The sequence below is a fragment of the Tachyglossus aculeatus genome, chromosome 10 (assembly GCF_015852505.1).
Source record: "Tachyglossus aculeatus isolate mTacAcu1 chromosome 10, mTacAcu1.pri, whole genome shotgun sequence".
NCBI classification, from domain to species: domain Eukaryota; kingdom Metazoa; phylum Chordata; class Mammalia; order Monotremata; family Tachyglossidae; genus Tachyglossus; species Tachyglossus aculeatus.
In genome coordinates this window covers 59,615,910-59,731,896 of record NC_052075.1, presented here as the reverse complement: position 1 = coordinate 59,731,896, position 115,987 = coordinate 59,615,910, and the positions used below count along the sequence as shown (strand labels likewise).

The 115,987-nt window shown below is 55.3% G+C and overlaps 8 protein-coding genes across 9 annotated transcripts; 7 read left to right on the top strand and 1 right to left on the bottom strand.

Moving 5' to 3' along the window:
* Positions 1 to 2,410: 2,410 nt before the first annotated feature.
* Positions 2,411 to 9,864, top strand: TAC3 (tachykinin precursor 3). The gene is made up of 7 exons (XM_038753289.1): positions 2,411 to 2,540; positions 2,828 to 2,959; positions 6,117 to 6,225; positions 6,623 to 6,652; positions 6,975 to 7,028; positions 7,403 to 7,468; positions 9,778 to 9,864. The coding sequence occupies exons 2-6, from the start codon at positions 2,846 to 2,848 to the stop codon at positions 7,465 to 7,467; spliced, it is 372 nt and encodes a 123-aa protein (XP_038609217.1). The 5' UTR covers positions 2,411 to 2,540; positions 2,828 to 2,845; the 3' UTR covers position 7,468; positions 9,778 to 9,864.
* A 6,688-nt stretch (positions 9,865 to 16,552) lies between these two features.
* On the top strand, positions 16,553 to 19,872 carry ZBTB39 (zinc finger and BTB domain containing 39). Its single transcript, XM_038752071.1, is given in 2 exon segments — positions 16,553 to 17,771; positions 17,773 to 19,872. Coding segments are annotated over 2 exon segments (2,055 nt in total). The 5' UTR covers positions 16,553 to 16,557; the 3' UTR covers positions 18,614 to 19,872.
* A 2,566-nt stretch (positions 19,873 to 22,438) lies between these two features.
* GPR182 (G protein-coupled receptor 182) lies at positions 22,439 to 24,363 on the bottom strand. The gene is made up of 2 exons (XM_038753107.1): positions 24,300 to 24,363; positions 22,439 to 23,737 (listed from the first exon to the last, which is right to left on the bottom strand). Exon 2 carries the CDS (start codon positions 23,720 to 23,722, stop codon positions 22,439 to 22,441), a length of 1,284 nt encoding a protein of 427 aa, XP_038609035.1. The 5' UTR covers positions 23,723 to 23,737; positions 24,300 to 24,363.
* A 12,757-nt stretch (positions 24,364 to 37,120) lies between these two features.
* On the top strand, positions 37,121 to 45,334 carry LOC119933601 (short-chain dehydrogenase/reductase family 9C member 7-like). Its single transcript, XM_038753152.1, has 4 exons — positions 37,121 to 37,421; positions 42,771 to 43,029; positions 44,386 to 44,549; positions 45,117 to 45,334. Exons 1-4 carry the CDS (start codon positions 37,121 to 37,123, stop codon positions 45,332 to 45,334), a joined length of 942 nt encoding a protein of 313 aa, XP_038609080.1.
* A 9,612-nt stretch (positions 45,335 to 54,946) lies between these two features.
* Positions 54,947 to 59,063, top strand: LOC119933235 (retinol dehydrogenase 7-like). 2 transcript variants are annotated; one of them, XM_038752644.1, is made up of 5 exons: positions 54,947 to 55,126; positions 55,349 to 55,702; positions 57,537 to 57,795; positions 58,290 to 58,453; positions 58,705 to 59,063. In XM_038752644.1, exons 2-5 carry the CDS (start codon positions 55,372 to 55,374, stop codon positions 58,926 to 58,928), a joined length of 978 nt encoding a protein of 325 aa, XP_038608572.1. In that variant the 5' UTR covers positions 54,947 to 55,126; positions 55,349 to 55,371; the 3' UTR covers positions 58,929 to 59,063. The 2 variants fall into 2 exon arrangements, with proteins under 2 accessions (XP_038608572.1, XP_038608571.1); XM_038752643.1 differs by having other exon boundaries at positions 54,947 to 55,175.
* Positions 59,064 to 63,790: 4,727 nt separating this feature from the next.
* PRIM1 (DNA primase subunit 1) lies at positions 63,791 to 73,882 on the top strand. The gene is made up of 13 exons (XM_038752967.1): positions 63,791 to 63,923; positions 68,080 to 68,237; positions 68,481 to 68,587; positions 68,686 to 68,759; positions 68,899 to 69,035; positions 69,257 to 69,315; positions 69,746 to 69,855; positions 69,963 to 70,054; positions 70,144 to 70,285; positions 70,376 to 70,445; positions 72,423 to 72,517; positions 73,355 to 73,453; positions 73,601 to 73,882. Exons 1-13 carry the CDS (start codon positions 63,821 to 63,823, stop codon positions 73,618 to 73,620), a joined length of 1,266 nt encoding a protein of 421 aa, XP_038608895.1. The 5' UTR covers positions 63,791 to 63,820; the 3' UTR covers positions 73,621 to 73,882.
* Positions 73,883 to 79,284: 5,402 nt separating this feature from the next.
* NACA (nascent polypeptide associated complex subunit alpha) lies at positions 79,285 to 91,554 on the top strand. The gene is made up of 8 exons (XM_038752442.1): positions 79,285 to 79,312; positions 79,541 to 79,615; positions 90,397 to 90,482; positions 90,578 to 90,655; positions 90,747 to 90,893; positions 91,000 to 91,128; positions 91,217 to 91,339; positions 91,435 to 91,554. The coding sequence occupies exons 2-8, from the start codon at positions 79,543 to 79,545 to the stop codon at positions 91,447 to 91,449; spliced, it is 651 nt and encodes a 216-aa protein (XP_038608370.1). The 5' UTR covers positions 79,285 to 79,312; positions 79,541 to 79,542; the 3' UTR covers positions 91,450 to 91,554.
* A 12,115-nt stretch (positions 91,555 to 103,669) lies between these two features.
* PTGES3 (prostaglandin E synthase 3) lies at positions 103,670 to 112,656 on the top strand. Its single transcript, XM_038753162.1, has 8 exons — positions 103,670 to 103,890; positions 110,952 to 111,065; positions 111,165 to 111,234; positions 111,458 to 111,556; positions 111,705 to 111,794; positions 111,950 to 112,012; positions 112,190 to 112,214; positions 112,473 to 112,656. Coding segments are annotated over exons 1-8 (483 nt in total). The 5' UTR covers positions 103,670 to 103,888; the 3' UTR covers positions 112,493 to 112,656.
* Positions 112,657 to 115,987: the final 3,331 nt, after the last annotated feature.

Genomic DNA, 115,987 nt, shown 5'->3' with positions numbered 1-115,987 from the left:
CGGTCCTCTGTTCTCTCCCTAGCACCCTATTTCTCTCCCCAGTACCTCTTCCCACCTTCCCCATGGCATTGCCCTTCTCCCCAACACCTCAGCACTTCTTCTCCAAAGCGTGGCCCCTCTCCCCGAGAGCCTCTGCCCCTCGACCCAGTGCTTCTGTTTATTTTCCCCAGCTCCCCTACCCTCTCCCCAACCACAGCCTTTCAATCAATTTTCTCATCTCCACTCTTGTTTCTCTACCTCTTCTCTTATCCCTGTGTCTGACTTTGTGCACACTCTGACTCCAGTCTCTCCATCTCTGACGGGCTGAGTCTCTCCTGGGGGAAAGGGAGAATGGAAAGAAGCAGGGTAGGATGGGGGTCTCTCTGGGTTGTGACTGGGATAAGCAGCGTTGGCTGGGGTGTCTTTGACAAGGACTAAGGTCTCTCTGGATCAGGATGGAGCAGGGTAGGGGTGGGGGATTGGGGTCTCTCGGGGAAGGAGCAGGTTGGGCTAGGGTCTCTCCAAGAGGGGGAAGTGCTTTTACTGTGGGGGGGAATGGAGCACAAAGAACCCTGCTTTGAAGCCGGGGGAGTAAATGGAGTTTGCCAGGCGGTTGGAAAGGGGCTGCAGGAAGATGGATTAGACCGAAAGAAATTAAAGGGAGACAGAGGAGAGAGAGAGAGAGAGAGAGAGAGAGAGAGAGAGAGAGAGAGAGAGAGAGAGAGAGAGAGAGAGAGAGAGAGAGAAGCGATTACGAGATCGAGATCAATCCCTGGGGGCGGGGGCGGGGGCTGGGACCTCACAGTCACGTTCTCTCTCCCACTTCTCCCCACTGGGACTGCATGAGCAGTAGAAGGGAAGGGGATGAGACTGCAGAGTGAATGATGTGGACAGATGGGGTAGAGAGGTCGAAGGGGGGTGGGGGAGAAGATGGTAGAGGCCATGGAATGGAGAGATGGGAAGATGGGGAGACAGGGGCCAAGGAGTTGGGAAGACACTGTGACCAATTTCTCCCTATTAAGTGGGGGCAGGGAGCTTGGGGAGAAGGTGGGGGGGACAAAGGACCACATCCCTTGGGACAACCCGTGTATGCTGCATCATCAGTACCTTCTGAGCACCCACTATGCACAGTGCACTATGCTAGGCACTTGAGAGAATACAACAGTTAGTAAATACCATTCCTGCCTCAAGGAGCTTCCAGTCTAGCAGGGGAGACAGACAGTGAAATTAAGGCTCCCTCAATAGGCATGGCCTAGTGGAAAGAGCTGGGTCTGGGAAGCAGAGATCAATCAATCAGTGGCATTTATTCAGCACTTACTAGCACTGTACTAAGCACTTGGGAGAGTACAGTACAACAGAATTGGTAGATCCGTTCCCTGCCTGCAAGGAACTTTCAGGCTACAGGAGGACATACAAGTTAATGTAAACAAATAATTACAGATACATACCCTTGCTTGGTGTGTGACCTTAGGCAAATCACTTTACTTCTCTGCCTCAGTTTCCTAATCTGTTAAATGAGGGTTTGATACCCGGTATCTCTCTTACTTAAACCGTGAGCCCCTTGTAGGACAGGGAGTGTATCCAACCTGATTATTTTGTTTCTTACCCCAGCACTTAGAACAGTGCTTGGCACAGAGTAAGTAAATACGATTGAAGGAATGAATGAATGAATGAATTAACAGTTACAACCATTATTAAACTGACTTCCTGCTTCATTGACCTCACCAGTGATTCCCAGGGACCTCAATGTGTGTGTATGCATGATATGTCCAGGAGTATAAATTTGTAAGTGTGAGGCTGAGGCTATGTTTCTGTAACCGAGGCTATGTGTTTCAATGTTGTGTGTTGTATTACTCTGGGTGGGTGGATGGGTTTAAGATGCTGACTGTGTGTGACTGGGATTATGGTTGTTTGTGTAACTGGACCTGTGACTAGGGGAGTCTGTGTGACTGCCTATAGGGATGCTGGTTGGGGCGGTAGGTGGTGGGTGGGGTGGTCTGGGTCTGTGCTTGGGCTCATGGCTGTGTATGACTACATGAGTGTGTATGATTGTGCCCAGGTGTGACTGCCTCTAGGTCTATAAGTCTTCACTGTGTTGGTGTGACAGTATAGGAGTATTTGTGGCTCTGTGTGCATGTGTCGGGGGGGGGATGGCTGTTTGTGTGTGCGTAGGTGTGTCTATGAATGGGTCTGGGTGTGCATGTGTGAGTGAGTATGTGAGGGTCTGAGACAGTGGGAATGCGTGTGTTGTGTTCCCCCCCCCCCCCAGCTGCCCCAGGATTGGTAGTTCTTGGCCCCCCCGGCCAAGAGCTGCCCCAGGATTGGTGGCTCCTGGCCCCTCCCTCCAGCCCCCTTGCCCACCCAGAACCCATATCAACACCACCCCAGTGGGGAGCCGGAGCCGGAGCCCGAATCAGAGCCAGCACGGAGTCCCAACACCGCCCGGATCCCCGAGCACCGACTCTTGCTTCTTCCACCATCCCATCCCAAGCCTGAGCTCAGGGGCCATCCACGCCTACCTGCCCTGCAGTCCCTACCTCTCCCAGAAACTGACCACTGAGGTACCCATCCACTGGGTGCTGGGCAGGGGGCTGGGGGCCGGGGGGCAGGGCTGGGGGAAGGGGTAGGGGACAGGGAGCTGATGTGGGGACAGGAGGGAGTGGGGGCTCTGACCTCTCCAGGCCCTCCCAACAGCTGGCTCAGGAGCTAGGGAGGCATCAGATGCTGTGCTCCTCTCCAGGGGTGGAGGGGAGCCTCAGGAGGGCCAGGGGCGGGAATTCCTCCTGATGAGGCTGGAACCATGTGGGTCAGAGGTCACCATCCCAACATGCAGGTGCCCTCTCCCCAGCCTCCCCCAGCACGCACCATGAGGGGTGACCTTCTGCTCGTTGCCATGCTGGTCCTCGCCGTGGGTCACAGCCGTGGGGCCGAGTGCGAGGTGACGCAGGATCAACCAGCGCTCCGCGGGGGTCAGAGCAAGGTAGGAGTCCCCAGCCCCCAGAAACTAGATCTCCCGCACCCAAGGAGCAGAGTGTGGGATGGGCGGATGCCACTGTGTCCATGAGTGCGTGTGAGTGCATGGGAGTAAGTGTGTGTCAGGGAGTGCACGTGTGAGTGTCAGCGTGACTGTGTGAATGTTGTCTATGTGTGTGTCAGTGTGTCCGAGTGTGCTCGTGTGTTTGCCTTTGTTTCTGTGTCCATGAGTGTGTCAGTGAGTGCATCAAAGTGACGGTGACTGAGATTGTATGTGTGAATCAGTATCAGTATCCGAATGTTTGCAGGTGTGTATCAGTGTCAGCAAGTGTGTGTGTGGGTGTGTGTATTCATACGCATGTGTCAGTGTGCATGAATGTGTGCCCTAGTATTCCTGAGGTGTGCGAGTCTGTGTGTGTGTGTATATGTGTATGCATGTGTGTAAGCATTCCAGTGCATAGAACAGTGCTTTGCACATAGTAAGCGCTTAATAAATGCCATCATTATTATTATTATCTGTGAATGAACGTCTGTGACCCTGGCGGGGGCGTGCACCTACATGTCTATCAGTCTGTGTATGCATGCCAGCCTACAGAGGTGTGTCAGTGCTTGTGAGTCTGACGGTGTGTGTGTGTGTTCACGTCGGTGACTTAGGGGTATGTCTACATGTCTGTCAGTCAGTGTGTGCATGTCAGCTTGCATGTGCATGTGGGAGGAGGGGGAGGGAGAAAGAGAGAGAGAGAGAGAGAGAGAGAGAGAGAGAGAGAGAGAGAGAGAGAGAGAGAGAGAGAGACTGGGGCCTGACCCCCGCCGCCCTGTGCTCACCTGTTCGGCCACCGCCCGGGGGTGCAGCGTGGGGAGGGCCCGAGGGCGGACGGGGGGGGGGGGGAGCCCAAGCCTCCGGTGGCAGGGGAGCCCCCTCCCCCTCACCCTATCAACTCATCCCCCAGCCCTCCCTCCTCCCGCAGGCGTGTTGCTCCGCCCGGCCAGGGACCCGGGGGCTCTGAGCTCTCCTCCAGATCACCCCCTCCCACCGTCCCCAGAAAGGCCACGATGAGCAAATTAGGGCAGGAGGGATAGGGGTGGGGCGCTGCGGGCTCTCTCTCTCTCTCTCTCTCTCTCTCTCTCTCTCTCTCTCTCTCTCCTGCACATGTACACCGAAACAGAATAGGTAATCAGTCCCGCCTGTTATCGACTCTAAAACGTTTTCAGTGGTTTTTTGTACGGATCAAACTGCGGTAATTCGAAAACGCTAAAAAGACCCCCACCCTCCCGACACCCCCCCACACACACACTCCACCCCCTCTGTCTGGCAATTTAGGAATTCCGAGTCCCATCTCTTGTTTTTCCTGACTTGGCCGGCCGCCCCGAGGCAGTCAGAACCCAAGGAGAGGGGCACAGAGGCAGAGGGTTACGGGGGGAGGGATTTGCCCAAGAAGAATCGCCACAATTGAGTTGCAGAGTGACGGGCAAACCAGCGTGTGTCCACTTCGGAGTCCGGAGGGCCGGTACCCAGGTAGCAGGGTCTGCTGGGCGGAGGCTCTGGGCTGCGTTGAGCTTCACCCCAGCCTCGGAGGGGTGGGAGCCGGAGGGAGAAGTTGTACCGCCCGTTACAGAAAAAGAGAGACAGAGACACAGCAGAGGGAGATTAATTAATTTAATAATAATGACATTTGTTAAGCGCTTACTATGTGCAAAGCACTGTTCTAAGCGCTGGGGAGGATACAAGGTGATTAAGCTGTCCCAGGTGGGGCTCACAGTCAATCCCCATTTTACAGATGAGGGAACTGAAGCTCAGAGAAGTGAAGTGACTTGCCCAAGGTCACACAGCAGACATGTGGCGGAGCCAGGATTCGAACCCCTGACCTCTGACTCCAAAGTCCGGGCTCTTTCCACTGAGCCACGAGATTGATAGAGATTGACAGACAGACACACACACGCGCGCGGAAAGAGAGAGAGAGACAGAGACAGAGCAATAGAGCCCCCAAAGTGAGGCTCAACCTGTGGAAAACAGACAACGAGGGAGACAGTGACCGAGAAATAGATGAGACTCTGAGATAAATGTAAGTGGAGGCTGAAGAGGGGAGAGAGAGAAAGAGAGAGAGAGCATGCATTATTTATTTATTTATTTGTTTGTTTATTTATTTTACTTGTACATAGCTTTTCTATTTATTTTATTTTGTTAAGTATGTTTGGTTTTGTTCTCTGTCTCCCCCTTTTAGACTGTGAGCCCACTGTTGGGTAGGGACTGTCTCTATATGTTGCCAATTTGTACTTCCCAAGCGCTTAGTCCAGTGCTCTGCACATAGTAAGCGCTCAATAAATACGATTGATGATGATGATGATGATGATAAGGGCCCGGCCCCCGCCCCAATTGTGAAGCGGTGAACTTTCCCGGGGAGCCCTGCCGGGGCGGGGCTGCCACGCCCCCGCTCGGCCACAGCGGGGCGCTGCGACCGCGGCCTGAACCCTGCCTCTCTGTTGGGGCGAGGGAGCCCCCTCCCGAGGCCGGTGCCCGACCCCTCGCCCCCGGTTCTAGCTCTCTCTCTCTCTCTCTCTGCCCCCCACCTCCGCCCCCTACCCTCTGCTCCCGCTCCCGCCCCCCACCTCAGTCCCTGCCCCGACCCTTCCTCTCCCCCTTCCTTCCTCTCCCCCTCGCCCCCCTCCATCCCCCCTTCTTACCTCCTTCCCTTCCCCACAGCACCTGTATATATGTATATATGTTTGTACATATTTATTACTCTATTTATTTTACTTGTACATATCTATTCTATTTATTTTATTTTGTTAGTATGTTTGGTTTTGTTCTCTGTCTCCCCCTTTTAGACTATGAGCCCACTGTTGGGTAGGGACTGTCTCTATATGTTGCCAATTTGGACTTCCCAAGCGCTTGGTACAGTGCTCTGCACATAGTAAGCGCTCAATAAATACGATTGATGATGATGATGATGATGACCCTCCGTCGCCGCTGTCTGGGGAGAGCAGGCCCCCGGCTGGCGGCTCTGGTCCTTTAAACCGGGAGGGTTGGGGTGGGGGGCTCTTTCCACAGTGCCCTGTCTGGTCCCCGGAATCGGGAGTCAGGCCCGAGGGGGTTCAGCGACTGCCGGAGGCCTCGCCTGACCTGCCCCCGGGCCCCCCGGGCCCCCCGGGCCGTTGTTCCCCAGAAGCCCTCAGACCTGCCCCAGCTGCCACTGTCCCTGCTCCGGAGACTGTACGACAGCCGGGCCATCTCGCTGGACGGACTGCTCGGACTTCTGGCCCAGACCAGTGCCGGTAAAAGGAGGGGGCCCGGGGACGGGGGGACACCGGGGAACGTGCAGGGGGAGGGCGCCATGGGGGTTCAGGGAGGACAGGCCGGGAGGCCCTGGAGAGGGGCAGACCGGAACGCCGTGGAGGGGTCAATGTAGATCGGGGCCCGGATTGGCCTGGGGGATGCATGGCGGGGGTGGGGGGTGGGGGTGTCTTAGAGCTAGCATCTAGTTCTAGTTCTAGTAACATAACATCTAGTTATGTTGCCAACTTGTACTTCCCAAGCGCTTAGTACAGTGCTGTGCACACAGTAAGCGCTCAATAAATACGATTGATTGACTGATCTAGTTGTGCCCCTTCCCCCTTGCCGCCCTGCCTCCAGGCCCCGCCTCTCACTTCCCCTTGTCTCTTGCTCCCGCAGATCCCAAGGAGCTTGCCTCTCCCCAAAAGCGTGAGTATCGCCTCGTCCTCGTCCCGAACGGACTCCGAAGGGGACCGGTCCGGGATGAGGACACATGGGCCCTGAAGGAGGAGTCCCACGTTGGGGGACGGGGGGCTGCCGGCTGGACCCTAGCCCTCTCCCCTCCCCTTAGGGGCTCGATCAGCTGGGAGGGACCGGGAGGGAAGGGGTGAGTGGGAAATCGGGGTCTGAGCGGGAGGGGCAGCAAAGGGGAACAGGGAGAAGGAGAGAGAAAGGAGGGAACGGGGTGGGGGGGGAGAGGAGGGAGTGAGCTTGGTGTTCTCCAGGGCCGTGACTGCGTCCTTGTTCGCAGGTGACATGCACGACTTCTTCGTGGGACTCATGGGGAAGAGGCGCGCCCGGGCGGGTAGGTGGGGTCGGGGGAAGGGGAAGGGGCAGGGGCCGGCGCAGGGCAGGGCCAGGCGGACACCCGGGTGAGAAGGTGGAGCCGGGAGGCACGCGAACTCCAGGCAAACGACAGCGGGAGTCGGGCGGGCCCAAGACTCCGGGGCTCCTCGAGCCCCTACTGAGTCTGGGGGCACCAAAGCAGCTGTGCGGCGGAATGATGAGAACCCACCCGCGGGAATCTCCCCCCTCGGGACTGCCCAACCTGACCCTGCTCCTCCCCCTCCAAGACTGTCCAGCCCCGGCCCTGTCTCCCTCCCCCGATTGCCCGGCCCTGTGGCAGCTTCCCCCCTTGAATGCCCAACCCTGGCTCTGCCCCCGACTACTCCCCTCTAGACGGAGACAAGGATGCCTTCCCCAACTTCAGGGACCCCAAGTATTCTTCCAGTGTGACGGAATGAGGTAGGAGCACGGGGACTGAGTGGTGGTAAAAGGAGCGGGGGGCGGGGACGGGAGACGGGGATCCCCCTTTCAGCGAGGGAAGAGGGCCATTCCCCTCCCTCATTCTGCCCCCGGACAAATCCAGATTCATTCCCGGCTGCTGTGTCGTTCCCCCCCCCGCCCCCAGACTCGGGAGCATTTCTTCTTGGGGTGTTGGTGGGGGGAGAGGGGGACGTGGAGAAGGGAAAACATTACAGCTTGCCAAGTGACCCTGGAGCCAGCGCAGCGACCCTAGAACACCAGATGGCCCACTGGGAGCCTCGAACGGACCTCGAGGTCACCCAGTCCAGTCCCCTGCATCCAGGCAAGCTGTCTAGACGAGGGCACACGAAAGGCACAAAGCAGAAGGACCCAAAATCAGGTCACGGGTGGGTGGTGGTGGTGTCGGGGGCTCTTATTGGGTCAGCCCCGAGCTGGGCAGTGGCTCCCCCAGTTAGGGACTTTGGAGCATCAGCCCCTCCCCCGTTTTGAGCCAGTCCCCAGCCCCTGTACCCTAGCGCTGGGAGCACCAGGACCCTCCCCTGTCCCAGGCCAGGCCCCAGCCCCTGTACCCCATCGCCGGGAGCACCGGGACCCTCCTCCCCATCTCAGGCCAGCCCGCAGCCCCCAGCCCCTGGTCCCCCAGAGCTAGCATGGTGAAGCAGCATGGGTTAATGGATAGCATGGGCCTGGGAATCAGAAGATCATGGGTTCTAACCAATCTCCGCTACTTGTCTGCTGTGTGAGTTTGGGCAAATCACTTCACTTCTCTGGGCCTAAATGACCTCATCTGTAAAATGGGGATTGAGACGCTCTGAGCCCCACGTGGGACACGGACTGTGCCCAACCCGATTGGCTTGCATCCACCCCAGGGCTTAGTACTGTGTTTGGCACAAGTAAGCGCTTAACAAATACCATTATTATTATCATTATCATTATGAACGCTGGAAGGGTGGGGGGCTCCTCCCCGGCCGCCTCCCCCTCCCACTCGCGGAGTGGGTCGGGCGCTGGGCGGCTGGCTAAGGAAGGCCCCAGTGCCGTCATAACCGTAACTCGCTGATTACCCGGTACTTAGCGGATCATTAGATGGTTATTTCGGTGGACCGTCGGCCGGGTAATTATAGCGAGGCTCTTATCGGGCTGACACACTTCCCCCAGCGCCGCGCGCCACCGGCCCAGAGCGATAATCACGGCGCAATTTTGCTGTAGTATTTTATACAAATGGCAGCAAAAGCGCATTGTGAAAATTTGCTTTTAATGCGCGCAGCGAGTCCGGGAGCTTTGAAAAGAGTCGCGCACTTAAGTGTGAACCGCCTAGCCGCACCAACAATGCGTTTTGATGGAGCGCTTACAAGCTGCGAGGAGCCCTCGGAGCCGGAGGGCCTCCCCACCTCCTGAGTGTCCCAATCCTGGGGGGCGGGCGGAGGAGGAGGACTTGGGGAGGAGGAGAAGGAGGGAGCGAAGGCTCTAATCCTGGCTCCACCACTTGTCTGCTGTGTGACCTCGGGCATGTCACGTAACTTTTCTGTGCCTCAGTTCCCTCATCCGTAAAATGTGGATGACGAATGTGAGCCCCATGTGGAACGTGGACTGTGTCCAACCTGATTAGCTTGTTTCTACCCCAGCGCTTAGTACAGTGCCTGGCACAGAGTCAGTGCTTAACAAATGCCATAAAAAAAAGGGAGAAAGGAAGAGGAGGAGGGGAAGGAGGAGCGAGAGGAGGAAGGGAGGAGAAGGCGGAGGAGAGGGGAGGGGCGGGCAGGGAAGAGTTTGCCCTGTCGGAGGTTCGGGCCTTTTACCCCTCTTCGACTCTCGATGGAGAGGAGGGGAGGGCCGCCGGGCGGAGGGGGCCTTTGAAATGGCCCGGGGAGAGTTTGAGCCCGGACGGAGCGGTGGCGCGCTCCCTCGGGGAGGCCGCCCCCGCTCCCCAGCAACCCGGGCAGGGTCGGGCCAAGCGCTCGGCAGCGCTTAGTCCAGCGCCTGGCACATAGTAAGCGCTTGCTCAGTGGAAAGAGCCCGGGCTTTGGAGTCAGAGGTCATGGGTTCGCATCCCGCCTCTGCCACGTGTCTGCTGTGTGACCTTGGGCAAGTCACTTCTCTGAGCCTCAGTTACCCCACCTGTAAAATGGGGATTAAGACTGTGAGCCGCATGTGGGACAACTTGATCACCTTGTATCCCCCCCAGCGCTTCGAACAGTGCTTTGCACATAGTAAGAGCTTAACAAATGTCATTATTATTATTATTAACAAATACTATTATTATTATTCGGACGGTTGCCTTCTCCCCGCAGATCCGCGCTGCGCCCTGGGGGCCTCCCGGCTGGCAGCGACTCCGGCCGGCGACCCGGCCCGCTCGCCTGCCCCCTCCCCTCCCGGACCAAAGGCGGCCCCGGGAGCCCCCCGCCCCCCGTGCCCCCCGTGTCCCGCCTTGGCCCTGCCTCCTCCCGCTTGAGGCCGCCCCTGGGCCCAGCCCGCACCCCCCCGCCCGCGCCCCGCCTGCCCCAGCTCCAGCTCCAGGCCCCGGACACACGTTTCCTTAGTGACGCGGTCGGAAAACTCTGGAATCTTCAATAATAACGGGATTTTTTTTTCCATAGGACCCGTCGTGGGCTGCTTTCTTTCCCTCGGGGGGCGATCGGGGCCCGGGTCACACGGGGCGGGGGCAAGAGGGGGCCGAGTCCTGGGTGGGGGGCGGGACTCCGGGGTCCCGGGGCCGGGGGGAGCCGCCCCAAAGAGGGTTCGGGACTTTTCCGCCGCCCGGTTGGGTCGCCCCCTCCCCTGCAGCCCCGGCCTCGCCCGCCCCGGTGTGCGGGAGGTTTAACGGGGAGGCGGAGGCGGCTCCTTCCGTCACCACCCGCTCCTCCCGGGGCTCTTCGCCCCCCGACCCCCGCCCTGCCCCAGCCCCCCGACGGCGGCTCTGCCCCCAGCCAAATCAATCAATCAATCGTATTTATTGAGCGCTTACTGTGTGCAGAGCACTGGACTAAGCGCTTGGGAAGTCCAAGTTGGCAACATCTAGAGACAGTCCCTACCCAACATGGGGCTCACAGTCTAAAAGGGGGAGACAGAGAACAAAACCAAACATACTAACAAAATAAAATAAATAGAATAGATATGTACAATTTAAATAAATAGAGTAATAAATATGTACAAACATATATACATATATACAGGTGCTGTGGGGAAGGGAAGAAGGTAAGGTGGGGGGATGGAGAGGGGGACGAGGGGGAGAGGGAGGGAGGGAGGAGGAAAAAGGCGAGGAGGAAAGGGGAGAGAATCAATCAATCGTATTTATTGAGCGCTTACTGTGTGCAGAGCACTGTACTATGCGCTTGGGAAGTACAAGTTGAGAAGAGGGGCGGAGGGAGGGGGCAGGAGAGGAGAGACGGGGAGAGGGGTCCGGCAGGGCCCGGCAGCGGCGGCCCAGGTCCTGGACAAAGGTGGCCGCCCGCCCGGGAAGATAAGATCCACGCCAGAGCCGGCCAGACCGGGGGCCGGAACAAGTCGGGAGTGGGGGCATGGTCAGGGCACGAATAAGGCCAAGGGCAGGGGCAGATCAGAGGCAGGACAGAGGCAGGACTGGAGCAGAAAAGTGGCAGGGGCAAGGTATGGGCAGAGGGAGGAAACCGCCCTCTCCTAGGTCACCAGTGCTCTCCTTCTTGCCAAACCCAAAGGCCTCTACTCCATCCTAATCCAACTCGGCCTCTCAACTGCCTTCAACACGGCGGACCTCTCCCTTCTCCTGCAAACCTTATGCAGCCTCTGCTTCACAGACACTGTCGTCTCCTGGATCTCCTCCTATCTCTCTGGCCGCTCCTTCTCAGTCTCTTTCGCGGGCTCAGCCTCTGCCTTTTAGACTGTGAGCCCACTGTTGGGTAGGGACTGTCTCTATATGTTGCCGACTTGTACTTCCCAAGTGCTTAGTACAGTGCTCTGCACACAGTAAGCGCTCAATACGATTGATTGATTGATTGCCTCCCACCCCCTAATTGGTGGGGGGTACCTCGAGGTTCAGTTCTGGGTCCCCTTCAATTCTCCATCTACACCCACTCCCTAAGAGAACTCATTCGTTCCCATGGCTTCAACTACTACCTCTATGCCGATGATTCCCGAATCTACATCTCCAGCCTTGATTTCTCTACCTCTGTGCAATCTCACATTTCCTCCTGCCTTCGAGACCTCTCTACTTCATTCATTCATTCAATCAATCGTATTTATTGAGCACTTACTGTGTGCAGAGCACTGTACTAAGCGCTTGGAAAGTACAATTTGGCAACAGATAGAGACAGTCCCTACCCAACAACGGGCTCACGGTCTAGAGGGGGGAGACAGGCAACAAAACAAAACAAGTAGACGGGTGTCAATACCATCAATTACAGAGAGATACATAAGTGCTGTGGGGCTGGGGAGGGGGAGAGAAAAGGGAGCAAGGCAGGGCGACGCAGAAGGGAGTGGAGATAAGGAAAAATGGGGTTAATCTGGGAGGCCTCTTGGAGGAGATGTGCCTTCAGTAAGGCTTTGAAGGTGGAGGAGAGTCATTGTCTGTCTGGTTGGAGCAGGTCAGGGTAAGGAGGCAGCAGGCCGGTTGTGAGGTGCGAAAGGTTTAGGGGAGGGGCTGTGAGCCCTTTTATCATCATCATCATCATCAATCGTATTTATTGAGCGCTTACTATGTGCAGAGCACTGTACTAAGCACTTGGGAAGTACAAATTGGCAACATATAGAGACAGTCCCTACCCAACAGTGGGCTCACAGTCTAAAAGGGGGAGACAGAGAACAAAACCAAACATACTAACAAAATAAAATAAATAGAATAGATATGTACAAGTCAAGTAAATAGAGTAATAAATATGTACAAACATATATACATATATACAGGTGTTGTGGGGAAGGGAAGGAGGTAAGGTGAGGGGGATGGAGAGGGGGACGAGGGGGAGAGGAAGGAAGGTGCTCAGTCTGGGAAGGCCTCCTGGAGGAGGTGAGCTCTCAGTAGCCCACTGTTGGGCTCTATATGTTGCCAACTTGTACTTCCCAAGCGCTTAGTACAGTGCTCTGCACACAGTAAGCGCTCAATAAATACGATTGATGATAAATACGATTGATGAGGGGCACCCTGGGTTGGCCTGTCAGGGCCGGGTGGGGGGCGGTGGTTCGGTCGGTGCCCGGTAGGGAGGCGGGAGACGTCGGGGCACGGTTGGGCTCCGCGGTCGAGAGGAAGGGGCGTGGCTCAGTGGGAGAATCCCTACTCCGCCACATGCCTGCTGTGTGACCTTGGGCAAGTCACTTAACTTCTCTGAGCCTCAGTTACCTCATCTGTAAAATGGGGATGAAGACTTTGAGCCCCTCGAGGGCCAACTTGATCATCTTTTATTCCCCCCAGCGCTTAGAACAGTGCTCTGCACATATTCATTCAATCGTATTTATTGTGCGCTTACTGTGTGCAGAGCACTGTATTAAGCGCTTGGGAAGTCCAAGTTGGCAACATATAGAGACGGTCCCTACCCAACAGTGGGCTCACAGTCTAGTAAGCGCTTAACAAAGGCCAGCATGGCTCAGTGGAAAGAGCATGGGCTTTGAAGTCAGAGATCATGGGTTCAAATCCCGACTCCACCAATTGTCAGCTGTGTGACTTTGGGCAAGTCACTTCACTTCTCGGTGCCTCAGTGACCTCATCTGTCAAATGGGGATTAAGACTGTGAACCCCCCCCGTGGGACAATCCGATCACCCTGTAACCTCCCCAGCGCTTAGAACAGTGCTTTGCACATAGTAAGTGCTTAATAAATGTCATTATTATTATTATTAAATGGCATTACTAGGGACCGTCTCTATATCAATCAATCAATCGTATTTATTGAGCACTTACTGTGTGCAGAGCACTGTACTAAGCGCCTGGGAAGTACAAGTTGGCAACATCTAGAGACAGTCCCTACCCAACAGTGGGCTCACAGTCTAAAAGGGGGAGACAGAGAACAAAACCAAACATACTAACAAAATAAAATAAATAGAATAGATATGTACAAGTAAAATAAATAAATACAGTAATAAATATGTACAAACATATGTTGCCAACTTGTACTTCCCAAGCGCTTAGTACAGTGCTCTGCACACAGTAAGCGCTCAATAAAGAAGAAGCAGCGTGGCTCAGTAGGAAAGAGCCTGGGCTTTGGAGTCAGAGGTCATGGGTTCAAATCCCAGCTCCACCAATTGTCAGCTGTGTGATTTTGGGCAAGTCACTTAACTTCTCTGTGCCTCAGTTCCCTCATCTGGAAAATGGGGATTAAATCTGTGAGCCCCCCTAGGGTTCAACCTGATCACCTTGTAACCTCCCCAGCGCTTAGAACAGTGCTTTGCACATAGTAAGCGCTTAATAAGTGCCATTATTATTATTAATAAATACAATTGATTGATTGATTATTAAGGCCCTACTGAGAGCTCACCTCCTCCAGGAGGCCTTCCCAGACTGAGCCCCTTCCTTCCTCTCCCCCTCGCCCCCCTCTCCATCCCCCTCATCTTACCTCCTTCCCTTCCCCACAGCACCTGTATGTATGTATATATGTTTGTACATATTTATCACTCTATTTATTTATTGATTTATTTTACTTGTACATATCTATTCTATTTATTTTATCTTGTTAGTATGTTTGGTTTTGTTCTCTGTCTCCCCCTTCTAGACTGTGAGCCCACTGTTGGGTAGGGACTGTCCCTATATGTTGCCAACTTGTACTTCCCAAGCGCTTAGTCCAGTGCTCTGCACACAGTAAGCGCTCAATAAATGGGATTGATTGATTGATTGATTATCATTAATAAATACGATTGATTGATTATTAAGGGGATGGGACCAGGGCCGGGCGCGCGTGTCTCCTCCGGGCCGCTGCGAGCGGGGGGGGCGGGGCCGCGGGGGGCGGGGAGCGAAGCGGCGGGGCGGCGGCGGGCGTGTCTCCTCCGGGCCGGGAGGGGGCGCTGCGGGCGGCGGGGGCGGGGAGCGAAGGGGCAGGGCGGCGGCTGCGGCGGTGGCGGGCGTGTCTCCTCCGGGCCAGGAGGGGGCGCTGTGGGCGTCGGGGGCGGGGAGCGAAGGGGCGGAGCGGCGGCGATGGCGGGCGTGTCTCCTCCGGGCCGGGAGGGGGCGCTGCGGGCGACGGGGGCAGGGAGCGAAGGGGCGGGCGGCGGCCGTGATGGCGGGCGTGTCTCCTCCGGACCGGGAGGGGGCGCTGCGGGCGTCGGGGGCGGGGCCGCGGGGGGCGTAGAGCGAAGGGGCGGGGCGGCAGGCGTGTCTCCTCCGGTCCGGGAGGGGGCGCTGCGGGCGCGCGGGCGTCCGGGGGTCCGGAGGAGGGCCGGGGGTCCGGGGGAGGTCCGGGGGTCCGGGCCGGACAGTGCGGCCGGGCAGTGCGGCCGGGCCGGGCCCGCGGCGCCGCCTCCTCCTCCTCCTCCTCCTCCTCCTCCTCCGGCAGGGCAGGGCGGGGCAGGGTCCGGCCGGGTCAGGGCAAGGCGAAGCCGGACCGGACCGGACCGGACCGGACCGGACCGGGGCCTTTGTGGGCGGCGGCGGCGGCGGTGGAGGCGGTGCTCGGGACCCCGCGGATCCGGGTAAGACAGCCGCCCCCATGGGGCGCTTTACCGGTTGGAGGAGCCGGGGGATGGTCCCGTGTTCCAGCCCGTTCAGTCCGGACCAGAACCGTTGCCCGCCCCGGCGCCCTCCATCAGCAACCCAACCCCAGCCAGCATCCTCCTCCCCCACATCCCCCCTTGGCCCCAAGTTTTCCAAGCCTCCCAACGCCCCCCGCCCCAGATTCCCCCTTCCCCCGATACCTCCAAGCCCCCCAACACCCCCATTCCCCTGCTCCCAGTCAATCAATCAATCAATCGTATTTATTGAGCGCTTACTGTGTGCAGAGCACTGGACTAGGCGCTTCTGAAGTTGGCAACATATAGAGACGGTCCCTACCCAGCAGTGGGCTCACAGTCTAGAAATATCCCAATCAATCAATCAATCGTATTTATTGAGCGCTTACTGTGTGCAGAGCACTGTACTAAGCGCTTGGGAAGTCCAAGATGGCAACATATAGAGACGGTCCCTACCCAACAGTGGGCTCACAGTCTAGAAATATCCCAATCAATCAATCAATCGTATTTATTGAGCGCTTACTGTGTGCAGAGCACTGTACTAAGCGCTTGGGAAGTCCAAGATGGCAACATATAGAGACGGTCCCTACCCAACAGTGGGCTCACAGTCTAGAAATAGCCCAATCAGTCAATCAATCAATCGTATTTATTGAGCGCTTACTGTGTGCACAGCACTGTACTAAGCACTTGGGGAGTCCAAGTTGGCAACATATAGAGACAGTCCCTACCCAACAGTAGGCTTACATCTCCAGGCCCCCCTGCCCTGCCCCCAGCACCCCCACCCCGGCCCCCGAAACCCCTCGGGCCCCCAACCCAAACGGGGGCCCAGATCTGAGCCAGCCATGGCCTCGCCTCTGGAGGACTCTATTCATCATCATCAATTGTATTTACTGAGCGCTTACTGTGTGCAGAGCACTGTACTAAGCGCTTGGGAAGTCCAAGTTGGCAACATATAGAGACGGTCCCTACCCAACAGTGGGCTCACAGTCCCAGGGCACTCAGGGAGGAGGCGTGACCCCCCCAGGGACGGAGCAGCCCGGGCCCCAGCCCATTCAGGGTGCCCCTTTGGCCGTCGCAACTTCCCCCCTCGCCCGGCTTCGGCCGTGCCCGCTTACTAGCCCCCCACCCCCCGTCACCCCCTTCCAGAGAGCCTGCGGCAGCCACCGTCCCCAACCTCAGGGGTTTGGACCCGAGGACCCGTGTCGGCGCCGGGTCACCGGAGGAGAGTCAGGGGTGTGGGGCGGTTGGGGGAGAGGCCGGGCTGCGGGATGGGCCGCGCTGGGTCACCGGGGGTTGGTCGGTCAGCCCCCGGTTCCTCCCGGACGGACCGGGGGGCCCGGGAACGGGCCGTGATGCCGTCCTCTCTCCCGCAGAGCCTCCCGCCCCCCGTGCAGGCCCCGGAGTGACGGGCGGCGGGGGGCGGCGGCGGCGGCGGCGGGCGGCCGCTAAGATGGGCATGCGGGTGAAGCTGCACAGCGCCGACCACCCCAACCAGCTGCTGCGGGAGCTGAACCGCTGCCGCCTGGCCGAGACCCTGTGCGACGTCACCATCGTGGTGGGGGCCCGCTCCTTCCCGGCCCACAAGGCCGTGCTGGCCTGCGCCGCCGGCTACTTCCAGAACCTCTTCCTGACGGCCGGGCTGGACGCCGCCCGGACCTTCGTGGTGGACTTCATCACGCCGGCCAACTTCGAGAAGATCCTGAGCTTCGTCTACACGGCCGAGCTGTTCACCGACCTCATCAACGTGGGCGTCATCTACGAGGTGGCCGAGCGGCTGGGCATGGACGCCCTCCTCCGCGCCTGCCACGCCACCTTCCCCGACCTGCACAGGGAGGGGGCCGCCCCGGCCCCGCCGCTCCTGCCCCTCACGGACGGGGTCGGGGACTCGGGGCTGCTGGGCGCCGCGGCGCTGGCCGGCGCGGGCTACGAGGAGGAGGGCCCCGGGGTCGGCGAAGCCATGCCCGGCCTGCCCGCTCCGCAGGCGGAGGGCCGAGAGGCGCCCGGGCCCTGCGTCCCGGTCCCCCCCGGGGGGCCCCGGCTGGGCTCGGGCGGGCAGACGGGCCCGGGGCCCCGCTCGCCATTCGGGGGCCAGAGCAACGGGGAGCGGGCGGGCTTCCTCGGGGCCGGCTCCCTGGACGGGGACGCCGGGCCGGGCCGGGGGCGAGGCTTCGGGTCCCCCGCGGCGCTGCCCGCCCAGCCGCCCCCCGAGGCCGAGGCCGGGCAGCTGGAGCTGGAGGAGCCCGGCAGCGACAGGCCGGGGCCGGGGCCGGCGGCGGAGGAAGTGATCGAGCTGAGCGACGACAGCGAGGAGGAGCTGACCCCGGCGGCGGCCGACGGGGAGGAGGCGGGGGCCGGGGCCGTGGAGGAGAGCTGGGCCGCCGGCGGCGGCCACCAGGCCCGGCCCTGCCAGGTGTGCCACAAGGTGCTGGAGCCCAACGTGCAGCTGATCCGGCAGCACGCCCGCGACCACGTGGACCTGCTCACGGGCAACTGCAAGGTGTGCGAGACGCACTTCCACGACCGCGGCGCCCGGGTGGCCCACGTCCTGTCGCACATCGGCATCTTCCTCTTCGCCTGCGACATGTGCGAGGCCAAGTTCTTCACCCAGTGGCAGCTGACGCTGCACCGGCGGGAGCGGGCCCCCCCCGAGCCCCCGGCGCCCGCCGGCCCCCCCGCCGCCCGGCGCCCCGGCGCTCAGCTGCGCGGCCTGCGGCAAGGCCCTGGCCCGTGACTTCGCCACGGTGCGCGCCCACGTGCTGGACCACCTGAGCGTCCCGGGCCAGACGTGCAGCGTGTGCGCCCAGCACCACCTGAGCCTGTGCGGCCTCATGTGGCACACGCTGTCGCACCTGGGCGTCGCCGTCTTCTCCTGCGGCGTGTGCGCCCGCAGCTTCGTCGACCGCCACGTCCTGGACCGGCACCTGGCGCTGCACCGCCGCGCCGACGACGCCCCGTTCCGCTGCCACGTCTGCGGCCACGGCTTCCGCTCCGAGGCCGCCTACCGCTACCACGTCAGCCAGCACGAGGGCGGCGGTGGCGGCGGCGGCGGGGGCCCGGACGGGCGGACGGGGCCGGCCGAGCGCCCGCAGCCCCCCGCCCTGCCCAAGCGGCGCCCGCCGGCCGACGGAGGGGCGGCCGCCGCCGCCGCCGAGGGCCCGGCCCCGCCCGCCCCCAGCAAGTACGGCTGCAAGGTGTGCGGCAAGCGGTTCGCCCACACCAGCGAGTTCAACTACCACCGGCGGATCCACACGGGGGAGAAGCCCTACCAGTGCAAGGTGTGCCACAAGTTCTTCCGGGGCCGCTCCACCATCAAGTGCCACCTGAAGACGCACGCGGGGGCCCTGATGTACCGCTGCACCGTGTGCGGCCACTACAGCTCCACCCTCAACCTCATGAGCAAGCACGTGGGCGTCCACAAGGGCAGCCTGCCGGCCGACTTCACCATCGAACAGACGTTCATGTACGTCATTCACTCCAAAGAGGCCGACCGCGGCCCGGACAGCTGAGCGCCGCCCGGCCGCCCCTGGCCTGGGGCCCGCACCCCGCCGCCACGTTTACCTCTGCGCCCGCGCCCCCCCAGCCCGGACCCCGTTCTTGTAGCTCCCCGATCCGTTTTATGCTGCTAAGACTCTGTTCCCTGGTCCCAGGCTGCCGGGGACGGGGGTCGCCTCCAGCCCAACCCCCCGTGCCCCCTCCCCGTCAGCAGAGACGGGCTCTCCCACGGCCGAAGAGCCGTGGCCGCGGGGGTCTGAACCCCCTTTCAGGGTAGGAGGTGGGGCTGCTGGGCTCTCTCCACCCTTCTCATTTCCAAAGAAAAGGGGGTTGAAGGTTTAAGGCCTCCGGGGCTCCTCACCAGAGGCGGGGAGGGGTGGGCATGGTGGAGAGAGGGCTGAGCTTCAATCCCCGAACAGCAGGAACCTTGCCTTAAATTCCCTGCCCGCCCAGGCTGGGGCTTCCCGGGGGGCCCCCACCCTCTGTGGCGGCCGCAGGTCTTGGGTTGCAGGTGGCGGCGCCTCTTTTTTTCTACCTCATCCTGGGCTCGGCTCGCTCTGGTCCTGGGAGCCCAGAGTCCGCGAGCTCTCCCTTCGTGGCCGGCCCAGTTCTCGTGCCGTGGATGGGATGTCCGGTCCCTCCTGCTGCCCCCCGGCCGCCTGTGAAAGTCATGGGCGGCGGCATTTCGTTCATTCACTCAATCGTATTTATTGAGCGCTTACAGTGTGCAGAGCACTGTACTGAGCGCGTGGGAAGTACAAGTCGGGCAGGCCCGGAGCATGTGGTTGTGTCCCCCCTGCCAGGCCTAGGCCTCCCACCCCAGTCAGGCCTTGGGGAAAGCCTCCCCGGGAGGGCAGCGTCACCTCGAAGGAGTGACCGGACAGCTGGAAGAGTCCCAGGGGACGGAGGGAGCAATCAATCAATCGTATTTATTGAGCGCTTACTGTGTGCAGAGCACTGGACCAAGCGCTTGGGAAGTACAAGTTGGCAACATAAGGAGCAGAGCAGAGGGTCCCCTGGGCCCCTGAGGCCGAGCCGGCCCGGCAGCCGCCCACCGGCGGGGAGTCGGAGGGGCGGCCGGGTCTCAAAGCTGTGAAATTCCCCTGACCTCTTCTAGTGTCCCCAACCCGTCGTTGTCGCGTTTAAGTTGCAACAGTGTCCCGCAGGTGGAGGGGTCCCGCCGGTGGAGGGGTCTCTATGGAGCCTTGTTGCCGGGGGGCGCCCCTACAGGCCTCCGCCGCCAGGGGGCGCCCGCGCAGGCCTCCGCCGCCACCAGGGGGCGCCCGCACAGGCGGCCTTCGTCGCCAGGGGGCGCCCGCACAGGCCTCCGCCGCCGCCAGGGGGCGCCCGCACAGGCCTCCGCCTCCGCCAGGGGGCGCCCGCGCTGGCCTCCTCCGCCGCCAGGGGGCGCCCGCACAGGCCTCTGCCGCCGCCAGGGGGCGCCCGGAGGGCCCCCACTTGGTGCCTGACCGCCCCGCTAGGGGGCGCCAGCACGGAATCCCGTCCATCAATCAAACAATCAATCAATCGTATTTATTGAGCGCTTACTGTGTGCAGAGCACTGTACTAAGCGCTTGGGAGGTACAAGTCGGCAACACATAGAGACAGTCCCTACCCAACAGCGGGCTCACAGTCTAGAAACTAGTCTAGAAACCGCCCCGCCGCCGGGAGGCTCCCGGGAAGGCCCCTTGCCGGGCCCGGGCCTGGGCTTTGGCGAGTGACTGGCCTTCTGTCCGGCCCCGGGGTAGCATTGGGAGCCCTTCCGGGGGCGGCTCCACCCCCCAGCCGCCCGCCAACCTGACACTGGGGTCTTAAGTCCGGCAGCTACTTCGTCCCCGGGCGCGCTGCTGACCGCTCCACACCTTCGCTGGCCCGGGGTGGGGGAAAGCGGGTCCCGTTTCCCCCCACCCTCCCTCTCCCGGCGGAGCGGAGAGAGTGTGTGTGTGTGTGTGTGTGTGTATGAGTGTGTGAGAGAAAGATATCCCTGACCCCTTTCAGTTACCGTAGGTACCGTACTGATCTGGCCTCCCGGTGTCCGTGTCCTTCCCCCCGCCCCGCGGTGGCTGTAAAGTTTTGTACGATTTGTAACTCCCCCCAGCTGTAGTGTCGGTGTGCATCTGGTTCTTTTCTACTCGCGGTTCAGCACAAAGTGTGGTTTTTATTTAGAATAAAAAATCTCAAAGCCCGCCCGCGGCCTGGTCTTGCCCCGGGCGGGGAGCCCCCCTCGCCGAGCGAGGCCCGAAGGTTGAGGGTCTCACCTCGGGAGTGTGGCCGGGAAGCGGGGAATTTCGCAGGAAAGTTTTGGCAGCTCCGGGCTCGCCCTTTCCAGGCAGCCGGGGGTTCCGATCCAGGAAATTTTTTCAGGTCCCCTCCCCGCCCTCCTCTCTCTTTCCCCGGCCCGCCCGCAGCTCCCCTCCCTTCAACGTCCAGAGGGGCTAGGCCCAGGGTGAGGGTCTCTCGGAGCGAGTGGATACGCGGTATTAATCCGGGGGAGGTCTCCGGCCGTGTCTAAGTGTGAGTGTCTGGGGCGGAGAGAGATATAATAATGTTGGTATTTGTTAAGCGCTTACTATGTGCAAAGCACTGTTCTAAGCGCTGGGGTAGGTACAAGGTAATCTGGTTGTCCCATGAGGGGCTCCCAGTCTTCATCCCCATTTTACAGACGAGGGAACTGAGGCCCAGAGAAGTGAAGTGACTTGCCCAAAGTCACACAGCTGACAGTTGGAGGAGCCGGGATTCGAACCCACGACCTCTGACTCCAAAGCCCGGGCTCTTCCCACTGGGCCACGCTGCTTCCCCTGAGCCACGATGAGGGAGAGAGAGAACGCGTGCTCGCTGGAGGGAGGGGTCTCTGTAACCCTGTGTCCTGAGGGAATGCTCGGGGGTGTCTCTGGAAGAGTGGAATGCCGTTGCTCAGGGGATGCGGGACCCCCCCAACCCCCTAAGCCTGGCCCTCCGGCCCCCTGCCTCTCCACAATAACGGCGTTTGTTAACCGCTTACTCTGTGCCAAGCGCTGTTCTAAGCGCTGGGGAGGGGAAACAAGGTAATGAGGTTGTCCCATGTGGGGCTCGCAGTCTTACTCCCCATTTTACAGATGAGGTAAGCGACTTACCCAAGGTCACTCGGCAAACGTGGCGGAGCCGGGATTCGAACCTATGATCTCTGACTCCAAAGCCCGGGCTCTCTCCACTGAGCCACGCTGCTTCTCCGCAGGGGCTAGGGCAGACGGAGATCCGGCCTCGGAGCCCTCCACGGGTCCAAGTGTGCCCAGCCTGACAACCCCGGGCCCGATGTGGGGACGGAGGGGCGGGGGAGCGCTGGGGGACTGCTGCTGGGGCCAGGGGCTAGTAGCTGGAGGAGCAGCTTGCCCTAATGGGAAAAGCACAAGCCTGGGACTCAGGAGACCAGTGTCCTAATCTGGCCCCCTACCACTTCATCAATCATCAATCGTATTTATTGAGCGCTTACTATGTGCAGAGCACTGTACCACTTGCTACCGCTTGCCTGCTGAGGGACTTGGGGCAAATCACTTGGCTTCTCGGTGCCTCTGTTTCCTCACCTACGAAATGGGGACGCGGTGCCTATTCTTTCTCCCACTTAGGCAGCCCATGTGGGACTGGGACTGTACTGATGGTAGTCTATCCGCCCCAGCGCTTAGCACAGTGCTTGGCACAGCGCCTGATAAATACCATAGTAGTAATTATTATTATCATTAATATTATTAGTATTAGGAGCCGAGGCAGCCGCTGGGTAGACCGTCTGGGGGCCAGGGCTGCGGTTGGGAAGAACGGGCGAGGGGGCGGACGGGGTTGGGGCCGAGGGAGGGGGTGGGACGAGGTCAGGGCTGGGCAGAGGGGGCGAGGGCAGGGACGGGGATGAAGCCCAGAGAGGGGGTCAGGGCTGCAGCCGGGCAGGTGAGGGAGGGGACAGGGCCGGGAGAGATGGGGTCGGGGCCATTAGAGGAGGGGTCCCGGCTGAGGCTCGGCAGACCGGGCGGGGTCAGGCCTGCAGAGGGGCCGGACGGAGCATCCATCTCCCTGGCGATGATGATGGAGTGCTGGGTGCTGGAGGAGGAGGAGGAGGCGGCGGCGGCGGCGGCCCGGGGTCCGGCCTTGGCCACGTAGAGCACCACGGCGTCTTGGAAGCGGCGCCGGAAGCCGCGGCTGAGGAAGTTGTAGAGCACGGGGTTGGCGACGCAGTGCAGCATGGACACGACGTCGATGACGTCGTAGAAGAAGTAGAGGAGGTAAGCTAGGGAGCAGGGCAGATCCAGGTAGGCGCTGTGCAGGGTGAGCAGCAGGAGGGTGGCGTGGTAGGGCGCCCAGCACAGCAGGAAGACGGCCAGGTAGGCCAGCAGCAGCAGGGCCTGGGGCCGGGCGCCCGGCTGCCCCGAGCGCCACAGCCAACGGGCGCTGAGCAGGTTGCAGGCGCCCACGACGGCCAGCGGCAGCAGGAAGCCCAGGCAGGCGGTGCCCAGGGTCACGGCCAGGGCCCAGGCGTCGTAGCTCTCGAAGGGGGCCAAGAAGATGCAGACGGGCTGGCTGGCCGGCAGCAGGTGCATGTGCACCACCTCGGGCAGCGGGGCCACGGCCGCCAGCAGCCAGACGGCGGCACAGACGGCGCGGCGGGCCCGGGGCGAGGGGCCGCGGTGGGCGGCGCCCGGCACCAGGCCGAGGCAGCGCTCGGCGCTCAGGCAGCTCAGGAAGAAGACGCTGGCGAACATGTTGGCGAAGTAGAAGTAGTGGCTGAAGCGGCAGAGGAAGCCGCCCCACAGCCAGGTGTAGTCGAGCAGGACCTCGAGCATCCACACGGGCAGCACCAGAACCACGCCCAGGTCCGCCAGCGCCATGTGCAACACGTACAGCTGCAGCGGGCCCCGGGGGCGGCCCCGGCCGTGCCAGCCCACCCACAGGACCAGCAGGTTCTCCACCAGGCCGGCCACGAACACGGCCAGGTAGAGCACGAACAGGACCACCCTCTTGACGTCGACGTTCAGGTCCAGCTCGCACAGGGCCAGGCTTTGGTTGAGGAAGTGCAGCAGCTCCGTCCAGTTGTGGCTGTCGCCGAAGTCGCCCAGGAGGGAGGGGGTGGCGGGCGGGCGCAGGGGGCTCGCGGTGGTCATGAGTGCGGCGGGCACCTGGGGGTGGGTGGTATAGAGGATGGGGGGCGGGGGCGTGGGGAGAGGAGAGGGGCGGGCACACTGGGCCGAGACCCGGGGGGCCGTAGCCTCGGACACCCGACCTCGGCTCCCTCCGGGCCGAAGCATCCGGTATGGGGGGCTGGTGGCTGGGGCTGGGGTGAGCGGTTGGTGTCCGAGGCTGGGGTGAGCGGTGGATGTCTGGGGCCGGGGTGAGGGGCGGATGTCAGGGGCTGGAGGGATGGGTGGGTGTCCGGGACCAGTGTTTGGGGCCGATGTGAGCCACGGGTGTTCAGGAGCTGGGGCCCGTGGCTGAGGTCAGTGTGGCTAACTGAACCCACGGCATCGCGGGTCCCCGGTTTTGCCCCTTCCCGCCACCCAGGACCCTGCTTGCCCCAGCTTCTCTCCCCGCAGAGCCCCCAGGCCCGCCCCATCCCCTAGAACCCCCGGGCTGGCACCCGCTGCCCCCAGTTGCCCCATCCCCTCTCCCCTAGAACCCCCGGGCTGGCACCCGCTGCCCCCAGTTGCCCCAGCCCCTCTGTCCCCGGGGAGAGGGCCTCACCTGGGCTGAGCAGACCCCCTGGCTCCTCAGTATCCGGACAGCTGTGCCGGCGGGCGGTGGGGTGGTGTGTGTGGACCCGGAGCCTGGCAGTGTGGGGAGGGGGAGGGGCAGGGGACAACCGTCAGGCCGTTTCCGCAGGCCCGGCCAGGAAACGGACATCGAGGTCCGATATCCTCAAGGGCCAGAGGCCCCATCAGGGACGGTTGGGGCGGGGGGGGGGGCGGGTCTTGGCAGGGGAATGGGGATGTTGTGGGCCCAGCACCTTCACTAGGACCACCTACCCCCCTCCTTTCCCTCCAAAGCAGACCCTCATGGCTTAGCTCCTAAACCTGTCCCCCACCTACCAGCCCCCACAGACACTTTGGGTCAGTTCTGAGTGCCAGGTGTGGTAACGGAAGAGGGGTAAGGGCCGGGTGGCGGGGAGCAGGGAGAGGCATCCGATGACCAGCATCCCCTACCTAAAGTCAGTTCTCCCCTCAACCGTCTTGCTGCAATTTAAACCACTTTCACCCGGCCCTACCCGGAACAGGCCGAGTCCTGAGCGGGCAGCACGGTAGGAGTGGGGCCCCTCTGGGAGGAAGGGAGTTGGGCAGAGGGGATTAAGGGAAAGGGGGAAGAAAGGAGTTTGGTGGGAAAGGGAATTTGTAGAGGAGGGGTTGGCTGGGATGGGTGTTAGGCGGGGCCCGGGGGAGGAGCCTGGGAGAAGGGTGGGGGAGAGAAAGTGTTGGGGAGGATTTGGGGGGGGCGGGGGCAGGACCCGCCAAGGACGAGCACAACAATTCCGGGAAATTCGGCTCAGCGTTTTTGCGAGTCGGAGCGCGAGGCGTCAGCAGCCGGAGAGGAAGGAAAGGGTTCGATCGAGAGAGATAGAGAGAGAGAGAGGGGGTCCGGAGCAGGGGCAGGGGGCTGGGGCCGGGGCTGGGCTGCGGCGGGTGGGGGAGGAATGATATATGTGGGGGGGAGCCCGGGCCTAGCTAGATGGGCAGAAAAGCCGTGCAGTGCTGAATAGGTCAAAGGTCAGAGAAGCAGCGTGGCCCAAGGGATAGACCACTCGCCTAGGAGTCTGAAGGGACTGGGTTCCAATCCCGGTTCCGCCGCTTGTCTGCTGTGTGACCACGGGCAAGTCGCTTCACTTCTCTGCGCCTGTTACCGCAGTTGTAAAACGGGGATTAAGACTGTGAGCCCCACATTTGATTAGCTTGTACCTTCCCCGGTGCCTGGAACAAAGTAAGTGCTTAATACCATTAAAAAAAAAAATGCCTGTCGGGTAACCGGGAATAGCCGATGTAAGCGAAGAGCCCTCTCCCACCCCTACCCACGGTCATCCCATACCTACCCTTTATTCTGGCTAGGCAGCAACCCCTCAGCCGGGGAAACTGAGGGTCGGGGGCAAAGCCAACCAGCACCCCCAGCCCCCCCAACTCACCCCTCCCCTACTGCCGTGGGTTCTGGGGTGATAGGGACACCGGTCTGCTCCATCCAGGGGACTCTGACCCCAGGGTCTGGCCCCATCCAGCCAGAGACCCCCACTTTTCTGGGGAAATCTGTTGGCACAACCAGGCCCTAGGGCGGCGGGATGGGTTTAAGGGACTCAAAGGGCGAAAGGGCTCCCCTGGGTCCATCTGGCCTACTTCAAAGACCACAGAGCTTCTCATCTATTTGGCCCGGCCAATGTTAACAACGCCTCATTGCGTTGCCAATGCCCACTCATCCAGAAGTAGGACCTGGTGCGCAATCAATCAATCAATCGTATTTATTGAGCGCTTACTGTGTGCAGAGCACTGTAGTAAGCACTTGGGAAGTACAAGATGGCAACACATAGAGACAGTCCCTACCCAACAGTGGGCTCACAGTCTAGAAGGGGGAGAAGAGAACAAAACAAAACATATTAACAAAATAAAATAGAATAGATAAGTACAAGTAAAATAAATAAATAAATAGAGTAATAAATATGTACAAACATATATACATATATACAGGTGCTGTGGGGAAGGGAAGGAGGTAAGATTGGGGGAATGGAGAGGGAGACGAGGGGGAGAGGAAGGAAGGGGCTCAGTCTGGGAAGGCCTTCTGGAGGAGGTGAGCTCTCAGTAGGGCTTTGAAGGAAGGAAGAGAGCTAGCTTGGCGGATGGGCAGAGGGATTGGGGGCATTCCAGGCCTGGGGGTTGACGTGGGCCGGGGGTCGACGGCGGGACAGGCGAGAACGAGGTACGGTGAGGAGATTAGTGGCAGAGGAGCGGAGGGTGCGGGCTGGGCTGGAGAAGGAGAGAAGGGAGGTGAAGTAGGGGGCGAGGTGATGGACAGCCCAGGGTGAGGAGTTTCTGCCTGATGCACAGATTGATTGGTAGCCACTGGAGATTTTTGAGGAGGGGAGTAACATGCCCAGAGCGTTTCTGGACAAAGACAATCCGGACAGCAGCATGAAGTATGGATTGAAGTGGGGGGAGACACGAGGATGGGAGATCAGAGAGAAGGCTGATGCAGTAGTCCAGATGGGATAGGATGAGAGCTTGAACGAGCAGAGTAGCAGTTTGGATGGAGAGGAAAGGGCGGATCTTGGCGATGTTGCGGAGCTGAGACCGGCGGGTTTTGGTGACGGCTTGGATGTGAGGGGTGAACGAGAGAGCGGAGTCGAGGATGACACCAAGTTTGCGGGCTTGTGAGATGGGAAGGATGGTAGTGCCGTCAACAGTGATGGGAAAGTCAGGGAGAGGGCAGGGTTTGGGAGGGAAGACAAGGAGTTCAGTCTTGGCCATGTTGAGTTTTAGGTGGCCGGCAGACATCCAGATGGAGATGTCCTGAAGGCAGGAGGAGATGCGAGCCTGGAGAGAGGGGGAGAGAGCAGGGGCAGAGATGTAGATCTGGGTGTCATCAGCGTAGAGATGATAGTTGAAGCCGTGGGAGCGAATGAGGTCACCAAGGGAGTGAGTGTAGATCGAGAACAGAAGGGGACCAAGAACTGACCCTTGGGGAGCCCCCACAGTAAGGGGATGGGAGGGGGAGGAGGAGCCTGCAAAAGAGACTGAGAATGAACGACTGGAGAGGTAAGAGGAGAACCAGGAGAGGACGGAGTCTGTGAAGCCAAGGTTGGATAGCGTGTTGAGGAGAAGGGGGTGGGCCACAGTGTCGAAGGCAGCTGAGAGGTCGAGGAGGATTAGGATAGAGTAGGAGCCGTTGGATCTGGCAAGCAGGAGGTCATTGGTGACCTTTGAGAGGGCAGTTTCCGTGGAATGTAGGGGATGGAAGCCAGACTGGAGAGGGTCGAGGAGAGAGTTGGTGTTGAGGAATCCGAGGCAGCATGTGTAGACAACTCTTTCAAGGAGTTTGGAAAGGAATGGTAGGAGGGATATGAGACGATAACTAGAAGGTGAAGTGGAGTCAAGAGATGGTTTTTTTAGGATGGGAGAGACATGGACATGTTTGAAGGCAGAGGGGAAGGAACCAGTGGAGAGTGAGCGGTTGAAGATGGAAGTTAAGGAGGGAAGAAGGGATGGAGCGAGAGATTTCATGAGATGAGGGGGAATGGGGTCAGAAGCACAGGTGGCCGGAGTAGCACTTGAGAGGAGGGAGGAGAGCCCCTCTGAGGATACTGCTGGGAAGAATGGGAGAGTAGCAGAGAGTGTTGAGAGCTGGGGGGTTGGAGAAGTGGGGGGAGTGACTTTGGGAAGGTCGGACCTGATGGATTGAATTTTGTTAATGAAGTAGGAGACCAGATCGTTGGGGGTGAGGGAAGGAGGAGGGGGAGGAACCGGGGGTCTTAGAAGGGAGTGGAATGTACGGAAGAGCTGGCGGGGGTGATGGGCGTGGGTGTCAATGAGGGAGGAGAAATAGTTTTGTATGGCAGAGGAGAGGGCTGAGTTAAGGCAGGAAAGGATAAACTTGAAGTGAACGAGATTGGCATGGTGTTTAGACTTTTGCCAGCAGCGTTTGGCAGCTCGAGCATAAGAGCGAAGGAGGCAGACAGTGGCAGTGATCCAGGGATGTGGGTTAGTGGTACGAGAGCGGCGAAGGGAAAGGGGAGCGAGTGAGTCTACTGAGTAGAAAGGGTAGAGTTGAGAGCAGTAATCTGATCATCAAGACTGGGTAGAGAGGAGAAGGAGGCGAGGTGGGGTGTGAGGCGCTCAGAAAAATGGATGGGTTCAAGAGAGCGGAGATCTCTGTGAGGGAGTAATATGGATTTGCAGGGGAAAGGAGTGTGAGTGAGGAGGCAGGTGAGAAGATTATGATAAATATTCATTCATATATATCCATTTTATAGATCTCTCCCTCCCTTCAAGGCCCTATTGAGAGCTCACCTCCTCCAGGAGGCCTTCCCAGACTGAGCCCCTTCCTTCCTCTCCCCCTCGCCCCCCCTCCATTCCCCCCTCTTACCTCCTTCCCTTCCCCACAGCACCTGTATATATGTATATATGTTTGTACATATTTATTACTCTATTTTACTTGTACATATTTATTCTATTTATTTTATTTTGTTAGTATGTTTGGTTTTGTTCTCTGTCTTCCCCTTTTAGACTGTGAGCCCACTGTTGGGTAGGGACTGTCTCTATATGTTGCCAATTTATACTTCCCAAGCGCTTAGTACAGTGCTCTGCACATAGTAAGTGCTCAATAAATACGATTGATGATGATGATGAGAGATTGAACCAGCAAGGTAGTGGTTTGGATGGACAGGAAAGGGCGGATCTTGGCAATTGAATGAATGAATGAATCAATCAATCAATAGCATGTGCTACGTGCTCACTTTATGCAGAGCACCGTATCAAGTGCTTGGGGGAGTAGAACATGATACAGTTGGTAGACACCATCCTTGGGCTTAAGGAATTTACAGTTATTCATTAATTCATTCAATTGCATTTATCAATTGAATTTATCAAGCGCTCACTGTGTGCAGAGCACTGTACTAAGCACTTGGAAAAGTATAATAAACAATGACATTCCCTGCCCACAACGAGCTCACAGTCGAGAAGTGGGGAGACAGACAGCAATACAAATAAATAAAATTACAGATAGATACCTGTGCCGTGGGGCGGGGAGAAAGAGGTGAATCAAGGGGGTAAGTCAGGGCAACCCAAAGGGAGTGGAAGAGGAAAGGAGGGCTTAATCAGGGAAGGCCTCCTGGAGGAGATGTGCCTTCAATAAGGCTTTGAAGTGGGGGAAAGTTATTGTCAGTCAGATTTGAGGAGGGAGAGCTTTTCAGGCCAGAGGCAGGATGTAGGCGAGGGGTCAGTGGTGAGACAGATGGAGGCCCAGTGAGAAAGAGAGCACTAGAGGAGTGAAATGTGTGGGCTGGTTATTAGAGAAGCAGCGTGGCTCAGTAGAAAGAGCACGGGCTTTGGAGTCAGAGGTCATGGGTTCAAATCCTGGCTCCGTCACTTGTCAGCTGTGTGACTTTGGGCAAGTCACTTAACTTCTCTGGTCCTCAGTTCCCTCATCTGTAAAATGGGGATTAAGACTGTGAGCCCCCGTGGGACAACCTGATCACCTTGTAACCTCCCCAGCGCTTAGAACAGTGCTTTGTGCATAGTAAGTGCTTAATAAATGCCATTATTATTATTATTAATTGTGGTATTTGTTAAGCATTTACTATGTGCCAGGCACTGTACTAAGCACTCGGGTAGATAGAGGATAATGGGGTTGGACACAGTCCCTGTCCCACACAGGGCTCCCAGTCTCGATCCCCATTGTACAGAGGAGGTAACTGAGGCACAGAGGATGTGAAATGACTTGCCCAAGGTCACACAGCAGTCGAGTGGTGGAGCAGAGATTAGGACCCAGGTCCCTCTGACTACCAGGACCATATACTACCCACTAGGCCATGTGTGCTTAGTCTGTGCAGAGCACTGAACTAAGAGTTTGGGAGATTAAAATACACAGAATTAGTAGGCACGTTCCCTAGCCCATAATGAGCTTGCAGTCTAGAGATGGAGACAGACAATGTAAATAAATAAATGAGTAATTTGTAATGACATATCTTTATAATGTAAAAGATATGTACATAAGTGATGTGGGGGCTGAGGGTGGGGTGACTAACCTATGCCCAATGGTCACAGATCCAAGCACAGATCTAATTTAAGGATTTGTACCCTAGTAGTGTGGGGGTGAGGGTAAGGAATAAGGGTGAGGATAAGCACTTGAAGTTCTTAGAGGGAGGGGCAAAGAGAAGCAGCGTAGTCCAATGGAGTTAGGTGAACTGAGTTCTAATCCTGCTATGCCCCTTGTCTGCTGTGTGACCTTGGGCCAGTTATTAAATTTCTCTGTGCCTCAAATTCTGTAAAATGGGAATTTAACACCAGTTTTTCCTCCTGCTTAGACTGTGAACCCAATGTGGGACAGGCACGTTTCCTGTCTGACCTGATTATCTTGTGTGGATCAATCAATAGTATTTACCGAGCACTGATTGTGTGCAGGGCATTGTACTAAGCACTTGGGAAAAATATAACAGATACATTCGCTGTCCAAAAGGAGCTTACAGTGTGGAGGGGGAGACGGACATTAACATAAATGAATAAATTACGGATATGTAGTTAAGTGCTGTGGGGCTGGTGAGGGTGGTAAGTCAAGGGAGCAAATCGGGGTGATGCAGAGGGGATGGGGAAAGGAGTCAAGGGGGGCTTAGTCAGGGAAGGCCTCTTGGAGGAGATGTGCCTTCAATAAGACTTTGAAGGTGGGGAGAGTCATCATTGTCTGGGGTATAGGAAAAGGGAGGGCATTCCATGCCAGAGGCAGGACGCGGGCGACAGGTCGGTGGTGAGACAGACGAGAACGAGGTACAGTGAGTAGATCAGCATTAGAGGAATGAAGTGTGTGGGCTGGGTTGGAGTGCGAGAATAGTGAGGCGAGGTAGGAGGGGGCGAGGTGATTGAGGGCTTTATAGCAGATGATAAAGATTTTTTTGTTTAGAACAGTGCACTTAGGACAGCTCTCAGCGCTTAGAACAGTGCTTTGCACATAATAATGGCATTTGTTAAACACTTACTATGTGCAAAGCACTGTTCTAAGCGCTGGGGGGGATACAAGGTGATTAAGTTGTCCCACGTGGGGCTCACAGTCTTAATCCCCATTTTACAGATGAGGTAACTGAGGCTCAGAGAGGTTAAGCCCAAGGTCACACAACAGACACGTGGTGGAGCCGGCATTCGAACCCACGACCTCTGACTCCAAAGCCCGTGCTCTTTCCACTGAGCCACGCTGCTTCTCTAAGCACATAGTAAGTGCTTAGTAAATGCCATCATTATTATTATTATTATTTGTTGATGCGAAGGTGGATGGGCAACCCCTGGAGGGTCTTGAGGATTGGGGAAACATGGACTGAACGTTTAGGTAGAAAAATGATCTGGGCAGCCTAGCGAAGTATGGACTGGAGTGGGGAGAGGCAGGGAGGTCAGCGGGGAGGCTGAGCCAGTAATCAAGGCGGGATAGGATAGGATGAGTCTCTCCCAGTGATTAGCACATACTAAGTGCTTAAGGATACCACAATTATTATTTCATATTAAGTGTGAAGGTGAGGCAGCGAGGACGGAAAAACGGGTTAGGGGATGGGAACTTAGGGAAGGCTTCCTGGAGGAGATGTGATTTTAGTAGGTCTGTGGAGCTGGGGAGAGTGGTGGTCCGTCGAGGGGGGGTGTGACCGAGGGGTCGACGACGGCTGAGGGGAAAGCACGGGGCAATCAATCAATCGATCAATCAATCGTATTTATTGAGCGCTTACTGTGTGCAGAGCACTGGACTAAGCGCTTGGGAAGTACAAGTTTGCAACATATAGAGACAGTCCCTACCCAACTCTAGGCTCACAGTCTAAAAGGGGAGACAGAGAACAAAACCAAACATACTAGCAAAATAAAATAAATAGAATAGATATGTACAGGTAAAATAAATAAATAAATAGAGTAATAAATATGTACAAACATATATACATATATACAGGTGCTGTGGGGAAGGAGAGGGGGACGAGGGGCAGTGAGCGCGTTGGCATGAGGGGATTTCCGTCTTGCCTCGGGTTGGGGCTCGGAACCCGGGGAGCCCACGAGGTCCGGGTGGATTCGTCACCCAGAAATGAATCCATTTCCCGCCCCCCACCCTCCTACACACGCCCACCCCCCGCCTCCCTCCTCCACGCGGCCCGCCGGGATCCCCGGCCGTGGGTGGGGTCTCTGAGTCAGGGATGCACTGCCCCAGATGGGCGCCCTCCGGCTCCACCCGATCCGGTCCGGTTCGGTTCGGGAGACAGAGAACAAAACCAAACATAGTAACAAAATAAAATAAATAGAATAGATATGTACAAGTAAAATAAATAGAGTAATGAATATGTACAAACATATATACGTATATACAGGTATATACAGGTGCTGTCGGGCAGGGAAGGAGGTAAGATGGTGGGGATGAGAAGGGGGAGGAGGGGGAGAGGAAGGAGGGGGCTCAGTCTGGGAAGGCCTCCTGGAGGAGGTGAGCTCTCAGTAGGGCCTTGAAGGGAGGAAGAGAGCTAGCTTGGTGGATGGGCAGAGGGAGGGCATTCCAGGCCAAGGGGATGACGCGGGCCGGGGGTCAACGGTGGGACAGGCGAGAAGGAGGTACGGTGAGGAGATTAGCGGCAGAGGAGCGGAGGGTGCGGGCTGGGCTGGAGAAGGAGAGAAGGGAGGTGAGGTAGGAGGGGGCGAGGCGATGGAGAGCCTTGAAGCCCAGGGTGAGGAGTTTCTGCCTGATGTGCAGATTGATTGGTAGCCACTGGAGATTTTTGAGGAGGGGAGTAACATGCCCAGAGCGTTTCTGGACAAAGACAACCCGGGCAGCGGCATGAAGTATGGATTGAAGTGGAGAGAGACACGAGGATGGGAGATCAGAGAGAAGGCTGGTGCAGTAGTCCAGACAGGATAGGATGAGAGCTTGAACGAGCAGGGTACCGGTTTGGATGGAGAGGAAAGGGTGGATCTTGGCAATTTTGCGGAGCTGAGACCGGCAGGTTTTGGTGACGTTTTGGACGTGAGGGGTGAACGAGAAAGCAGAGTCGAGGATGACACCAAGGTTGCGGGCTTGTGAGACGGGAAGGACGGTAGTGCCGTGAACAGAGATGGGAAAGTCAGGTAGAGGGCAGGGTTTGGGAGGGAAGACAAGGAGTTCAGTCTTGGACATGTTGAGTTTTAGGTGGCAGGCAGACATCCAGACGGAGATGTCCTGAACGCAGGAGGAGATGTGAGCCTGGAGGGAGGGGGAGAGAGCAGGGGCAGAGATGTAGATCTGGGTGTCATCAGCGTAGAGATGATAGTTGAAGCCGTGGGAGCGAATGAGGTCACCAAGGGAGTGAGTGTAGATCGAGAACAGAAGGGGACTAGGCACTGAACCTTGGGGAACCCCCACAGTAAGGGGATGGGAGGGGGAGGAGGAGCCTGCAAAAGAGACTGAGAATGAACGACCGGAGAGATAAGAGGAGAACCAGGAGAGGACGGAGTCTGTGAAGCCAAGGTCGAATAGCGTGTTGAGGAGAAGGGGGTGGGCCACAGTGTCGAAGGCAGCTGAGAGGTCGAGGAGGATTAGGATAGAGTAGGAGCAGTTGGATTTGGCAAGCAGGAGGTCATTGGTGACCTTTGAGAGGGCAGTTTCCGTGGAATGTAGGGGACGGAAGCCAGACTGGAGGGGGTCGAGGAGAGAGTTGGTGTTGAGGAATTCGAGGCAGTGCGCCCACATCTCAGCCATGGCCCCGCCCCTTTGCTCACGACTCTGCCCCTGCTCTCTCCCCCTCTCTCCAGGCTCGCATCTCCTCCTGCCTTCAGGACATCTCCATCTGGATGTCTGCCCGCCACCTAAAGCTCAACATGTCAAAGACTGAACTCCTTGTCTTCCCTCCCAAACCTTGCCCTCTCCCTGACTTTCCCATCTCTGTTGACGGCACTACCATCCTTCCCATCTCACAAGCCCGCAACCTTGGTGTCATCCTCGACTCTGCTCTCTCGTTCACCCCTCACATCCAAGCCGTCACCAAAACCTGCCGGTCTCAGCTCCGCAACATTGCCAAGATCCGCCCTTTTCTCTCCATCCATACCGCTTCCCTGCTCATTCAAGCTCTCATCCTATCCCGTCTGGACTACTGCATCAGCCTTCTCTCTGATCTCCCATCCTCGTGTCTCTCCCCACTTCAATCCATACTTCATGCTGCTGCCCGGATTGTCTTTGTCCAGAAACGCTCTGGGCATATTACTCCCCTCCTCAAAAATCTCCAGTGGCTACCAATCAATCTGCGCATCAGGCAGAAACTCCTCACCCCGGGCTTCAAGGCTGTCCATCCCCTCACCCCCTCCTACCTCACCTCCCTTCTCTCCCTCTCCAGCCCACCCCGCACCCTCCGCTCCTCTGCCGCTAATCTCCTCACCATGCCTCGTTCTCGCCTGTCCCGCCATCGACCCCCGGCCCACGTCATCCCCCGGGGCTGGAATGCCCTCCCTCTGCCCATCCGCCAAGCTCGCTCTCTTCCTCCCTTCAAGGCCCTACTGAGAGCTCACCTCCTCCAGGAGGCCTTCCCAGACTGAGCCCCTTCCTTCCTCTCCCTCTCGTCCCTCTCTCCATCACCCCATCTTACCTCCTTCCCTTCCCCACAGCACCTGTATATATATATGTTTGTACATATATATATATATATATGTTTGTACATATTTATTACTCTATTTATTTTACTTGTACATTTCTATTTATTTTATTTTGTTAGTATGTTTGGTTTTGTCTCCCCCTTTTAGACTGTAAGCCCACTGTTGGGTAGGGACTGTCTCTATATGGTGCCAATTTGTACTTCCCAAGCGCTTAGTACAGTGTTCTACACACAGTAAGCGCTCAATAAATACGATTGATGATGATCACAGCCACTGCCCCGCCTCTTTTGATCACGACCCCGCCCACACCACAGACACGGTCCCGCCCCCTTGCACACGACCCCAACCACTTCTCAGATACGGCCACGCCCCCTTAGCGAAGGCCCCGCCCATTCGCTCACGACCCCGCCCACATCTCAGCCACTGCCCCGCCCCCTTGATCACGGCCCCGCCCACATCTCCGATACGGACCCGCCCCTTTGCGCACGCCCCGCCCCTTTGCGCACGGTCCCACCCCTTTGCACACGGCCCCACCCTCGGCCTGGGCTCATTCATTCATTCATTCAATCAATCGTCGTTATTGAGCGCTTACTGTGTGCAGAGCACTGTACTCAGCGCTTGGGAAGGACAAAGCTGGAACAGACAGAGACGGTCCCTACCCAACAATGGGCTGCCAGTCTAGAAGGGAGGACAGAGAGCAAAATCAATCAATCAATCGTATTTATTGAGCGCTTAGTGTGTGCAGAGCACTGTACTAAGTGCTTGGGAAGTACAAGATGGCAACATATAGAGACAGTCCCTGCCCAACAGTGTGCTCACAGTCTAAAAGGGGGAGACAGAGAACAAAACCACACATACTAACAAAATAATAATAATGATGGCATTTATTAAGCGCTTGCTATGTGCAAAGCACTGTTCTAAGCACTGGGGAGATTACAAGGTGATCAGGCTGTCCCACGGAGGGCTCACAATCTTCATCCCCATTTTACAGATGAGGTAACTGAGGCCCAGAGAAGTGAAGTGACTTGCCCAGAGTCACACAGCTGACAATTGGCGGAGCCGGGATTTGAACCCCTGACCTCTGACTCCAAAGCCCATGCTCTTTCCAATGGGCCATGCTGCTTCTAAGCGCTGGGGAGGTTACAAGGCCATCAGGTTGTCCCACAGGGGGCTCACAGTCTTAATCCCCATTTTCCAGATGAGGTAACTGAGGCCCAGAGAAGTGAAGTGACTTGCCCACAGTCACCCAGCTGACCAGTGGCGGAGCCGGGATTTGAACCCCTGACCTCTGACTCCAAAGCCCGGGCTCTTTCCACTGAGCCACGCTGCTTCCCCCCAAAATAAAATAAATAGAATAGATATGTACAAGTAAATCAATCAATCAATCGTATTTATTGAGCGCTTACTGTGTGCAGAGCATTGTACTAAGCGCTTGGGAAGTCCAAGTTGGCAACATATAGAGACAGTCCCTACCCAACAGTGGGCTCACAGTCTAAAAGGGGGAGACGGAGAACAAAACCAAACATACTAACAAAATAAAATAAATAGAATAGATATGTACAAGTAAAATAAATAAATAAATAATCAATCAATCAATCGTATTTATTGAGCACTTACTGTGTGCAGAGCACTGTACTAAGCACTTGGGAAGTCCAAGTTGGCAACGTATAGAGACAGTCCCTACCCAACAGTGGGCTCACAGTCTGAAAGGGGGAGACGGAGAACAAAACCAAACATATTAACAAAATAAAATAAATAGAATAGATATGTACAAGTAAAATAAATAAATAATAGAGTAATAAATATGTACAGGCATATATACATGTAATACAGGGCGGCTCGCGTGGCCGGTCCCGGCGCCCCGACGGCGTCTGTGGGCGAGGGAGGCGGAGGCGGGAGGCGCCGGGGCCGGTCGGACTGGAATTTCCCGCATCCCGGAGCCGGCCGGGATGCCCTCGCCCCCCCAGGGAGGGTCCGTCGCAAGTCAGAAGGGACGGGACCCCGCCCAGTCTTTTAGACTGTGAGCCCACTGTTGGGTAGGGACTGTCTCTCTATGTTGCCAACTTGGACTTCCCAAGCGCTTAGTCCAGTGCTCTGCACACAGAAAGCGCTCAATAAATACGATTGATTGATTGACGGGGTGCGCCGCCGTCATTGGGCTCCGGCGTCCCGACGGGCCGGGTGTGTCCCAAGGCCCCACCACTCCGGACCCCCCCGCCAAACCGTGTCCTGCACGTTCCCGCCCCGATGGCGGGCCTCACGGACTTGTCCTTCATGTACCGCTGGTTGAAGAACTTCAACGTGGTCGGGGACCTCCACGAGCGGTTCGTGCTCATCACGGGCTGCGACTCGGGCTTCGGCCACCTCCTGGCCACCCAGCTGGACCGGCGCGGGCTGCGGGTGCTGGCCGCCTGCCTGACGGAGCGAGGGGCCGAGCGGCTGCGGCGGGAGGCGTCCGGGAGGCTGCAGACGGTGCTGCTGGACGTGACTAGGCCCGACAGCGTCCGGGCGGCGGCACGGTGGGCCCGGGAGACGGTGGGCGAGCGAGGTGAGCCCCATTCGGGTCCCCGGGGGGCGGCCGTCGGGGGAGGATGGCGGTGGCGGCCGTCGGGGGAGGATGGCGGTGGAGCCGTCCATGGTGACGAGAAAGGCAGGGAGAGGGCAGGGAAGATAAGGAGTTCATTGAGTTTTAAATCCATTCATTTGTATTAATTGAGTGCTTACTGTGTGCCTCTTACCTCCTTCCCTTCCCCACAGCACCTGTATATATGTATATATGTTTGTACATATTTTTTTACTCTATTTATTTATTTATTTTATTTGTACATATCTATTCTATTTATTTTATTTTGTTAGTATGTTTGGTTTTGTTCTCTGTCTCCCCCTTTTAGACTGTGAGCCCACTGTTGGGTAGGGACTGTCTCTAGATGTTGCCAATTTGTACTTCCCAAGCGCTTAGTACAGTGCTCTGCACATAGTAAGCGCTCAATAAATACGATTGATGATGATGATGATGTGTGCAGAGCACCGTACTAAACGCTTGGCAATCAATCAATCAATCGTATTTATTGAGCACTTACTGTGTGCGGAGCACTGTACAAAGCGCTTGGGGAGTCCAAGTTGGCAACATATAGAGACAGTCCCCTACCCAACAGTGGGCTCACAGTCTAGAAGGGGGAAACAGAGAACAAAATCAATCAATCAATCAGTCGTATTTATTGAGCGCTTACTGTGTGCAGAGCACTGTCCTAAGCGCTTGGGGAGTCCAAGATTGGGAACATATAGAGACAGTCCCCTACCCAACAGTGGGCTCACAAGTCTAGAAGGGGGAGACAGAGAACAAAATCAATCAATCAATCAGTCGTATTTATTGAGCGCTTACTGTGTGCAGAGCACTGGACTAAGAGCTTGGGGAGTCCAAGTTGGGAACATATAGAGACAGTCCCCTACCCAACAGTGGGCTCACAGTCTAGAAGGGGGAGACAGAGAACAAAATCAATCAATCAATCAGTCGTATTTATTGAGCGCTTACTGTGTGCAGAGCACTGGACTAAGAGCTTGGGGAGTCCAAGTTGGGAACATATAGAGACAGTCCCCTACCCAACAGTGGGCTCACAGTCTAGAAGGGGGAGACAGAGAACAAAATCAATCAATCAATCAGTCGTATTTATTGAGCGCTTACTGTGTGCAGAACACTGGACTAAGCACTTGGGAAGTACAAGTTGGCAACATCTAGAGACAGTCCCTACCCAACAGTGGGCTCACAGTCTAAAACAAAACCAAACATACTAATAAAATAAAATAAATAGAATAGATATGTACAAGTAAAATAAATAAATAGAGTAATAAATATGTACAAACATATATACATATAGACAGGTGGGCCCCTTTTGGGTCCCGGGGGCGGCCGCCGGGGGAGGATGGTGGTGGAGCCGTCCACGGTGACGGGAAAGGCAGGGAGAGGGCAGGGAAGATAAGGAGTTCAGGCTTGGACACATTTTAGACTGTGAGCCCACTGTTGGGTAGGGACTATCTCTATATGTTAGAATAATAATGGCATTTATTAAGCGCTTACTATGTGCAAAGCTCTGTTCTAAGCGCTGGGGAGGTTGCAAGGTGATCAGGTTGTCCCACGGGGGGCTCACAGTCTTCATCCCCATTTTACAGATGAGGGAACTGAGGCCTAGAGAAGTTAAGTGACTTGCCCAAAGTCACACAGCTGGCAATTGGCGGAGTCAGGATTTGAACCCATGACCTCTGACTCCAAAGCTTTTGCTCTTTTCCACTGAGCCACGCTGCTTCTCACGCTGCTTATGTTGCCAACTTGTACTTCCCAAGCGCTTAGTCCAGTGCTCTGCACACAGTAAGCGCTCAATAAATACGATTGATTGATTGATAATAATAATGATGGTATTTGTTAAGCGCTTACTGTGTGCAGAGCACTGTACTAAGCGCTTGGGAAGTACAGGCTGTCAACGTATAGAGACGGTCCCTACCCAACAGCGGGCTCACAGTCTAGAAGGGGGAAGCAGACAACCAAACAAAGCATATTAATGAAATAAAATAGATAGAATAAATATGTACAAATAAAATATGTACAAACATATATACAGGTGCTGTGGGGAGGGGAAGGAGGTAAGGTGGGGGAATGGGGAGGGGAAGGAGGGGGAGAGGAAGGAGGGGGCTCAGTCTGGGAAGGCCTCCTGGAGGAGGTGAGCTCTCAGTAGGGCTCTGAAGGGAGGAAGAGAGCTAGTTTGGTGGATGTGGGGAGGGAGGGCATTCCAGGCCAAGGGGAGGACGTGGGCCGGGGGTCGACGGCGGGACGGGCGAGAACGAGGCCCAGTGAGGAGGTGAGCGGCAGAGGAGCGGGCAGACATCCAGATGGAGATGTCCTCAAGGCAGGAGGGGACACGAGGCTGAAGGGAGGGAGAGAGAGCAGGGGCAGAGATGTTGATTTGGTGTCATCAGCGTAGAGATGATAGTTGAAGCCATGGTTGCGGGGCGGCATTTGGTCCTTCCAGCCCCCACTCGTCCCCCCGGTCGGGCGTCGAGTTGATGCCGGGATGGTCGAGAAACTTGCACCACCACCACCCCTTACGCCCCCTCCCCTCCTGCCTGGGATGCCGGGCCTTCCCTCCCTCCCCATCCTGGGCTGTGGGACTGGGGTCCATTCCCTCCCTCTCGCCAAACCTTCCCGTTCCTGCGAAGGAACGGGATCTCACGGAATTGACAGCTGGGAACTTCTTTCTAGGCTCTAAGCTCCATCCTGCTGCGAAGGAGAGGACAGGAGAGATGGGAGTCCAGTGAGGGGGGAGCGCATCCTCTGGAGACGGGGATGGGGGAGCCTATCCTGGGGAAAATTGTCAGCGGGCCCACCCAGGGGGACTGAGGCACGGCATGGCACGAGAGGAGTGGAGGAGGGATGGGGGAGAGGGGCGGGAGGCGTGGAGGGTTGAGGAGAAGGAGGAGGATGGGGAGACAGAAAGGGTTGGAGAGAGGCGGGGAGGATGAGGAGAAGGGGAAGATTGGGGAGAGGGGGAGATTTGAGGAAAGGGGAAGATTGAGGTGAGCAGGAGGATTCAGGAGAAGGGGAGGATTGAGGATAACTGTGGTATTTGTTACATGCTTACTACGTGCCAAGCACTGTACTAATCACTGGGGTAGATATACTAATGACGATGGCATTTGTTAAGTGCTTACTATGTGCAAAGCACTGTTCTAAGCCCCGGGGATGATACAAGGTGATCAGGTTGTCCCACGTGGGGCTCCCAGTCTTAATCCCCATTTTACTGACGAGGTAACTGAGGCCCAGAGACGTTAAGTGACCATAAGATTATCAGGTCCCACAAGGGGTACCACAATCTAAGTATGAGGAGATCAGATATTGAATCCCCATTTTGCAGTTGAGGTAACCGAGGTACCGAAAAGTTAAAGTGACTTGCCCAAAGTCACACGGCAGTAAGTGGCAGAGCCAAGATTAGAACCCAAAGTCTTCAGACTCTCAGGCTCATGCTCTTTCCACTGTCCACGCTGCATCTCAGTAGGCTCTCAGTACAGTGCTCTGCACACAGGAGAGGGGGAAGATTGGAGAGACGGGGAGCATTGGGGACAGGGGGAGAATTGGGGAGACAGAGGGCTGGGGAGAGGGGAGAATGAGGAGAAGAAATGACCTGGCAGTCAGAAGGTCATGGGTTATTTATTTATTTATTTTACTTGTACATATCTATTCTATTTATTTTATTTTGTTGGTATGTTTGGTTTTGTTCTCCGTCTCCCCCTTTTAGACTGTGAGCCCACTGTGGGGTAGGGACTGTCTCTATATGTTGCCAACTTGTACTTCCCAAGCGCTTAGTACAGTGCTCTGCACACAGTAAGCGCTCAACAAATACGATTGATTGATTGATTGATTGAATAATAATAATATAATTATGGTGTTTGTTAAGCACTTACTATGTGCCAGGCGCTGTACTAAGCAAATCGGGTTGGACACCGTCCCTGTCCCACATGGGCCTCACAGTCTCAATCCCCATTTTACAGATGAGGTAACAGACACAGAGAAGGGAAGCGACTTGCCCGACACAGACAAGTGACACAGCCGGGATTAGAACAAATGAACTGGGGAGACAGAGTGGGCTGAGGAGAAGAGGAGGATGAGGAGAGGCGGTGGGCTTAGGTCGGGGGGAGAGGTCTGCGGAGGACTACGGAGAAGAGAAACCAGAACCTGAAATCAGAGACTGGGGGGACTCGGAGGTAGAAACCAGGCTCGAGGCAGAACCGAGTTCCTGGTCACGGGCGGGAGTTCAGGCAAAACCCAAATCCTTGTCTCCGGGAGGAGAGGCAGCCAGGGGAGACCCCCTCCTTCATCGTCATCATCAATCGCATTTATTGAGCGCTTACTATGTGCAGAGCACTGTACTAAGCGCTTGGGAAGTACAAACTGGCAACATCTAGAGACAGTCCCTACCCAACAGTGGGCTCACAGTCTAAAAGGGGAAGACAGAGAACAAAACCAAACATACTAACAAAATAAAATAAATAGAATAGGTATGTACAAGTAAAATAGAGTAATAAATATGTACATACATATATACAGGTGCTGTGGGGAAGGGAAGGAGGTAAGAAGGGGGGGATGGAGGGGGGGACGAGGGGGAGAGGAAGGAAGGGGCTCAGTCTGGGAAGGCCTCCTGGAGGAGGTGAGCTCTCAGTAGGGCCTTGAAGGGAGGAAGAGAGCTAGCTTGGCGGATGGGCAGAGGGAGGGCATTCCAGGCCAGAGGGAGGACGTGGGCCGGGGGTCGATGGTGGGACAGGCGAGAACGAGGTAAGGTGAGGAGATTAGCGGCGGAGCATCTTTTCTGGTTTCTCCTTCTTAGAGTGTCAGAGATACTGGCTCTTCACTTCCTTCTCACCCGTCCCCAGATGCACCCCCAACCTGCTCCCTGTTGCCTGGAATTAGGCCAACGTCCCCACCACAGTGCTGTCCACTGATTGGGCACCCCAATGACCCAGCTTCCCATCAACAGGACTTCCCAACAACTGTGTGTCCCTCTGACCTTACTTTGCGCCTGCTTGTCGGCCGGCCTAACTCCCCTACCTAGAACCCCCCTTCCCTGTCCTCCCCCTGTCTGGTAGGCAGAGGACCTGGGTTCTACCCCCAGCTCTACCGCTTCCCTACAGCAAGTCACTTTTACTTCGTGCCTCGGTTTCCTCATCTGTAAAATGGGAGTTAGATCCCTGTTCTTCCTCCCTTCACCCTGTGAGCCCTATGTGGGCAGGGACGGTATCTGATCTGATTATTTTGTAGCTACCCCAGGGTTCATTACAGTACCGGGCACATAATAAGTGCGTAACAAATACCACAACTGTTCATTACTGCTGTCGTGTCTGGTTCGTATCCCAGGGCTCTGGGGCCTGGTGAACAACGCAGGCGTGGGACTCCCGTCGGGCCCCAACGAGTGGCTGACCAAGGAAGACTTCGCCAAGGTGCTGGACGTCAACCTCCTGGGTCTCATCGACGTGACGCTGAGCCTGCTGCCCCTGGTCAAGCGGGCCCGGGGCCGCATCGTCAACATGTCCAGCTCCGGAGGTCGCGTGGTGGTCATCGGTGGCGGCTACTGCGTCTCCAAGTTCGGCGTGGAAGCCTTCTCAGACAGCCTGCGGTGAGACCTCCACCCCAAACCCTGCCCCACAGACCCGGGCCCCGACGGCCTCCTTCCTCCCTCCTCTCCTCCGGTGAACCCCCGCACCTGTGGTCAGGGCCACCTCCTTTTCCCCGGCCCCAGGCCTGCGGTGAAGACCCACCCCTCAAGCCCTACTGAGTCCCCAGTGTGAAGGGGCCAGCGTTGACCGAGCCGATAAAACCGATAAAAAAATAATAATAATAATTTGTTATTATTATTTTGGTATTTGTTAGGTGCTTGCTATGTGCCAGGTAGTGTTCTAAGTGCTGGGGTAGATACAAGATAATTGGGTTGGACACGGTCCCTGTCCCACATAGCATGGCTTGGTGGAAAGAGCATGAACTTGGAAGTCATCATCATCATCAATCGTATTTATTGAGCGCTTACTGTGTGCAGAGCACTGTACTAAGCGCTTGGGAAGTACACATTGGCAACATATAGAGACAGTCCCTACCCAACAGTGGGCTCACAGTCTAAAAGGAAGTCAGAGGATGTGGGTTCTAATTCCTGCTCCCCGACTTGTCTGCTGTGTGCCCTTGGACAAGCCACTCAACTTCTGTGTGCCTCAGTTACCTCATCTGTAAAATGGGGATTAGGATCGTGAGCCCCAGGTGGAACAACCTGATTACCTTGTGTCTACCCCAGCGCTTAGAACAATGCTGGGTACATAGCAAGTGCTTAACAAATAACCATCATTTTTATTATTAGGGCTCACGGTTTTAATCCCCGTTTTACAGATGAGGGAACTGAGGCAAAAATAAGGGAAGTGGCTTGCCCAAGGTCACACAGCAGGTAAGTGGTGGAGCCGGGATTAGAACCCAGGTCTTTCTGACCTCCAGGCCTGTGCTCTATCCACTAGGCCACACTGTTTCTCTAGGAGAAGAGAAGAGGAGGAGGAACGACGGGATGCCGGGAGGGTCTGGGCGCCTGCCGGGCGAGCCTCTGGATGGGGAGGAGCGCTCAGGCTGAGGGGCTGCAGGGAACTGGTCTCTGCCCCATCCCTCAGGACCCGGTCCAGGGGGTGGTCCTGGGTTCGAGCCCTAGTCGGCCGCCGGGGGGGTGCGGGTCTGGTCCCTGGAGTTTAATGATGGCATTTATTAAGCGCTTACTATGTGCAAAGCACTGTTCTAAGCGCTGGGGAGGTTACAAGGTGATCAGGTTGTCCCGTGGGGGGCTCACAGTCTTAATCCCCATTTTACCGATGAGGGAACTGAGGCCCAGAGAAGTGAAGTGACCTGCCCAAAGTCACACAGCTGGCAATTGGCAGAGCTGGGATTTGAACCCCTGACCTCTGACTCCAAAGCCCGGGCTCTGAGGTCGTTGTGTTTGCCGCAGGCGCGAGCTGCACTATTTTGGAGTGAAGGTGTGTGTCATCGAGCCGGGCAACTACCGCACGTCCATCCTCGGGAAGCAGGGAGTGGAAGAGCGGATGCGGCGCCTTTGGGAGCGGCTGCCCCAGGAGACCCGCGACAGCTACGGAGATCAGTACTTCCAAATCTGTGAGCCTTAGGCCTGGGACCTCCCACCCCCTGAGACCCAGCCCGAGGGATCCCACCCCCAGTGCTCCCCACCCTCCAGAACCCTCATCCAGGGACTCCCACCCCCAAGGCCTCCAGTTCCCCCCCTCAAAGTCCTGGGACCCTCACCCGAGGGGCCGCCCGGCGCGGATGAGTTAGCCCTCAGAGACCCTTCTGCTCCCCAGGATACCAACCTGACGGATTCCCCACCCCAGGGATCCCTTTTCCCAGGAGTAGTAATACTAGAAGAAGATGGTGGCCCTCAAGGATTTAACAATTGAAGGATAAAGGGGTGGGGTGGAGCGGGGCCGGGAGCAAGGGGTTGGTATCAGACCTACAAGATAGGTCAACCCCAAAACAGAAAATGATGTTTAAAAACATTGACAAGAAATACGCCGCACGTTCCTCGGCCTGTCCGATCCAGGGGTGAGACCCCCGCCTGGCCCGGGTCCAGAGCCTTGCCGGGGAGGGTCGGGAAAACGGGGGGCAAGGGGTATGGCGTCCTCCTCCACCGTGCTGTCCCGGCTGACCCCCTCCCGCTCCCCGCAGACAGCAGGAAGCTGAAGAACGTGACCATGCTGGCCGAGCCCAAGATCAGCGAGGTGACGGACAGCATGGAGCACGCTCTGACCTCCCGCAGCCCGCGGGTCCGCTACAATCCCGGGCTGGACGCCAAGCTGCTCTACCTGCCGCTGGCCAAGCTCCCGACAGCCATCACGGACTTTATCCTCAGCCGCTACCTCCCCCGGCCTGCTGACAGCGTCTAGCCCATGTGTGGGTCGGCCTGTTGGGGAAGGCGGGGAGGAGCCTGGTCAGGGGATGGCGGGGGCCTCAGTATAGTATTGACTGAGCACTCCCTCTAATAATAATAATAATGGTATTTGGTAAGCATTTACTATGTGCCAAGTGCTATTTTACGCACTGGGGTAGATAGAGAAGCAGTGTGTCTCAGTGGAAAGAGCGTGGGCTTGGGAGTCAGAGGTCATGGGTTCAAATCCCAGCTCTGCCGCTTGTCAGCTTGGTGACTTTGGGCAAGTCACTTAACTTCTCTATGCTTCAGTTACCTCCTCTGTAAAATGGGGATTAAGATTGTGAGCCCCACATGGGACAACCTGATCACCCTGTATCCTCCCCAGTGCTTAGAACAGTGCTTTGCACATAGTAAGCGCTAAACAAATACCAAAATTATTATTATTATTATTATTGTACAAGGTAATCAGGTTGTCCCACGTAGGGCTCAGTGTCTTAATCCCCATTTTACAGCTGAGGTGCCTGAGGCACGGAGAATAATAATAATAATGATGGTATTTGTTAAGGGCTTACTATGTACCAGGCACTGTACTAAGCGCTGGGGTGGATACAAGCAAATCAAGTTGGACACAGTCCCTGTCCCATCTGGGGCTCACAGTCTCAATCCCCGTTTTACAGATGAGTTAACTGTGTTGTCCGTCTCCCCCTTCTAGACTGTGAGCCCGTTGTTGGGTAGGGACCGTCTCTGTATGTTGCTGACTTGTACTTCCCAAGTGCTTAGTACAGTGCTCTGCACACAGTAAGCGCTCAATAAATACGATTGAATGAATGAATGACACAGAGACGTGAAGTGACTTGCCTAAGGTCACACAGCAGACAAGTGGCGGAGTCGGGATTAGAACCCACATCCTCTGACTCCCAAGCCTATGCTCTTTCCACTAAGCCATGCTGCTACTGTGCATAGCACAGGAGAATGCGCAGACGTGATTCTGACCCTCAAGGAGTTTCCAGTCTGGAGGGCAGCCCCGGGACGGGGGGGACCTGCAAGGGGAGGGGGCTGCCCAGGCCTCGGGGAGAGGGGAGGGGGAGGAAAAGGGATCATTTCTGGCTTTGCCCAGCACCCCACCACCAGCCCCACTCACACAGGCCAAGCTTGTCCAGAAACCTGGTAGGAGGCAGGGGTTGGAAAGAACTTGGAGGCACCTTCAAATTCGCATTTGTGACGCTATTAACCACCCTCATCGACCTCATTCCGTCCTGAAAAATGGTCGTTTTTTCCCGTCCCATCGTCTGTCTCCCCATCCCGACACCATTCGGCTCTTTTTTATCACTTCCTGGACGAATCTCTGTCCAAGACCTGTGGAAAGGACAAGGGCCCCAGTCCCCAGCACTGCCCTAGGAGCAGAAGGGAGGGGAGATGAGTTTCCCTGCGGGTGGAAGCCTTGGTATCTTTCTGCTCCAGCCGGAGGAAGGGGGCATGAGTACCCCTGCAGAAGCATTGGTATCTTCCCCCCTTTTAGACTGTGAGCCCACTGTTGGGTAGGGACTGTCTCTATATGTTGCCGACTTGTACTTCCCAAGCGCTTGGTACAGTGCTCTGCACACAGTAAGCGCTCAATAAATACGATTGATTGATTGATTGATTCCCTCTCTGGACCCGGGGGTCAGAGTGTCCCCTCCCACCCCCTACCCTCCCTTCGATTTCTCCCAGAGGCCACAGAGGAAGAGAAGAAACCCTCTGTCCTCCTGCTCCCCTGACCAGCTCTGGGCCCACCCTTAGCGGGGAGCGTTTACTACAACCCTCTACACACAGAGGCACTCAATAAATACTGTTGGTTGATGGTTTGATTGATTGGTCGATCGTGTGGCTGTGTGAGCCCGTTCCCGTGCATGGAGAAATGTCAACTGCTCACTCCTCAGGACTCTTTTAGACTGTGAGCCCACTGTTGGGTAGGGACTGTCTCTATATGTTGCCAACTTGTACTTCCCAAGCACTTAGTACAGTGCTCTGCACACAGTAAGCGCTCAATAAATACGATTGATTGATTGACCCCTCTCTGGGGGAAATTTCTACTTTGGGTGTAAATCACGCCCCTGGTAATGCCAGCCGGAGCCCGGCTAATGTGGCTCCAGTCTGAGAGAAGACAGGACTTCAGTAGAGCTGAAGATGAGGAGAGTGGTGGTCTTTCAGAGGAAGGGGGAAGGAGTTCACAAGCAGGAGGGAGGGCATGAACAAGGGATTAACGATGAAAGAGAAGCCGCGTGGCCTTGTGGAAAGAGCACAGCTCTGGGATTCAGAGGGCCTGGGTTCTGATCCTGACTGCCATATACCTGTTGTGTGACCTTGGGCAAGTCTGGACTGGAGAAGGGAGAGGATGGAGGCAGGGAGGTCAGCAAGTAGGCTGTTGCAGTAATAGAGGCAGGATATGACAAGTACTCGAACTTGCGTAATAGCAGTTTGGAAGGAGAAGAAGCAGTGGATTCTAGAGATTGAGTTGACCAAATTTAGTGACAGCATGAATCCAAAATGATTAGGTTGGACATGGTCCCTAGCCCACATGGGGCTCACGGTCCCTCACAGTCTAAGCAGGTGGTAGAACAGGTTTTCAATCCCCCTTTTACAGATGAGGAATCTGAGGCACAGAGCAGTGAAGCAACCTGCCCAAGGTCACACAGCAGACATGGGGCAGAGCTGGGATTAGAACCCAGGTCCTCTGATTCCCAGGCCTGGTCTCTTTCCAGTAGGTCACACTGCTTCCAGACTCATGACTTGAGTTATCTGGTTGTCAATTGGCTCCAATCACCCTGTGGAACTGAACTGCATGCATACCCGTATCCATACATACACTCACACAGACACATGTATGCACACACACACTTCTGCACACTGGGGGAGGATTAAAGGGAAGAGGAGACATGATGCCTGGCCTCGAGGCGCTGCTGGAAGGAGGAAGCAAGGTACTCAATCACACGTACACATATACGCACGCACAAGCATACACCCAAATGTAAGCATACATGCTCACGCCTCAAACATACACACCCCCAACTGCTTCCATATGTGCACTCTTTCCTTCAAGCTCTCAGACACCCTGTGCCCGCTATCCTTCACTGAGACCTACTCCGGCCCCTGACTGCTTGTCTCATTCCCCTCAGCTGATATGTATATAAGTAATGTGGGCCTGAGGGTTGGGTGAATATCAAGTGCTTAAAGGGTACAAAATCCAAGTGCAAGGGGGGCAAAGAAAGGAGAAGAAGTAGGGGAAATGAGGGCTGAGACAGGAAAAAGCTTCTTGGAAGAAATGCGATTTTAATAAGGTTTCGAAGATGGGGAGAATAAATGTCTGTCAGATGTGAAGGGGGAGGGAGTTCCAGGCCAGAGACAGGAGGTGGGCGAAGAGTGGGCAGCGAGATAGGAAAGGTCTAGGTACAAGGAGTAGGTTGGTGTTAGAGGAGAAAGTGGGTGTGCTTGATTGAGATAGGAAGTCAGGGAGATAAGATAGGAGGGGGCGAGCTGATGGAGTGTTTTACAGACAGTGGTAAGGGGTTTCTGGAGCGGGGAGCCCGATGGAGTGATTGTGGAGGAAGGGGGAAGAGGGAGAGGGGAGGAAGGCTTTCCAACCCCAAGTCCTTTGTCCTCTCACCCCCCAGGTCACCTCTGGCTGCTGTCGTTAGACTGATGCCACACTCCCTGTCTACTCTCTCTGGATTGACAGTTTCCAACCCCACCATCGATCCCTGGCCCGGGGCCCTTCCCAGCCCAGGGCACTCCCCTGAGGGCGGTTAGGGTGGGGGTGGGGGTGGGGGACAAAAGTCCAACTGGAAAGGTGGCCCGGCCGCTTTGGGGGTGGTTCCGGCCCCAGGGTGACTGCCACCCTGTCGGCGGGTCAGACGGGGCCGTTGGGACAATGACCCAAGGACGGCTCTGTGCCCACCCCCACTTCTGCCCACCCCTGCCTCTGCGCTCCCCTGTCTCCACCTCCCGCTGCTGTGATTTGGTCTCTGTAGGGCCCAGAGTGATTCCAGCAACCTCTCCAGGACCAAGACGACCAGGTTCCCTTCGGTTTCTCCACCGATCCTGATTCTGGACCTCCTCCCTCCCTAGACTCCTACCTCCTTCCCTCCCTCCACCTCCTCCTTTCCTGGGCCCCCTACCTCCCTGAGTGCCACTCATTCATTCATTCATTCAATCGTATTTACTGAGCCCTTACTGTGTGCAGAGCACTGTACTAAGCGCTTGGGAAGTACAAGTTGGCAACATGTAGAGACGGTCCCTACCCAACAGTGGGCTCACAGTCTAGAAGGGGGAGACAGACAACAAAACCAAACATATTAACAAAATAAAATAAATAGAATAGTAAATATGTACAAGTAAAATAGAGTAATAAGTCTGTACAAACATATATACAGGTGCTGTGGGGAGGGGAAGGGGGTAGGGCTGGGGGGATTGGGAAGGGGAGGAGGGGGAGAGGAAGGAGGGGGCTCAGTCTGGGAAGGCCTCCAGGAGGAGGTGAGCTCTCAGTAGGGCTTTGAAGGGAGGAAGAGAGCTAGCTTGGCAGATGTGCAGAGGGAGGGCATTCCAGGCCAGAGGGAGGACGTGGGCCGGGGGGTCGACAGTGGGACAGGCGAGAACGAGGCACAGTGAGGAGGTTAGTGGCAGAGGAGCGGAGGGTGCAGGCTGGGTTGGAGAAGGAAAGAAGGGAGGTGAGGTAGGAGGGGGCGAGGTGATGGACAGCCTTGAAGCCGCGAGCGAGGAGTGTTTGCCTGATGCGTAGGTTGATTGGTAGCCACTGGAGATTTTTGAGGAGGGAGTAACATGCTCAGAGCGTTTCTGCACAAAGATGATCTGGGCAGCAGCTTGAAGTATAGATTGAAGTGGGGAGAGACAGGAGAATGGGAGATCAGAGAGGAGGGCCACCCCGGGCCTCCTCCATTCCTGGACCCCCTTCCTCTTTAGAACCCCCCCCCCCCCCCAAATTCCTTCCCCGGTCCCGCCCACCCCGGGATACCTCCCTCACTAGGCCTCTTGGCCCAGGGCTCAGGGGATTCCTTTTTCCCACAGTCCCTGCCACCCCATGGGCTCAGGATCTGATTCCCCCTGCTGATCCGTGGCCCCAAGCCCACCCAGTTTCTTTCCCCTCTGGCTTCCCCCGGCTTCCTCCAGCTCCTCCCCGAACTGGGAGGAGGAAACAGGAGTTCAACCCCGCCAGGTTGCAGGCTAAGGGGCTGCAGATGGGATGGGCTGACCAGCCTGGGGGTCCCCACCGGATCAGCCGGGCATCCAGGAGCCCAATCTCTGGCCTCTGACCTCACAGCCCGCTGGTCCAGTCACCTGAACCGGCCCCCACCCGCCGACACCACTTCATATCTCGTTCCCCTCCTCAGTCCCCCCCACTTCCTCCGCCAGCCCGCCAGTGCTTGGAAGGGGCCTGAACCCCGTTTCCTGCTGGCTGGGCCCTCTCTGCCCCAGTGCAAAGGAAGGGGAGTGGGGTCCTTCTGGGGTGGCAGGGTCCCCGCAGCCTTCTTGGGCAGCCTCTATAATAATAATAATGTTGGTATTTGTTAAGCACTTACTATGTGCCAAGTACTGTTCTAAGCACTGGGGGATACAAGGTAAACAAGGTTGTCCCACGTGGGGCTCACAGTCTTCATCCCCATTTTCCAGATGAGGGAACCGAGGTCCAGAGAAGTGAAATGCCTTGCCCAAAGCCACACAGCTGACAAGCGGCGGAGCCGGGATTCAAACCCATGACCTGTGACTCTCAAGCCCGTACTCTTTCCGCTGAGCCACGTTGCTTTTCTATGTGCCATGCTGCTCTTCTCTATGTGCAAGGAGGAGGAAAAGGAGGAGGACGCCTCAGCTTCTATCTCTTCTCACATGGGGCAGCCTGCCCCCTCACTGCCGCTCTCCCCTCCGGATCCCCCGAGCCCTCCCTGCCTCTCACCCCTCTGGATCCCCTGTGCCCTCCCTGCCATTCCCCTTGGGATGGGGGTGGGAAAGGCAAGGTGTAAGCGAAGACCAGAGAGAGGGATAGGTATCTGGGAAATCTGCAGGCTGAAGTGTTGGGTTGTGGAAGATGGGAGACTGAGGGAGGGGGTGTTGGGTTGAGGGGTAGGGAAGACTTCTGGTGAGCATGTTGGGTTATGGAGCAGGGGAGACTGAGGGTGGGGGTGTTAGGTTGGGGAGGCGGGGGAGACTACAGGTTGGGGTGTCAGGTTGGAGGTCAAGGGGAACTACAGCATCCCCAAAGCTCCGCAGCACTTATGGCCATAACTATAATTTTTTTATTTCTATTAATGTCTGTCTCCCTCTAGACAATGAGCTCCTTGTGGGCAGGGAATGTGTCCTTTTATTGTTATACTGTACTCTCCCAAGCACTTAGTACAATTCTCTGCACACAGTAAGCATTCCACAAATACGATTGAAAGGAAAAATGACATGCAGATAGGGGTGTCCGGTTTGGAGGGCGGGGGGAGCCCCAGGGATGGGGTACCGACTGAAAGCCCTGGGGATGGGGGTCTCAGGTTGGGGGGAGGGAGGGAGGGTGCCCAGTGGGGGCGGGGGAGCCCTGGCAGTGAGGTGCCAACGGAGCCTTTGGGTAGCCTCCTCTCTTCTTCTCTTCTTCGGAGAAGCAGTGTGGCTCAATGGAAAGAGCCCAGGTTTGGGAGTCAGAGGTCATGTGTTCTAATCCCGGCTCCGCCACTTGTTAGCTGTATGACTTTGGGCAAGTAATTTAACTTCTCTGTGCCTCAGTTCCCTCATCTGTAAAATGGGGATTAAGACTGTGAACGCCACGTGGGACAACCTGATTACCTCGTAGTAGCTTAGAACAGTGCTTGGCACATAGTAAGCACTTAATAAAAACCATTATTATTATTATTATTATTATGAGTTAATCAGGTTGGACATAGTCCATGTCCCACAAGGGGCTCACAGCCGTAACCCCATTTTACAGATGAGACACAGAGAAATTAAGTCATTTGCCCAAAGTCACCCAGCAGACAAGTGGTAGAGCTGGGATTAGAACCCAGATCCTTTGGTTCCCAGGCCCACGCTTGTGAAACAGGGAAGATAGAGGCACTATCTGCTGGGATGGGAAAGATGTGGGAGGACAGAGTTGGGGTGTACTCTAGTACAGAACACTGTACTAAACACTTAGTAAAGTACAATGTAGCAGAGTTGGTAAACATATTCCTTGCTCACAAGGAGCTTGCAGTCTAGATGGGAGACAGTCATTAAAATAAATTGCTGATATGCATATAAGTAATGTGGGCCTTAGGGTTGGGTGAATATCAAGTGCTTAAAGGGTACAAAATCCAAGTGCAAGGGGGACACAGAAGGGAGAAGAAGTAGGGGAAATGAGGGCTTAGTCAGGATAAAGCCTCTTGGAAGAAATGTGATTTTAATAAGGTTTTGAAGATGGGGAGAATAAATGTCTGTCAGATGTGAAGGGGGAGGGAGTTCCAGGCCAGAGACAGGAGGTGGGTGAGGAGTGGACAGCGAAATAGGAAAGGTCTAGGTACAAGGAGTAGGTTGGTGTTAGAGGAGAAAGTGGGTGTGCTTGATTGAGTTAAGAAGGCAGGGAGATAAGATAGGAGGGGGCGAGCTGATGGAGTGTTTTAAAGACAGTGGTAAGGGGTTTCTCGAGCCGGGAGCTGGATGGAGTGATTGTGGAGGAAGGGGAAAGAGGGAGAGGGGAGGAAGGCTTTCCAACCCCAAGTCCTTTGTCCTCTCACCCCCCAGGTCACCTCTGGCTGCTGTCGTTAGACTCAGGCCGCACTCCCTGTCTACTCTCTCTGGATTGACAGTTTCCAAGCCCACCATCGATCCCTGGCCCGGGGCCCTTCCCAGCCCAGGGCACTCCCCTGAGGGCGGTTAGGGTGGGGGTGGGGAGGCGGACAAAAGTCCAACTGGAAAGGTGGCCCGGCCGCTTTGGGGGTGGTTCCGGCCCCAAGGTGACTGCCACCCTGTCGGCGGGTCAGACGGGGCCGTTGGGACAATGACCGAGAGGAAGGACGGCTCTGTGCCCACCCCCGCCTCTGCGCTCCCCAGTCTCCATCCCCCAATGCTGTGATTTGGTCTCTGTAGGGCCCAGAGTGATTCCAGCAACCTCTCCAGGGCCAAGACGACCAGGTTCCCTTCGGTTTCTCCACCGATCCTGATTCTGGACCACCTTCCTCCCTCGACTCCCCTCCCTCCCTAGACACCCCCCTTCCCTCGCTGGGCCTCCTCCCTCCCTGGGCCCCCTACCTCACTAACTCCCTTCCCCTCTAGCCCCCTTCCTCCCTAGATCTCCTCCCTCCCTAGACTCCCCCCTCCCTCCACCTCCTCCATTTCTGGGCCCCCTACCTCCCTGAGTGCCACCCCCCTCCACCACGGGCCTTAGAACAGTGCTTGGCACATAGTAAGCGCTTAACAAATACCAACATTATTATTATTATTATTCTCCCACTTCCTCCTGCATTGCTCTGACTTGTATTCATTCATCCTCCCGTCTAGCCCCACAGCACCTATGATGGTATTTTTTAAAAGCGTACTATGTGCCAGGCACTATACTAAGCAGTGGGGTGGAAACAAGCAAATCGAGTTGGACCCAGTTCCTGTCCCACATGGGACTCACAGTCTCAATCCCCATTTTACAGGTTCCTGTGCCACGTGGGACTCACAGTCTCTGAGGTAACTGAGGCACAGAGAAGTAGAGTGACTTACCCCGGTCACGCTGCAGACAAGTGGAGGAGCCTGGATTAGAACCCATAACCTTCTGATTCCCCAGCCCATGCTCTATCCACTTCACTTTACTGTTTCTCCCCTATATATGTGTGTATATATATACATCACAGTCTCAATCCCCATTTTACAGATGAGGTAATTGAGGCACAGAGAAGTAGAGTGACTTACCCAGGGTCACGCTGCAGACAAGTGGAGGAGCCTGGATTAGAACCCATAACCTTCCGATTCCCCAGCGCGTGCTCGATCCACTTCACTTTACTGTTTCTCCTGTATATATGTGTGTATATATATACATCACAGTCTCAATCCCCATTTTACAGATGAGGTAACTGAGGCACAGAGAAGCAGAGTGACTTACCCAGGGTCACGCTGCAGACAAGTGGAGGAGCCTGGATTAGAACCCATAACCTTCCGATTCCCCAGCCCGTGCTCTATCCACTTCACTTTACTGTTTCTCCTGTATATATGTGCATATATATATATACATAGACACTACCATAAGCACATACATAATATGTATATATTTATTTATATTAATGTCTGTCTCCCTCTCTAGGCTGTGAGCTCGTTTTGGGCTGGGAATGTGTCTCTCATGAGCTTAATACAATGCTTTGCACACCGTAAGCACTCAACAAATACGACTGAATGAATGAATAAATGAATGAGTAGGGGTGTGAGGCTGTGGGGCTGGGGGAACCTGTGGGTTGGGGGGGTATAGAATAGAGGGGTGCGGTGACCCTGGATGTGAGGGGGGCCTGGGCAGCGGGGTGGGGAGTGCCCGCCTCTTCACAGGACAACTGGATTGGAGCAGGGCAGGGGAGGGGCAGGGGAGGGCCAGGGGACGGCCGCCTATGGTCCCGGGGCCTGCAGGCCTCAGGCGGGGCCAGAAGGATCAGGAAGCTGGCAAGACAGGAAAATCGAGGCTTAAATCTGGCCCACCAAAGCCTCGGGCCCTGAAGAGTCGGGCCTCGACCTGGGGCACCCCGCTCAGCGGGCTGCTCTTAAGGAGAGGTGGTACGACCACCAATCCCTGAACAGATCCAGCAGCGCTGCCCATCCCTGACCCTTGGGGAACCAGTTCGGGCAGCGGGCCGGGCCGGCTTGGGCAGCGAACCCAACTGGAGGAGGTGGGAGAACAGGGGATGGGGTGGATGCAGAGGATTAACCCTTTTCAGGGTGACGTGGGGGTGGGCGAATCAGGGCTCGGCCCCTGTCCACCCTGAGCCTCAGCAGCTGCCAGGGGTGGGCTGGGCGGGTGAGGCAGGACAGGAAGGGCTTGAACAGTTCCCTTCCTCGACAGGGTGGGCCTGCGCTGCGGGGACCATGTGGCTGTTGTCGTGGCCGTACGTGGTGGCGGGGGCGACGGCCCTGCTGTGGTGGCTGTGGCGCTGGCAGCGGGAGCGGCAGACAGTGGGGCAGCTGCACGACCGGTTCGTGTTCATCACGGGCTGTGACTCGGGCTTCGGCCATCAGCTGGCCACCCAGCTGGACCGGCGCGGGCTGCGGGTGCTGGCCGCCTGCCTGACGGAGCGAGGGGCCGAGCAGCTGCGGCGGAAGGCGTCCGGGAGGCTGCAGACGGTGCTGCTGGACGTGACCCGGCCCGAGAGCGTCCGGGCGGCGGCCCAATGGGCCCGGGAGGCCGTGGGCGAGCGAGGTGCGGTGCCGTCCCCACACGCCGGTGACGGGGTGCGGGGCAGAGGGGAGAGGGGAAGGGCAGGAGGCTGTGGGGGTAAGGCCTCACTCGGCCTTTCGGTCCTCGGGGACTCGGCCTGAGGAGTCCGTGGTGAGGTTGGAGTCCAGGTCTGGGCTCGTGGTCAGGATGTGGGTTCTGGGATGATGCACGGTCAGGATGAGGTGCCGAGCTGCCTAGGCGTCCGCCCCCAGAACCTTGTAGCCGCTTCAGCCCCCCAGAGCTCCGTAGCTTCCCTAGCCCACGCAGAGTCAGGGCACGGAAGTTTTCTTAGTGAGGATGAGTGTCGGGAGGCACTGTGGGAGAATAGAAATAAAAATAATAATAATTCGTTCATTCATTCAATCATATTTATTGAGCGCTTACTGTGTGCAGAGCACTGCACTAAATGCTTGGGAAGTACAAATTGGCAACATATAGAGACAGTCCCTGTCCAATAATGGGCTCACAGTCTAGAAGGAGGAGACAGACAACAAATCAAAACAAGTAGACGGGTGACAATACCATCAGAATAAATAGAATTGTAGCTATATACACATCATTAATAAAATAGAGTAATAAGTATGTACATATATACACAAGTGCTGTGGGGAGGGGAAGGAGGTAGGGCAGAGGGAGGGAGAGAGGGCGATGGGGAGGGGAGGAGGAGGAGGAGAGAAAAAAGGGGGCAGCTCAGTCTGGGAAGGCCTCCTGGAGGAGGTGAGCTCTCAGTTGGGCTTTGAAGGGAGGAAGAGAGCTAGTTTGGTGGATGAGTGGAGGGAGGGCATTCCAGGATGGAGGTAGGACGTGGGCCGGGGGTCGATGGCAGGACAGGCGAGAACGAGGCACAGTGAGGAGGTTAGCGGCGGCAGAGGAGTGGGGTGTGCGGACTGGGCTGGAGAAGGGGAGAAGGGAGGTGAGGTAGGAGGGGGTGAATAATGATAATAGCCGTGGCATTTGTTAACCGCTTACTATGGGCCGGGCATCATACTAAGCGCTGTGTTAGATACAAGCAAATCGGGTTGAACATCATCAATCATCATCATCAATCGTATTTATTGAGCGCTTAGTGTGTGCAGAGCACTGGACTAAGCGCTTGGGAAGTACAAGTTGGCAACATATAGAGACAGTCCCTACCCAACAGTGGGCTCACATTCTAAAAGGGGGAGACAGAGAACAAAACCAAACATACTAACAAAATAAAATAAATAGAATAGATATGTACAAGTAAAATAGAGTAATAAATATGTACAAACATATATACATATATACAGGTGCTGTGGGGAAGGGAAGGAGGTAAGATGGGGGGGGATGGAGAGGGGGATGAGGGGGAGAGGAAGGAACACAGTCCCTGTCTCACATGGGGATCACAGTCTTAATCCCCATTTTACAGATGGCCTAGAGAAGTGAAGTGACTTACCCAAGGTCACACAGCAGACAAGTGGCAGAGCCAGTATCAGAACCCAGGTCCTTCTGACTCCAAGGCCTGTGCTGTATCCGCTAAGCCTCGCTGCTTCTCTAACGGGGGAGAAGGGGGGCCAAGTGCACTGGCACCCCCGGCTCACATGGCGCAGACAGAGCAGCCAACGCTGGCAGGACCGGCACCCAGACCCCTCCCCTAGGCAGACCCGAGCCCCAGCCGACCCTTCCCCCGAGACAGGTCAACCCTATCTTCAGGGCACCCTGACCCCAGTCCAACTCCACTCCCAGGCCAGCCCGATCCCCAGGCCGAAACCCCGATCCCCAGGCCTTCCCCCGCACCGTGTCGTCCCTGAGGGCCGGCCTGATGATCCTGAGAGTTCTGTTCTCCCGGTGGCAGGGCTCTGGGGCCTGGTGAACAATGCGGGCATCGCCTTTCCGATGGTGCCCAACGAGTGGCTGACCAAGGAAGACTTCACCAAGGTGCTGGACGTCAACCTCCTGGGGCTGATCGACGTGACGCTCACCCTGCTGCCCCTGGTCAAGCGGGCCCGGGGCCGCATCGTCAACGTGGCCAGCGTCATGGGCCGCCTGTCCGTCTTTGGCGGCGGCTACTGCATCTCCAAGTTTGGGGTGGAAGCCTTCTCGGACAGCCTGCGGTGAGATCCCTGTCCCGCCCCCAGCTCCCCGAAGCCCTCCCTCCCTAAGATCCCAACCCCTGCGACCTCCTACTGGGGGAGGCCCGTGGCCGGGGCCAGGTTCACGGTTGGGACTGGTTCCAATTTATAATAGTAATAACGGTACTTGTTAAGGGCTTACCAATTGCCAAGTACTGTACTAAGCGCTGGCACGATCATCCCCGGCACTCAGCTCCACCTGAAGTTCCCCGCTCTGATCCGGCTGCCCAAGTCATCATCAATCGTATTTATTGAGCGCTTACCGTGTGCAGAGCGCTTGGGAAGTACAAGTTGGCAACATATAGAGACAGTCCCTACCCAACAGTGGGCTCGCGGTCTAAAAGTCCCACCCTGGGCTCCCCTAACACAGCCTCTGCCCCGTCGGCGACCTCCGTGACGCCCCTGAGAGACGCGCGAGCCCGTCCTCGTGCTCTGGCCCAGGATTCCCGCTCCACCTCTGGTTTCCTCCGTTTCAGGCGTGAACTTTTCCACTTCGGCGTCAAAGTGGCCATCATCGAACCGGGCAACTTCCGGACCCAAATCCTGGCGCCGGAAAACATGCGGGCCTTGGTGGCCGCCACCTGGAGCCGCGCACCCCCCGGGGCCAGGGAGAGCTATGGGGATGTCTACCTGGACAGCTGTGAGCCCCGAGCCAGGGGAAGGGGGGAGGCGGGAGGGGCCTAGGGGCAATAGAAGGAGGGAAGGGGTGTTTGGGGGCAGGAGAGGGACTATGGGGTGGGGAGGGAATGGAGGGAGACCATAGAGCAGCGACAGTGCCTAGTACAGTGCTCTGCACACAGTAAGTGCTCAATAAATACGATTGATTGATAGAGAGGGGTCCCACACCCCTCTCCCGCCTTCTCCAAGTCAGTCCTCCTTTCCTCTGCCCAGATTGCCGGGGCCTGGAGCGCCTGATTTCCGAGGCCAAGACCGACCTGTCCCCGGTGTACGGCTGCATGACCCACGCGCTGACGGCCGTCCACCCTCGGACCCGCTACGCTCCCGGCCGTGACGCCCAGTTCATCTACCTGCCCCTGTCCTATCTGCCCACATCGCTGAGCGACTTCCTGCTCAGAAGCTTCCTGAGCAGCGTGCCCCCGGCACGGGCCCGTTAGCGGGCAGAGGCCGGGCGGGGGGCTGCTGTGCCCGTCTGGGGACGGGGGCTCCAGCGCGTGCGGCGGGGAGGGATCAGGTGCGAGGCTAGTAGGCCCTAAGCCGTGGGACCCCCCCCCCCCCCACCCTCACCCCCTGGACCCTTTCCCCTTATAAAGAAAGCGAGTTCTTCACCTCCTGTTTCCCTCTATTCGCGTGCTGTGACCCAGGGACAGGGTGGGCTCGCTGTCACCGCCTTGCCCAGCCTGGCCCGGCTTGGCCGGGACCCCCTTCCCCACCTCCCCTCCCGTGCCCACCCCGGCGGCCTGGTCATCATCATCATCATCATCATCAATCATTTTAGACTGTGAGCCGACTGTTGGGTAGGGACTGTCTCTATGTGTTGCCAATTTGTACTTCCCAAGCACTTAGTACAGTGCTCTGCACATAGTAAGCGCTCAATAAATACGATTGATTGATTGATTGATCAATCGTATTTACTGAGCGCTTCCCCTTCACCAACGGCCCCAGAGACTCGGCAAAAACTCAGCGTAGGCTGCGGCCCAACCTTCTCCCTCCCTCCCTCCCTTCATTCATTTATTCAGTCGTCTTTATTGAGCGCTTCCTGTGTGCGGAGCACTGTGCTAAGCGCTTGGAAAGTGCAATAGAGACAATCCCTGCCGACACCGGGCTTGCAGTCCCCACGCCAGCCCCGGTATAGCTCTCTGCACATAGCAGGTGCGCCCGGTATAGTGCTCCGCACCCAGGAAATGCCCAGGGCAGCACTCTGGACCCAAGAGAAGCAGCGTGGCCCAATGGAAAGAGCCTGGGCTTTGGAGTCAGAGGTCATGGGTTCAAATCCCGGCTCCGCCAATTGTCAGCTGTGTGACTTTGGGCAAGTCACTTCGCTTCTCTGGGCCTCAGTTCCCTCATCTGTAAAATGGGGATTAAGACTGTGAGCCCCCCGTGGGACAACCTGATCACCTTGTAACCTCCCCAGCGCTTAGAACAGTGCTTTGCACATAGTAAGCGCTTAACAAATACCAACATTATTATTCTTATTATAGTGCAGTGCTCTGCGTACAGCAGGTGCCCAGTACAGGGCTCTGCACACAATAGAGGAGCAGCGTGGCTCAGTGGAGAAGAGCACGGGCTTTGGAGTCAGAGGTCATGGGTTCGAATCCCAGCTCCGCCTCCTGTCTGCTGTGTGGCCTTGGGCAAGTCACTTAACTTCCCTGAGCCTCAGTTACCTCATCTGTAAAATGAGGATTAAGACAGTGAGCCCCACGTGGGACAACTTGATCACTTTGTATCCCCCCCAGCACTTAGAACAGTGCTTTGCACATAGTAAGCGCTTAACAAATGCCATTATTATTTTTATTTAATAGGCACCTGGTAAAACCCTCTGCTGATAGTACGTACCGAGGACAGCTCTGTGCACACAGTACGTGCTCAGCACAGCGCTCTGCACATAGCAGGTATCCGGCAAACAAAACAAGCAGACAGGCATTCATTCAATCGTATTTATTGAGCGCTTACTGTGTGCAGAGCACTGTACTAAGCGCTTGGGAAGTACAAGTCGGCAACTAGAGACGGTCCCTACCCAACAACGGGCTCACAGTCTAGAAGGGGGAGACAGACGACAAAACAAAACATGTAGACAGGTGTAGACAGGCATCGATAGCATCTATATAAGTAAACAGAATTATAGATATATATCATTAATAAATAGAATAGTAAATATGTACAATATATACAGCAGTGCTGTGGGGCGGGGAGGGGGGTAGGGCAGGGGGAGTGAGCCCACTGTTGGGTAGGGACTGTCTCTATATGTTGCCAACTTGTACTTCCCAAGCGCTTAGTACAGTGCTCTGCACACAGTAAGCACTCAATAAATACGATTGATTGATTGATTGATTCCCTTCCCCACAGCACCTGTATATATGTATATATGTTAGTACGTATTTATTTACTCTATTTATTTATTTTACTTGTACATATCTATTCTATTTATTTTATTTTGTTAATATGTTTTGTTTTGTTCTCTGTCTCCCGCTTCTAGACTGTGAGCCCACTGTTAGGTAGGGACCGTCTCTATATGTTGCCAACTTGGACTTCCCAAGTGCTTAGTACAGTGCCCTGCACACAGTAAGCGCTCAATAAATACGACTGATTGATTGATGAGGGAGACGGCCAAAAATCATCTCCAGGTTCAGGTGCCTCCTCGTCCGCAGCCCGAGTAGTTTCAGCACTTTCTCCTTCCCCAGCCTGGCCCCACGCTCGCCCAAATCCCAATGCTTCAACTTCTCCAAGAGAGCTGAGAAGCAGCGTGGCTCAGTGGAAAGAGCACGGGCTTTGGAGTCAGAGGTCTTGGGTTCAAATCCCGGCTCCGCCAATTGTCAGCTGTGTGACTTTGGGCAAGTCACTTCACTTCTCTGGGCCTCAGTTATCTGTAAAATGGGGATTAAGACTGTGAGCCCCATGTGGGACAACCTGATCACCTTGGAACCTCCCCAGTGCTTAGGACAGTGCTTTACACATAGTAAGCGCTTAATAAATACCATTAAAAAAGTCACTTTAATCAATCAATCGTATTTATTGAGCGCTTACTGTGTGCAGAGCACTGTACTAAGCGCTTGGGAAGTCCAAGTTGGCAACATATAGAGACAGTCCCTACCCAACAGCGGGCTTGCAGTCTAAAAGGGGGAGACAGAGAACAAAACCAAACATACTAACAAAATAAAATCAATAGAATAGATATGTACAAGTAAAATAAATATATAGCGTAATAAATATGTACAAACATATATACATACATACAGGTGCTGTGGGGAAGGGAAGGAGGTAAGATGAGGGGGATGGAGAGGGGGACGAGGGGGAGAGGAATGAAGGGGCTCAGTCATCTGTAAAATGGGGATCAATCAATCAATCAATCAATCGTATTTATTGAGCACTTACTGTGTGTAGAGCACCGTACTAAGCACTTGGGAAGTCCAAGTTGGCAACATCTAGAGACAGTCCCTACCCAACAGTGGGCTCACAGTCTAAAAGGGGGAGACAGAGAACAAAACCAAACATACTAACAAAATAAAATCAATAGAATAGATATGTACAAGTAAAATAAATAAATAGCGTAATAAATATGTACAAACATATATACATACATACAGGTGCTGTGGGGAAGGGAAGGAGGTAAGATGAGGGGGGTGGAGAGGGGGACGAGGGGGAGAGGAATGAAGGGGCTCAGTCATCTGTAAAATGGGGATCAATCAATCAATCAATCAATCGTATTTATTGAGCACTTACTGTGTGTAGAGCACCGTACTAAGCACTTGGGAAGTCCAAGTTGGCAACATCTAGAGACAGTCCCTACCCAACAGTGGGCTCACAGTCTAAAAGGGGGAGACAGAGAACAAAACCAAACATACTAACAAAATAAAATCAATAGAATAGATATGTACAAGTAAAATAAATAAATAGCGTAATAAATATGTACAAACATATATACATACATACAGGTGCTGTGGGGAAGGGAAGGAGGTAAGATGAGGGGGGTGGAGAGGGGGACGAGGGGGAGAGGAAGGAAGGGGCTCAGTCATCTGTAAAATGGGGATGAAGCCTGTGAGCCCCATGAGGGCTTTTAGACTTTTAGACCTTAGTCCTTTTAGACTGTGAGCCCACTGTTGGGTAGGGACTGTCTCTATATGTTGCCAACTTGGACTTCCCAAGTGCTTAGTACAGTGCTCTGCACACAGTAAGCGCTCAATAAATATGATTGATTGATTGATTGATTGATGCGGGACAACCTGATCACCTTGTATCCCCCCCAGCGCTTAGAACAGTGCTTTGCACATAGTAAGCGCTTAGCAAATGCCATCATTATTATTATTACCACTCCCAGAGTCCCCGGGCGGGGGAGGGAACTACAACCTGATCACCTTTTATCCCCCCCATCATCATCATCATCAATCGTATTTATTGAGCGCTTACTGTGTGCAGAGCACTGGACTAAGCGCTTGGGAAGTCCAAATTGGCAACATCTAGAGACAGTCCCTGCCCAACAGTGGGCTCAAGGTCTAAAAGGGGGAGACAGAGAACAAAACCAAACATACTAACAAAATAAAATAAGTAGAATAGATATGTACAAGTAAAATAAATAAATAGAGTAATAAATATGTACAAACATATATACATATATACAGGTGCTGTGGGGAAGGAGAAGGGGATGAGGGGGAGAGGGGCAACAAAACCAAACATACTAATAAAATAAAATAAATATTTTATTTATTTTAACTACCGCTCCCAGAATCCCCAGAACTACCCCTCCCAGAATCCCCGGGACGGGGAGGGAACTACCACTCCCAGAATCCCCGGGCCGGGGGGGAACTACCACTCCCAGAATCCCCGGGCCGGGGAGGGAACTACCACTCCCAGAATCCCCTGGCCTGGGAGAGAACTACCCCTCCCAGAATCCCCGGGCCGGGGAGGGAACTACCACTCCCAGAATCCCCGGTCCGGGGAGGGAACTACCACTCCCAGAATCCCCGGGCCGGGGAGGGAACTACAACCTAATCACTGTGTATCCCCCCCAGCGCTTAGAACAGTGCTTTGCACGTAGTAAGCGCTTAACAAATGCCATCATTATTATTATTACCACTCCCAGAATCCCCGGGCCGAGGAGAGAACTACAACTCCCAGAATCCCCGGGCCGCGGAGGGAACTACCACTCCCAGAATCCCCGGGCCGGGGAGAGAACTACCACTCCCAGAATCCCCGGGCCGGGGAGAGAACTACCACTCCCAGAACCCCTCGCGGCCCCCGCCGGCCTTTCGCGCCTGCGCGGGTTTCGGGCGCGCATGCGCAGGTGGCGCCCGTTTGGAGTTTCCCGCCAGATGGACCTGGTGGCCCGGGGAGGATGGAGCCGTTTGATGCTGCGGCCCTACCGGAGCTGCTCCGGGTGTATTACCGACGCCTCTTCCCCTTCTCCCAGTATTACCGCTGGCTCAGCTATGGCCGAGGTCCGTCCCCCGGGGAGGAGGCTGGAGCCTGCAGGGTGGGAGCTGGGGCAGGAACAGGGCACCTGTAGATATGTTTGTACAGATTTATTACTCTATAACAATAACAATAATGATAATAATGGCATTTATTAAGCGCTTACTACGTGCAAAGCACTGTTCTAAGCGCTGGGGAGGTTCCACCGTCATCATCATCATCATCAATCGTATTTATTGAGCGCTCACTATGTGCACTTTTAGACTGTGAGCCCACTTTTTAGACTGTGAGCCCACTGTTGGGTAGGGACTGTCTCTAGATGTTGCCAATTTGGACTTCCCAAGCGCTTAGTCCAGTGCTCTGCACAGAGTAAGCGCTCAATAAATACGATTGATGATGATGGACTAAGCGCTTGGGAGGTACAAGCTGGCAACATCTAGAGACAGTCCCTACCCAACAGCGGGCTCACAGTCTAAAAGGGGGAGACGGAGAACAAAACCCAACAGACTAACAAAATAAATAGAATAGATATGTACAAGTAAAATCAATCAATAAATAGAGTAATGAATATGTACAAACAGATATCCATATATCCAGGTGCTGTGGGGAAGGGAAGGAGGTAAGATGGGGGGGATGGGGTGGGGGACGAGGGGGAGAGGAAGGAAGGGTTCCAAGGTGATCAGGTTGTCCCACGGGGGGCTCACAGTCTTCATCCCCATTTTACAGATGTATATATGTTTGTACATATTTGTTACTTTATTTATTTATTTTACTTGTACATACGGGGGGCTCACAGTCTTCATCCCCATTTTACATATGTATATATGTTTGTACATATTTGTTACTCTATTTATTTATTTATTTTACTTGTACATATCTATCCTATTTATTTTATTTTGTTAGTATGTTTGGTTTTGTTCTCTGTCTCCCCCTTCTAGACTGTGAGCCCACTGTTGGGTAGGGACTGTCTCTGGATGTTGCCAGCTTGGACTTCCCAAGCGCTTAGTCCAGTGCTCTGCACATAGTAAGCGCTCAATAAATACGACTGATGATGATGATGATATGTATATATGTTTGTACGTATTTGCTACTTTATTTATTTATTTATTTTACTTGTACGTACGGGGGGCTCACAGTCTTCATCCCCGTTTTACATATGTATATATGTTTGTACATATTTGTTACTCTATTTATTTATTTATTTATTTTACTTGTACATATCTATCCTATTTATTTTATTCTGTTAGTATGTTTGGTTTTGTTCTCCGTCTCCCCCTTTCAGACTGTGAGCCCACGGTTGGGTAGGGACCGTCTCTAGATGTTGCCAAGTTGGACTTCCCAAGCTCTTAGTCCAGTGCTCTGCACACAGTAAGCGCTCAATAAATACGTTTGATGAGGAGGAGGCTGGAGCCTGCGGGGTGGGAGCTGGGGCAGGAATAGGGCACCTGTAGATATGTTTGTACGGATTTGTTACTCTATAATAATAATAATAATAATAATAATAATGGCATTTATTAAGCGCTTACTATGTGCAATGCACTGTTCTAAGCGCTGGGGAGGTTCCAAGGTGATCAGGTTGTCCCACGGGGGGCTCACAGTCTTCATCCCCATTTTACATATGTATATATGTTTGTACATATTTGTTACTCTATTTATTTATTTATTTTACTTGTACCTATCTATTCTATTTATTTCATTTTGTTAGTATGTTTGGTTTTGTTCTGTGTCTCCCCCTTTTAGACTGCGAGCCCACGGTTGGGTAGGGACTGTCTCTAGAAGTTGCCAGCTTGGACTTCCCAAGCGCTTGGTGCAGTGCTCTGCACATAGTAAGCGCTCAATAAATACGATTGATGATGATGATGATGATGAATAGGGCACCTGTAAATATGTTTGTACGGATTTATTACTCTATAATAATAATAATGGCATTTATTAAGTGTTTACTACGTGCAAAGCACTGTTCTAAGCGCTGGTGAGGTTCCAAGGTGATCAAGTTGTCCCACGGGGGGCTCACAGTCTTCATCCCCATTTTACATATGTATATATGTTTGTACATATCTGTTACTCTGTTTATTTATTTATTTTACTTGTACATATTTATCCTATTTATTTTATTTTGTTAGTATGTTTGGTTTTGTTCTCTGTCTCCCCCTTTTAGACTGTGAGCCCACTGTTGGGTAGCGACTGTCTCTATATGTTGCCAACTTGTACTTCCCAAGCGCTTAGTACAGTGCTCTGCACACAGTAAGTGCTCAATAAATATGATTGATTGATTGATTGATTTTACTTGTACATATCTATTCTATTTATTTTATTTTGTTAATATGTTTGGTTTTGTTCTCTGTCTCCCCCTTCTAGACTGTGAGCCCACTGTTGGGTAGGGACTGTCTCTATATGTTGCCAGCTTGTACTTCCCAAGCGCTCAGTACAGTGCTCTGCACACCGTAAGCGCTCCATAAATACGATTGATTGATTGATTGACTTCCCAAGCGCTTAGTACAGTGCTCTGCACACAGTAAGCGCTCAATAAATACGAATGAATGAATGAATAGGGCCAGGCTTGAGGCTGGGTTGAACAGAAGCAGCGTGGCTCAGTGGAAAGAGCCCGGGCATTGGAGTCAGAGATCATGGGTTCGAATCCCGGCTCTGCCACATGTCTGCTGTGTGACCTTGGGCAAGTCACTTCACTGCTCTGTGCCTCAGTTACCTCGTCTGGAAAATGGGGATTAAGACTGCGAGCCCCACGTGGGACAACCTGATCACCTTGTATCCCCCCAGCACTTAGAACAGTGCTTTGCACATAGTAAGTGCTTAACAAATGCCGTCATCATCATCACCTGGGGGTTAGGGTGTGCCCCTCTTTTCCTTGCCACCTGGCATCAAGGATGCCAGCCAGGCGGGTCTGGTGTTCAGCTGGATGCCTAATCTGGTTGACACCCCAAATGCCCCCCTATTCCGATTCAACAGCTCTGTGCAGGCCCTCCCCTTCCCCTGCAACCTCATGCCCGGGGCACTCAGACTTACCGGGCAAGCTGGCAATCATGCCCTACCATTCATTGATTCAGTCGTATTTATGGAGCGCTTACTGTGTGCAGAGCACTGTACTAAGCGCTCGGGAAGTACAAGTTGGCAACATATAGAGACGGTCCCTACCCAACAGCGGGCTCAGTCTAGAAGGGGGAGACGGAGAACAAAACATATTAACAAAGTAAAATAAATAGAATAAATATGTACGAATTAAATAAATAGAGTAATAAATACGTACAAACATATACAGGTGCTGTGGGGAGGGGAAGGAGGTAAGGCAGGGGGGATGGGGAGGGAAACTCCTACCAAGCTCTTGACCTTGTGAGGGTGGAGGGGATGAAGAAATGCAGCCATTGAGTAGGTCCTGGGGGTCCTAGGCTACCGGCTGGGAGGGTTTGGGGGGCCGGGGCTTGACCAGTACAGTGGGCAGGCCTTGTGGTAATTAGCGCTTAGTACAGTGCTCTGCACACAATGCTCAATAAATAAGATTGAATGAATTAACTAGGGCACTCTCCCAATTACTTGGCATGCCATTCTGGCCCAGCTGATGTTGGTTCAGTCAGTACTACTTATTAAATTCTTACTGCATGCAGAACAGTGTACTAAGGTTTTGGGAGGCTACAGTATCAATCAATCAATCAATCGTATTTATTGAGCGCTTACTGTGTGCAGAGCACTGGACTAAGCGCTTGGGAAGTGCAAGTTGGCAACATATAGAGACAGTCCCTACCCAACAGTGGGCTCACAGTCTAGAAGGGGGAGACAGAGAACAAAACCAAACATACTAACAAAATAAAATAAATAGAATAGATAGGTACAAGTAAAATAAATAAATAGAGTAAATAAATATGTACAAACATATATACAGGTGCTGTGGGGAAGGGGAGGAGGTAAGATGCGGGGGGTGGAGAGGGGGACGAGGGGGAGTGGAAGGAAGGGCTCAGTCTGGGAAGGCCTCCTGGAGGAGACGAGCTCTCAGTAGAGTATAACAGAGTTGGTACACCCGTTCCCTGCCCACAAGTAAATGATTGAGCACTCGGCCTCCACGGGCTCAGCTGCTCAGTCTCCACGGGGTTGAGGGGCTCGGCCTCCACGAGGTTGGGCCGCTCGGCCTCCGCGAGGGATTGAGCGCTCGGTCGCCGGGCTGTCATGCAGTGGAGAAGCGGTACTTCCAGCACCGGGAGTTCTCCTTCACGCTCAAGGACGACGTGTACATCCGCTACCAGTCGTTCGGCACGCAGGCCGAGCTGGAGAAGGAGATGCAGAAGCTGAGTCCCTACAAGATCGACGTCGGAGCCGTCTACTCGCACAGGGTGAGACGCTGGCGGGGGCCGGGGGTCCAGTGGGGGCTGGGCACTGTGGGACGGGCCCGGAGGTCACAATAGGGTGGACGGGGTGACTGGTTTCCTCCGGCCACTCACACAGTGCACCCCCCCAACCCCGGCGGCTGCCCTCGGGGCTTGGGCGAGGGAGGTGGGCGTGGGAAGGGTCCAGCGAGCGGCCGGCGGTCTCCGACTGGTGGCTGCCCGCCGCTCACAGACTCCCTCCGGCTCCAGCCCAGTCAGCACAACACTGTGAAGCCGGGGGCTTTCCAGGCCCAGGAGAAAGAGCTCGTGTTTGACATTGACATGACAGACTACGACGACGTCAGGCTGTGTTGCAGGTGTGACGGGGTGGGTGCAGCAGCTGCGGGAGGGGTTGCCGAGGAAGCCGTGGTGGGCCGGAGGGGCAGGGAGGAGTTAGAAGTTAATTCCATTCCAGCTCTGCAGAGATCTGTCCCAAGTGCTGGACTCTCATGACCATGGCCATCCACATCCTGGACCGGGCCCTGAGGGGTGAGCGTTGGGGGTCCCCGCTCCCTGTCACCCCTTGCCCCCGATGGAGTCGGGCTTCCGTGACCGGGGGCAGTGAGGTGGGGCACCAGGGTGGAGTTGAGGTCTCTGACGGCCGCTCCCCATCTCCGCACCCCCGCAGAGGACTTTGGGTTCCAGCATCGCCTGTGGGTTTACTCGGGCAGGAGAGGCGTCCACTGCTGGGTCTGTGACGCTTCGGCCAGGAAGCTGTCTCCGGCCGTGCGTTCGGGCATCGTCGAGTACCTGAGCCTCGTCAAGGTGAGCCCTCTGCCACCCGGCTTCCCCAGCCCTCCCATCCCCTCTGTCCCTGTGCTCTTCCCCGCCGATCCCGCGTCCCCCGTCTCTGAACCGGGAGCCCCAAGGACTGGACCGTTGAGCCAGGGTGGGGCGGCACGGTTTGGGGGGACGGGGTCGGGAGGAAGGGCACGGGGTCGTCGGCCGAGGTGGGGATGTGGTTACGGGGGGGGCTGATGTTGCAGGGCGGCCGAGAGACGGTGAAGAAAGTCCACCTCGGGGAGAGGGTTCACTCGTTCGTCAGGTACGTGGGGTGTCGGCTGGGGGGATGGGGTGATGATGGTGATAATGGCATTTATTAAGCACTTACTATGTGCAAAGCACTGTTCTAAGCGCTGGGGAGGTTACAAGGAGATCAGGTTGTCCCACGGGGGGGCTCACAGTCGCAATCCCCATTTTATAGGTGAGGTAACAGGCACAGAGAAGTGAAGTGACTTGCCACCTCCGCCGTTTGTCTGCTGTGGGACCGTGGGCAAATCACTTCACTCTCTGTGCCTCGGTTTCCTCATGTCCTTCTAGACTGTGAGCCCTTCTAGACTGTGAGCCTGCTGTTGGGTAGGGACCGTCTCTATATGTGTCGCGTCGGCTGGGAAACACCGTGGCCCCTCTGTCTCAACCCCTGTGTCTGTCCCCAGCTGACCATGTCCCCCCGCCCCAACGCTTTGTGACTGCAGGAGGTCGGTAAGCTTGGTGGAAGACTACTTTGAAGACTATGCCGTGGACGGTCAGGATTTCCTGGCCAGCAAGGAGCGCTTGGACAAGGTCATCGCCCTCGTACCGGAAAATATCCTTCGCCCCGTGGGTCGGAGGTGGCAGCGGGCGGGTTGGTTTGGGGCTGGGGGGGGTCGCGGATGCTCTCGCCCCCGTGTCAGCGCTCCTTAGCTTCCGCACCGCTGCGCGAGACCCTGTCCTGCGACTTGCCCAAGCTTCCCGGCTCCCGGCAGCGCTGGCACCACCTGAAGAAGGTGCTGGAGCAACAGCGGGTAGGTGGGGGGGGGCCGGGGCACCGCAGGGAGGACGGGGAGGGGACGGGGGGTGGCTGACGTGTTTGCGTCACCCCTTCCACCTCCAGAGCACCCCGAAGGCCGCCCGGTCGGGTTTATGGTCGGATTGGGAGGTGATGCTGCAGCTGTGCTTCCCCCGCCTGGATGCCAACGTCAGCAAGAGCCTCGGCCACCTGCTCAAGAGCCCGTTCAGCGTCCACCCCAAGACCGGTACCGCCACCGCCGTTAGAGTTCGGGGGGTGAGGGGTGAGGGGGTCCAGACCCTCACGCCCCTGTCCCCCTTCTCACCCCTCTCCCCAGGGCGAATTTCTGTCCCCATTGACCTACAGGCTGTGGATCAGTTTGACCCCTGGGCCGTCCCCACCATCAGGTGCGCCTCCGCCGCCCCACTTTCCCTCCCCCGCTTAGCCTTTGCCCTGCTTCTCAATCAATCAATCAATCAATCGTATTTATTGAGCGCTTACTGTGTGCAGTTAGTTACGCGACCCCCCGAACATATCTATTCTATTTATTTTGTTAGTATATTTGGTTTTGTTCTGTCTCCCCTCTTAGACTGTGAGCCCACTGTTGGGTAGGGACTGTCTCTATATGTTGCCAACTTGGACTTCCCAAGCGCTTAGTACAGTGCTCTGCACACAGTAAACGCTCAATAAATACGATTGATTGATTGATTGATTGCAGGGCACTGGACTAAGCGCTTGGGAAGTCCAAGTTGGCAACCTAGAGAGACGGTCCCTACCCAACAGTGCCAGCGGCTTGTTGGTCTAGGGGTGTGATTCTTGCTTTGGGTGTGAAAGGTCCCGGGTTCAAATCCCAGACAAGCCCCCTGTCTCTTGGAAGTAGTGTGGTCTAGTGGATAGAGCATGGGAGTCAAAAGGACTTGGGTTCTAATTCCGGCTCCGCCACACGTCTGCTGTGTGACCTTGGGCAAGTCAGTTCACCTCATCTGTAAAATGGAGATTAAGAGTGTGAACCCCAACTGGGACAGGGACTGTGTCCAACCTGATGATGTTGTGTCTACCCTGCTGTGTTACTTTGGGTGATCAATCAATCGTATTTATTGAGCGCTTACTGTGTGCAGAGCACTGTACTAAGCGCTTGGGAAGTACAAGTTGGCAACATATAGAGACAGTCCCTACCCAGCAGTGGGCTCACAGTCTAAAAAGGGGGAGGCAGAGAACAAAACCAAACATACTAACAAAATAAAATAAATAGGATAGATATGTACAAGTAAAATAAATAAATAGAGTAATAAATATGTACAAACATATATACATATATACAGGTGCTGTGGGGAAGGGAAGGAGGTAAGATGGGGATGGAGAGGGGGACGAGGGGGTGGGGGTAAGTCAGTTTAACTTAAAATTGGGATTAAGACTGTGAGCCCCACCGTGGGACAACCTGATCACCTTGTAACCTCCCCAGCGCTTAGAACAGTACTTTGCACATAGTAAGCGCTTAATAAATAAGTTACAGTCTTCTAGACTGTGAGCCCACTGTTGGGTAGGGACTGTCTCTATATGTTGCCAACTTGAGAAGCAGCGTGGCTCAGTGGAAAAGAGCCCGGGCTTTGGAGTCAGAGGTCACGGGTTCAAACCCCGGCTCCGCCAATTGTCAGCTCTGTGACTTTGGGCAAGTCACTTAACTTCTCTGTGCCTCAGTTCCCTCATCTGTAAAATGGGGATTAAGACTGTGAGCCCCACATGGGACAACCTGATCACCTTGTAACCTCCCCAGCGCTTAGAACAGTGCTTTGCACATAGTAAGCGCTTAATAAATGCCAAAAAAAACACCCAAAAACTTGTACTTCCCAAGTGCTCAGTACAGTGCTCTGCACACAGCAAGCGCTCAATAAATACGATTGAATAAATGCCATTATTATTAGTATCTACCCCAGTGCTTATAACAGTGCTTGGCACATAGTAAGCACTTAAGTACCACAGTTTTTGTTATTCTCAGTAGCTTCAGGCCCCTTTCTGGACAGCTTCCTCTCTCTCCTCATGCCCCCACCCAACCTCTGCCACCTTCCTGCTCAGCTTCAGCCCCCCGCACGTCCCCTTCCCCATCCAGCCTATACGTCTCCCAAGTCGGGGCCGTACCCCAGCCCCTGGTAGCTTCCCCCGCCCCGCCCAGGGAGCTGATTCAGCCATCATCATCATCATCAATCGTATTTATTGAGCGCTTACTGTGTGCAGAGCACTGGACGAAGCGCTTGGGAAGTCCAAGTTGGCAACATAGAGAGACAGTCCCCACCCAACAGTGGGCTGACAGTCTAAAAGAGTGGGCTCACAGTCTAAAAGCCATGACCCCAGACTGACCCTCCCGCCCTTTTCCCGGGGCGTCGCAGTAGTCTCTGCCAAGAGCTGGATTCCATCGAAGGGGAGGAGGAGGCGGCGGCGGCGGGGGACGAACCGGAGGTCAGCTCCAGGCGTCGAGCCCGAGGTAAGGAAGGGGCCATCTGGGTGGGCCGCCCCGGTGCCCCCTCTCCATTTCCTCCAGCTCTGAGACCTCTCCCTCTTCCCCCCCTGCCCCCGGCTCTTCTTCCCAGTTCCGACCACGAGCTGGGTCGATCAATCAATCAATCGTACTTATTGAGCGCTTACCGTGTGCAGAGCACTGGACTAAGCGCTTGGGAAGTACAAGTCGGCAACACATAGAGACAGTCCCTACCCAACAGCGGGCTCACAGTCTAGTCAGCCCTGGCTAAACCACCTCAGTACTTATGTAAATATTTCGAATTTTATTATATTGATGCCTGTTTACTTGTATCGACGTCTGTCTCTCCTCCACTAGCCTGGGAGCTTGTTGGGTGCAGGGATTATCTCTCTTTATTACTGTATTATACATTTCAAGCGCTTAGTACAGTGCTCTGCCCACAGTAAGCGCTCAGTAAATCCGATCAATTGAATGAGCCCCTTCCTTCCTCTCCCCCTCGTCCCCCCTCCATCCCTCCATCTTACCTCCTTCCCTTCCCCACAGCACCTGTATATACGTATATATGTTTGTACACATTTATTACTCTATTTATTTTACTTGTACATATCTATTCTGTTTATTTTATTTTGTTAGTATGTTTGGTTTTGTTCTCTGTCTCCCCCTTTGAGACTGTGAGCCCACTGTTGGGTAGGGACTGTCTCTATATGTTGCCAACTTGGACTTCCCAAGTGCTTAGTCCAGTGCTCTGCACACAGTAAGCGCTCAATAAATACGATTGATTGAATGAATGAATGAATGAAGTCCCTGAGCCTTCTCACTGCCCAGTTGACTCTGCACCCACAGACTACAAGAAAACCAGCCTGGGCCCCTACGTGCAGGTGTTTGAGCGTTTTCTCGATGGGCTGGACCGGGCCCACAAGGGCGAGCTTCTCCAGAGGAGCGGTGAGAGTGGAGCGGGGGGACTGAGGAGGGGCGGGCTGCATCCGGCACAGAATCCCTTCCACGGCCAGACCCCGGGGCGATGATCTGAGGGGATGGGGGAAGCGGGAGGCGGTCCAGGGGAGCCTGCGGTTTCTCGCTTAATTCTAGATGCTCAGAGAGACTTCTGAAGGCGACGGTGTCCCCGCGGCCGCGGCCATGGCAGGCGTAGCTCCTGGGACCGCACGGCAGCCGGGCCGGACCCCCTCCGACCACAGATGCCTCGGGACCATCGAGGTCCCGGGCGCCGCCGCCGTCCGTCCCCGTTCCCCTCATCCCCCAACCGCCGGGCTGCCTTCCAGGACCCTTCGTTGGGGTCCCACCCAGGGCCTGCACCCATTGGCACCGTTCGTGTGGACAGAACTATTAAAAGCCGCCGTGCTTTGCCGTCTGGGCTCCTCGTCTGCATCCATGCTTCCTCCCCGGACCATTCAGCCCCCTGAGGCTGAGACAGGCCAGGCCCTCCCTGCCTCACCCCGCGTGGCTTCCTAAACCCTCTTGCCTTCACCAAGAGTCACTGCTGAGCCTGCAGTTACCCCGGTTGGGAGGGTGGGGACAAGGGTAGGGGCACCTGTTGTACAGATGGCAGCCTCCCCCGACCCCCGGGGCCCAGCCCCATGGGGCAGGGGCGGTGTGCCCCACTGATGGTGGGGGTGTGGGCCCTGGAGATCTCGTGAACGATTTGGCTTCCCCCACGAGGCTCCAAGCCGCCTTCCCACCGGCAGACCAGACGCCGGGTCTCGGCCCCCAAGACCCCAGAGCCGGGGGAGCTCCCTCTCACTTGCCATCCGACAGATGGCCCATCAGGGGCCTGGAAACCTCGTGGCTGGTTTGGCTTCCCCCAAAATAATAATAATGATGGCATTTATTAAGCGCTTACCATGTGCAAAGCACTGTTCTAAGCGCTGGGGAGGCTACAAGGCGATCAGGTTGTCCCTCGGCGGGGCTCACAGTCTTCATCCCCATTTTGCAGATGAGGTAACTGAGGCCCAGAGAAGTGAAGTGACTTGCCCAAAGTCATCCAGCTGACAATTGGTGGAGCCGGGGTTTGAACCACCCGTGACCTCTGACTCCAGAGCCCGGGCTGTTTCCACTGAGCCACGCTGCTTCTCTACTTCATTCATTCAGTCGTATCTATTGAGCGCTTACTGTGTGCAGAGCACTGGACTAAGCGCTTGGAAAGTCCAAGTTGGCAACAGATAGGCTTTAAGGTGTCTTCCCACCGGTAGACGGAGTCAGGTTAGAGCCAAGAGTGCCCACCCAGGGCCTCGTGGCTGCAGGGCACAGCCAGCCATCAGTCATACTGGCAGAGCACCAACTCTAGGCAGAGCACTGTACTGAGCACTGGGGAGAGGACAATAGAGATAGTAGACACGATCTCTACCTGCAAGGAACTTACTGTCTAGCAGGGGACATATCAATCGATGATAATTTATTGAGCTCTTACTGTGTGCCAAGCACTGGGGTAGATAAGATAACCAGGTTGGACGCCACAGTCCGAGTAGGAGGGGGAACAGCTATCGAATCCCCATTTTGCAGATGAGGAAACTGAAGCACAGAAGCAAAATGACTCACCCAGGGCCATACAACAGGCATGGAGTAGAGCTTGGGCCCAGCGCTTAGAACAGTGCTTTGCACATAGTAAGCACTTAACAAATGCCATCATTATTATTATTTAGGTCCCTTAACTCCCAGCCCCGAGTTCTTTCCAGTAAGCCACACTGATTCCCATGGCGTATCGGTGGGAGTTAGGGAGGTGGGAGGGTGGTGCAGAGGGAAGAGAAAATGAGATGGCGAGATGAGAATAGTCAGGAAAGACTATTTTGAAGCTGGGAGAGCGGTGGTCTGCATAGTGCTCCTGAAATTCACCCCCTCCAGGAAGGCTTGCCCAATTAACTCTTACCACCCGAGTCATATTAACCCCTCCCTTTAACACTCACATATTTCATTCCTATTTTCAGGTCTTGTCAACGTATATCGTCATTGGCATATTCAAGACTTGTTTAGCTGTTATCAACCTGATACACTTGTACTGCTTCATAGTATATTCTGCTCCCACCATTTGCCAATAGTTCCCGCCTGTCCACCCCATTAGAGGGTCAACTCCCAAAAGGCAGGGTACCCATCTTCAGCTATTGCAGTCTCCCAGGTGTGTAGTGTACAGTGCTTTACAGAGGGCTTACCCGACGAAGCCTTCATCTGTCCCACTCCCCCTCCCTTCTACATTGCCTTCTCACTTGGATCTGTACCTTTCAAGCACTAGATATTCACCTCACCCTCATCCCCACAGCACATATGTGTGTAGTCATAATTAATTTGAATGTCTCCCCAGCTAGACTAAGCTCCCTGTGGGCAGGGACCATAGTCTCCCAAGTGCTTAGTACAGTGCTCTGCACTTAGTAAGCATTCAATAAATATCTTTGATGTTAGGATTAATATGTGGTGGGTGTCCACTATATGAAGTACACAATACACTTGGGAAGTACAAAGAAGGGATATGTCCTCTGGTTATCAGCAGCTCCTTCTCTAATGGAAGTTGATATTCATTCAATCATTTATTGAGTGGTTGCTATGTGCAGAGCACTGTACTAAGCACTTGGGAAAGTACAATACTTTCCCAAATCCAGCACCAAACAGGTGTTGTATGACTCTGATAAACACTACTGGTGCTGATGAGGTGGAGGAGGATGGCTGCCTTTTCGTGCGCACGCTGGTCGAACCACGGCTTCTGGGTCAGCCCGTTGAGTTCCACCGGCATGGGAGAGGGGCCACTTTCCCCATCAGTGGAGTGTTCTTTAAGTACGAAGGCCAGCAAGAGGCATCCACAACTCCAGCACTTGTGAGCGTGCTGATTCACGCAGTTAGATATTCACTTGGCCCTCTTCCGATCCTCTTTTCCCTCCAATTGGTCAATTGTATGGCTTGTTCACCTACTGCAAGCTCCCTGAGGGCAGACACCTTGCCCTAGTAGTAGTAGTAGTAGTAGACCCTAGACTGCAAGCTCGCTGTGGGCAAGGAATGTGTCTCCTAACAGTTGAATTGTACTCCCAAGCTCTTAATACAGTGCCCTGCACATAGTAAGTGCTCAATAAATACCACTGATTGATGGTAGTAATGGTGTTTATAATGCACTGTTCTAAGCACTGGGAAAGAATCTGCAGATGGGAATTAGATGTAGTCCCTGTCCCCTGGTAGCCTAGAATCCAAAAATTAAAAAAAAGGGGGGAGGGGGATTGGTGACACAAGGTGAGATCATCATCAATCGTATCTATTGAGCACTTACTGTGTGTGCAGAGCACTGTACTAAGCACTTGGGAAGTACAAGTTGGCAACATATAGAGACAGTCCCTACCCAACAGTGGGCTCACAGTCTAGAAGGGGGAGACAGAGAACAAAACCAAACATACTAACAAAATAAATAGAATAGATATGTACAAGTAAAATAAATAAATAAATAAGGTGAGATGAAACCAAAACATTCCATAGCATAAAGACCACAGAGGTCAGTAGGATGCTGTGATAGGAGAAGAATTCCAGGCTCCTCACGACTCAGAGTCCATAGCCTCAGCCGCTGGCTTGGGAAGCACAAGGCTGGGTGGGATCAGAGGTTCCTGGACACTCTCTGCTACTCTCCCATCCTTCCCAGCAGTGTCCTCAGAGGAGCTCTCCTCCCTCCTCTCAAGTGCTACTCCGGCCACCTGTGCTTCTGACCCCATTCCCTCTCATCTCATTAAATCTCTCGCTCCATCCCTTCTCCCCTCCTTAACTTCCATCTTCAACCACTCACTCTCTACTGGTTCCTTCCCCTCTGCCTTCAAACATGCCCATGTCTCTCCCATCCTAAAAAAACCCTCTCTTGACCCCACCTCACCTTCTAGTTATCGTCCCATATCCCTCCTACCATTCCTTTCCAAACTCCTTGAACGAGTTGTCTACACTCGCTGCCTAGAATTCCTCAACAACAACTCTCTCCTCGACCCCCTCCAGTCTGGCTTCCGTCCCCTACATTCCACGGAAACTGCCCTCTCAAAGGTCACCAATGACCTCCTGCTTGCCAAATCCAACGGCCCATACTCTGTCCTAATCCTCCTCGACCTCTCAGCTGCCTTTGACACTGTGGACCACCCCCTTCTCCTCAACACGCTATCCGACCTTGGCTTCGCAGACTCCGTCCTCTCCTGGTTCTCCTCTTATCTCTCCGGTCGTTCTTTCTCAGTCTCTTTTGCAGGCTCCTCCTCCCCCTCCCATCCTCTCACTGTGGGGGTTCCCCAAGGTTCAGTGCTTGGTCCCCTTCTGTTCTCAATCTACACTCACTCCCTTGGTGACCTCATTCGCTCCCACGGCTTCAACTATCATCTCTATGCTGATGACACCCAGATCTCCATCTCTGCCCCTGCTCTCTCCCCCTCCCTCCAGGCTCGCATCTCCTCCTGCCTTCAGGACATCTCCATCTGGATGTCCGCCCGCCACCTAAAGCTCAACATGTCGAAGACTGAGCTCCTTGTCTTCCCTCCCAAACCTTGTCCTCTCCCTGACTTTCCCATCTCTGTTGACGGCACTACCATCCTTCCCGTCTCACAAGCCCGCAAACTTGGTGTCATCCTCGATTCCGCTCTCTCATTCACCCCTCACGTCCAAAACGTCACCAAAACCTGCCGGTCTCAGCTCCGCAACATTGCCAAGATCCGCCCTTTCCTCTCCATCCAAACCGCTACCCTGCTCATTCAAGCTCTCATCCTATCCCGTCTGGACTACTGCACCAGCCTTCTCTCTGATCTCCCATCCTCGTGTCTCTCTCCACTTCAATCCATACTTCATGCCGCTGCCCGGATTGTCTTTGTCCAGAAACGCTCTGGGCATATCACTCCCCTCCTCAAAAATCTCCAGTGGCTACCAATCAATCTGCGCATCAGGCAGAAACTCCTCACCCTGGGCTTCAAGGCTGTCCATCACCTCGCCCCCTCCTACCTCACCTCCCTTCTCTCCTTCTACTGCCCAGCCCGCACCCTCCGCTCCTCCACCGCTAATCTCCTCACCGTACCTCGTTCTCGCCTGTCCCGCCGTCGACCCCCGGCCCACGTCCTCCCCCGGGCCCGGAATGCCCTCCCTCTGCCCATCCGCCAAGCTCGCTCTCTTCCTCCCTTCAAGGCCCTGCTGAGAGCTCACCTCCTCCAGGAGGCCTTCCCAGACTGAGCCTCTTCATTCCTCCCCCCCTCGTCCCCCTCTCCATCCCCCCATCTTACCTCCTTCCCCTCCCCACAGCACCTGTATATATGTATATATGGTTGTACATATTTATTACTCTATTTATTTATTTATTTTACTTGTACATTTCTATCCTATTTATTTTATCTTGTTGGTATGTTTGGTTCTGTTCTCTGTCTCCCCCTTTTAGACTGTGAGCCCACTGTTGGGTAGGGACTGTCTCTATGTGTTGCCAATTTGTACTTCCCAAGCGCTTAGTCCAGTGCTCTGCACATAGTAAGCGCTCAATAAATACGATTGATTGATTGAGCCCACTGTTGGGTAGGGACTGTCTCTGTATGTTGCCAACTTGGACTTCCCAAGCGCTTAGTACAGTGCTCTGCACATAGTAATTGCTCAATAAATACGATCGATGATGATGATATTATTATGTTATCATTAACATCATATTATCGTTACGATCCTGATCGCCTCAGGGAATGGGCCTTTCCCTCAGGAGGGGCCGCGGCCCACTTCCGGCCGGGCGACCCGGACGTAGTTCCTCCGCCGGCTCCTTTCTCTCCCCCCCCTTCTCTCTCTCTCTTTCCGCCGCCATCTTGGGCCCGCGCTCCCCGTCCGGTAGGTGCCTTGGCTCCGCCATCCGCCTCCATCCGCCGCCATCCGCCGCCCCCGGGGGCCCCCGGCGTCCGGGTCCCGCGGCGGGGGCGGGCGGGGGCCCCCGGGGGTCCGTCCGGCGGGAACCGGCTCAAAATGGGGTCGTCGAGGTGACGGGGTTGGGGAGGGTGGCGGCGGCGGCGGCGGCTCGGGCCTTCCCGGCTCACCCCCCCCCCCCCCTCCCGCCCCCAGAAATGCCCGGCGAAGCCACGGAGACCGTCCCCGCCGCCGCCGAGCAGGACTTGCCTCAGCCGCAGGCCGAGACAGGTAAGGCCCCGCGCGGGCGGCCATGGCGGCGGCTTGGGACCGGCCTTCTCGCCCCGGTCCCCGTCGTGACGAAGCGTCGGCCGGGCCTGGAATGGCCTCTGCCCACCCGCCAAGCTCCCTCTCTTCCTCCCTTCAAGGCCCTCCTGAGAGCTCACCTCCTCCAGGAGGCCTTCCCACACTCAGCCCCTCGTCCCCCTCTCCATCCCCCCCATCTTACCTCCTTCCCTTCCCCACAGCCCCTGTATATATGTTTGTACATATTTACTACTCTGTTTATTTTACTTGTACATGTCTATTCTGTTTATTTTGTTTGTTAGTATGTTTGGTTTTGTTCTCTGTCTCCCCCTTTTATCAGTCAATCAATCGTATTTATTGAGCGCTTACTATGTGCAGAGCACTGTACTAAGCGCTTGGGAAGTACAAATTGGCAACACATAGAGACAGTCCCTACCCAACAGTGGGCTCCCAGTCTAAAAGGGGGAGACAGAGAACAGAACCAAACATACCAACAAAATAAAATAAATAGGGTAGAAATCTTTTAGACTGTGAGCCCACTGTTGGGTAGGGACCGTCTCTCTATGTTGCCACCTTGGACTTCCCAAGCGCTTAGTCCAGTGCTTAGTAAGCGCTCAATAAATACGATTGATTGATTGATTGATTAACCCTCCTGTCCTCTTCTCCCACTCCCTTCTGCATCGCCCAGACTTGCTCCCTTTATTCACCCCCACCAGTCCCCCGGCACTTATGTCCATATCTGTAATGTATTTATTTAAATTAATGTCTGTCTCCCTGTCTTGACTGTAAGCTCTCTGTAAGCTAGCTCTCTTCCTCCGTTCAAGGGCCTCCTGAGAGCTCACCTCCTCCAGGAGGCCTTCCCACACTCAGCCCCTTCCTTCTTGTCCCCCCCCCATCTTACCTCCTTCCCTTCCCCACAGCACCTGTATATATGTTTGTACATATTTATTACTGTATTTTACTTGTACGTATCTATTTATTTTATTTTGTTAGTATGGTTCTGTTCTTTGTCTCCCCCTTTTAGACTGTGAGCCCGCTGTCGGGTAGGGACTGTCTCTGTATGTTGCCAACTTGGACTTCCCAAGCGCTTAGTCCAGTGCCCTGCACACAGTAAGCTCTCAATAAATACGATTGATTGATCCGCCAAGCTCACTCTCTTCCTCCCTTCAAGGCCCTCCTGAGAGCTCACCTCCTCCAGGAGGCCTTCCCACACTCAGCCCCTTCCTTCTTGTCCCCCCCATCTTACCTCCTTCCCTTCCCCACAGCCCCTGTATATATGTTTGTACGTATTTATTACTCTATTTATTTTACTTGTACATATCTATTTATTTTATTTTGTTAGTGTGGTTTTGTTCTTTGTCTCCCCCTTTTGTCATCATCATCAATCGTATTTATTGAGCGCTTACTCTGTGCAGAGCACTGTACTAAGCGCTTGGGAAGTACAAATTGGCAACATCTAGAGACAGTCCCTACCCAACAGTGGGCTCACAGTCTAAAAGGGGGAGACAGAGAACAAAACCATCATCATCATCATCAATCGTATTTATTGAGCGCTTACTCTGTGCAGAGCACTGGACTAAGCGCTTGGGAAGTACAAATTGGCAACATCTAGAGACAGTCCCTACCCAACAGTGGGCTCACAGTCTAAAAGGGGGAGACAGAGAACAAAACCAAACATACTAACAAAGTAAAATAAATAGAATAGATATGTACAAATAAAATAAATAAATAAATAGATAGAGTAATAAATATGTACAAACATATATACATATATACAGGCTTTTAGACTGTGAGCCTGCTGTTGGGTAGGGACTGTCTCTATATGTTGCCAACTTGTACTTCCCAAGCGCTTAGTCCAGTGCTCTGCACACAGTGAGCTCTCAATAACTACGATTGATTGATCCGCCAAGCTAGCTCTCTTCCTCCCTTCAAAGCCCTACTGAGAGCTCACCTCCTCCAGGAGGCCTTCCCAGACTCTCCCCCTCGTCCCCCTCTCCACCCCCCCATCTTACCTCCTTCCCTTCCCCACAGCCCCTGTATATATGTTTGTACATATTTATTACTCTGTTTATTTTACTTGTACCTATCTATTCTGTTTATTTTATTTTGTTAGTATGTTTGGTTTTGTTCTCTGTCTCCCCCTTCTAGACTGTGAGCCCACTGTTGGGTAGGGGCTGTCTCTCTATGTTGCCACCTTGTACTTCCCAAGCGCTTAGTACAGTGCTCTGCACACAGTAAGCGCTCAATAAATACGATTGATTGATTGATTAACCCTCCTTTCCTCTTCTCCCACTCCCTTCTGCATCGCCCAGACCTGCCCCCTTTATTCACCCCCACCAGTCCCCCGGCACTTATGTCCATATCTGTAATGTATTTATTTAAATTAATGTCTGTCTCCCTGTCTTGACTGTGAGCTAGCTCTCTTCCTCCCTTCAAGGCCCCACTGAGAGCTCACCTCCTCCAGGAGGCCTTCCTACACTCAGCCCCTTCCTTCCTCTCCCCCTCGTCCCCCTCTCGATCCCCCCCATCTTACCTCCTTCCCTTTCCCACAGCCCCTGTATATATGTTTGTACATATTTATTACTCTATTTAACTTGTACCTATCTATTCTGTTTATTTTATTTTGTTAGTATGTTTGGTTTTGTTCTCTGTCTCCCCCTTTTAGACTGTGAGCCCACTGTTGGGTAGGGACTGTCTCTATGTGTTGCCAATATGTACTTCCCAAGCGCTTAGTGCAGTGCTCTGCACACAGTAAGCGCTCAATAAATATGATTGATGATGATGATGATGACAGCCGTCGCTGCCCCCGTCCCACGGTCGGTACGTTGGCCTCATCATCATCCTCATTTATTGAGCTCTTACTGTGTGCAGAGCACTGTACTGAGCGCTTGGGAAGTACAAGTTGGCAACATCTAGAGACAGTCCCTCGTCGGTGCGGGGAGCGTCGCCCGGGCCGGAGGGCGCGGTTTTCCACCCGGCTGATGGCGTGCTGCGGAGATTCACGGGTTTTTTCCCTCCTCTTCCTCCCCCTCCTCTCCCCCCCTTCTACCAGCCACCCTCCTTGTGTCTCCACCCCCCGGTGCCGCTGCCACCCTGGCCCAACCGGTGCCAGGCCCCTGCCCCGCCGGCCTTCCTGGCGCTCCCGTCTCCCCGAACCCTGCCCCCGCCTTCCTCCCGGACCTCATGGGGCCCCCCATCTCCTCCGCCGCCCTGGCCTTGGCCTCCCCCATGATCCCCCCGGCTCCCAGAGGCCCCGCACCTCCAGCGGCCCTGGCCCTGTTGGCCCTGGCTCCCTCTCCAAGGAGCCCGGCCGGGGTGACCACTTGCCCCCTGGGAGTCCCCCTGGTACCACCGGGGTCCCCTACACTGCCCGCTGCCCTAGGGCCCCCGCTTCAGCCCAAGCCTGGTGCCGCCCCTCTCCCAGCTCCAAAGGACGCCGGTGCCCTTGGGGCTGCCCAAACTCCCAAAGCCCTCCCCGCGTCTCCAGCCGCGACTCCTCCCTCTCCGCCGGCCGTCACAGCTGCCAGGGGGTCTGTCTCTCCAAACCTCCCTGCCTCCCTCCCCGTTCCCACGCCCTTCCCAGCTAAGAAAGGTTTGGTAGTTTCGGGCTTCCCAACACCGCAGGCCGTGCCCACTCCCCCCGCGGAGGAGGCCCCATTCCCTCCACCCCTCGCTTCCTCTCCTTCAGCCGTGAAAGGTCCTGCCCCCCCTCCTGTATCTCATCCGACTCCTTCGGCGCCCCCAGCTAAGCAGGGCCCGTTAGCCTCAGGTCCTCCAACTCCCCAGGCTGTGCCTGCTGTCTCCCTTCTGCCCGCCTCCTTGGCTCCGGTGTCTCCTCCAGGTCCTGGAGCTTTCAGTTCCTCCTCTCTTCTGGATGCCCCAGTCTTGCCCGCTGCTCCCCCGGCCCAAAAGAGTCCGGCAGCCTCGCCTGCCGTCCAACCCTCAGGCGCTCTGGTCTCTCCAGCGACCCTCGCTAACAAGTGTCTGGCAGCCTCCGGCCCCCCCAGGCCTCCAGCCCCAGTGTCCTGTGCAGTGCCGCCCCTTGCCTCCTCGTGCCCCTATCTGCTGGGCCTCAACTCTCTCTCCCTGGGGACTCCGGCCACTCCATCTCCGGCTCTCGGGGCCCCTGCTGCCCCATCTGCCGCACCCCTGCCTCCTAAAGTTCCCCCTGGTCCCCAAGCTGGGCCTGGCTCTCCCCCTGCTTCGGCCCCCCCGGCTCCTTTGTCTGTGGGAACCCTGACCTCTCCTCTGCCTTCTGCTTCGCCTCCAGCCTCCCCTGCTAAGGAGGGACCCGCAGCTTCAAGGATCGCGGTAGCGGCCCCTCCGCTCTCCCCGGCCCCCCAGAGTCCCCCCGTTCCCCCGCCTAAGCCTGACTATGCCACTCTGGGTTCCCCTGTGTCCGGCCTCCCTCCTCCCCTTACTCTTTCTCTCCCCTCACTTCCGTTCTCAGCTCCGAAAGCTAAGCCAGTTCCGGCAGACCCCCCAGCCAGCAAGAGCTCTGCGTCTTCCCCGGAGGTTCCGGACACTCGGGCTTCAGGCGGTCCGGTCTCTTCTCCAGCCCCCGTGGCTAAGAAAGGGCCAGAATCATCAGGCCCCTCTCTGGTCTCCCCAGTCCCCAAAGCTTCTCCCATTCCCCCGGCCGAGTCTGCCAGTGCAGCTCTGGGGACACCTCTCTCCCCGGCTCATGTTGCTCCCTCCTCTCTTCCGGACCCCGCAGCCAAGCAGGGTCCGGCAGCCTCGGGCCCGTCTAGTGCCCTCGCTGAGCCTGCTGCCCCCTCAGCAGCACTCTGTCTTGCGGCCCCGCCAGCTAAGGAGGGTCCTCCCGCGTCTCCTCCGGCTCTGGCGGCTTCTGGCCTTCCCTCTCTCCCTGCCGGGCCTGCCCCCTTACTCTCTGTCTCTCCCCCAGCCCCAAAAGCAAAGAGAGGTGCCGCAGCTCTCCAGAGCCCCGGGTCTCCCCTGGAGGTACCAGTCACCGAACCTTCAGGTGGTTCGATCTCTTCTCCGGGGCCCAAAGCTGAGAAGGGGCCAGAAGCTTCCAGGCCCTCTGAAGTGGCTCCTGCAGTCTCCCTGTCCCCCAGCTCTCCTCCCCCGCTCACTCCCCTCTCTCCTTCAGCTCCCCCAGCCAAGAAGGGGCTGGCCACCCCTCCTGTGGCTCCTCTGACTCCGGCGGCTTCCGGCCCCCCGACATCACCTGCCGGGCCTGCCCCTTTACCTCCCGTCGCTTCTCCCGACTTGAAAACAAAGAAGGGGCCGGCAACCACCCCTAGTCCCGGGTCTCCCGTGGGGACTCCGGGCACCCAACCTCCCGGTGCTCCCCAGTCTCTTCCAGCCCCTCCCGATGCTAAGAAGGGGCCGGCAACTTCGATCCCCTCTGTAGCTGCCCCCGCGGTCTCTCCTTCCCCCAAGTGTCCCCCCATTCCCTTGACCGAGCCTGCCAACGTGCTTCTGGGGGTTCCTAGCTCCCCTCCCCCGGTCACTCCCCTCTCTCCTTCAAACCTGCCAGCTGAGAAAGAGCCAACAGCTTCGGATCTCCCCCGTTCCCCTTCCGTGCCTGCCCCCTTGTCTCCCGTCTCTTCTCCAGCCCCCAAAGCAAAGAAGGGTCCGGCTGCCACCAAAAGCCCAGCATCTCCCCAGGGGGTCCCGGACACCCAACCTCCAGCCCCCACAGTTGCTAAGAAGGGGCCGGCCGCTTTGGCCACCTCCGTAGTGGCCCCTGCGGTTTCTCCGTCCCCCAAAGATCCCCCCATCCCCCTGACTGAGTCTGCCACCACACTTCTGGGGGCGTCCAGCTCCCCTCCCGAAGTCACGGCCCTCTCTTCTGCCTCCCCGACTAAGAAGGAGCCGGCAGTTTCCTGCCCTGCGGGGCCTGCCCCCTTACTTCCTCCCGCCTCTTCTCCAGCCCCCAAAGCTAAGAAGGGTCCCGGAACCACCAAAAGCTCTGCACCTCCTCAGGAGAGTCCCGGCACCCAACCTCCCGGTGCTCCGCTCTCTATTCCGGGATCCAAATCTAAGAAGGGTACAGAGGTTCCGGGCCCCTCTGAGGTCTCCCCGGCCCCCAAGACCGAGCCTGCCGCTGCCCCTCTGGGTACACCTGTTTCCCCTCCACTGCTTGCTCCCCCAGCCAAGAAGGGTCCTGCCACCCCTCCCGTGTCTCTTCTGACTTTGGCACCTTCTGCCCCACCCACTTCTCCTGCTGGACCTGCCCCCTCCCCGAAAGCAAAGAAGGGCTCTGCAGCTACCGAAAGCCCTGTGCCTCCCCAGGGGGTCCCAGGCACCCAGATTCCCAGTGCGCCTGTCTCTTCTCCAGGGCCCAAAGCCAAGGAGGGGCTGGAAGCTTCAGGCCCCTCTGTGATCTCCCCGGACCCCAAAGGTCCCCCCGCCCCCAAGACGGAGCCTACCACCGCACCTCTGGGGGCACCTGTCTCCCCTCCACTGCTTACTCCCTCCTCTCCTTCTGCTCCCCCAGCCAAGGCGGGTCCTGCCACCTCTCCCGTGTCTCTTCTGACTTCGGCAGCTTCTCCCCCACCCATTTCTCCTGCTGGGCCTGCCCCCCTCCCCGAAAGCAAAGAAGGGCTCTGCAGCTACCAAAAGCTCCGTGCCTCCCCAGGGGGTCCCAGGCACCCAACTTCCCAGTGCACCTGTCTCTTCTCCAGGGCCCAAAGCCAAAGAGGGGCTGGAAGCCTCAGGCCCCTCTGTGGTCTCCCCGGCCCCCAAGACGGAGCCTACCACCGCACCTCTGGGGGCACCTGTCTCCCCTCCACTGCTTACTCCCTCCTCTCCTCCTGCTCCCCCAGCCAAGACGGGTCCTGCCACCCCTCCCGTGTCTCTTCTGACTTTGGCAGCTTCTCCCCCACCCACTTCTCCTGCTGGGCCTGCCCCCTCCCCGAAAGCAAAGAAGGGCTCTGCAGCTACCAAAAGCTCTGTGCCTCCCCAGGGGGTCCCAGGCACCCAACTTCCCAGTGCACCTGTCTCTTCTCCAGGGCCCAAAGCCAAAGAGGGGCTGGAAGCTTCAGGCCCCTCTGTGGTCTCCCCGGCCCCCAAAGGTCCCCTCACCCCCAAGACGGAGCCTACTACCGCACCTCTGGGGGCACCTGTCTCCCCTCCCCTGCTTACTCCCTCTCCTTCTGCTCCCCCAGCCAAGAAGGATCCTGCCACCCCTCCCGTGTCTCTTCTGACTTTGGCAGCTTCTCCCCCACCCACTTCTCCTGCTGGGCCTGCCCCCTCCCCGAAAGCAAAGAAGGGCTCTGCAGCTACCAAAAGCCCTGTGCCTCCCCAGGGGGTCCCAGGCACCCAGATTCCCAGTGCGCCGGTCTCTTCTCCAGGGCGCAAAGCCAAGGAGGAGCTGGAAGCTTCAGGCCCCTCTGTGGTCTCCCCGGCCCCCAAAGGTCCCCCCGCCCCCAAGACGGAGCCTACCACCACACCTCTGGGGGCACCTGTCTCCCCTCCACTGCTTACTCCCCCACCCACTTCTCCTGCTGGGCCTGCCCCCTCCCTGAAAGCAAAGAAGGGCTCTGCAGCTACCAAAAGCCCTGTGCCTCCCCAGGGGGTCCCAGGCCCCCAACTTCCCAGTGCACCTGTCTCTTCTCCAGGGCGCAAAGCCAAAGAGGGGCTGGAAACTTCAGGCCCCTCTGTGGTCTCCCCGGCCTCCAAAGGTCCCCCCGCCTCCAAGATGGAGCCTACCACCGCACCTCTGGGGGCACCTATCTCCCCTCCACTGCTTACTCCCCCCTCTCCTCCTGCTGACCCTCCCGCTTCTACTCTGACTCCGGCAACTTCCGTCCCCCCCACTTCTGCTGGGCCTGTCCCCTTACCGCCCATCTCTGCCCCCTCCCCGAAAGCAAAGAAGGGCTCTGCAGCCACCAAAAGCCCTGCATCTCCCTTGGGGGTCCCAGGCACCCAACTCTCCAGTGCACTGGTCTCTTCTCCAGGGCCCAAAGCCAAGGAGGGGCTGGAAGCTTCAGGCCCCTCTGTGGTCTCCCCGGCCCCCAAAGGTCCCCCCGCCTCCAAGACCGAGCCTACCACCGCACCTCTGGGGGCACCTGTCTCCCCTCCACTGCTTACTCCCCCCTCTCCTTCTGCTCCCCCAGCCAAGAAGGGTCCTGCTGACCCTCCCGCTTCTACTCTGACTCCGGCAACTTCCGTCCCCCCGACTTCTGCCGGGCCCGCCCCCTTACCGCCCATCTCTGCCCCCTCCCCGAAAGCAAAGAAGCGCCCTGCAGCCACCAAAAGCCCCGCATCTCCCTTGGGGGTCCCAGGCACCCAACTCTCCAGTGCACCGGTCTCTTCTTCAGGGCCCAAAGCTAAGGAGGGGGCGAAAGCCTCAGGCCCCTCTGCGGCCTCTCCGGCCCCCAAGGGTCCCCCCGCCCCTAAGACCGAGCCTGCCAGCGCACCTCTGGGGACACCTATCTCCCCTCCACCGCTCGCTTCCCCGTCTTCTCTGACTCCGGCAGCCTCCGGCCCCCCAACTTCTGATGGGTCTGCCTCCTTACCTCCCGTCTCTGCTCCCTCCCTGAAAGCAAAGAAGGGCCCTGCAGCCACCGACAGCCCTGCAACTCTCCAGGGGGTCCCAGGCACCCAACTTCCCAGGGCACCAAGACCCAAAGCTAAGAGGGGGCCGGAACCTTCGGGCCCCTCTGCGGGCTCCCCGGCCCCCAGAGGTCCCCCCATTCCTTTGGCTGAGCCTGCTATTACGCTTGTGGGGACACTCAGTTCTCCCTCGGTCACTCCCCTCTCTTCAACCTCCCCGACTAAGAAGGATCCAGCAGCTTCCGGCCCCCCCATTCCACCCGCTTCGCCTGCCCCCTTATCTCCCGCTTCTTCTCCAGCCCCCAAAGCAAAGAAGGGTCCGGCAACCACCAAAAGCCCGGCATCTCCCCTGGGGGTCCCGGGCACACAACCTCCCGGTGCTCCGGTCTCTCCTCCACGGCCCAAAGCGAAGAAGGGACCGGGAGCTTCGTGCCCCTTCGCTGGGTCTGCCACCGCACTTCAGGGGACACCCAGCTCCCCTCTACCGGTCACTCCCCTCTCTTCAAACTCCCCTACCAAGAAGGGCTCGACGGCTTCCACCCCACCAAGTTTTCCTGCCGTGCCTGCCCCCTTATCTCCGGTCTCTTCTCCAGCCCCCAGAGCAAAGAAGGGTCCGGCAACCACCAAAAGCCCAGCATCTCCCCCGGGGGTCCCGGGCACCCAACCTCCCGGTGCTCCACTGTCTCCTCCAGTCCCCACAGTTGCTAAGAAGGGGCCGGCAGCCTCGGCCGCCTCTGTAGCGGCCCCTGAGGCCTCTCCATCCCCCAAAGTTCCCCCCACCCCCCTGGCTGAGTCTGCCACCACACTTCTGGGGGTGTCCAGCTCCCCTCCCCCTGTCCCTTCCCTCTCTTCCGCCTCCCCTACTAAGAAGGGGCCGGCAGCTTCTGGCCCTGCCGGGCCTGCCCCCTTAGTTCCTCCCGCCTCTTCTCCGGCCCCAAAAGCCAAGAAGGGTCCCGGAACCACCAAGAGCTCTGCGTCTCCCCAGGGGGTTTCCGGCACCCCACCTCCCGGTGCTCCGCTCTCTCTTCCGGGATCCAAAGCTAAGAAGGGGACAGAGGCTTCGGGCCCCTCTGCGGTCTCCCCGGCCCCCAAAGGCTCCCCCGCCCCCAAGACCGAACCTGCCACTGCACCTCTGGGTACACCCGTCTCCCCTCCGCTGCTCACGCCTCTCTCTCCTTCAGCCCCCCCAGCTAAGAAGGGTCCTGCCGCCCCTCCCCTGACTCAGATAGTTTCTGGCCCCCCCACTCCCCCTGCCGGGTCTGCCCCTTTACCCCCCGTCTCTTCTCCAGCCTCCAAAGCGAAGAAGGGTCCCAAACCCACCAAAAGCCCCGCGTCTCCCCTGGGGGTCCCAGGCACCCAAGCTTCGGGTGCCCCAGTCTCTTCTCCCGCTCCCCCCACTAAGAAGGGCCTGGCAGCTTCAAGTGTCCCCGTGGCGGCCCCCGTCTCCCCAGCCCCCAAACCCACCCCTGCTGCCCAGGCTGTACCAGCCACCGTCTCTCTCGAACCCACCTCCTCTCCTCCCGTTCCCACGGCGAAGAAGGGTCCGGCAGCAGCCCCTCTCCCCGTGGCGACCCCCACCGTCTCCACGGCTCCCCCGGCGAAGGGAGGCCCTGCGGCCACCCCAGCTAAGAGAGGCCAGGGTCCCCCTGCCGTGGGGGGAGGGAGCCTTGGGAGAGCCCCCACCTCCGCCCCCCAGCCCACCTCTCCCGCTCCCTCCCCGGACCCTCCCCCCCCGCCCCCCAAACAGCTTCCTCTGCCGCCCGAGCCCAGGCCGGAGCCCGGCGTGGCTCTGACCGAGGACGACCAGCTGCCGCCCCTGATCCCCCCCGAGCTGCCCCCCGGGGCGCTTTCCTTCCAGCCGGTGCTGGTGGACGTGGCCGGGGCGGCCCCCGCCCCCCCGGCGGCCGTGAGAAACGCCAAGGGTACCGGCTGCGGTGTGCTGTGTGCATGGAGTGTCTGCACGGCCCATCTGCTCCGCCCCCCTGACGCTAACCCTCCCGGCCGAGCCCCGGGCCTGCTTGTGTGTCCACGGCCGGCGGGCCGGGTGGGGTGGCCGGCGGGGCTCTCGGCCAGCCGGGAGGAAACCGAGGCACCCCCCACCCCACCCCGTCCCGTCGCCGCTGGCAGTCATCCTGCCTCACTAACCGTGTGGGGACGGAGGGAGAGTGGGCGGGAGGTCGGGGCGGACTGGTGGGCGAAGCCTGGGGTTTGCGTGGGCGTTGACAGGCCTCTCCCCGCAGGGTCCGGGACAGAGTCGGACAGCGATGAGTCCGTGCCGGAGCTCGAAGAGCAGGACTCGGCGCAGGCAACCACACAGCAGGCTCAGGTGGGCGGGGGGGCCCGTGGTGGGCGGGAGGGAGGCGTGGCGGGGGTTCCCGGGTCTTGGACCGCTGGGGACTCAGGGGTCAATTTTGCCTTCAGCTGGCAGCTGCCGCCGAGATAGACGAAGAACCCGTCAGCAAAGCCAAACAGAGCCGGAGCGAGAAGAAGGCGCGGAAGGTGTGGGGTGCGGGGGACACGGGCCGGGCGGCGGGCCCCCTCTGGGTGGAGGGCTGGGGGGCCGGGACCCCTGATGGCTTCTCTCTTCCAGGCCATGTCCAAACTCGGCCTTCGCCAGGTCACCGGTGTGACCAGGGTGACCATCCGGAAGTCCAAGAACATCCTCTTTGTCATCACCAAGCCGGACGTCTATAAGAGCCCGGCTTCGGACACCTACATCGTCTTCGGGGAGGCCAAGGTGGAGCCGGCGGGCAGGCGGGCCGGCTGGTTGGCTGCCTCCGTTTGCCACCCGCTGGCCCGTCTAAGTGTGCGTGGGTGCGCTTGCTTGCGTTGCTTCCCTGCAGATAGAGGACCTGTCCCAGCAGGCCCAACTGGCCGCAGCAGAGAAATTCAAAGTCCAAGGCGAAGCCGTCTCGAACATCCAGGAGAACACACAGACTCCCACCGTCCAGGAGGAGAGCGAAGAGGAAGAGGTGACCGCGGGCCCTGGCGAGGGGGCTGGGCCGCCGGCATTTGGGTGGGGGTGTAGGCCTCGAGGCTGATCTCCGCTCCCTCCCCCAGGTTGACGAGACGGGCGTGGAAGTGAAGGACATCGAGCTGGTCATGTCGCAGGCCAACGTGTCCCGGGCCAAGGCCGTGCGCGCGCTCAAGAACAACAGCAACGACATTGTCAACGCCATCATGGTGAGTGAGCGGCTGCGTCCGCCTCCCCCCCACCCCCCCCCCCGTCGGCCCCCAGGCCCCTGGCCTCACCAGCTCCTCTCTCTCCTCCCTCACAGGAATTGACGATGTGAGGCCCTCCGCCGGAGGACAAGGACATTTTTGGTGTGTCAGATTAAACGCAGCTAAATTGGAGCTTTGTACTGTTTCTATCGGCTAATAAAGTGTGGCTTGTTGGCGCCGGAGGTCCCTGCCTTGGTGCCCCCGCCCCGCCGGGAGCAGCCCCGGCTCCAGCCGCCTAGGAGAGGACCCCCACAAGGATTTGACCGCGGTGGCGGCTACGGCGTTCGGGGGAGCGGAGCCAAGATTCCTGCCTGCCTTCCAACCCGGCTTCCTTCGCCTCCAGGACCTGCGTGGGCTGGGAGACCTGGCATTTGGGCCTCCCTGTCCACCCCGGGGGCCCTTGGCTACATCCATCCTGTAGGGAGGGGGGCGCGGAGGTGGCCCCGATGGTTCCCCGGTTTGCTGCGGCCGGCTCCTCCTCACCGCTCCTGCTCAGAAGAGCAGAAATCCCTGAACGCGGGGACCCAGGGAGGTCTCGGGGCCTGGATGCCGGGCCCCTACTTCTAACCCGTTCGTGCACCTCCACACGCGTGCACACTCTGCAGGGCCTGCAGGTTAGGAACCAGACTCCCTGAGTGATTGCACAACCAGCTGTATAAAACCTGGTAGGGTTAGGTAGGGGCGGGGGCCTAAAGCCGTTCCATTTAGCCCGATTGTGCTCTGAGAGAGCCAAGGGAGCCAAACCCAACCCCAGGTTTGGGTGGGTAAGGAGGCCGAGTGCAGAGGCAGGGACCTCTTGGGTCAGGGAGCTGGCACTGAGGCCTGGGGTGGGGCTAGGGCACTGCCATCCTGCTGGTTGGGACTTAATAATAATAATGATGGCATTTATTAAGCGCTTACGATGTGCAAAGCACTGTTCAAAGCGCTGGGGAGATTACATGGTAATAAGCACTTTCTGGGAGCCAAACGCCGGGGTAGATTCAAAATCAGGTCGCAAAGAATCCCTGTCCCGCTTGAGAAGCGGCACGGCTTACTGGAAAGAGCATGGGCTTGGGAATCGGAGGACGTGGGTTCTAATTTTGGCTCTGCCGTTTGTCTGCTGGGTGGCCTTTTTAAGTTATCCGTTGGGCTTCAGTTCTCTCATCTGTAAAATGGCACTAAGACTGAGCCCCAAATGGGATGACCTGATTGCTTTGTATCTACCCCAGTGCTTGGCACATAATAAGCGCTTAAATACCATTGCTGTTATTGGGGCTTTAAAGATGGGGAGGGTGGTGGTCTATCAGATGAAGAGGGAGGGACTGGGTAAGGGATTGGAATGTGACAGGCCTGATCCAGGTACAGTGAGCGAGTTGCCATTAGAAGGACAAAGTGGGCAGAGTTGTAGGTGAGCCAGATTAGGAGAGGATAGACCTGACAGGGTTTGGTGATAGTGTGAGATGAATGAGATATGGGTGGAGATTAATGCCAAGATTGTGGGCATGTGCAGGCAGGAAGGATGGTTTGTTAAATTGGGGTTGTGGAAGAAGACCTGGCTGAGGTGATTTGAGTTTCGGACAGACTGTGAGGAGGCAGGTTAGACAGGACATCCACAAGGAGACATCAATCAGTGACGTTTATGGAGTGCTTCATTGTGAAAATCGGTGGGCTGTGCTTCAAACACAGGACAATAGAATAATAGGCTACAGATGGGGAAATGGGAGAAAATAGGGGTATGCACACAAGGGCAGTGGGGTTGTGCGGAAGGGTTACACAGCCAACTGCATTGGTGATACAAGGGAGGGTAAATATCGGAAATTCATTCATTCAATCGTATTTATTGAGTGCTTACTGTGTGCAGAGCACTGTACTAAGTGCCTGGGAAGTCCAAGTCGGCAACGTAGAGACGGTCCCTACCCAACAGCGGGTTCACAGTCTAGAAGGGGGAGACCGAAAACAAAACATTAACAAAATAGAATAAATATGTACAAATTAAATAAGAATATACAAACATATATACAGGTGCTGTGGGGAGGGGAAGGAGGGGGCTCAGTGTGGGAAGGCCTCCCGGAGGAGGTGAGCTCTCAGTAGGGCTTTGAAGGGAGGAAGAGAGCGAGCTTGGGTGGGCAGAGGGAGGGTATTCCAGGCCAGGGGGAGGACTTGGGCCGGGGGTTGGATGGCGGGACAGGCGAGAACGAGGCACAGTGAGGAGATTAACGGCGGAGGGTGCGGGCTGGGCTGGAGAAGGACAGAAGGGAGGTGAGGTGATGGATCTATGTATATATCCTGTATATATGTTTGTACGTATTTATTACTCTATTTTACTTGTCCATATTTATTCTACTTATTTTACTTTGTTAATATGTTTGGTTTTGTTCTCTGCCTCCCCCTTCTAGGCTGTGAGCCCACTGTTGGGTAGGGACCATCTCTATATGTTGCCAACATGTACTTCCCAAGCGCTTAGTACAGTGCTCTTCCCCCTAAGCCATGCTGCTTCTCCTGCCTTTATGTCCTAACTGGTCAGGAGGGGGCCTTGGCAATGGGGGGCATAATGATTATAATTACTGCTGATAATAATTGTGGTATTCGTTCGGACATGTGGACTGAACATTTTTGGAGAAAAATTATCTGCGCTATATGCTGGAGTGGAAAAAGAAAGGAGGCAGGGAGGCAGATGCAGAGATAATAATAATAATGATGTTATTTATTAAGTATTTACTATGTGCAGAGCACTGTTCTAAGTGCTGGGGAGGTTACAAGGTGATCAGGTTGTTTGTTTCATGGCATTTATTAAGTTCTTACTGTGTGCAGAGCACTGTTCTAAGCGCCGGGGAGGTTACAAGGTGATCAGGTTGTCCCACGGGGGGCTCACAGTCTTCATCCCCATTTTCCAGATGAGGGAACTGAGGCCCAGAGAAGTGAAGTGACTTGCCCCAAGTCACCCAGCTGACAAGTGGCGGGGCCGGGATTTGAACCCACGACCTCTGACTCCAAATAATAATAATAATAATGATGGCATTTATTAAGCACTAATTTATTGAGATGCAGTAGTCAATAATAATTACGGTATTTAAGTGTTTACTATGTGCCAGGCACTGTATTAAGCGCTGGGGTGGGTACAAGCAAATCGGATTGGACACAGTCTCTGTCCCATGTGGAGCTCCCGGTCTCAATCCCCATTTTACAGATGAGGTAACTGAGGCACCGAGGAAGTGAAATGACTTGTCCAAGGTCACACAGCAGGTAGGTGGCAGAGCTGGGATTAGAATCCATGACCACCTGATTCCCAGGCCCGTGAACTATCCACTACACCGGGCTGCTTCTGGGTTCATCCGTACAATGAATCCCAGTTTTACAGACGAGGAAACTGAGGCACAGAGAAGATGGGAAGCAGAGAAGCAGCGTGGCTCAGTGGAAAGAGCAAGGGTTCGGGAGTCAGAGGTCATGGGTTCAAATCTCACCTCCGCCGCTTGTCAGCTGTGTGACTTTGGGCAAGTCACTTCACTTCGGGGCAGGAAGCAGGATTAGGCCTTGAACAAGGGCCATGTCCCAGATCAATCAATCAATTGTATTTATTGAGCGCTTACTGTGTGCAGAGCACTGTACTAAGCGCTTGGGAAGTACAAGGTGGCAACATACAGACAGTCCCCAGATCCGCTCTCCTCAGTCAGGAAGGAGTTAGGGATGATAATGATAGTAATGATTATGGTATCGGTTAAGTGCTTACTATGTGCCAGGCACTGTACTGGGCGTTGGGTTGGATACAAGCAAATCGATTTGGACACAGTCCCTGTTCCACATGGGGCTCAGCGTCTAAGTCCCCGTTTTACAGATGAGGTGACTGAGGCCTAGAGAAGTGAAATAACTTGCCCAAGCTCACACCGCAGATAAGCGTCGGAATCAGGATTAGAACCCATGACCTCCTGAATCCCGGGCCCGTGCCCTATCCGCTACACCATGCTGCTTCCATGGGATGAAAATCTACTAGGGATGAAAATTCGGCTTCATCCTTCTCCTGACAGCCACCCGACTCCCCGAGAGGCACCAGTATGTGTGTGATGTATATATGTTTGTACATATTTATTACTCTATTTATTTTACCTGTACAGATCTATTCTATTTATTTTATTTTGTTAGTATGTTTGGTTTTGTCCTCTGTCTCCCCCTTTTAGACTGTGAGCCCACTGTTGGGTAGGGACTGTATATGTTGCCAACTTAGACTTCCCAAGCGCTTAGTACAGTGCTCTGCACACAGTAAGTGCTCAATAAATACGATTGATTTATTGATTGATTGATTGATGTGCTTGTCCCTCCCCGTGCTCCACCCCTGCCCTCAGGCAGCTCCCACAACTGAGGTCCTGGTGCCTCATCTCCAGAGGCACCCACGCTGCTTTCTCTACCCCAGTCATCATCATCATCATCATCATCAATCGTATTTATTGAGCGCTTACTATGTGCAGAGCACTGTTCTAAGTGCTTGGGAAGTACAAATTGGCAACATATAGAGACAGTCCCTACCCAACAGTGGGCTCACAGTCTAAAAGGGGGAGACAGAACAAAACCAAACATACTAACGAAATACAATAAATAGAATAGATATGTACAAGTAAAATAATAGAGTAATAAATATGTACAAACATATACATATATACAGGTGCTGTGGGGAAGGGGAGGAGGTAAGATGGGGGGGATGGAGAGGGGGACGAGGGGGAGAGGAAGGAAGGGGCTCAGTCTGGGAAGGCCTCCTGGAGGAGGTGAGCTCTCAGTAGGGCCTCAATCAATCAATCAATCAATCGTATTTATTGAGCGCTGACTGTGTGCAGAGCACTGGACTAAGCACTTGGGAAGTCCAACACATAGAGACAGTCCCTACCCAACAGCGGGCTCACGGTCTAGAAGGGGGAGACAGAGAACAAAACCAAACATACTAACAAAAGAAAATAAATCTTATTTTATTTTATCCACGGATGGATGGGCGGCTGGACAAATGGACTCCAGTGCCCGGTTCAGTGGGGGGGGGGCCCGGGTGGCTAGGGTCTCTCGGCAGGGGACGGTCTCCTCCGCCCGTCAGTGTCAGCGGGTCCGCCGGCCGGTGCCCCGCTGAGCCGCTGACATGGGACCGCGGGCGCCTGCCCTCACGGTGCTTCCAATCCAATGGGAATAGGGGGATCATCAGTTGGTGGTTGAGACTGCTGCCTCTTGTGCACAAGCTGCCGGCCAGAGAGGCCCCTAGGCCTTTGACTCCGTCCCCCGCTGTGCCTGGGGGGTCGGGGGGGGGGGGGTCTCCTCACCCTCACCCTCTCTATGTTGCCAACTTGGACTTCCCAAGCGCTTAGTCCAGTGCCCTGCACACAGTAAGCTCTCAATAAATACGATTGATTGATCCGCCAAGCTAGCTCTCTTCCTCCCTTCAAAGCCCTCCTGAGAGCTCACCTCCTCCAGGAGGCCTTCCTAGACTCTCCCCCTCGTCCCCCTCTCCATCCCCGCCATCTTACCTCCTTCCCTTCCCCACAGCCCCTGTATATATGTTTGTACATATTTATTACTCTGTTTATTTTACTTGTACCTATCTATTCTGTTTATTTTATTTTGTTAGTATGTTTGGTTTTGTCCTCAGTCTCCCCCTTCTAGACTGTGAGCCCACTGTTGGGTAGGGACTGTCTCTCTATGTTGCCACCTTGTACTTCCCAAGCGCTTAGTACAGTGCTCTGCACACAGTAAGCGCTCAATAAATACGATTGATTGATTGATTGATTGACCCTCGCCTTACCTGAAACTCTCATGAGGTGCCACTCCTCCCACTGACTCGCCTATCTCAGTCAGTGACACCACCATCGCCTCTTTGGTGCCCTTCTGGATTCTTGACTCTCCTTCAATTTCTCACTTTTAAACTCCGGCCACAACCTCCCATTTTTCCAAAACAAGGCTCTATCCCTCCCTTTCCTCTCCCCTGTGGTCCCAGCATTGGTGCTCCCACACTAGACGACTGCCTCGACCTCCCTGCGCGGGCCTCCCTGCTTCAAGCCTCCGATCTCTATAATAATAATAATGGCATTTATTTAGCGCTTACTATGTTCTAAGCGCTGGGGATGTTACAAGGTGATCAGGTTGTCCCACGGGGGGCTCACAGTCTCAATCCCCATTTTACAGATGAGGTTGTCCCACGGGGGGCTCACAGTCTCAATCCCCATTTTACAGATGAGGTAACTGAGGCACAGAGAAGTTAAGTCCCTTGCCCAAAGTCACACAGCTGACAAGTGGCGGAGCCGGGGTTTGAACCCATGACCTCTGACTCCAAAGCCCGGGCTCTTCTCCACTGAGCCACGCTGCTTCTCTGTGCCATGCAGGTGCGAGGATCATCTTCCAGAATGCCAACTTGTTGCCAACTTGTACTTCCCAAGCGCTTAGTACAGTCCTCTGCATCAATCGCATTTCATCAATCGTATTTATTGAGCGCTTACTGTGTGCAGTGCTCTGCACACAGTAGGCGCTCAATAAATACGATTGATTGATTCCAGAAGCACTGTTCCGTCCACATCTCTCCTCCCCCTTTCAGACTGTGAGCCCACTGTTGGGTAGGGACTGTCTCTATATGTTGCCAATTTGTACTTCCCAAGCGCTTAGTACAGTGCTCTGCACACAGTAAGCGCTCAATAAATACGATTGATGATGATCTCTCCTCAAAATTGGCATCAGCGCTCTCCACCGACTCTCTGCTCTCCTCCCGCTAGTCCCCAATTCCCTGCCTCCACTCCTTCCAAACCAGTCCTCTACCTGTTCCTCGCTCTCATTCATTCAGTCGCATTTATTGAGCGCTTACTGTGTGCAGAGCACTGTACTAAGCGCTTGGGAAGTACAAGTTGGCAACATATAGAGACGGTCCCTACCCAACAGCGGGCTCACAGTCTAGAAGGGGGAGACAGACAACAAAACAAAACATATTAACAAAATAAAATAAATAGAATAAATATGTACAAATAAAATAATAAATAAATAGAGTAATAAATACGTACAAACATATATACAGGTGCTGTGGGGCTGGGAGAGGGGATGAACGAAGAGAGCAAGTCAGGGTGATGCAGAAGGGAGTGAAAGAAAAGGAAATGAGGGCTTAGTTTGGGAAGGCCTCTTGGAGATGTTCCTTCAATAGAGAAGCAGCATGGCTCAGTGGAAAGAGCCCGGGCTTTGGAGTCAGAGGTCATGGGTTCAAATCCCGGCTCCGCCACTTGTCAGCTGTGTGACTTTGGGCGAGTCACTTCACTTCTCTGTGCCTCAGTTACCTCAACAGTAAAATGGGGGTTAAAACTGTGAGGCCCCCCGCGGGACAACCCGATCACCTTGTAACCTCCCCAGCACTTAGAACAGTGCTTTGCACATAGTAAGCACTTAATAAATGCCATCATTATTATTATTATTATTAATAAGGGTTTGAAGAGGAGGAAAGTCATTCCACTTCCACTTCTAATCCTTTCCCATGCTGTTCCCGCAGCCGAGAAATACCGTCTCCTAATGATGATGATGAAGATGATAATAATCCTAATAATGATGATGATAACTATCATTCGTTAAGCACTTGCTTTGTGCCGAATGCTGGGATAAGATGTGATCTCGGGGAAGAAGACTGTGAGCCCACTGTTGGGTAGGGACCGTCTCTCTATGTTGCCAACTTGTACTTCCCAAGCGCTTAGTCCAGTGCTCTGCACACAGTAAGCGCTCAATAAATACAATTGAATGAATCAATCAATACATATTCATTACTCTATTTTATTTGTACATATTTATTCTATTTATTTTATTTCGTTAATATGTTTTTGTTCTGTTGCCTGTCTCCCCCTTTCTAGACTGTGAGCCCGCTGTTGGGTAGGGACTGTCTCTATGTGTTGCCGACGTGTACTTCCCAAGCGCTTAGTACAGTGCTCTGCACACAGTAAGCACTCAGTAAATACGATTGATTGATTGATTGAGCATTTACTGTGTGCAGAGCACTGTACTAAGCGCTTGGGAAGTCCAACTTGGCAACATATAGAGACGGTCCCTACCCAACAGTGGGCTCACAGTCTAGAAGGGGGAGACAGAGAACAAAACAAAACATATTAACAAATTAAAATAAATAGAATAGATACGTACAAGTAAAATAAATAGAGTAATAAATACGTACAAACATATATACAGGTGCTGTGGGGAAGGGAAGGAGGCAAGGCAGTGGCGGGGGGGATGGAGAGAAGCAGCGTGGCTCAATGGAAACAGCACGGGCTTTGGAGTCAGAGGTCATGGGTTCAAATTCCGGCCCCACCAATTATCATCTGTGTGACTTTGGGCAAGTCACTTAACTTCTCTGTGCCTCAGTTACCTCATCTGTAAAATGGGGATTAAGACTGTAAGCCCCCCCGTGGGACAACCTGATCACCTTGTAACCTCCCCAGCTCTTAGAACAGTGCTTTGCACATAGTAAGCGCTTAATAAATGCCATTATTATTATTATGGAGAGGGGGAAAAGGGGGAGAGGAAGAAGGGGGCTCAGTCTGGGAAGGCCTCCTGGAGGAGGTGAGCTCTTAGTAGGGCCTTGAAGGGACAGTCTCTATGTTGCCGACTTGTACTTCCCAATCAATCAATCAATCGTATTTATTGAGCGGTTACTGTGTGCAGAGCACTGTAGTAAGCGCTTGGGAAGTACAAGTTGGCAACATCTAGAGACAGTCCCTACCCAACAGTGGGCTCACAGTCTAAAAGGGGGAGACAGAGAACAAAACCAAACATATTAACAAAATAAAATAAATAGAATAGATAGGTACAAGTAAAATAAATAAATAAATAAATAAATAGAGTAATAAATATGTACTAGGCTGTGATCCCACTGTTGGGTAGGGACTGTCTGTATGTGTTGCCAACTTGTACTTCCCAAGCGCTTAGTACAGTGCTCTGCACACAGAGAAGCAGCATGGCTCAGTAGGAAAGAGCCCGGGCTTTGGAGTCAGAGGTCAGGGGTTCAAATCCCGGCTCCGCCAATTGTCAGCTGTGGGACTTTGGGCCAGTCACTTCACTTCTCTGTGCCTCAGTGACCTCACCTGTAAAATGGGGATTAAGACTGTGAGCCCCACGAGGGACAACCTGATCACCTTGTAACCTTCCCAGTGCTTCCCAAGCGCTTAGTCCAGTGCTCTGCACACAGTAAGCGCTCAATAAATACGATTGATTGACTGATTGCTTAGAACAGTGGTTTGCACATAGTAAGTGCTTAATAAGTGCCATTATTATTATTAGTAGTAGTAAAGTGCTCAATAAATACGATTGATTGATTGATGTTCAAACATATATACATATAGTATAGGCCTCCAGGAGGCCTTCCCAGACTGAGCCCCTTCCTTCCTCTCCCCCTCGTCCCCCTCTCCATCCCACCTCCTTCCCTTCCCCACTGCACCTGTATATCTGGATATATGTTTGTACATCTTTATTACTCTATTTATTTTACTTGTACATATCTATTCTATTTATTTTACTTTGTTAGTATGTCTGGTTTTGTTCTCTGTCTCCCCCTTTTAGACTGTGAGCCCACTGTTGGGTAGGGACCGTCTCTATATGTACAGTGCTCTGCACACAGTAAGCGCTCAATAAATACGATTGATGATGATGATGATGGGGAGGTTACAAGGTGATCGGGTTGTTCCACTGGGGGCTCACAGTCTTAAACACCATGTTACAGATGAGGTAACTGAGGGCCGGAGAATAATGATAATAATGATGGTATTAGTTAAGCGCTTACTATGTGCAAAGCACTGTTCTAAGCACTGGGGGGGATACAAGGTGATCAGGTTGTCCCACATGGGGCTCACAGTCTTAATCCCCATTTTAGAGATGAGGGAACTGAGGCCCAGAGAATCAATCAATCTTATTTATTGAGCGCTTACTGTGTGCAGAGCACTGTACTAAGCGCTTGGGAAGTTCAAGTTGGCAACATATAGAGACAGTCCCTACCCAACAGTGGGCTCACAGTCTAAAAGTCTAAATACGATGGATGGATTGATTGATTACAGCGCTCCGCACACAGTAAGTGCTCAATAAATATGATTGATTGATTACAGTGCTCTGCACACAGTAAGCGCTCAATAAATACGATTGATTGAATACAGTGCTCTGCGCACAGTAAGTGCTCAATAAATACGATTGATTGATTGATTGATTGATTACAGTGCTCTGCGCACAGTAAGCGCTCAATAAATACAATTGATTGATTGATTACAGTGCTCTGCGCACAGTAAGCACTCAATAAATACAATTGATTGATTGATTACAGTGCTGTGCACACAGTAAGTGCTCAATAAATACGATTGATTGACTGATTACAGTGCTCTGCACACAGTAAGCACTCAATAAATATGATGGATTGATTGATTGATTACAGTGCTCTGCACACAGTAAGCGCTCAATAAATACGATTGATGGATTGATTGATTGATTACAGTGGTCTGCGCACAGTAAGCGCTCAATAAATACGATTGATTGATTACAGTGCTCTGCACACAGTAAGCGCTCTATAAATACGATTGATGGATTGATTACAGTGCTCTGCGCACAGTAAGCGCTCAATAAAATGGGGAAGCAGCATGGCTCAGTGGAAAGAGCCCGGGCTTTGGAGTCAGAGGTCATGGGTTCGAATCCCGACTCCGCCACTTGTCAGCTGTGTGACTTTGGGCCAGCCACTTCACTGGGCCTCAGTGACCTCATCTGTAAAATGGGGATGAAGACTGGGAGCCCCCCCGTGGGACAACCTGATCACCCTGTCACCTCACCAGTGCTTAGAACGGTGATTTGCACTTAGTAAGCGCTTAATAAATGCTATTATTATTATTATTATTATTATTATTATCTCTGCATTATTATTAAATACGAGTGAATGAATGGAGGGGGAGGGGCGCGTGGCTCTGCACACAGTAAGCGCTCAATAAATATGATTGATTGATTGGTTGATTACAGTGCTCTGCACACAGTCAGCGCTCAATAAAATGGGGAAGCAGCGTGGCTCAGTGGAAAGAGCCCGGGCTTTGGAGTCAGAGGTCATGGGTTCGAATCCCGGCTCCGCCACCTGTCAGCTGTGTGACTTTGGGCCAGCCACTTCACTGGGCCTCAGTGACCTCATCTGTAAAATGGGGATGAAGACTGTGAGCCCCCCGTGGGACAACCTGATCACCTTGTCACCTCCCCAGTGCTTAGAACAGGGCTTTGCATCATCATCAATCGCATTTATTGAGCGCTTACTGTGTGCAGAGCACTGTACTAAGCGCTTGGGAAGTACAAATTGGCAACATCTAGAGACAGTCAATCAATCAATCAATCAATCGTATTTATTGAGCGCTTACTATGTGCAGAGCACTGTACTAAGCGCTTGGGAAGTCCAAATTGGCATCACATAGAGACAGTCCCTACCCAACAGTGGGCTCACAGTCTAAAAGGGGGAGACAGAGAACAGAACCAAACATACCAACAAAATAAAATAAGTAGGATAGAAATGTACAAGTAAAATAAATAAATAAATAAATAAATAGAGTAATAAATATGTACAACCATATATACATATATACAGGTGCTGTGGGGAAGGGAAGGAGGTCCCTACCCAACAGTGGGCTCACAGTCTAAAATAATAATAATAATACTAATAATGGCATTTGTTAAGCGCTTACTATGTGCAGAGCACTGTTCTAAGCGCTGGGGGGATACAAGGTGATCAAGTTGTCCCACGTGGGGCTCGCAGTCTTCATCCCCATTTTACAGATGAGGGAACTGAGGCTCCGACAAGGGGGAGACGGAGAACAAAACCAAACAGACTAACAAAATAAAATAAATAGAATAGATAGGTACAAGTAAAATAAATAAAGCGTAATAAATACGTACAAACATATAACCAGGTGCTGTGGGGAAGGGAAGGAGGTAAGATGGGGGGGATGGAGGGGGGGACGAGGGGGTACTTTGCACAGAGTAAGTGCTTAATAAATGGGATTATTATTATTATTTGCACTTAGTAAGCGCTTAACAAATGCCAATTATTGTTATTCTATACATCTAGTCCAGCGCGCTGCACACGGTAGGCGCTCCATAAATAGGAGCGAATGCATGAGGTGAGGGGGAGGGGCGCGCGCGCCTCAGCCGTTGCCCGGCCAACGGTCGGGGCCGCTGGGGGAGGGGCGGGCGCGCGAGAGCGGGCGCTCTCGCGCGACTTCCGGGGGGGCGCGCGCGCGCGCGAGCGCGGAGGGGGGCGGGGCGGAGGGCCCCGCCCCCCGTGGAGAGCTCTAGAAGGCGGCGCTCGCGCCCGTCAGCGGGGGCGCGCACGGCATTTTGCTGCGTCACGGGGCGCGCTCCGCCTCAGCTCCCCGGGCCCCAGGAGCTCGCGCCGCGCGGTGCCTTGTGGGAGTCAGGCCGTCGCTCGCCCGCCTGAGGGGACAGCGCGAGAGGCCGTCCGTCCGTCCGCCAGACCGACCGACCGACCCTCGACCGACCGACCGACCCTCGTCCAACCGCCGCCGCCCGCTCCCCGTTACCATGTGAGTGGGACCCCGGCGCCGTCCCCCCCCCCCCCCCCCCGCACCGGGGCCCGACCCCCCGCCTCGCCCGAGGCGGCCGGAGCCGGTACAGCGCCCCGGGGACGCCCCGCCTCTCCCCTCCCCCCCTCCCTCACGCCCGGGAACGGGGGAAATGGCGGGAAAAGGCGGGGCCCGGGACAAAGTGGCCCCGCAGCCCCCCCCGGGGCCTGGTCGGCCGGCGGCCCTCTTCACGCACCGCGCTTTCCGTCACCCGCTTTTATTTATTTATTTGATTTGTACCTATCTATTCTGTTTATTTTTAGACTATTTTTTTAGTCCCCTTTTATCATCCTCAATCGTATTGATTGAGCGCTTGCTGTGTGCGGAGCACTGGACTAAGCGCTTGGGAAGTCCAAGTTGGCAACATCGAGAGCCAGTCCCTACCCACCAGTGGGCTCCCAGTCTAAAAGGGGGAGACACAGAACAAAACCATCATCATCATCATCAATCGTGTTTATTGAGCGCTTACTGTGTGCGGAGCACTGGACTAAGCGCTTGGGAAGTCCAAGTTGGCAACATCGAGAGCCAGTCCCTACCCACCAGTGGGCTCCCAGTCTAAAAGGGGGAGACACAGAACAAAACCATCATCATCATCATCAATCGTGTTTATTGAGCGCTTACTGTGTGCGGAGCACTGGACTAAGCGCTTGGGAAGTCCAAGTTGGCAACATAGAGAGACGGTCCCTACCCACCAGTGGGCTCCCAGTCTAGAAGGGGGAGACGGAGAACAAAACCAAACATACTAACAAAATAAAATAAATAGAATAGATAGGTACAAATAAATTAAATAAATAAATAGAGTAAAAAAAATATGTACAAACATATATACATCTATACAGGTGCTGTGGGGAAGGGAGGGAGGTAAGATGGGGGGATGGAGAGGGGGGCGAGGGGGAGAGGAAGGAAGGGGCTCAGTCTGGGAAGGCCTCCTGGAGGAGGTGAGCTCTCAGCAGGGCCCACTGTGAGCCCCCTGTGAGCACACTTTTAGACTGTGAGCCCACTGTTGGGTAGGGACTGTCTCTCTATGTTGCCAGTTTGGACTTCCCAAGCGCTTAGTCCAGTGCTCTGCACACAGTAAGCGCTCAATAAATACGATTGATTGATTTTTAGTCCCCTTTTAGACTGTGAGCCCACTGTTGGGTAGGGACCGTCTCTCTGTGTTGCCAATTTGTACTTCCCAAGCGCTTAGTACAGTGCTCTGCACACAGTAGGCGCTCAATAAATACGATTGATTGATTGATTTTTTAGTCCCCTTTTAGACTGTGAGCCCACTGTTGGGTAGGGACTGTCTCTCTATGTTGCCAATTTGGACTTCCCAAGCGCTTAGTCCAGTGCTGTGCACACAGTAAGCGCTCAATAAATACGACTGATTGATTGATTGATTTTTAGTCCCCTTTTAGACTGTGAGCCCACCGTTGGGTAGGGACTGTCTCTCTGTGTTGCCAGTTTGGACTTCCCAAGCGCTTAGTACAGTGCTCTGCGCATAGTAAGCGCTCAATAAATACGATTGATGATGATTTATTTATTTTATTTGTACATATCTATTCTATTTATTTTTAGACTTTAGACTGTTTTTAGTCCCCTTTTAGACTGTGAGCCCACTGTTGGGTAGGGACTGTCTCTAGATGTTGCCAATTTGTACTTCCCAAGCGCTTAGTACAGTGCTCTGCGCATAGTAAGCGCTCAATAAATAACGATTGATGATGATGATTTATTTTATTTGTACATATCTATTCTATTTCTTTTTAGACTTGAGACTGTTTTTAGTCCCCTTTTAGACTGTGAGCCCACTGTTGGGTAGGGGCTGTCTCTATATGTTGCCAATTTGTACTTCCCAAGCGCTTAGTACAGTGCTGTGCACATAGTAAGCGCTCAATAAATACGATTGATGATGATGATGATTTATTTTATTTTGTTAGTGTGTTTGGTTTTGTTCTCTGTCTCCCCCTTTTAGACTGTGAGCCACTGGTGGGTAGGGACTGTCTCTAGGTGTTGTGCCAATTTGTACTTCCCAAGCGCTTAGTACACTGTTCTGCACATAGTAAGCGCTCAATAAATACGATTGATGATGATGGTTCAGTGGAAAGAGCCTGGGCTTTGGAGTCGGAGGTCGTGGGTTCGAATCCGGACTCCGCTACATGTCTGCTGTGTGACCTTGGGCAAGTCGCTTGACTTCCCTGAGCCCCAGTTCCCTCATCTGTAAAATGGGGATGAAGACTGTGAGCCCCACGGGGGACAACTTGATCACCTTGTATCCCCCAGCGCTTAGAACAGTGCTCTGCACATAGTAAGCGCTTAACAAATGCCATTATTATTTATTATTATTATTATTTATCCACAACGCGGCCCCGGTCACCGATCAATCAATCGTTATTTATTAAGCACTTACTGCGTGCGGATCATCATCAATCGTATTTATTGAGCGCTTACTTTGTGCAGAGCACTGTACTAAGCGCTTGGGAAGCACAAATTGGCAACATATTGAGGCAATCCCTACCCAACGGTGGGCTCTCAAGTCTAAAAGATGCGGATGATGATGATGGTATTTGTTAAGCGCTTACTATGTGCCAAGCACTGTTCTAAGCACCGGGGGGGGGATACAAGGTGATCAAGGTGTCCCACGTGGGGCGCACAGTCTTCACCCCCATTTTACAGATAGGGGAACTGAGGCGCTAAGAATTTAAGTGGCTTGCCCAAGGTCACAAAGCAGGCATGTGGCGGAGTCGGGATTCGAACCCATGCCCTCTGACTCCCAAGCCCGGACTCTTGCCACTGAGCCACGCTGCTTCTCAGCGGAGCACTGTGCTAAGCGCTTGGGACGTCCAAGTTGGCAACGCATAGAGACGGCCCCTACCCAACAGTGGGCTCACAGGCTAGAAGGGGGAGGCAGAGAACAAAACATATTAACAAAATAAAATAAATAGAATAGATAGGTACAAGTAAAATTAATAATCAATTAACAAAATAAATAGATCTGTGCAAGTAAAATTAATAATCAATCAACAAAATAAATAGATAAGTGCAAGTAAAATTAATAATCAATTAACAAAATAAATAGATATGTGCAAGTAAAATGAATAATCAATAAACAAAATAAATAGATATGTGCAAGTAAAATTAATAATCAATAAACAAAATAAATAGATATGTGCAAGTAAAATTAATAATCACCGCTTCCACCCTGGGGTGTATGGGGGGGGGCAGGCAGACTCCTCCTGGAAAACAGGCCCAGAGACGGTGAGTGACTTGCCCCAAGGTGACACAGCACCCCAGGGCTGGGACTCGGGACTCGTGTTCCCCCTGTTTTCCAGCCCGGTCCAGCGGTGGGCCGGCTCAGTTACCAGCTAATCGATCAATCAATCGTATTTATTGAGCGCTTACTGTGTGCAGAGCACTGTACTAGGCGCTTGGGAAGGACGAGTTGGCAACATATAGAGACAGTCCCTACCCAACAGTGGGCTCACACTTAACTTCTCTGTTCCTCAGTTACCTCATCTGTAAAATGGGGATTAAGACTATGAGCCCCCTGTGGGACAACCTGATTACCTTGTATCCCCCCCAGCGCTAGAACAGTGCTTTGCACATAGTAAGCGCTTAATAAATACCATCATTATTATTATTATTACAAGGCTCTTCTTAGCGTAGGGTGAGGCGGCCGCGGGCTGCGGCCATGGTAGTGGGGACCGTGAAGGGACATTCTTGGGAAAGGCCACCCAGGGCCAAGTAACGACCGGCGATGCGGACCACCAGTGTAGACGGGAGAGGTCTTCGTCTACGTGGGGTCCCGACAGGGTGGGATAGCTTGAGTTGGATTAACAGAGTTTGGTCTGTTCTACTCGCCCAAGCGCTTAGCATAAGGCCGAACACACGGTAAGAGCGAAGAACAACTGATTGAGCATCCCACGTCCACAGCAAGGAAGAACAGTCGTCCAAAGTGGTGCCAGAAGGGAACTTGGGCCTCATCATCATCATCATCAATCGTATTTATTGAGCGCTTACTATGTGCAGAGCACTGTACTAAGCGCTTGGGAAGTCCAAGTTGGCAACATAGAGAGACAGTCCCTACCTAACAGTGGGCTCACAGTCTAAAAGGGGGAGACAGAGAACAAAACCAAACATACTAACAAAATAAAATAAATAGAATAGATATGTACAAGTAAAATAAGTAGAGTAATAAATATGTACAAACATATATACAGGTGCTGTGGGGAAGGGAAGGAGGTAAGATGGGGGGATGGAGAGGGGGACGAGGGGAAGAGGAAGGAAGGGGCTCAGTCTGGGAAGGCCTCCTGGAGGAGGTGAGCTCTCAGCAGGGCCTTGAAGGGAGGAAGAGAGCGAGCTTGGCGGGTGGGCAGAGGGATTGGGGGCATTCCAGGCCCGGGGATGACGTGGGCCGGGGGTCGATGGCGGGACAGGTGAGAACGAGGTACGGTGAGGTCCAGTGGCCTCGTTCCGGCCACCTGCAGCAGAGGCTTCTTTGGGGCCGGAAAAACCCATCCCACGTCCTGCCGAGTCGGAGATGCCGCCATCACCACGGTTTCGGCCTTGATGGCCGGCTGGTCACTCTCCTGTGGCTCCGGGAGGCCCTAATCCGCTTGAGATGTACCCCCAAGTGCTCCTACCGCCTCCTGGGCTCACGTGCCCCGTCGCGGGGTGGAGTTTGGAAGGTGCCCGAGCGGCTCATCCTGTCCCAGAAGGGTCTTGTCTGAGAGTTTGCTGTGGGGCTGATGGTCAGAAGCAACAAATGCCATCATTATTATTATTATTATTATTATTGCGCGAGCAAGAGATATGGAGGGGAAGGGAGGACTGGAGACCCATCCCTCCGCCTCCCTGGGGCTGAGGGATAGATCCCTTTGCCATCTCCAGCGGCGAAGGATGATAGTGATGCCCGGTGGTTTAGTTCTGGCCTCTGCACACAGTAAACACTCAGTGAGTACCGTTGACTGCTTCCTGCCGGGGGTGGCCGTTCGGTCGGTGCTGCTGGCCCAGAGTGGACCCTTGGCCAGGGTCAGTCCCAGAGCCAGTCCTAGGCCGGGGCCCGTGGCTCCGCCTCCTCCCCCTGCCTTTCTGTTGGCAGCTCCAGTGGCAACAGTTATTGTGGTATCTGTTAAGCAGTTACTGTGTACCAAGCGTTGGGGTAGATAGAAGATAATCAGGTTGGACACAATCCCTCTCCCACATGGGGCTCACGGTGTAAGGAGCGGGGAGAACAGGTGTTTTACGCATGAGAGGACCGAGGCACAGGGAAGTTTAAATGACTTGGCTGAAGGACGCCCAGCAGGCAAGGGCAGAGCTGGAAATAAAACCCAGATCCTCCGACTCCCAAGTCTCTGCTCCTTCCACCGGGTCACGCTGCTTCTCAACACCCCGGACACCTACCCTGGCATGGACCTGGTTCTGACCGGGCCCCGCCTGGGCTGGACGGATGAGGGGAGGTATTGGAACCGGGGGAAGCTCCGGCTAAACCCTCCGGTCGGGGACCGGCGGCAGTTGCAGGGGCGGTGGCAGCCGTAGCCCTCCGCCTCCCGTGTGGCCCTGGCCTGGTTCCCGTCTTTGCTCGTTGTGTCTGCCGGAAAGCTCGAGCTCCTCAGCCGAGCCCGGCCGGGGCCGCTTCTCAGCCGGTGTTTGTGGCGTCGCTCACTGGGCCCTGGTTGGGGTTGGGGGGGAGAGCCATGAGGACAGCCATCTTGGAGCCCCAGCTCGATGGGTGGGGAGAGGCACGGTAAGCGCTTAACAAATACCAACATTATTATTATTATTATCATCTACTACCAAGGCTCGGGCGGGAGAGGTTCTCCCATGCTGCCCCCCACTCCTCAGAAGGAGCTTCATGCCATTCCTGAAGAGAAGCAGCGTGGCTCAGCGGAAAGAGCCCGGGCTCGGAAGTCAGAGGTCGTTGGTTCTAATCCCGGCTCCACCACTTGTCAGCTCTGTGACTCTGGGCAGGTCACTTCACTTCTCTGGGTCTCAGTTACCTCATCTGTAAAATGGGGGTTAAGACTGTGAGCCTCACGTGGGACAACCTGATCACCTTGTATCTCCCCCCCCAGCACTTAGAACAGTGCTTTGCACATAGAAAGCGCTTAACAAATACCATCATTATTGTTATTATTATTATTATTATTCCTTTGGCTCCGCTCCCAGGGCTGTCATGGCCATCTTTAATGACCAGCAGGAATGGCTCCAGGGTTTTATCTTAAGGCATCCATGCCTCTTGCATGTTTTTTTGGTATTAAGTGTTTACTATGTGCCAGGCACTGTCCTAAGCACGAGGGTAGATAAAAGCTAATCAAGTTGGACACAGTCCGTGTCCTACATTGGGCTCATAGTCTTAGTCCCCATTTTACAGATGAGATGAGTGAGTTTGTGGAGAAACGGCTTGCCCAAGGACACCAAACAGACAAGTAGCGGAGCTGAGATTAGAGCCCGGGTCTCTTTTGATCCCCAGGCTCATGTGCTACCCACTAAGCTATACTGCCTCTTTGCTCTGAAGGTTAGCCAGTCTGGGCCAGGGGCTGAGGAGGTGGAGCAGACAGATGGGAGCACCACTGTGTGGATTCATTAGGGGCCGGCCACTGGGGTGAGAAGTCCAGGCCCGACCAGCTCCTCCTCCTCCCGGGCCGGGGGAGAAGGGGTTGGCGTTGTGAGGGATGGCTGTTCTGGTCTAATTTCCCTGTTTAGGCGGGGCTCTTCCCGGCTCCTCCTCAGACATTGTGAGGCCGGGATTTGGAGCGCCGAGTGGCATGTCGTGCGACCGATTGGCCAGCCAGACCTCCAGGTTGAGCCTGTGAGCCCACTGTTGGGTAGGGACTGTCTCTATATGTTGCCAACTTGTACTTCCGAAGCGCTTAGTACAGTGCTGTGCACACAGTAAGCGCTCAGTAAGTACGATTGATTGATTGGAGGGGGGTGGCGGCAGCAGAGGGCAGGAGCGGGGATCACACCGCGGTTGCCACCCTCATTCCCGGAGTTGGCCCTGACTTGTGTGCCCCTTGACTCTCCCTGACACCCCCATCCAGGCAGCCAGCCTCTGCCAAGTGGTACGACCGGCGGGACTACGTGTTCATCGAGTTCTGTGTGGAGGACAGTAAAGATGTTAACGTAAACTTTGAAAAGTCCAAGCTTACGTTCAGGTACGGCCTGCGGCGGGCGGGTGGACCGGGACCCGACGGGCACGAGGCGGCTCTCAAGCAGCGCCCCCATTTCCCCGTCTCCCTCCCCATCTCTTACAGCTGTCTGGGTGGAGGTGATAACTTTAAACATTTAAACGAAATTGACCTTTTCCAGTATATCGATCCAAATGTGAGTATCCCCTCTGCGAGGTCTCCCTCCGTCTCTCCCCTTTGCCCGGCGACTGGGTCCGCCCCGAGCTCTCCAGGCCCCCGGCGTTGATCTCCCGGAGAGCGGCCCTGGCCTCCCGGTGCTCCATCCTGGATTCCCTGCGTCCGTGGCGGGGTGGGGCGAAGGAGGGGAGGGGATCCTGCCAGGCACCCCCCCTGAATGGAGAAGGATCTATCTCTCTTAGGACTCCAAGCATAAAAGAACAGACCGATCGATCCTCTGCTGTTTACGGAAAGGCGAGTCTGGCCAGTCGTGGCCGAGGCTAACCAAAGAGAGGGCAAAGGTGGGTCCTTGGGACAGCGCTGGCCCAAGCTGCGGGGTGGGTATGGGGGGGGAGGGGGGCGGGCGGGCGCGCGTTCGGGTCTGCGAACCCGGCCCTGGCCCGTCCTTCCACTCCCACAGTGAGGGGGTCTGTGGCTCTTGGTTCACAGCTCAACTGGCTCAGCGTGGACTTCAACAACTGGAAAGACTGGGAAGATGACTCAGATGAAGATCTGTCCAATTTTGATCGTTTCTCCGAGGTACCTGCACCCTGATAACTGGCTGGCCCGGGGGGGGGCACCCCTGGACCCAGATGGGGAGGGCCACGAGGAGCCGGTCATCTCCCTCCTCTGGCTGGGCACCCAGGAACCCCTGTTGCCAGTCAGTCTTCATGTCTCTCTCCCCACCAAAACAGATGATGAACAACATGGGGGGTGACGAGGACGTGGACCTGCCCGAGGTGGACGGGGTGGATGACGTAAGCCGCTCGGCTGGGGTGGGCGGGAGGGGAGTGCGGGGGGCCTGACGGCACTGGGCCGGGCTCCCAGGAAGGATCGCGGTGGGGGGGGGGGGGGGCTTTGAGACAGCTGCTCTGTGTGCCCGATTAGAGGGGCGCTGAGACCAGTTTGGTGACTGCCCTCTTTCTCATCCCCAGGACTCGCCAGACAGCGACGACGAAAGTAAGCTGCCATCTGTTCTCGCCCGGGTATACCGGTGCCATCCTGTTGCAGGCGGGCCTGCGTGGAGGCCGGGGGGCAGACTGTGGGAACCCCGGGGCTCAGGAGAATATGAGGGGGGCCACTTCTGGGCAGTAGCGACGCGTGCCCCCCCCGCCGTGGCTGTTGGTTCTCAGAGGGCCAAACAGCCCCCAGGCTGGGGGAGCCGTGGGGCCCCTCCGGGTCTTCCCGCTCACTGACTACCGGCCTTGGACCTTTCAGAAATGCCCGATCTGGAGTAAAGAGGAAGCATCGTCTTCGGGGTCTGGGAAGGAAAGGAAAAGATCGAACGAACTTCATCGCAAAACTTCATAATCGAGAGCAACTTCCTGAGCCGGCCCAGTTGCGGGAAGGCAGACGGTGACTTGCCCCTTTAACCCATTTTCAACCTGTTTGTTTTAAGGCTTCCGTGAGGGTTGTTCATGTCCCCCACCCCCACCCTGCCCCTCCCCTGAGGTGGGGGTCTCCCCACCTGCCCCCGCGGGGGGGGGCAGCAGGGTCAGCTGGGAACCCTTCCCCAGACTCCCCAGACTGGATCGAGGTGCCGGCCGTCCACACAGCAGGCCGCACACCAGAGTCCCACGGGTTCCTCCCACTCCACGCCCATGAGCTCATCAATTCTGATTTTTTCAGCTGGGGGGGGCGGCCAGAGTCGGGGCGGAAGGCCATCGACCCTTCTCTGGCCGTCTCGTCTCCCACTTCAGACGGGTTGTGGCTCTGGGCGTCTCCAGCTGTTTTCCTTCACCACCTCCCCCTCCCCTGGCTCGGGCTCTTGGTGCGAGCACCGGGGCCACCTGGGCCGTCGGGGTGACGAGGAAGGCGGGGGGGCGGGGGAGGTCGGTTGGAAGACCGCAGCGGGGGTATCGTTTTGACCTTCGACGTTCTTGCCTCTCGCACGGGGAGTGGGGTGGCGGCTGTACGCTGTGGCGTGTATGTACGTTTAGACCAAATTCGTCTTTGCACTGTCTGTAGGGGGGCGAGGGCAAAATCATATCCAGCCCTGGTGGATTCTGGGTTTTGTGCTCTGACCATTCAGCTGGCGGGCTCAGGGCCACCTCGATTTCTGTTCCTGAACCGTGGGGATTGTGTTGGTTTTTTTTTTTTTTTTTAACGTCCACATTCTTTCTAATAAACTGTTGAAGACTTCTTGGCCGTCCTTGCCATGTCTGGCTTGCCCTGATTTCCCACCTGCTCACTTTCCTGGGGAGCGGGAGAGAAGCTGGGGCTGGGAAATTGTCTCTCTCCTTGCCCGCCGGTGGCACGGCGGAGGCGTGTTGTGACGTGACTGCAATAAAGTGAGCGCTTACGTCATTGTCGCCTCCACTTCCTGGGGCTGGGGAAGGAGAGGTCAGGCCCTGTCCTTGGCTTGGAGCAGACTAGGCTATGAGTCTGTTTCTTCCTGCCCGCCCCCTCTACCACAGTCCCTCAGTCTGACCCACCCTTCCCCCTCCTAAAGTGTCACAGTGGCAGGGCGGTGCCCAGCTTCGGGTCCCTTGGATTGGTGAGAGCTGGGCACCAAAGTGTCCTGCATACCGGCCTCAAACTGCCACAACCTAAGGGTTGCAGTTGGGCCTGGCCTGATTTTGCCCCCACTCTGGGAAGCAGAGGGGTCTAGAAGCTAGAACCACTAGAATTAGAAGGACTTGGGTTCTAATTTCCGCCTCTGCCACTTGTCTGCGGTGACCCTGGGCAGGTTATTTCACTTTTCTGTGCCTCGGTTACTCTGTAAAATGGGGATTGAGACTGTGAGTCCCATAAGCGACAGAGACTGCCCAACTTGATTGACTTGTATCTACCCCAGTGCTTGACATGAAGTAAATGCTAAGCAACTACCAAGTGGAGATTACTGTTACCATGGTAACTTTCCACTCTCCCAGGCTGCCCCGTTCTCCCCCCCCCCCAAAAAAAAAATCTGGCTTGACTGAAGTGGGTGGTGACCCAGCCGCTGCCTCACACTATGCTTTCCCAGCTCAAACTGTCCTTCCTGGGCCCCTGCTGAACCCTGGCATGATTCCATTTACCCAGACCTCCCCAAAGGTGGTACTGAGTGCCAGCTGGCCAGGCCCAGCCCCCTGCCCTGGGTCAGGGCAAGGGGGTTGGTGGGCCCTGCCGCTGTGCCTCGTCCTGGCCGGGGGCCAGGCCAGGTGGGTCTCAGCTGCACCTCCCTCCCTCTCCCCTGGCCGCACGGGTGCCTCTGCCCAACCCGTCCTTGTGTTCCGTGCCACCGGTCATGGGGCAGGGGGTGGCTGGGTCCCTTGCCCACTCGGCCTCCATTCTGGACGGGGTGGGGCGGGGCTCTGGCACGGGTCAGGGAGAGTGGGTTGGCTGCCAGCCTAGGGTCACTTCGGCCCCAGGGGACTGCTAAAGGAAGACTCCTCTCTTAAAATGTGCCCCTTCTGCGGGGAGGACCCCGGGGTTCACATGGCAGAGCTGGGATTTGCTCTTCCCCCACCCACCGGACCTGTGCTGGGCCATGGATGACCCAAGCCAGGACGTGTGGCCCCTTTGATCTGTTTCCTCTCTCCCCATCCTTCCTCCAACCTCCCTCCCTGCCTTTCACTGGGCTCTCCACCCCCATCCACCCCACCCCTGACAACCACCTGACCTCCTGTGCCCAGCAGGGACACAAGGGGCACTGGGCTTTTCCCTGCCCAGGGGTCTCCCAGACCATCCCAAGCAGTGTGACCTAGTGGAAAGAACACCTGCCTGGAAGTCAGAGCACCTGGGTTCTAATCCTGACACTGCCACTTGTATGCCACAGGAACCTCAAGTCATTATCAATCAATCAATCATATTGAGCGCTTACTGTGTGCAGAGCACTGTACTAAGCGCTTGGGAAGTACAAGTTGGCAACATATAGAGACAGTCCCTACCCAACAGTGGGCTCATTAAGCTTCTGGGACTCGGTTGCCTCATCTGTAAAATGGGAATTTAGATTATGAGCCCCATAGGGGACATCATAAACTGCGTCCAACTTGATTAGCTTGAATCTACCCCAGAGCTTGGCACAGAGTAAGTGCTTAACAAATAGTGCGTGTGTGTGTCACGGGTTCTAATCCCCACTCCACCACTTAGCTGTTTGACTTTGGGCAAGTCACTTAACTTCTCTGGGCCTCAATTGCCCATCTGTAAAATGAGGATTAAGACTGTGAGCCCCATGTGGGACAACCTGATCAGCTTGTATCTACCCCAGTGCTTAGAACAGTGCTTTGCACATAGTAAGCACTTAACAAATACCATCATTATTATATACATAATATATATTATATATATAATATGTACTATATATAATACATATTCTATAAAATATATATATTACATATATAGCCTGTGGCTGCTCCCTCTGACCCCAGAAGCAGCATGGCCCAGTAGCCATAGCACAGGCTTGGGAGTCAGAGGACATGCATTCCAATCCTAGCTTTGCCACTTGCCTGCTGTGTGACCTTGGGCAAGTCACTTAACTTCTCTATGCCTCGGTTCCCTCATCTGTAAAATGGGGATTAAGACTGGGCCCCATGTGGGACAGGGTCCAACTGGATTTGCTTGTATCCACCCCAGCGCTCAGTACAGTGCCTGGCACTTAGTAAGCGCTTAAATGCCATCGTCATGATATGGGTATGCTTCCCCATCACTCCTCTGTCCTCCTCCATCTCTCCTATCTACCTCATGGTCAGCCCCACTGCTTGGGGAGGGTAGCTGGGCACCTCCAGCCTGTTCCCCTAAGATTGGGCGGGTCC

Coding starts and splice junctions, on each gene's coding strand:
- LOC119933235 (XM_038752644.1), top strand. CDS start 55,372: ATGTGGCTGTTGTCGTGGCCGTACGTGGTGGCGGGGGCGACGGCCCTG. Junction 57,796..58,289: donor GCCTTCTCGGACAGCCTGCG/GTGAGATCCCTG, acceptor CCTCCGTTTCAG/GCGTGAACTTTTCCACTTCG. Junction 58,454..58,704: donor GGATGTCTACCTGGACAGCT/GTGAGCCCCGAG, acceptor TCCTCTGCCCAG/ATTGCCGGGGCCTGGAGCGC.
- GPR182 (XM_038753107.1), bottom strand. CDS start 23,722: ATGACCACCGCGAGCCCCCTGCGCCCGCCCGCCACCCCCTCCCTCCTG.
- TAC3 (XM_038753289.1), top strand. CDS start 2,846: ATGAGGGGTGACCTTCTGCTCGTTGCCATGCTGGTCCTCGCCGTGGGT. Junction 6,226..6,622: donor TCTGGCCCAGACCAGTGCCG/GTAAAAGGAGGG, acceptor TTGCTCCCGCAG/ATCCCAAGGAGCTTGCCTCT. Junction 6,653..6,974: donor GCTTGCCTCTCCCCAAAAGC/GTGAGTATCGCC, acceptor CCTTGTTCGCAG/GTGACATGCACGACTTCTTC.
- PTGES3 (XM_038753162.1), top strand. Junction 111,557..111,704: donor TAACCAAAGAGAGGGCAAAG/GTGGGTCCTTGG, acceptor CTTGGTTCACAG/CTCAACTGGCTCAGCGTGGA. Junction 111,795..111,949: donor ATTTTGATCGTTTCTCCGAG/GTACCTGCACCC, acceptor CCACCAAAACAG/ATGATGAACAACATGGGGGG.
- NACA (XM_038752442.1), top strand. CDS start 79,543: ATGCCCGGCGAAGCCACGGAGACCGTCCCCGCCGCCGCCGAGCAGGAC. Junction 79,616..90,396: donor TCAGCCGCAGGCCGAGACAG/GTAAGGCCCCGC, acceptor CTCTCCCCGCAG/GGTCCGGGACAGAGTCGGAC. Junction 90,656..90,746: donor GCGAGAAGAAGGCGCGGAAG/GTGTGGGGTGCG, acceptor TCTCTCTTCCAG/GCCATGTCCAAACTCGGCCT.
- PRIM1 (XM_038752967.1), top strand. CDS start 63,821: ATGGAGCCGTTTGATGCTGCGGCCCTACCGGAGCTGCTCCGGGTGTAT. Junction 69,316..69,745: donor AGGGTTCACTCGTTCGTCAG/GTACGTGGGGTG, acceptor TTGTGACTGCAG/GAGGTCGGTAAGCTTGGTGG. Junction 70,446..72,422: donor TGGGCCGTCCCCACCATCAG/GTGCGCCTCCGC, acceptor GGGGCGTCGCAG/TAGTCTCTGCCAAGAGCTGG.
- LOC119933601 (XM_038753152.1), top strand. CDS start 37,121: ATGGCGGGCCTCACGGACTTGTCCTTCATGTACCGCTGGTTGAAGAAC. Junction 37,422..42,770: donor GGAGACGGTGGGCGAGCGAG/GTGAGCCCCATT, acceptor TTCGTATCCCAG/GGCTCTGGGGCCTGGTGAAC. Junction 43,030..44,385: donor GCCTTCTCAGACAGCCTGCG/GTGAGACCTCCA, acceptor TGTTTGCCGCAG/GCGCGAGCTGCACTATTTTG.